This window comes from Culex pipiens, chromosome 2, assembly GCF_016801865.2.
Source record: "Culex pipiens pallens isolate TS chromosome 2, TS_CPP_V2, whole genome shotgun sequence".
Lineage (NCBI taxonomy): Eukaryota > Metazoa > Arthropoda > Insecta > Diptera > Culicidae > Culex > Culex pipiens.
This window is the reverse complement of record NC_068938.1, coordinates 112,308,176-112,452,354: the sequence shown is the minus strand read 5'-3', so window position 1 is coordinate 112,452,354 and position 144,179 is coordinate 112,308,176. Positions and strand designations below refer to the sequence as shown.

Below are 144,179 nucleotides of genomic sequence, written 5' to 3'. Positions count from 1 at the left end.
GTTGAGTGTATGGGAAAAAAATAAAGCTGTTCAAATTTAGCGAGCACAGCAATTTTTTAGTTCCTTTTGGGGTTCTAAAACACTCCACAAAGTTTGGGAACGATTGGTTAAGTCCCCACTTTGCGCAAAGCGATTAAATTTTCTATGGGAATTTGTATGGCATAAACATTTTTTTGGATTTTGGTATTTATTTTTCACGCTGTACTAAAACCGGATTTATATGTGGATACTCTGGAAAGTTTTCTACAACTTTCTACAAGAGAGTATGGTGCTAAATTACTCCTAAAAAAAGATACACGCGTGTTCAAAACTCGTCTAAAACGTGTTTTTTGCTATCATCTTCCAGGGGCAAGCTAGCACCATACTCTCTTGGGGAAAGTTGTAGAGCACCTTCCAGAGCATCCGAATATGAATCCGATTTTAGTATAGCGTGAAACGTGAATTTTATAAATATCAAAATCCAAAAAAAATGGTTTTTCCCATACGAATTTACATAGAAAGTTGAATCACTTTTCGCAAAGTGAGGACTTAACCAAACGTTCCCAAACTTTGGGGAGTTGTTTAGGACCCTAAAAGGAACTGAAAATGTGCTGTGCTGGAAAATCGATTTTGATATTACACACTAATGTTGCAGCTTCCACGCAACAGTAAACCGTTGCGCTGCAGATCCTTTTTCAACCTTAGACGTTAGATTCGAGTACCTAAAATGTCACATCGATGGTAACGCAACACCGGTTAGCAAGCTTGCGATGGTAACGCAACATTATTGCATAATTTGGATTGACACAGCAGACTGAGCTTTAAGGAAAAAGTTCCTTGTCAAAACTTACCAGCGCTTCGATTATTGTCAGCTCCCCACAGTTTAGCGTGTAAATAGTAACAGTATTCTCCGAGCAAGTCTGAAAAAGTCGAATATTAAACCTCATAATCAAACCTCTTGCCATCTTCCTTACCTCCGGTCCAAAGTCCTCCGGCACTTCCTGATCCCTCGTGCCCGCTTCAACGCACCCGACATTCTCCGCACTCCTTGAAAACCCCAAACTCGGCGGTGTGGCCTTCAGCTCATTGATCTTGTTCAACGCTTGCAGCACAATCTGCTCCGCCCGGATGCTCATCAGGTCCGTTTCCGAGTTGCTCGAGTTCAGCGACGGTCCCTGGTCGTGGAAGTAGTCCCCGCCGTGGCTGGCGTTCCGCGAGTGACACCGATGGCACACCTTCTGCACGCTCAGATCCTGCTTCGTTTGCATCAGAAATTGTTTCTCCGTGCAGTCGAGGCAACTGTTGTCCTCGTCCTCGTCGTCACCGTCGTCGTCGTCTTCGCCGGCATTCCGCGCAAAGTCCCGCGGGTTATAGTAGGGATAGTTGTAGTAGTAGCTCGACTGTTGTCCCTCGTCGGTGCACAGTTTGAGATCGAGTCTTAGATTGCGCGAGTTGGACTTGGTTGTCGGTGCCCGACTCGGGCCCGGCTGTTGATCGTCCGTGGGTTGTAGCAAGTACGCGGGAAGCCTCTTCGGGATCGCACCCATATTTTTGGTTTCCATCGGAGCATGGGCTACTGCGGCTGTACTTCCCTCTCCACCATCGGGTTCATCGTCGTGTCGTCGGAGAAGTGGTTCTGATTCCCCACCCTCCGGAGATCGCTCGATAGCTCGTGCGTGCTGGAACGGGTCGATACTAATCTCCTGGTGTTCCAGCAGATTCTCAAGCTCCGAACTCGGCTCCGGATCAAAGTCCATCTCGAGGAAGTCCGTTTCGTCGTCCGCCGGTTGATCGCGGAACTCTAGCAGAGGCGCCGCCAGCAGGTCACCTCGGTACGCGTACACGCAATCGTCCGAGCCGTTTTCATCATCGGAGTAAATGTTGTTCGGTAGCAGGACGATTTCCTCAATTAATCCATTGTCGCTGATGTAGGACAGATTCCCGAGCGAGTTGTTGTCCGAGCAATCACCGTCCGAGTCCAGCTCGGCGGCGGCCGCAGCTACTGCTTCCTCGTCTTCGTGGTCGACTTCTGAGCGTGGTGGCTCCGCAGTTTGGTTCGTGGAAGATTCCGACTTTCCGTTATGGTGACAGCGGTCGTCCTGTGGTTCCGATTGCGGGGGTTCTGGATCGGTTGAGGGGTGGCTTTCGGAATTATCTGAATAAAAGAGAGGAGTAGACATTGACATTTTCTGAATTATTACATATTCGTATTGCAAACCTCGCACCAAATTCTCCGATCGTTTAAAAAATATCTGCACATCAAATATTAGTCATACATTTTCTACAATATATTGCGTGGGTTAAAATCTGTTCTTTTACATAAACCACTAATGTGCGTGTGCTATGGCGCGGGGATGGACCAAATGTCACCAAACTTAGGATTCTTCGTTTTTGAGGCAAAAACAATCCCCATGTCAAACATGAGCAGATTTGGTGAAGGTCGATGTCGGACGCGTGGGCACTTGGGAAGGAATGACCGATATGGATGACAGAGTTGTAAAAATACTAAACTTTCATTCCTTTAAAAAAAATCAAAATCAAAAAACGGAACGTAATCCGTGGTCGATTTCCAACCCCCTTTTCGTGTTTTTTTCATTGCGGGTTTCTGAGAAAATAAAAGAACCTTCGGTAAGTGAGCGTGCACAAGGAAAATAGAAGGAGTGATAGAAAGAGAATGCTCTTGCTGACAATCACGAGACAAAAGAAGAGAACTCACAAAAGTTAAACACAGTGACGGTCACTGTACTCTGTGGCTGTACCCTCTGATATTTTGGTGCTGGAATCATCAAATGATATTTTTTTCTATCACTCATTTTTAGAATTTCAATGCGTTTTTCTCAATACGCATGGTTTGTACTTGTTTATTTGAAATGTTGACGTTAAATTCTCAAAAAAAATCCCAAAGAAGAGTCAACGTGTTTAATGGATGGCCCCTGATCAATTACCGGTAAAATTAGGTTAATTTTGACTGATGATTCATCGATCAAGATTTTACAATTTTTCGACAACAGACCTGCGTTCATGAAAAAAATATTTGGGTAGAACATGAAGACTGCTGAGAATGTTGGAACCGATCCGCCCCTTTTGTTACGAATACCGCCTGCCGACGGTTTTCGCGACTGGGTGTACGATTATCGAATCAATAAAAATAGTATCGACTAAGTGTTGCCAGACAAATTAATAAACATCGAGGTTGATTAAAGTTTACACATTTATTTTAAATTACACAATTTTGGGTTATGAAAACCCGTTCTTTTGCATTTTTTTAATCTTTAAAAAACAAAAAAAAATGTTGGGGAGCGTTATTTTATTACGTAACGCAGGGAGGTGTTATCGGTGTCTGTTACGAAATGTTACGAAAATGGGGGGTCGGGGGCTGAAAAATTGAGTTACGTAACGCAAAATTTTCATACAAGAATTCATAAAACATGCAAAAAGAACTTGCGTTACGCGTTACAGGGGGGTAGGGGGGATCGCTAATTTGTTACGACGGGGGTGGGGTCAAAAATACCAAATTTTGCGTTACGTAATAAAAGAACGCTCCCTTGAAATAATCATTAAGTTAAATCATCATCTCTCTAAATTCTAAAATGTAAACTCCAAATAGAATTAATTCATTAAAAGAAATATAGAAATTGTATGCTAGGTCCGTTTAGTACACAGCAACATTCTTTCACTGAATTTCAGTAAAAATTTACTGAAATCTGCACTACTGAATCTTCAGCAAGTTTTTCAGTAAATAGTAAATTGCTGAAACTTCAGTTTCCTGAAACCAATCAGGATGACAGATGGTAAACTGGATTTTCAGTAAGTTTGAAAATGTCAAAATGACGTAAGAAAAGCTGAATTTTCAGCAATCGAAGATCTGTCAAACTGAACTGAAATTTCAGTAAATAAAGACTTGTCAAATAAAACTGAATTTTCAGTAAGCACGAATTGTCAAACAATACTGAATTTTCAGTAATTCTTTACTGTCAAACTGAACTGTGTCTTCAGTTAATCCGTATAGGCCTGGGTGAAACTGGAATCACTAAAATGGCCATAGCTCAGCGAAAACTCAACCAATTGGCAAACCACTTTATTAGTTGAACTCGTTAGAATGTCCTTTTTTCCGAAAATGACCCGCAGAACCCGGAAATGTTCCGGTGGTCGGAGATATTCCGGTGGGTCTCTGGGTCAAAGTGGGTCAAAAATTGCCATTTTTGGGTCCCGCATAATTTTGTTACAGAACTCTTGGGAAAAATAAAAAACGATCTTTGTTCTACCCGCAGACAGTGCTGACCGTGGATTTTGAACCACCGGGGATTTTCCGGATTGAACGGGCAGGTTTCCTACCCCGGGGACGCGGATAAAATCTCAACTTACAACGGCACGCTTCGAGAACAAACTAAAATGGCGACCAAATAGACTGGCAGAGCAAATGTCAGAAACATAAATAGACTGGCAGCAATGTTACTGATTTTCAGTAAATTTGATACGGTTTACTGATTTTCAGTAATTCCAAAAGACTAATGCTGAATTTCAGTAAAAATAGGATTACTGAAAATTTTCAGTAAACTTATTTACTGAAAACGAATATCAGAATTTGGTGTGTAGTGTAGAGTTAAGCGTGGTTGCCTCTCAGCTCAGTTGGTCTGGGTTCGATACATTTTCTTCCGTCACATCTTCCGTCGGATTAAAAAGCAAATGTTGGTCCCGGCCTAACTTAGAGCTTAGGTCGTAAGGTTAGTCCTGGGGTATGTGTCTATAACTTCCATTCGTCAACGTTGTTTCGCTCAAAGCAGAAAATCCCGCAAAATCTTACCCGCACTCCCAGCCCCGGCCACAATCCGCCGTTCGCTGTCGCAGTCCGGCCGCCGAGCCCCGTTCACCTGCGGCATCAGATTCTCCTGCTCGGCCACATTGTTGTTGTTGTTGAACTGGTTCTGGCTGCTCTTGTCGGTCACCACCTTCGGAATGGCACCGGCGCCGGCAGCCTGCTTCTGCGGTCCCGCCGGCTGCTGCTGTTGGTAGCAATAATTTTCGTTCTCGTTGCTGTCCATTATTGCGAACATGCTTGGCCCAGGAACATTTGAGGAGGGGGCGAGGATTACGGTGTTCCGGATTTGTGCTATTCTTTTATGATGTTATTGTGTCGTGGCGGATTTAATACGCGAGAATCTTCTTTAACCCATGCTACGGCTCGTTCCGATTGATTGCCCTTCTTGCCGTGTTTTGCTTTGCCAGACAGGAACGTGGAAGAGGTTCTTCGTTTTCCTTGCGGAACTTTTTTTTCCTTCCGCGATCCGAGGGAGTTGGGGGAGGCGAAAACCTCAATGTTTTTCACTTTCTGCAGTAGATATTCCGAACGTTTATAACGTAACAATGCAGCAAAACGCGAACCGAATCAATTTGCACCGCTTTTTGATAATATTTTTGCAAATTATTTCGCTGCACAATCGAAATAATTTTGGTTCTAACTTTTGCGTATTTCGTTGTTTTCTTGTCCAAACTGTCAAACCTGAGGGCAAAAAGTTCTGCCGGGCTAAGTTCAACCACATCTGTTTACAAAATGATCGTCATTTTTCTTCGATATTATCGTCGGTAATGTAAACCTCACAACGTTGAAGTGTCAAAAATTCAAATTTCAAAATGAACGTTGGACGCGAGGAACCGATTTTGCAAAGACGAAGTTTTACGTACATTTCGCTTGTGGTGTTGAGTGTGGGAGTTTGTTTGTACATTGTGCAACAGAACAATGACCAGAATCAGCACATTCAGGACCTCCGGGAGAACCTTGGGTCACTTACGGTAGGTTCTCAATCTCCAAAACATCCCGAAGAAAAGTCAATGAGAACACAATGTGCAACTTGGTGGACCACAGACTCGTCAGACCAATAATCCGATTTCTAAATCTTCCTAGAAACACGTCCTCAACATTTACGGACACGACGAAGTGACCCCCGAAACGGGCCAACTGGCCCATCGTCGGGATTTTCGCGAACAAGTCACCCACGAACTGCAGGAAGCGCTCCGGTCAATCGATGTGCTCCAGAACCGGGTTGACTTTCTGGAAAAGATCAACTACGACAAGTTTGGTCGCGTCGATTTCGCCTCGGCCGATCTGGGTGGGAAGGTGGTCAGCGTGGAGCCCCGCAGGCCGGGTTTCTTTCTGTGGACGGTGCTGGAGCGAACGATGCGATTGGGCAGGTTTGGGTCTGCTAACAGGAAGTGCTGCATCGTGCAGTATGACTGCGCGGGAAAGTGCCACGCGTTTCCGGGGTCTTCCGGAAGTATAACGCTAAGGTTGATGGGAAAGGTGTTCATTGAAGGAGTTTCGGTTGAGCACGTGCCCAAGAATATGTTGCCCGATACGAGTGCGAGTAGTGCGATTAGAGAATTTTCTGTAAGGGTAAGTTTGAATATACTTTTCGACTTTAATGAAATTAGATTTTATTATGTTTACAGGGCATTGATGCGTTGCATGAAGATGGTGACACGTTCTTGTTTGGAAATTATTTATTTGATTCGGAAGTTGATTTTATTCAATATTTTAATTTTACGTTGCGATCGTCGATTCCGTTCGAGTTTGTAAGAATCAAGGTTGCTTCAAATAATGGTGCGGATTACACGTGCATTCACAGGTAAAATTATTTTCTTAATTTTGTAGCATTTTTGCATATAAACAAAATTTTCTATTGTTTATTGTTCCTCTACATTCTATTTTTTTTTTTCGAATCATGGACAGTTACAAATACTTTGAGTTTTATTTTTGATTGCCTTATTTCTCATTTATTCACTTTTTCAATGTTTCCATTTCCATTAAGTATATTTTTCCTTTTATGTGGTGTTGAGAACAAATAACTTAATTTTGAGTTTCTTTTTGTTTACCTATACAAAATGTTCAAACCTCGATTAAAAACCATTTCTGATCACTTTTTTATCATTTTAATACAAAAAAAACGTTACTTAATCCACCAGAAGGTGGTTGCTGCCTTCCTCCTAAAAGCCTTGCCTTAGTTGGTAGTTTTAGCACAGAGAACAGATGTACATCTTGGTTCTAACTTGTGTGTAAACCGTGTAAACTAAAAAAAATGCGTTGCATACAATCTTGCATCAAAGAAATTAGAGTGTGCAGGATACGCTTGGCGGCGCCACCGTCGCGGCTGAGAATACTTGACCTAACAATGAAAAAGGCTCAATAATTTCGAAAGAAAATAAATGTTAACCTTGTTTAAATATAAAATTCACTTCTGTATAATTCCAGTTGACTAAAAATAATGCAAAAATGCAATATTATTAACAAAAACATAAAAAAAAAATCATTCAAAAATGATTTTTCAAGCGACAACTTAAAATAGTCCCTTTACACATGTTATGTCCGATTTCGTTTTGTTTACCTTCTTTGGCGCGTAAAATTGCAACCCTCTGATGAAGGGCAGTCAGACATTGGTCTGATGTCGTTCGTTCGGAATGTTTTATGCAGTGATTAGATGGTCCAACGTTCTGCTACTGTAGGCCATCATGATTTTGGAAGTGGCGCTATCTAGGCGGATGGTGCACAACCTAGCTCTTTTCAACGTATTTTGGTTTGAATTTTTACACACGTTTTTCAATGCTGTTTGTTCAAAGATATACATCTGTTCTCTGTGGTTTTAGTATTAGGTTCATTTGGGCAAAAAGTGCCTGTTGAGGAATAAATAAATAACCACACACTACGAAAGCTTTGGCTAACGCTTACTTAGTAAAGACACTATACATCTGACTGCTGCCATCTATGATAAATTCAATGAACCATTTGAAAACACTGCAGTCTTTGTGTGCGTGCACTGAGCGGAAAGTTCCGACAGTTATCCGCCGGAGCTTTCAAATTATGTAAATAATGACCCTTTTTGTATCAACCAAAACAGTTTTTCGAACATAACTTTTAAAGTACTGCACCAAACTGGATGAAATTTAAAAAAAGACTTAAAGAACCTGAAAACGAATAGGGGAAATTCTCGTATCTTTGGCAGGTTAAGCTCTCGCTCCTAACTCCATCCAATTTGCTGATTTTCACTATTTAAACAACTAATTTTGCAAAACTTATGATTGAAACTTTCTTGCTCACTTCTTTTTCAGCTATTTATCACCCGATTTCAGTTGAAAACGCTTTTAATTAGATTTAATTGAATGTCAAAGTTCTGACCTGCCAACATTAGAGGCACGCTGGAATTAGATGCTGTTCCCCTACAAAAACATAGATCCGGACAAAATTGGTCAAGTCAGTTCCGAGAAAAGTAAGTGAGAAAATAAATTCTACGTCCATCCACACGCACAGACATTTGCTCAGAATTTGATTCTGAGCCGATATGTATATACGTAAAGGCACCGTAAAGGTATATCTTGGAAGCTTATTTAAATAGTTCAATTTTTGAGTGATTTTATAGCCTTGCCTCAGTGAGGTGAGGAAGGCAAAAACAAGACAAGACATCATTTTTTCGATGGATCAACTCTGGTCTCCTTGGAACGAGCTGTCAAGTAGGACCTTTTCTGTCGAGAAGGGCCGCGAGGTTAATTTTTTAAAATTGATTTAAAAATCCATTTTAACCCACCGGCAGTCGCGTACATGTACACTCAACCCCCGGTGGTTGGTCACTTTTTCGTTTGACACTTTTTTAGTTTGTACCCCGTTGGTTGGTCAAAGTCAAACTAAAAAGTGACGAACTGTCACTTTTTACACGACGCTCACGCACACTATCAAAACAAACGTTTGGTAGTGTGTGTGAACTCCTTGTAAAAGGGGTGTCAAACTAAAAAGTGATCCCGTTCGTTTGACAACAGTTGGTGTCAAACCATCGGGGTTTGAGTGTACTTTGTACACAGTTTGTAAGGGCACTTGTAAGAAAGGCGAAAACACGCGACTTCCCGAAGGTTAAATCCTTCGCGGTCGTTCAAAGGGTCATTGTGCTCAGAAAAATAAGCTTGATTGTTGTGAACAATAATATCACAAATCAAAGCTTTTTTTTGCAATAGAGACCAATAAGACCTGTGGGTTGTACGAATGGATCGTCACTTTACCTAAAATGATTCGTAATTTGTGGATGGTGCCAAATAAGTATTTTTACCTTTTTTCATCAACCTTGATAACAGTCGAGAGGAAGAAACTATGATCAATAAGTTCATGTAAGGAGCAACAGTGGTAATCATTCCTTTGACCTTTATTTCAGATTCCGCGTCCACGGAAGGCTGGCCCCAGCCAAAAGTGATTTACCCTGAAAGATGATTACCCTGAAAGATGCCATTTTACCCTAACGCCACCGAAAAAGTATTGAGTCGGTAAAGCAGTCTCCCAGTGCCGTCAAGCCAGCCCGCAGCACGTGAAACACGTCTGTTGACACAACGGCCAGCGGAATGTCAGAAACGGGTCGAAAAGGAAAACCAATAATAAACGAATCAAGGGAGAAGGTGCGCAAAATGGAATGGTGTTAGAAATCGTCGTCGTCGTCGTCGCGAGATTTTTGTGTATTTTGTGCGATTTGTGATTGGGAAACCAAAATAAAGAAAAGAAGCTGTTGCTGCCGTGCGAGTGCGTGTGTGCATTAATTAGTGCGTTTTAATGTGAATTTCGTGGTGGTGACGAAGCTATGGTGAACACGATGGAAAACTCGTACGCCACAATGTCCAACATTTCGCAGCACAACAGCGAAAATTTCCCTGGTAATAAATAATGGAGCCCCTTCGGTGTTTTTGCTGGTGCTCTGCCCAACCCAACTCCTGGCCTGGCCTGACCTGGGGGAGTGGGTTCCCGGTGGGAATTGGTTGCAATTGGGTCGCTATTGAGGAGGAAGTAGAACTGTTGAGGTGGCGTCGTGAAAACACGGTTCCGAGAGTCGCAAAATTAGGTCTTTTGTTTGAGACACTTTCGTGGGATTTCCGTAGGTGCCCTATCGGAAGAATGGCCACCAAAACATTTTGTTATGATTCATACTAAATTATGAGGTTTAAAGATGTTGGCTAGTTTATGTTGGCATTAGTTCTAGCAATTGTCAATGTTGCAATTGTCCCCAATTGAATCGTGGCACTTGTCCCAACCCCCTACAAAAAAAAAAGCAGACCCGTCCCCAAAAGCGTCGCGAAACTACAGTTAATTCACATCCCTTAAACGGAACGGAACACGCGCAGCGGGAAGAAAGCAAACGCAAGTAAAACATCGTTTCCCCAATAAACAATAATAAATATGGTCAGCCCCAGAGCTTCTAACTAATGGTGGCACCAGCAGGGAAGAGGTTCAGGGTGCGCGGGGTTTGTTTTTCTTTTCCCCTCCCGAATTGAATTAACTTTTGTGGAGCGGAAAAAGCACCGTGCGTGCGTTGACGGCGCGCGCACATTTGCGGTTTAAATTTAGTCAATTCTAGAGGTTCGATTCGTTTGGGGAAAGATCACAAATCGACAGCTGGTTAGTGCTATAGTACAAGTCAACGTTCTTCTTGGGAAAAAAAGGCAGAGCATCATCGCAGTTTTCGTGGAATCATCTGTGAAGGAACGATTACAAATTGTATTTTTCTTAACTTTTTAGAGCTCACACCAGATCAGCAAAAGTTGCTCATAGAGCTGCGGCGGAAGAAGCAGGAAATTTTACTTGAGATTCAGGTAAGTACGCTGAACAGATTATTGAACAATTGCCAGGCACTTTGGAAAATTGCTTAATATGTTTAAATTTAAAAGTAGTTTAAAACATCAAAGTAGTTCTATCGCAAAGAACCATGAAATTTGAACAATAATGTTGCTATTGATAGTCAAATCGAAAATTGCTGACGAAATTATGCAGAACTTGCAGAACAGAACACTGATGAAGTCTGCAAATAGTACACGAAATACGTATATGTCAAGATATTAAAATATATAGCGGAAGTAAAAGAACAACTCGTCTCTTTGTATGCACAGTAATGCATTCTGCTAAAACGCTCAACTAAACCACAATAACAAAAGATGTTTCTACACAACCAGAAATCTTGAGTTGCAAGTCAAGTGAAATGGTGATACAAATGCGTTTGGTTGTTTCATGATTCCAAGACGAGTTGGCGCGTTAGTTCAAATATATCAATAAACATATTTTAATTCTTCATTCATATTAGATATTCTAATGATCAACCGGTGAACCGGTCATTACAAGAACGACGTAAATTTGCCATGCTCTCTTGAATCAACGATCAAGATCATACATACAGTCAGCAGCATTTTATTATTATTGTCAGAAATACGCAAAAGTATTTATGAACCAAGCCGTACTCTTAGACATAGGGTAGAGTAGTCATCAATGAGACACGGGGAACAATGATAAAATGGCTCTCACAAGTCGTAGTTTCAACCAATCAGGCTCATATTTGGGGGAAAGGTGTGTCTACTGGATACACGTCTGCCATATTAGTGGCTTTGGTTATGGACGCTCCCTTGAAAAGTAATTCATAAATGTTTGATTCTGGGGTGTAAAAGTAAATTATGGACAAAAAATACTTGTTCGCTCGTAGGCTGCCATTCACACCAAAACTAATATTTCTTCAAATTTCTTTCGACGTTCTATAGGGATTAAGTTGGGCTACAATGTCCTTTCATTAGATTTGGCCAAAATTTAGAATATACCCAGAATCCAGGGCTGTCTCATTGTTCCCCACTCATTTCAGCCCATGGGTAACAATGAGACACTTCGATTTTTCTTCAATAAACTTTTCAAAATCGATGGAAATCTTTCAAAACATGAATTAAAAGTGATTTTTGGCATATTTACAGAGTTTAAACTTCATTTAACCAAAAATACAAAGTTATTTGGTATTAATATATGGATTTTACAAAATTGAAATACTTTTTAGTGTAACTTTTGTTATTAAAAGTTTCATGTTGGCAAAATTGCTCTAAAATGTTCAAGGCAAGTCACCTGCAATGGAACAATACAAAAACATGATGTTTTGCTAGAAAAATGTTGATTTTCGTAGAGTGTCTCATTGTTCCCCAGCTGTCTCATTGTTCCTGCCAAGTGCGTCTACAATGAGACAGTTGAATAACTCTGGTTATAGATGTCGGATCGATCTCATATTTTTGTCAATGTTAGAACACACTAAAAGAATGATAATGCAACTAAAAGCTCATTAAAACATGCTGATGAAAAAATTAGAAAAATCGTTGAAAGTTGAAAACCAAAAGTGTCTCATTGATGACTACCCTACCCTACACCACTTTTTAGAATAACTGTATACACGACAAGTTACTTTAAAAATTCGCCACAAGATCAAATTATGCGCTTTTATAATGAAAATTCACAGTACCGTAAAACGGGGTGACTTTGATAACCGGAGTGACTTTGATAGGTTTGAGATTTTTCCGCAAAATGAAGATTACAAATTAAATACGTACGGAATGGTATGGAATCATACTGACCTTGGCAGAGAAGTGCTCAAAGTACCTCAAGCAGAACTGTTCATAATCAGTGTCTTGCGAACCTTCGTGGTGAACGGACACTAGAGCTGCGGTATTTTTTACTACCTAAGCTCAGAGTTATTTCAAAACAAAATTCATAGTCTTTTTAAAGACTACCTGAGTTATTTTCCAAAATTCTAAACAGTCTTTTCAAGACTAACCCCACCTGAAATTTTGTTGTATTTTACAAACGAAGCCATCTTTTTAAGAGAACTTTGCTTGCAAAATGCGTCAAAACAAAGGTAAACGCAAATCTTCTGAAGATTTGGTCGTTACGTCGGTGAAGCGTTTGAACGCTAAACCGGCTAACGGAAACAGAAAAAGAAAACAGCCTCTTCTGAGGTCTGATTCTGATTCTGAATGTGAGGTCAATCCTCCAATTCCATTGACAAACAGTTTCGGTGTTTTATCCGAAACTGATGACAAGGAACCTTCTCCTCGTACTGAGCCTTCTGCCGTCGAGAAACGAGTAAAGGCTCCGCCAATTGTAGTGACTTCCGTCTCCGATTTGGCCAGCTTTCGAACGCAACTGAAGAATTGCAAGGAAACTTGCAATTTGAAGGTTTCGTTCCAGCTTGGTCGAAGAGGAGAATGTCGCTTGTTGACGGAATCTTTACAAGATCACCAAACTTTTGTTGGTTATTTGAAAAACCACAAACACAATTTCTACACGTATGAGACCAAGAATGCTCGTCCATTCAAGGCGGTCTTGAAAGGTCTCTCCAACGACTTGTCGGTGGATGAGATCAAAAACGAACTTAAGGTGTTGCTTGGCTTTGCCCCATCCCAAGTAATACCGATGAAGAAAAAATCAAACGGGAATATTTCTCGCATTGGTTTGACTTCACAATTTTATCTGATTCATTTCAACAGAAATGAAATCAACAATTTGAAACTTTTGGACAAAGTTCAGTTTTTGTTCCATGTACGGGTAAAGTGGGAGCATTTTAAGAAACATGGCGGTAATGGCCAGAATCTGACCCAGTGCCGGCGTTGCCAGGCATTCGGTCACGGTACTGATCATTGCGCCATGGTTCCAAAATGCATGGTTTGCGGGGATTCTTCTCACGACAAGGACAATTGTCCCGTGAAAGAAGTCACCCAATTTAAATGTGCAAATTGTGGTGGAAATCACAAATCAATTTTTTGGGATTGCCCCATCAGAAAAAAGGTTTTGGATTCTCGTGCTAAGCATCAGCCGAAATCCAAACCGAAATTTTCTCAAAGTCAGGTTGTACCTGCATCTTTAAATCAAACGTTCGTGCTGTCTCACTCGAACAATTCTAGAAATACCCCTACCGTGGAAAAGTTAGGTAACAACAATGGCATTTCTTATGCTAACGTCGTTTCGGGTTCATCCACGAATTTTAAATCCTCTACCAATCTTTCTGAAATTGGGCAGGTACCTCAAATCTCATTTGAAAATTTTTCTGCTGGCAACGCTTTGGGATCTTCTGATCTCGGCGATGTTACGTTTGAAAAAATGACTTTTTTGCAAAACTCACTGTTTGGTTTGATTCAAACAATGAGTAATGCTACATCCATGATGGAAGCAATCCAGATTGGATTAAAATTTGCGAATGATGTTGTTCTTACCCTGAAGTTTAATCATGGATCTAAGTAATTCCATCAATATTATGAATTTTAATGCTCGCTCTTTAAAAGCGAAAGAAAATGAATTTTTCAACTTTTTACGAGTTCATAACGTGCATGTTGCTGTTATAACCGAAACATTTTTAAAAACTGGCACTTATTTGAAAAGTGATCCAGATTATAAAGTTATAACTAATAACCGAATGAATCGAAATGGCGGTGGAGTTGCAATAGTTATCCACCGTAGTATGACTTATAGCACGTTACGTGACTTTAAGTTAAAAGTTATTGAAAGTTTGGGCATTGAACTTGAAACTTCTTTTGGGAAAATTATGATTGCAGCTGCATATTTGCCATTCCAATGCACTGGGGAAAATAAAAATTATTTCAAAGGGGATTTGAATAAACTTACTCGGCATAGATCTCGATTTTTGATCATCGGTGATTTTAATGCCAAACACCAATCTTGGAATAATTCAAAAGTAAATTCCAATGGTAAAATTCTGTTCAGAGATTGCACTTCTGGTCTTTATTCGGTTTTATACCCGAATGGGCCAACTTGCTTTTCTTCTGTTAGAAATCCATCAACAATTGATTTGGTGTTGACAAATCAAAGTCAGTATTGTGGTCCTTTAGTGACTCATGCTGATTTTGATTCTGATCATCTTCCAGTAACTTTTTCACTTTCTCATGAAGCAGTTACCAGACCCAATAGTTCTGTGTTTAATTACCACAAAGCTAATTGGGACAGGTATCAGCATCATATTGAGAATAATTTAAATCATGATTTTGTTTTAGAAACCAAAGCTGATATTGATTCAGCCTTGGAATCTTTAACTAATGCAATTTTGGATGCTAGGAATATTGCTATTCCTAAAGTCCAAGTCAAATTTGATTCTCCCATTATTGATGACGATCTTCAGCTTCTGATTCGTCTGAAAAATGTTCGCCGAAGACAGTATCAACGTTCTCGTGATCCTGCACTGAAGCGAATTCAAAAAGATTTGCAAAAGGTTATTGACCACAGATTCACTCTCCTGCGAAATGAAAAGTTCGCAAGAGATGTCGAACAAATTAAACCTTATTCCAAACCTTTTTGGAAACTTTCAAAGGTTCTTAAGAAACCTCAAAAACCCATCCCTTCTTTAAAAGATGGTGATAATATTCTATTAACTAATGGGGAAAAAGCTCAAAAACTTGCTCAGCAGTTTGAGAGTGCTCATAATTTCAACTTGAATGTTTTGAGTCCTATTGAAAATCAAATTTCAATAGAATTTCAGAATATTGTTGAACAAGAATTTTCATCAGATGAAGTTTTTAATACGGATCTGAATGAAATAAAATCTATTATCAAAAAATTTAAAAATATGAAAGCCCCTGGTGAGGATGGCATTTTTTACATTTTGATTAAAAAATTACCAGAAGCAACTTTAAGTTGCTTGGTCAAAATTTTCAACAAATGTTTTGATTTGGCATATTTTCCCAGTAGTTGGAAAAATGCCAAAGTAATTCCGATTTTGAAACCGGATAAAAATCCTGCTGAAGCCTCAAGCTATCGGCCCATTAGTTTGCTTTCATCTATTAGTAAATTATTCGAAAGAATAATTCTTAATAGAATGATGACGCACATTAATGAAAATTCAATTTTCGCTGATGAGCAGTTTGGATTTCGCCTTGGGCATTCAACTACTCATCAGTTGTTGAGAGTTTCAAATTTGATTCGAAGCAACAAATCTGAGGGCTATTCTACTGGCGCTGCTCTTCTAGACATAGAAAAAGCATTTGACAGTGTTTGGCATAAAGGTTTGATTGCGAAATTGAAAAGGTTTAATTTTCCGATTTATATCGTGAAAATTATTCAAAATTATTTGACGGATCGTACTCTGCAGGTATGTTATCAGAATAGCAAATCTGATCAACTACCTGTACGTGCTGGCGTCCCTCAAGGAAGCATTTTGGGTCCAATTTTATACAATATTTTTACTTCTGACTTGCCTGATTTGCCCCCAGGATGTCAGAAATCACTTTTTGCTGATGACACAAGCATCTCCGCCAAAGGCAGAAGCCTTCGTGTCATCACAAGAAGATTACAAAAAAGCTTGGATATTTTCAATTCTTATTTGAAAGAATGGAAAATTACTCCAAATGCTGCAAAAACTCAACTTATTATTTTCCCTCACAAACCAAGGGCTGATTTTCTTAAACCAAAAAGTCATCACATTATAAAGATGAATGAGGTAAATTTAAAGTGGGAGGATCAAGTGAAATATCTTGGACTTGGTTTTGACAAAAACCTTACTTACAAGGATCACATTGAAAGTATCCAGGTTAAATGTAACAAATATATTAAATGTTTGTATCCACTTATAAACAGGAATTCTAGACTTTGTCTCAAGAATAAACTGTTAATTTATAAACAAATTTTCAGACCTGCCATGCTTTATGCTGTGCCGATCTGGACAAGCTGTTGCTTAACCAGGAAGAAAAAACTTCAGAGGATTCAGAACAAAATTCTGAAAATGATTCTGAAACTTCCTCCCTGGTTCAGCACCAGTGAACTTCATCAATTAGCCGAAGTTGACACTTTGGATGTTATGTCCAATAAGATAATTGATGCATTTCGACAAAAATCATTGCAGTCTTCAGCTGCATTGATCCGCTCTTTATATAGTTTATAAGTTAGTTTTAAGGTATCCCTTTTCCCTTTTGTACATGTAGGACCTCCTACATTTGAAATCACTGAATAGCGAAAGCTACAATATTTCATGAATAAATGAAAGTTGCTAGTATTTAAAATTGAGGTGAAAAGTCATCGTTTGTTATTGGACACTCAATAATATTTTAACTGAATGAATGTACATGGAAAAGAAATTTGAATAATAAAAATATATATAAAAAAAAAAAAAGAACTGTTCATAAAATTTTGAACAGTTCAAAAAGTCAGTTAACTAAAATTAAGAAAATGTTGATAAAAAATATTATTTTAATCTTCTCAAAGTGTCATGATTTTCTCAATGAACTTGATTTTGAATCGTAAAACGGAATGCATTCCCGGATTCCTCGGACAATGATCTTCTAGGAAAAGGTAAAATAAGTTTGTAAATATCATATATTATGTGTTTTTGAAACATAACTCAAAAAAATCTCCAAATTTACAGGCATTTTCAGAAAAACAAATCTATACAGTACTTGTTCGGTAACTGGCCTGAGAACGTAGCCCGACTGCTGGTCGTTAACTTAGCTGAACAAAAAATAACGAGGGGACCACCGATGCCTAATACTTTCCTGATGAAATATAAAAATAAAAGGCACTCAAATTTATATGCAATGCTTACTTTTCTTTTTTTTTTTTTTTTAAATTGTGACTTGGTCATTTCGGTTTGAGGATTGGTGTGCGTTGCAGTTGAAGAGTCGCGCGTGTTCGGTTGCTGGTCAAAATTCGCGATTTTTGCTCGAATTTCGATGGTTTGGTTTGCAATGGTGGTGTCAGTCGATCGGTGCATATAAGTTCTTCGTGGAAGTGGTGGAGTTCGTTGGTTTTCCCGGTTAATTTGTGCTTTTCGCGATGTTTTTCCTGCGGTCGGTGGTGCATTTTTTCTCGCAAGCGTTGACGGAAGAGGGATCTGTTTAATAGTGTTGGTGTAATGGGAATCGAATTGTTCAACTTGCATACAAGTTTTGCGTGTGTGGTTGTGTTAGTCAGACGATGACCGTTTGGGTTTGACAGATTGGGTGTGAGTGTATTAGTAGTGTGTAACATAAAATTCGTTCGTTTTTTTGTGCTGATGATCGTGGGGCAACCGAGATTATGCTGAAAAAGCGGACTTCTGAAGAGTAGAGAGCAGATCCACTGCTTGCTTTCCCCGCTTTCCCCGGGTTGAGAAGAGAGGGATAGTGAGTGCCTCTTACGGCGCGCGCCGTTCTGGTCGTATTGGTGTGCAGTGATTGGGGTGGCCGAAGTGGACTGCAGTTAGCAACTAGCACGAGAAGGATGCGGCTGATCAGCGAGAGGGTCGGAGGTGCTGGACGGTGATTCTGTGCCACCCCGTCGCTCGGTGGGGTGGAGCGGCAGCGATAGAGAGACAACTACATGCTAGGCCGTGACCCGGGTGAGAGCGTTCTGTTTTATATTGTGTTTGTGTTTGTGGCAGGAAGAGGGATGTTAGCCGTTTTGTATGTATGTATCTTATATTTTACATATTTTTCCCCACTTTCCCTTTTCTTTTTCTTCTTTCCTTCTTTCAAGTCGCGTAAAAAATAATATACCGGTCGTTAAACGAGAATGTCTAACTCGAGTTCATGCGTCGTTTTTATGGATTCGTTCTCCTCTTACTCTGATCTTATTTTTCCGATAATTATAAATATAACGTAAAAGATATAACTACCTATAACGACTTCGGCTTAAAAATGCACCATTCGTGATAGTGTCACTTTATTAATAACTGCTCGAAACAAAAACTTTCAGTTACTATTTTTCGCAATTCTGTCGGTCTCGTAGATTACTATTTTCGGATCATTTCGTCATAAAATCCTGCAACACGATGAAATCATTGCAAACCTCACTATAAAGTTTTGATATGTATAAATCATTTGGAAACCAAAGAAAATACAATTTAATATATTTCTTAAATAGTAAAAGTAGGAGCCCTTCTCACAGCGTCGTTGCTCGGAAGGCACGCCGACGGGGGATTGAATGATAATTTGGCGCCGCGTTCGAATTAAAACTATTTCTAAATCAATGATTGTGTATCTTTCCGCAGCCGGCTGCCTAAGATTTTTAAAATTTCAACAGATAAACAAATTGCTTATGGTCGCATCACCTACCACAGTGAATCCTGACCTCATACCCATCTTACTAACCCCTCAAAACTCATGTGATACTTTGTCGGAGACGCAGTCGATTTGGCGGTCCCATCACTCAAGTATCGGACTAACATTCCCATCCACTTCCCCGTGTCTTACCTCTGGTCGTGGCCGGCGTCGGTATTGATCAGCATGATAGGGACCTTTGAAAATTGCGAAGGGGTGATGATTGGTTCCTACTTTTCATCTGTGGTCCACGGAGCAATGTTTGGGGGTCCTGGTCAATAACGAAGTAGCAGCTACGGGTAGACACCAATGCTATGCTATGCTAATTGTGACTTGGTCATTTCGGTTTGTTTTGGTTTTTTGATGTTTGTCTGCTTTTTAACTGGGCTACGGCCCAGTTATCGAACGCCCAGTTAAACAACAACTACTGTATACACAGCAAATTTTGGATTGCCATTTCAGTAAAATAATTTACTGAATGCGATTCAGTAATCATAACATTTGCTGAAATTCGGTAATGAACCAAAACATTGCTGAAAAATCAGTAACTGCATATCTGTCAAACTGAAATGTCACTTATGACTTATTGTTTGGATGCTGCCGAGAGAAAATCCTCTTTCAAACATGTTGCAACACATGTGTTTTTTTTTTATTTTGTATTGTGATCTTCAGAAACCAAGGTAAGAAAAAATGGTAATAATAAATGCCTCGATGCAAACCACCTGTTTTTTTAAGGTTTGGACGATTGATGAAATAAATGTATAAATAGCAGTACTGGAAACATTTTCAATGACAAGCAAAATCAAATTTTGATAACTGAAATACCAGCAACGATGGCTGAATCTTCAGCAAATGATATGTCAAACTGCCTCAAGAAAATTACTGAATTTTCAGCAATATAATTTGACGTTTCTTTTGCTGAAATTTCAGTTGTTTTGACAACCATTTTACTGAAATTTCAGTAAATCATCTGTCAAAGTGACAAATACCAGTTAACGGAGAATTCAGTAAAATCTAAATTACTGAACCGTTTACTGAAATTTCAGTAGATGAAATTACAGTAAAACTTTACTGAATTTCAGTAATAAAAAAATTTGGTGTGTATATAAAAGCTTTTGACGGTTTTGTTAAGCCCTCTGTCACTGCCGCCATGTTTATGAAACCAAAATATTCGATGACGAACATGAAGAAAACTAAGAAGAACCCAAGGTGTCTACTGTCAGATTTTGAAAAATAAACTAAATGCAGAGACATTTTTTAAATTATGTTCTTTTTCACATGATACACTTGCTGCATGTCCAGGACTCTTCAAAGTATGTTACTTCCGAGTGGATTCCAAGAAACTTTCGATCTCCGGTCCCAGATTTTCCCGGTTGAATCGGATTTTTGCTTTAAATTGGTTAAAACTACTCCTGCTTCTCCGGCTGCTTCTCAAACTTGTTTAGAGATACGCCTCGTCCAAATATTAGTCTAGAACAGTTGGAAGGAGGGTGCCGCGAAAGCTGTCACGAAAAAAAAGTTTCCCATGCAAATTTTGAGTTGCGTAATTAATGGGCGGAACCGACGAGGCCCACTGGCCATCTGTCGGTGAATACGCGCAACTCACGAAAACTGTCAGCTTAGGGTCCGGCTGCGCCATCCGATTCAAGAGCTCCTTCGACCCTGGCCTCATACACACACATTATATGTCCGGAAATCTGCCCGAGATAAACACGTCCAATCGCGTGACCACTTAAACCGAATTTTGCAATAAATTTACACCAAAATATTATTTTTGGTTAAGCTCTTTCGCGTTCGCCATTTCCCTATTTTGATGTAAACAATCAGAAGACACCAATTCTACTTCATCCAAAGCTTTGTTGTCTTCGAGGTTTTGGTGACTGTCAAACATTCTAGACATTTACAGTGGTGCCACAGGGCTGGTTTTGTTCGAACGCGAATCAGTTCAATACGGAGCGTCGGATCGAAGTGCTCTTTGTTGCGTTGAGTTCGTAAAAGTCCAAGGATGGCTCTTATGCCAAAAAGTGACAACTTTGGCCACTCTGGAACTGATTCCGGAAAATCTGCAGATTGTATGGGAAAAGTTGCGTAAAATCAAATCTTGATCACAGGAGGCTGAAAAAGCAAACAAGCTTAGAACGTCAACAAACGAAAAAAGACAAGACAAAATGTGTCGGGTTCAGCTCATATAGAATGAGAAAAATTTTCATTGGTGTTTTAAATTCAGTTATATGTTATATGAACCGATAATTTTATAAACACAACTAGTTTTAACGGATTTCAGGAAAAAATCTGACTATTAACAATTTTATGTAAAAAGCTCATAAACTTTGTCAATTAAATATTAACATTGATTTTTTTTTCTTTAAAACTATATCAACAACTTTAGTGATAGTACATTTGACGTAAACATAAAATTTGAACACCTCAAATCTGATTTTAACAAGAAAAACCATGACTTGGATAAACATGTATAGTTTACTAAGTAAGCGTTAGCCAAAGCTTTCGTAGTGTGTGGTTGCAAGGCTTTTAGGAGGAAGGCAGCAACCACCTTCTGGTGGATAAAGTAACGTCTTTTATAAAAAAAATATTTGAAAAAAAAATCAAACCATTCCTAGAAATTTATTACACTGAACCACCGGTGATTGGATACTTTTTCGTTTGACACTTTTTAGTTTGAACCCGTTGGAACTGTCATTTTTATACGAAGTTTACTCCCACTATCAAAATAAACGTTTGGTAGTGTGTGTGTGATCTCCGCGGAAAGAGGGTGTCAAACTAAAAAAGGGTACTCCGATGGTTTGACAACAATCGATGTCAAGCCATCGTAGTTTCAGTGTAACTCTTATTAAAATTTTATAAATTGATATGCAAAAATGCTTGTCTGATTGTTTGTTTCTTGAATTTTTAATGTTTGAATGAATGAAATTAGTTTACGATTTTTTTTAAGCTGCTGCCAAGTGTTACCTTAAATTATCTTGAACTTTATTTAAGATAAAGGGCCAAAAGGAATTTGAAAAATGGTACAAGAAATATAAATATTAAAAGGAGAACCACTTACCTTATTGAGCTGTATCAATAAACTTTATCTACAGTCGCAATCACAGATAAACGGCCAAGATCCTTTCGAATCGCTTCCGGTATCATCGATATGGCAATGTTTGCTCACACAAGCACAAAACCAGCCTGCAGCAGCAGCAAATCCAATCACAACCAAGAAAAAGAATACACAATAAAATGCGACGTTTTATTCCTCCATCGAGAGATAAAATTATGACCGGAAAGGGTTTTTTTTTTCTCGGTAGTACTAGGACATTAGTGCAACACTTTACGGCTCAGAGACGGTGGAATTGCCAGGAGCAAAATTAGATCCTTCTTTTATCTATTCCGGAAACACACACACACAAACACCCACCCACAAACATTCGCCGCGAGATTCGCACTGGGCTTCAAACGTTTTTTAGATTCGCCTTTTTTGGTCCGCCGTCGGCTAGTTGCTAGTTTTTGTTGAAGAGACGAGTCGATATCCGGCTCACCGGACGCTAGGCAGTTGTTTTGGTGCGCGATTTCGCTTCCATAGCAGCCACCACCTGGCTGGCCTCCAGTTTCGGTCCTTCGGCATCGATCCTCGCGGACACCGCCACCGCCACGTGGTGGATTGCGGACTCCGAAAAAAGTAAAAATAAAAATGGAATGTGTTGTTGTTTTCATTGGAAGGGTGGGCTTTGTGCAATTAATTTCAACCAAAATTTATTATAGAATTGATAACTGATTGTGTTTATAAAAATTCGTAACTTAAATTGCCGATTATTAATAGGGTAATTCTCTACCAACTCACACGAAATCGGGAAAAGTTGCCCCGACCCCTCTTCGATTTGCGTGAAACTTTGTCCTAAGGGGCAACTTTTGTCCCTGATCACGAATCCGAGGTCCGTTTTTTGATATCTCGTGACGGAGGGGCGATGCGACCTCTTCCATTTTTGAACATGCGAAAAAAGAGGTGTTTTTCAATAATTTGCAGCCTGAAACGGTGATGAGATAGAAATTTGGTGTCAAAGGGACTTTTATGTAAAATTAGACGCCCGATTTGATGGCGTACTCAGAATTCCGAAAAAACGTATTTTTCATCGAAAAAAACACTAAAAAAGTTTTAAAAATTCTCCCATTTTCCGTTACTCGACTGTAAAAAATTTTGGAACATGTCATTTTATGGGAAATTTAATGTACTTTTCGAATCTACATTGTCCCAGAAGGGTCATTTTTTCATTTAGAACAAAATTTTTCATTTTAAAATTTCGTGTTTTTTCTAACTTTGCAGGGTTATTTTTTAGAGTGTAACAATGTTCTACAAAGTTGTAGAGCAGACAATTACAAAAATTTTGATATATAGACATAAGGGGTTTGCTTATAAACATCACGAGTTATCGCGATTTTACGAAAAAAAGTTTTGAAAAAGTTACTTTTTGCGTTTCTCTTTGTTTCGTCGTCCGTGTCTGTCGCGGGTGACCATGAACGGCCATGATCGATGACGACCAACTTTTTCAAAACTTTTTTTCGTAAAATCGCGATAACTCGTGATGTTTATAAGCAAACCCCTTATGTCTATATATCAAAATTTTTGTAATTGTCTGGTCTACAACTTTGTAGAACATTGTTACACTCTAAAAAATAACCCTGCAAAGTTAGAAAAAACACGAAATTTTAAAATGAAAAATTTTGTTCTAAATGAAAAAATGACCCTTCTGGGACAATGTAGATTTGAAAAGTACATTAAATTTCCCATAAAATGACATGTTCCAAAAATTTTTACAGTCGAGTAACGGAAAATGGGAGAACTTTTAAAACTTTTTTAGTGTTTTTTTCGATGAAAAATACGTTTTTTTCGGAATTCTGAGTACGCCATCAAATCGGGCGTCTAATTTTACATAAAAGTCCCTTTGACACCAAATTTCTATCTCATCATCGTTTCAGGCTGCAAATTATTGAAAAACACCTCTTTTTTCGCATGTTCAAAAATGGAAGGGGTCGTACCGCCCCTCCGTCACGAGATATCAAAAAACGGACCTCGGATTCGTGATCAGGGACAAAAGTTACCCCTTAGGACAAAGTTTCACGCAAATCGAAGAGGGGTCGGGGCAACTGCTGTGTGAGTTGGCGGAGAATTACCCAATACTATTTCAAATTACATACATGCATGTAAAATGTAAAATTTCTGAAAGTTGTCTCACTTATCTGTAAATTTTGGCATTTTTTAATAGAGCAATTCTCTGAGATTTCGGTCAATCCATTTTTTGTATTTTTTAATTTGGCTGAAACTTTTCTGGTGCCTTCGGTATGTCCAAAGAAGCCATTTTGCATTATTAGTTTGTCCATATAATTTTCCATACAAATTTGGCGAATTTGATATATGAAATTTCATAAATTTGTATCTTTTGAAGGAATTTTTTGATCGATTTGGTGTCTTCGGCAAAGTTGTAGGTATGGATAAGAATAACACTGAAAAAAATTATACACGGTAAAAAAATGGTGATTGTTAATTTCACTTTTTGTCACTAAAATTTGATTAAAAAAACACTATTTTTATTTTTTTTCAGTGCAGTGCACCGTGTTTAAAGTTATAGCCATTTTTAGGTTACCTTTTTTGAAAATAGTCACAGTTTTTCATTTTTTTTAATTAGTGCCCATGTTTGCCCACCTTTGAAAAAAATATTTTTGAAAAGCTGAGAAAATTCTCTATATTTTGCTTTTTTGAACTTTGTTGAAACGACCCTTTGTTACTGAGATATTGCCATACAAATGTTTAAAAACATGAAAATTAATGTTTTCCAAGTCTCACCCAAACAACCCACCATTTTCTAACGTCGATTTCTCAGCAACTAATGGTCCGATTTACAATGTTAAAATATGAAACATTCGTGAAATTTTCCGATCTTTCCGAAAAAAATATTTTCAAAAATTTTAAACATTCAATATTACGCCCTTTTGAAATGTAAGTCTTTTTTTTTTTTTGAAAATATTGTTTTTTTTTCAACTTTTTTTTGCCAATTTTGTTTGAAAATATTGTTTTCGAAAAGATCGGAAAATTTTACGAATGTTTCATATTTTAACGTTGAAAATCGGACCATTTTCCTGTTTTTAAACCTTTGCATGGCAATATCTCAGCCTTAAAAAAAATTAAATGCTAGTCAACATAGCACAACAAATTTTGCATTTTGATAAAACATTCTTCGAAATGGATTTTTTTTTCTGTGAAACGTTTGAGTCCCAGCTGGAATGTTATTTGCCGTCAAGATAAGTGTCAACCTCCGAATCATTTTTTCCGATCCAAGTGTTGAAAATTGAACTTGTCTGCATTGTTATCTTTTGCGATGAAAAGTACGCCGTTTCGTCATTTGAGAATGGCCAAATGGAAAAAGTTTCACAAAAAAAGAAAATCATTTTCAAGCTTTGCTCAGAAATACGTTTTAAAGAAAATATTACATAAAAAATATGAATCTTGAAACCGGGTGAGTTTTAAAATCATAATTTAGGTTTTTTTTTTCAATTGTCATATCATACAAAATGATGGATTTCTTTTAATTTTTCTGCAATGCAATTATTTTTTTTAAATTGGTCTGAAAATGAAATGAGGAAACTTATTTATTTGTAGACCTTTTCAGAAAGTTTCTATATCAAAGTAATTTAACTATTCTAAGTTAAGTGAATGTAGAGATCCCACTAGCCTTTTTTACCACATTTTAGATATTTTTATAAAAATAATGTAAAACTAATTATGCAAAATTGCTGATGTTGACCTAGGGAAATTATGAACAAAGTTTCATCCAAATCAAAAAATATAAAGAAAAGTCGATTTATGAAGTCGTATAGATCTACTCACTTGTCCATAACCAGCTTGTTCTTCAGACCCTACCATCCCTATGATCAAAGAAGTTATTTTGTGTCATTGATTTACCTCCATACGATTTTAGCAGCTGCCCATACAAAAATGATACACAAATCTGTATATTAAAAGGAATTTTGTGATCGGTGATTTGGTGTCTTAGGCAAAGTTAGAAAAAAACCATTAATTGGGAATAAATGGATGCCGACTTGTTATTTAACTTTTTTTCACAAAAATTAAATAAATTCATTTATTATTGGGCCAGATAATCATCCTCTAAGATCAATCCTGGCCATTACTCTTCCCCACTAACAAAATCCCAAGTAGAAGTAGTTTTCCGGCACACGCGGGGGTGTGGATATCGTATAGAACCCACCCTTGGTAGCAACCTGTGCTAACTAACATTCCCGTCCCATCCCCTCGAGATCTACAAACTGACATGGCGGGTGCCGTTGGTGGCCAATGACTGCTTCCTATTCGCACCGGCTCTAGTTTTGATGATCGTGGTGTATTATCTTTTCAGCGCATTCATGCATGCTGTTGATAAGGGAAACATCATTTGATCGTTGAAGCGTATGACCGGTCAGCACAGATAAGATATTACGGTCCTGTTCAGCAACGGAGAAGACCAACCATGGGTGGTCTCGCATGCTCATGCCCATGCTCATCTTTTTTCCACAAAAATTAAATTTAACAAAACCTGTTTTGTATATTTTTGATTTTTTTTTATATGTTTCAGGAGACACAAAATCGCAGCTCTTGAGCATTGCAGAAAAACAGCGAATGAAAGAAAAAGTAATAAGCAAATTGAAGTTTTTTAAGGTGAACCACAGTGGTTAAACCAATTTCTGAACTCGACAGATTGCTTGCTATCGTTATGTTTATCTTCTGTTAAACACATAACATGATATTCTTTTAAACTGCTTTTAAAACTCCTAGTTGTGTTTTCAATATGGTGGTGCCTTACCGTTTTACCTTAAGTCTCATCCAAGCGGACCCCCATGTCCAAATGTCAATATTAGTTGCTGAGAATGGTCTAATTTTCAATGTTAAAAAATGAAAAAATTGTAAAATTGTATGATCTTTTTTTTAGAAAATATATTTTGAAATCAAGACTAAGGGTTAAAATGAGTGTATTGTTGAATTTATGGCCTTTATGGAATGTTAGTATTGATTCAAAAAAATTCTTTTTTTTACGTTCATAACGGCGGCAAAATTTTGCCTATACTTTTCTATGGCTCAAACCCCATTTTTTTTCATTAATCCTCATCAATACCTACAATTTTACCGAAAAAACCAAACCGATCAGAAAATTCCTTCAAAAGATACAGATTTTCGAATATTTACGTACCATGTTTGTTCTTTCTTACTAAAGAATATAACAATGGTAGAACTTCTTTCAATTCATAACATCGACTTAGTTTATTTATAACGTCAGCACAAAAGAAAGTCTTAGGATGATAGCAAAGTATTATAAATGATATGTTTTCCAAAAAAAAAAAAAAAAAAACGCTATTTTCACCAAAAGAATATTTTTAATCGTACATATTCTGAATCAAACAAGCGTTTATGACAAACGCGAGCATAGCAAGCTTCCCATGCGCCAGTGACAACCCACACCGCGGTTTTGGTTTGCTAACATCGGTACGAGCCCTTTTGTGTGTTGGTATTTTGCTTCATCGTACCATCGTACTGAACAAAGCAGGCGCCAAGAAAAACCGAGGTACAAGTGAACCGCGTGTGCCACACGGTGCAGGGAAGCTAGTCGTTAAGCTTCTACGAATGTGACTGAGTCAGAGATAGCAATTTTTACAACCACTACACACTCAATCGCGAGTACCTTAGGTAGAAAGCCATTGCACAGTGGGCGAAATGGAACCCAAAATCGGACTTAATTGAACGCGGCTGGTTCCCTGGTATAAAACATAGTGTTTCTTATGTAAAAAAATCCGGGGAATCGATTGGTGATGGATTCATCCTCCGCACGAAACGGCAAAGGGTCCATTTTGCCCCAATTACTCATTTTTTAACATTTTTTCTTGAAAATCGGTCTGTATTTAGAGCGGAGGCTTTTTGCGGCCTTTCAAAATGCACTTAACTTATTTGAAAATGTCTCAGGAATCCAGTAAAAATAACCACATGCACCGCAAAAATCATCTAGGGTCCATTTAACCCCAATTCCGCTATAAAAGCATTTTTGGCCGTTTTCAAATGTTAGGTCAGATTTCAAAAATCTGAAAATATTTTTATCGTAAAGATCAGACAATTTTACATAAGAATAACGATTTGCACTTGAAATTTTGACACATTTATGTTGATATAGAAATTAAACTAAATAAAAAGATTGAAGAATCACTTTTGGGCCAATTTTCCCAAACGCAGAATAAACTGCCTTTCACATACATTTTATTTTTATCAACATAAATGTGTCAAACTATCAGCGGAATTGAGGTTAAATGGACCCTAGATGATTTTTGCGGTGCATGTGGTTATTTTTACTGGATTCCTGGGACATTTTCAAATAAGTTAAGTGCATTTTGGAAGGCCACATAAAGCCTCCGCTCTAAATACAGACCGATTTTCAAGAAAAAATGTAAAAAAATGGGGAATTGGGGCAAAATGGACCATTTGCCGTTTCGTGCGGTGGATGAAACCATCACCAATCGATTCCTCGGATTTTTTTACATAAGAAACACTATTATTCATACCAGGGAACCAGCCGCGTTCAATTAAGTCCGATTTTGGGTTCCATTTCGCCCACTGTGCATTGGAGTCGCCAGCATTGAAAACTTTGAAAGCTCCTATTGGAATCCAATGAATCCTGTTAAATAAACTTACGAAATCACGAAAAAGTGGAGTCTACTTTTAGGCGATTTTAGGAGCACACGGGAAACAAATTGATTGTAGCCGGATGAATGTCCTATGTCACAAAAGTTTTTACATAAACATTGGACAGTTATGCAAAAACGGACAGGGCAAAAGAAACCGAAAAGCTACGATATCTTACATGTTGTAGGAAACGTAGGTAGACAAGCTACTACAAAACGAGTATAAGTCGAGCCACAAAATATATGCGCCAGCATTCTCGCGTCAGTATTCGAAGCTCAACTTGACAACTTGACGACGAAGCGTCGAAAATCGATGCAGTGTGATTTTTCGACGATTTTTCCGATAAAAATTCATGCTGAATCGTAATATTTACGAAGATGAAAATGACGTCCAGCCATAAAGTAAAACCTATACCTTTCTTTAGTAAGAAAGGCAAAAAAATGTTTTTTGGTTGATAAAATTGGAAAAGTTTAATAATTTCTAAGCAGAATTGCTTCTTATCACAAATTAATCGACTAAACCCACCCAGACCACGTGACAGCCCGCCCAAACACCCGTATAATATCTCTCGCTACTCTTCCTTTTCCCCTGCTCCCCCAACCAAACTGCACCCCTTGATGATGTCGTTTTTGAATACATTTTATTATATTACGATTTTTATTTGCGCCGGAATCACAATTATTATTGGCTGTTTCCGTTTTTTTCCCTCCTCCATGGCGGCACTTTCACAAAGTTAAATGTTGATGTTGAAGGCCTCTGCTCTTTTTTTTTTTTTTTTGTTAGTTTTGTACACCTCTGGGTTCCGAATTTTCCGTCGACCTTTGGGCGAGGATTTGACGGCAGTACAGCATTGGGCAAGTGAAGGACGTCTCCCGCTGGAGTTGGGAGGCCTCTAACAATTGCGGGTTTATTGGGGTTCTATTTTGGGGTTTCGATACGTTTTCATTAGGTTCGGTTTGGTTTGGTGTTGGTGGTGCACAGCGTGGGGTTCGGAAAATTTAATTATGCTCCACACAGTTAGTGGTTGTAATTGTGGAGCAAAAATTTGGGATAAGGTGGCTTTAGTGGATTGAAGTAGGCTAGAACAACCCTACATTTGTATGCTGTACGATAAAATCGCCATAGTTTAAGCTAACAATAAAGTTTTTTTCCCTGTCGCATTGCACTTTCCTAAATGCCAACGAACTACTACGACACGTTGCCATGAAAGTTAAAGTTATAGTTTATGTTGTAATTTGGCCGCATTTGAGCATGGTAACGCTTTCATTCTGGTATCAGACCAAAAAAAAGCTATGCTCGTAACACATTCACAAACCATTCTGATGTTTATAAATCTAGAAGTTGAATAAAAATCGAATTTTTGAGCGCAAACGTCATACTCGCTGTTGAACAGAATTAAAATTCGTATTTTCAATGTAAAAATCGATTAAAAAAAACAAAAATATTTTGATTGCATAAAATTCTCCACCACCAATTCAATTATTCATCCTTTGACAGCACAATCAAATGCACTGCTCGGCGTGACCTTGTGATAAGTACGTTTCGAGCACCCATTCTTCATACGCACAATCAATCAGCAGCAATTCCGCCCAGTTCGAAACTATTCCTAAGCAAAAAATATTTATAACTCACTTTGCATTGTTCATTGTGCTCGAGTATAACATGACTCGTACAAAAATGAAAACCGTCTAGCGCAGAAATTTCGTAATAATTTTTAGTTTGGCGTGCGGCGAAACAATCAAAACATCTCACCTTCACACAAGCCAAGGGGAAAAAGTCGTATATAATAATAGAATGGAATGAAAATGTTGGTTGCCGGCTTTGCACCCGAATTTTTTGATACCACCATCATCATAGGTTTCACTGGGCCTAGCTCGACCAGAAAATAAAGAGTGAGAGAGAGAGAGGTGAAATTGTCGATAAAAAGCCGCCCCAAATTCGACCTGCCCTAATCGCGAATGATAAATGTGCCATAAAGTTGGCTCGGACTTCCAAAGGTCAACCTTCTTATGGTATAGAGAGATTCTCAACCATGGCCAACGCAAATTAGCTCGCTGCTATCGAGTGTTTAACACCTGATTTTACCTTGCTGCTTGTTTGTGTTGTAACGAAATCATCAAACATTGATTCCTTGAATCATTAGGACTATTTTGTAATGTTTTTTTTTCCTGGCATATTGGTTTTCATTTGGTACGTACTAACAAGGCATGGCAAGCAAAAACGAGCACCGAAAAAGCTTCGCCAATTTGCAATCAGAAGACAAATTTGCGCTTTTCAACTTGAAAATTCTGCTTCCTCGAACGTTGACTGCAAATTGATTGGGCCAATTTTCGGGAAACCAATATTCTCACCAGCTGCCTGGCGTTTGGTAAATTGTGTTAGGGTGATGCACAAAAGTAGGTGGCCATGCAAAAATTGTGTGTAAACATTTTAAAATCTAGAAAACAGATTTTTTTTTTATCGATTTCTTACCGGTGATTTTGCTACACTGACCATAATTGAAGATTCGGCTTATATGCCAAATGAAGTATTCCGAGAACAACGCGTTTTTGTGTTCGCCATCAAAGCATTTCAAAGCAAAATGGGATATTAGATACCTATTATTTTGATGAAATTCAAGTTTTGGAAGTTTTAGAAGATGCGTTGGAACTTCTTTTACTACCGTCAGTGGGGGTGACTATGGGTCAAAAAACGATACACCTATCGTAATTTCTTAGTAACAAAAACAATTTAAATAGCATCGAAAATATTTCAACGTAGATTTTTTCTTAGATATTTTTCTAACATATTCCCAAAATATGGGGGATTGATAAACACTACCTTAAATGCCAATAGTTTGAAAATTGACCCGATTTTACCCCTTAGAGGGGGTGACATTGGGTCAAATGAAACTAAAAAGACGCTCAAATACAACGATATGGAGCAATTCCAGCTCAAATCAGGAATTTTGTTACAATAAAAAGGGAATCGGAATGACATCCCAGCTGCTCTCTAGAGCTCAAAAAGAAAGGCAAACCCGTGATCTAGTTTTCATGTGTATTCAAACATATCGAACGTGTTGGTGTTTGTGTGTGTGTTTGTTCGTACAACTCTTCCTTCCCTCTTCTTCAAACTTCCCCTGTGCTCTTCTCCTTTTCCCGCGCTCCGCGCGCCTTTTCGGCTACTAGCCCTTTTCTTTTTCCTTCTTCTTCTTCCTTCTTTTTCTTTTCCCCGCTCTACTCACTTCTCCTCCTCCGCAAGACCTTGCCAGGATCCCCTTCGATCGCCAGCCGCTGCGCCGGCGTCCGCCGCCTCGCGGCGATGTTTTTTCTCCGCCATCACCGACCGCCCTGCTGCCGCTGCCCACGACAACTGCCCCGGCCGTTTGCCCTGATCCCGGCCGCGTTGAAGTCCTGGCTGTCTCGTGCGATTCTCGCCCGCATTTTGACCGCCATCTTGTTGTTCCCGCAGACCGTACGCAGACGATGAGATTCCGGCTTCGAAGTTCCTGGGCGGTTCGAGTACGCACAAAAAAGGCCCTAATCAAAGCAGCGTTAATGGCACATCCAAAACGAGATCTTTTCGCCTCCAACTCACCCTGTTCGGGGCCTTCTACCGTCCCGACGATGATGTGTGTGTGTGCGTTATCGGAACGAAGTCGATTCGGACTGGAGTCGGCTGCGGTGGCTTAGTTTTTGCGCCGAACGTGTGCGTCTGGGCACAATCCTTTTTTCCACCCGAAGGCGCACGACAGCAGCACGACTTGACGGCGGGGCGACCACTTTTCACGGGACAGAACACACGCGCACGCGGTCAGCGTGAATCACCGAGTGGAACCTCGTCCACCGCACGACCGTTCTTCACGTTGGCGTCCACCGAATGACTCTCCCTTTTTTCAGCGGAAGTGAGCGCGCACAGTCAAGGCAAGCTTTGTTTTCAAGCAAGCAAAGTTTGACGTTTGCGTGGTAGCGGGGGGTGATTTACAATTTTCGCACAGACTTTTCGCATCAAAATATACAGACTAAACATAATTGCTACACAACCCTGCCATTTGGGAAGAATTTTCCGTGTGGGATGGCAGTCCCACACGGAAAATTCTCAAAACAACTTCCGCCAGAAGCTCGCTGGAGACCGCCTGACCCGTGACCTATGCCACATACTTAAACTACCAAAAACTCAAAACAAACTAAGTGTGGAAGCCCAAGGCTCCCCAGATCATGTTGATCGAAACATAACGGTACTAAACGATACACAGCAGCGCAATCTGCTCAGACAGGTGGTCAGATGGTCATCTCCTGCATGACCCAAAACGTCTCCAGCTTACTCCCACAATGGCTGCCTCTCCTACGAGCCTGACAACCAATTGCCTACAACTGGCTTCAACCCCTTACTGTTACCGCCTTGCGTTTTTTTTTTGTTTTCTTCTTGTTCACAGCCTACTCCCACTGCTGTCATAGCTTGTCTACAGTAGCAACTCAAAAGCACACACACTTAACAGAAACTAACTACATTTCCAGATTGGGTTCGTTTTGTTGGGCGCCATGTTACAATAAAAAGGGAATCGCAATGACATCCCAGCTGCTCTCTAGAGCTCAAAAAGAAAGGCAAACCCGTGATCTAGTTTTCATGTGTATTCAAACATATCGAACGTGTTGGTGTTTGTGTGTGTGTTTGTTCGTACAACTCTTCCTTCCCTCTTCTTCAAACTTCCCCTGTGCTCTTCTCCTTTTCCCGCGCTCCGCGCGCCTTTTCGGCTACTAGCCCTTTTCTTTTTCCTTCTTCTTCTTCCTTCTTTTTCTTTTCCCCGCTCTACTCACTTCTCCTCCTCCGCAAGACCTTGCCAGGATCCCCTTCGATCGCCAGCCGCTGCGCCGGCGTCCGCCGCCTCGCGGCGATGTTTTTTCTCCGCCATCACCGACCGCCCTGCTGCCGCTGCCCACGACAACTGCCCCGGCCGTTTGCCCTGATCCCGGCCGCGTTGAAGTCCTGGCTGTCTCGTGCGATTCTCGCCCGCATTTTGACCGCCATCTTGTTGTTCCCGCAGACCGTACGCAGACGATGAGATTCCGGCTTCGAAGTTCCTGGGCGGTTCGAGTACGCACAAAAAAGGCCCTAATCAAAGCAGCGTTAATGGCACATCCAAAACGAGATCTTTTCGCCTCCAACTCACCCTGTTCGGGGCCTTCTACCGTCCCGACGATGATGTGTGTGTGTGCGTTATCGGAACGAAGTCGATTCGGACTGGAGTCGGCTGCGGTGGCTTAGTTTTTGCGCCGAACGTGTGCGTCTGGGCACAATCCTTTTTTCCACCCGAAGGCGCACGACAGCAGCACGACTTGACGGCGGGGCGACCACTTTTCACGGGACAGAACACACGCGCACGCGGTCAGCGTGTATCACCGAGTGGAACCTCGTCCACCGCACGACCGTTCTTCACGTTGGCGTCCACCGAATGACTCTCCCTTTTTTCAGCGGAAGTGAGCGCGCACAGTCAAGGCAAGCTTTGTTTTCAAGCAAGCAAAGTTTGACGTTTGCGTGGTAGCGGGGGGTGATTTACAATTTTCGCACAGACTTTTCGCATCAAAATATACAGACTAAACATAATTGCTACAATTTTTCTGGTACTTTTGTGCCCGACCCTCTCCGATTTCAATGAAACTTTGTAGACATGTTATCCTAGACCTATATAAGCCATTTTTGTGTATATGGAGCCAATAGTACTTGAAAACAACATTTGAGAAGGGTGTAAGGTAAGGTAAACATTTTTGTATTGTGCAATTTAAAAATTACTGTATCTCGAAGCCGTTGCGTCGTATCAAAAAGTGGTCAAAAACAAACTTGTAGGAAATTGGACGAGCTTTCTGAAAAAATACACTGAAACAAAAATACACGCCACTTATATGAGATTTTTTGATTTTTAAGTCTAAAACTTAAATTTAATGGTGATGTCACGGTTTTTTTTTGTTCAAAACTTTTGAGGAAATAGCCTAAGATGTTATCAAAAGACTGACGAAAAATGCAGGATGGTATGTCTCTTCTAAAAAAATTCAAAAATCATTTACTAAAACTGTTTTTTTGAAAAGGGGTCTAAACGTCGAAATTTTCAAAAACCGAATCGATTCCCTAGACAATTTTACATAAAAGTCTCCATATTGACCATTGTCCTATGTCCAATTCTTGGGAAGATATAGCGGTTTTAAAAAATAAAAATTTTGAAAAATGGGTTTTTTGGGTGGTATTTGGCAATTTCTATATGACAGACTTGGTTTTTCAGTCTGGTAAATATTTTTACCTTTCCGGCTCGTCCAATTTCGCATAAGTTTGTCTTTGACAGCATTTCAATTGAATGTAAGGGCTTACAGATATATAGGTCTAGGATAACAAAGTTTCATTGAAATCGGAGAGGGTCGGGCACAAAATTACCAGAAAAATTCCTGATTTGAGCTGGAATTGCTCTATGGTAAAAACAAGTTTTTCTTCACTGATAATCAACATTACACACTGTTCAGTTCACTTTTACACACTTGCTTGGGATTTTTCAGTTCAAGTATGATTACACGAAAGTGTGTGAAAGTGAACTGAAAAAAGTGTAATGCTGTTTACCAGTGTTGTTCGAGGGAATCGTATTGACATGCTACAATGTTTGAAGTGGAGATTTTCAAACATTTTGGGTAGTTTTGGAGCAATTTTAACAAAAATACAGTAGTTGTTCGGTAACTGGGCTGAGAACGTAGCCCAGTCATCGAATGCTGTTCGCTAACTGGGCTGAACGAAAAATAACGAGGGGACTACCGATGCATAATATTTATTTGATAAAATATAAAAATAAAAGTTACTCAAATTTGTTAACAATGATTACTTTTCATATTTCTTTAATTGTGACTTGAAATTACATAATAGTTTGAAAAAAGTTTTTTTATTTGTTGACCATGATTTTTGCATCCATTAACCCCTCGGTGATTTCGGTTTGTTTTGGTTTTTTGACGTTTGTCTGCTTTTTAACTGGGCTACGGCCCAGTTATCGAGCGCCCAGTTAAAAAGCAGCCCAGTTAAACAACGCCCAGTTACCGAACAACTACTGTATTAGAAAAATGATTTTTCTAGAGGCCAAAAACGTACCCCAACTTTAGACATCTGCCAAAATATGTAACAGGATTTGTTCTAGGAACGAGTTTTTTTCAACGAAGTCATCTTAAGATGTCCCCTACACAACCCTTTTAACAGAATTCAGTTTCATTGAGAATAACATGAGAAATGCTAAAATCCGTAAAAATCACTTTGACCCAATCTCACCCCCACTGACGGTATCTGAAGCTAAAATCTCGACGTTTTCCAATAAATAACACGCATCTAGATAGTTGACATATGAGTAACGGGATATGGCACCGATTTCAAAACTATTTTCTAAGTTTATTTTGGTGAAAAATACTTTTTTTTTATTTTAAGTACAGTCCATACTCAATTATCCAAATTTGGAAGAAAATCACCTCGGAAAAAAATCCAAAATAGTTCTATGACTGGCCCTTAAAGCTGTTAATGAAATATTAGATAAATAAATTTAGAGTCTAGATTAAAAAAAAAATAGATCAAACTTTCACATATTAAAAAAAAGAATTGAGAACATCTGTTGTTTTTTGCTTGAGCAATGTTTTTGTTTTAAATTCAAACATCCTTTATGTTTGAATTTTTTTTATCATTTCCATATTGATGTTTTCAGAATCAATAATTAAACTGTAAACTCAAACTAGAAGACATAATCATAAAAAAATGGATTGTTGTACAGAATAATTCTTCTATTGATTTTCTTACAGTGCTTCAATTTTTATTTTTTTGTTTAGAGGCATTTTATTCAAATTGTTCAAAACGGAAAATGGGAGAATTTTTTAAACTTTTTTAGTGTTTTTTTCGATGAAAAATACGTTTTTTTCAGAATTCTGAGTACGCCATCATATCGGGCGTCTAATTTTACATAAAAGTCCCTTTGACACAAAATTTCTATCTCATCACCGTTTCAAGCTGCAAATTATTGAAAAACACCTCTGTTTTCGCATGTTCAAAAATGGAAGGGGTCGTACCGCCCCTCCGTCACGAGATATCAAAAAATGGACCTCGGATTCGTGATCAGGAACAAAAGTTACCCCTTAGGACAAAGTTTCACGTAAATCGAAGAGAGGTCGGGGCAACTGCTGTGTGAGTTGGCGGAGAATTATTCCAATACTAAGGTATTTAGGAAACTAATGATTGCAAAACAATTGGATAAGTGTAGGTATATTGCATTTTATAACACTTTTTTTCATTCAAATGTTAAAACCATGGCTCGTAAATTCATTTTTTGCAATTCCGTCGTGAAAATACTTACTTTTCCTGTCATTCTTGAACGACGAAATAGCCTACTTTTCTGTACCAAAAATAACAGAATCGAATAGCAACACTTTTCAAAATAAATGCTGAAAAGTTCTACTTTTCAGCACTGAAATGGATGCTGAAAAGTTGAACTTTTCAGCACATGTTATATCCTATAGGAAAAGTTAAACTTTTCAACATTTGTTTTGATTTAAATGATTCATTGAATCAATGCATGACCATTTGTCTTATAATTCTGTTCAAAGGGTGTTTTTCGGAAATGCAAAAAACGTTGTATGGAACTCGTTGCAAAACTTGATTTTTTCATCACTTGTCGTATTTATCCAACTCGGTGAACCTCGTTGGATAAATGTACGACTCGTGCTGAAAAAATCCTCTTTTTGCACCTAGTTGCATAAAAATATAAAAATTTAAATAACAAGCCATAATCTTCACATTTAAATGAAAAAATTGTTTTAAAATGCATTTTACACTAGTTCAGTTGTTTTGCAATTATTAGTTTTCAAAAAATCAAAGATCTGACAAAAACAAAAATTGTATCGAAATCGATAAGATTTTTTAATAAACCCAAACATGCTAAAAATGATTTTAAACGCAGGAGAATGTATTTAAATTTGATTTCAGTTGGTTGTACTTGAATTTTCATTAAAATTTTTAAGTTTATTGTAAAAATATTTTTTTTGCCCCCTGATTTTTCGGGCCAATTTTGAAAGGGGGGGGGGGGGGGGGGTGACAAATGCTTTTAAAAATATTTGTACCAGCCTAAGAGTGTTTTTTGTTTTGTAAAGATGATTTGAATTTAAATTTGATTTAAATAAATTATATGATATCTCGGGACCATACATAAACCACGTGGACACCACGTGTCTATCTTTCAACTAAACTTCAACATCAAACCATCTATTAAAACATTTTTAAAACCTTTTTCTTAAATAATAAAAAATCACTTGCATCTCAAAACAGGATGGATATTTTCAGAAAAAAAAATCTTTTCTGTTGTGAATAATCTTTACCTTAACCAAATTAGTTTTTCTAACCTTTTAAAAAACATGATTATTTTTTATAGACATCTTTATTTTGCTGATTTTGCATCACCCTAACGTTAAATATTGAGCACGTCGGAAGGATAAATAAATACACTTTCCCTGGCTCACAGTATATCCGTACTTCAAAGCCCGGAAAACAGCTCGCAACCCACCATCACCTCACTGAAAAACCAACTCCGATAGAAGAAGCCCCCCGTTTTCCGGGATATTTACAGTCACCGCGTCTTCAGCCAGGAGGACGGGAAAACAAGCGAAACCATCTCACTTTTCCTTTTCCACCGAAATGCCTTTATTGGCGAATAAAACTTTCACACCCGAGAGCTTTTTCCTCGTGGCGTTTGTTCCGGTTGGAGGTCCAGTGGGTGGTTTGGAGGATGGTCCAACCCGGAAGGTTCAGGAGGTTTATTACCAAACACAAACGAACAAACGAACGAGGTGCAGAGAGGGTTACTTTTGCGTCTTGGGTTTCGGTTGAGCGGACCAGAGCAATACTGCTGCGAAAGGGTCTCTTGGCTTGGAGTAGGTATAGTCTGTCGGAACCGAGAGGACATTCGATACGGCGGAACCGGTGCAGCTTTTCATGCTCTCACACGGCTCTCAGTTTCTTCACCTTACGCGACTGCCTGACTGGCGGACTGACTGTTGTTATTACTGGTTGTTGGATGTTGGAGGAACTTGGAGCTGCGATTCACGTTTTCCTTCCTGGTGATCACTTTCCGGGAACGATTCCGTTCCGTGGAACGATGAGAAATTTTGTCGATTTAATTGATTTACAATTTCAATTTGCATTTTGAATGAAGAGCAGATTATTTATGCAATTGGATTTATTATCAAGCTTTTCTTACAGCACTCCGATATTTAAATTTCTATATTAGATTGATTTATAAATGTTGAGTGCGTTTTACTTTTACTCAATACTTTTTGTGCTCTCATATATCTATGATATTTCGTCGTATGGTATTCCCTTACTAATTTAGTCATGGTTTTCGATAAGGCTTGGAATTGTTAGAACCGAAGGCTGGGTTTTCGTTACTAATCATGTCAGAATTAAAAATTATCCTATTTGAAAAAAAAACTCTTGGTGAAATCGAATTCTTATTTATTGTAAATGAATAAAACACTTAAATATCAATCGAAGATGACATAAGATTTTGAAACAGGAAAATTGATGTTTTCTAAGTCTGACCCAAAAAACCCACAATTTTCTAATGTCGATATCTCAGCAACTGATGGTCCGATTTTCAATGTTAAAATATGAAACATTCGTAAAAAAAATCAATCTTTTCGGAAACAAAACTTAAAAATATAATAATCAAGAATAACATTTCAAAATGGCCAAACATTCAATATTATCACAGCAACCAATGCAGCCCATTGTAAAATATCGCAGGAAAGTCTGCGTACTTAGGACGAAAGATATCAACGCGGTGCAGCGCAGAATCACAGCATTTCCTCCCTGAAACCGTGTGAGAAAATCATGTAATAATCCACGTAAGAATTTTGCGTTCACAGCTCTAAATAAAAAATGACAGCAAACTATGCATTTTTGCATTATATTATGATAGGCTTTGCAATGGCCAAATTTGTAAAATAATGGCTTTTTGCACTTACATCCAGACATGCATCCGCTCTAACTGCTCTTTTAGAAGAACTTGTTTGGCATTTCACGTAGGAGATACCCTGCATGTTGTGCCAGTGATTAGAATACGCTAATTACGCTCGTCTTTTAGGCTTCCGAAGACCCTGAGAGATTATTTTGAAACCCAACCGAGATATAGGTTAAGAACTCTTAATTACACTCAAAGAGTTTTTAAGAAGTTCTTCTTGAGAGCTTAAGAGAACATTTACATGAACATATAGCTAAAATCGGGTTTTCCAATGAACCAATGTTTTCTACACATTATTCAAGCCAAAATCAAGAGAAGTTCCGTCTACTTACTTTTCCTGTCATTCTCGAACGTCAAAACAGCTTTCTTTTCTCTACCAAAAATTACAGAATCAAATAGAAACACTTTTCAAAACAAACGAGGTTCACCGAGTTGGATAAATACGACAAGTGCTGAAAAAATCAAGGTTTGCAACGAGTTCCATACCACATTTTTTGCATTTCTGGAAAACACCCATTGAGTGAAATTATAAGTCGAATGTTCATGTATTTTGTCAATAAATCGTTTAAATCAATTTTTTTTGAAAAGTATTACTTAGACCGAGCCACGTAGCCCAGTGGTAACGCTTCCGCCTCGTAAGCGGTAGATCGGGGTTCAAATCCCAGCTCGGACCAACACAACTGGTGATCTTTTCCCTTCTGGAATCGATTGCTTAGTAAAGGGAAGGTAGTGTATCGTCACAAACTGGACCTTATCACGACACCTTAGGGAGGCGACCTATGGAATGTTAACATTAACCCTAAAACATGTTAACATTAAGTTGAGAATGAAACTGCCACTGAATCCGCTTTGTAAATGCCGGCCCCGATACTCTTCAAGGGTGTTCCCCTCAGGAACTGGGAAAGATTTACTTTTTTTTTATTACTTTTCAAAACTAGTGCTGAAAAGTTCAACTTTTCAGCATCTATTTCAGTGCTCAAAAGTAGAACTTTTCAGCATTTGTTTTGAAATGTGTTTCTATTTGATTCTGTTATTTTTAGTAGATAAAAGTAGGCTGTTTCGTCACGCGAGAATGACAGGAAAAGTAGGAAGTTTCAAGACGGAATTGCAAAAAATACCATTTCCTGTCATTCTAGAGCACCGAAACGGCCTACTTTTCTCTACCAAAAATAACAGAATGGAACATTAATACCTTTCAATCCAGGGCTGGACAGTTCTACTTTTTAGCACTGAAATGGGTGCTGAAAAGTTGAACTTTTTAGCACTTGTGTCGAAAAGTAACATTTTTCAACATTTTTTTGTTTTGGATGGGTAATTTACTTAACACGTGGATGTTTGACATAAATTTACATTCCAAAATCGTTTTTCGGAATCGCAAAAAATGTTGTAAGCAACTTGTTGCAAAACCTGATTTTTCCTGCTGAAAAAAACTGCTTTTTGCAACCTGTTGCATAAACTACTACAGTGGACTCTCTGGCTGTCGATCTTCTCGATATAAATATTGCTCCTGCTGTCAATAATTTTGTCAATCCCTTCAAATAGATTGCTTTGATTGTTCGTTTTATAATTTGATAACTCCCGCTCTCGACGGCCCCTTCAATGTCAACAACGAGAGAGTCCACTGTATTTTTATATACAGCCGTTTTCTACAAAAAATTGTAACCTTTTCTTTGAGACTGACTTAAAGTCAATTAAATGGGTGATTCTGCCGTCGGCGTGCCTTCCGAGGATTAGTGCTATGCAAAGGATGATTTTTATTCGTTACTGTTTGGTGTCGAAAAATAATTGCTAAAACAAGTTTTTTTAGATAAAATCATTTTTTTTTTTTTGCAATGTTTTAAATTTTAACGCTCCGTTTCTGCAAAGTGGCGCTCTATTCTACTTCCACGACTTCCTTTTGGCGTGGCGCGCTCGTGTTCTTGTTCCGTGCCCTGTTGGACATTTTTCCTCCCGCAGCAGCAGTTGTAGTGGGTATTCTGCTCCGACACGTTAAACAACGTGAGTCCTCGGCCAATGCTCCTCCGGTTGATCTTTTCTTCCGCAATTCTTCGCACATTTTACTCTTTTCTCATTCTCTACAAAGAAACTCTGCAACCCCCGGCATCAAAACATAACACCCCCGTCGTCGTGGAGCAGTGGGGTTTTTTGAGAGAGCGAGAAGAAGAGAAAGGGTGAGAGAGAGGATGAATCCCACTGGGAGGGGTCGCAAGAGAGTGGATGAATGGGGCTGCTGGGAGCATGTTTTTGTTCGGTTTGTTTGTTTGTGTTTTCCCACATGAAAGCTTTAAACTGAACTGGACTTTTTTTTATAAATAGAGGATTTTGATACAATTTTGTCAACTTATTAATATTTTGATAAATTGGACACATATGACAAAACTTTTAGCATACTAAAATCCACAAAGTTCATGCTAATAATTTCAAATAAGCAAATTCAATTCAATTAAATTCAATTTGTTTTGCTTATTAAGGGAAATATCATTTCAGAATGTTTAATACTACTGAGTGTTGTTTTTGAAGATTCTTTATTCTGATGATGGGTGAAGTTTATCCTTTCTTCGTATAACGCATTAGTTTTTCCCTAGAATCCGTAGAAGATGCTTCTATATGTTGAATGTATATTAGAAAGTGTTCTGTTGTGCATTGCTGATGTGGAAGACGTAATACAAAAGTGGAAAGATTTGCAAGATACATAAATAAACCACATCAATAAGACATCCTAACAGCATGCTGCACCGTCTAGACCACGCCAGGATGAACGACCTTCAACACGTGGTTTTTCAAAGTTTGAGAACATATTTGCAAAGCTTAGCAAAAGCAAAAGCAAATCCACCAACATTCTATAAATCTTCAAAAAGCAAACACCAAAGAGCATCCCACGAGAGCTGCCAAAAATAGCATTCCAAAGCTTATCGGTAAACATAGACACATGACGTCACTTTTTAGTTGCTTCCGCGCGCGCCAATTGATGACGACTTGGCGACTTTTGCCGGCCCTTCATGTGGTGGAGGCCGGCTCTCACTCTCGCAGAGGGGTGTTTCGTTTTTTTTTTGTGCGGGTGTCTCTCCCAACTTGATGGTCCGCTCACACAAGTGTATTATGATAATCACGCCGTTGTCATTGTAGGACACAAGTCTGTCATTCATCGGTGGTGTTGTTGTCTTCTTTCTCTCGGTGAAGAGTAGAAGAAGGTCGGTTGTATGCGTCGCAAAGAGCATTTTTTATGGTGGGGTGGTTCTTACCTTTTATTTTAAAAATTTTAGTCGATTCAAAGAAATTATTTTTTTTAAAGGAAATCGTGTGTTTTTTACATTGCTAATTTGATCAACTCTCGCTGGACTAAAATTCTTACATTTTTGAGGAAATAATTTGTTAACTTTGGAATTTGTGACTTACTAAAGATAAAACTAGGGCTGTGGAGTCGGGTCATATTTCAAGCGACCAACTCTGGCTCCGGATTTCCACAAATCGTTGACTCTGGCTGCGACTCTGACTCCGGCCTACCAACTCTAGCCGACTCCGACTCCGACTCCGACTCCAGCTTTCCAAAATTTGTTGACTCCGGCTCCGACTCCGACTCCGACACCAAATCTGTATTTTAAATATTAAAAAACGCATTTTCAGCACAACAATTTTCTGAGTAAATTGGAATTTTGTTGTTTGAAAAATTGGAACATTTTATTTAACTACCTTAAATTTTCATTCATTTTTTTATGTTAATAAGCTAGCTACACTAATTTTCAATTGTGTTTTTTTTCAGCAATTTTTCATTTGCTGAAAATTGCAGTAGTGCTGTTTTCAGTAAATGTTACTGAATTCAGTAATGAGAAATAGGTGTGCAGTAACTATCAAAGATCAAAGAGTTTTGAAATAAACAATTTTCAAAGTAACTATTTTTTTAATTTTTTTTTTTTGAATTTATTTGTGAAGACGTACATGGACATTGTGTGATCCAGCCCAGTGCACACTATAAACTTACAAATCAAGAGAAAATTGTAGTATTTGAAAAATAAATTAAATTATATCAATTGTATCACCCCGAAAAAATAGACTTGTTCAACGATATTATTTAAGGATCAACTTTAAGAGTTTTGTAGAGAAATTGTAAACATTGGGGTAATCGATATATCTAATAAATTCAATGACTCGTATATGCAAAGTTGCATATGCGAGGCATAAGAGCGCCGGTTTAACTGTATTTCAAAATTAGTTGCAACTTATTTTCGATATTTTTGTTAGCTTGAAATGTTTTCAGCACGACACTTTGATTTGTTTTATTTACATACAAAATGAGCATGTTACGTTCCAGGTAGAAGATTGATATAATAGTTGATAATGTTTTAAAAAACATAATAATTTTTTGTTAAATACTGATAGTGAGCTTTCCAATCATAATAAAAATGCTTCGAAAACATCATGGTATCTGATAAATATCTTGAACCAAAAAATAAATTAAACAAAAAAATGTCAACGCAGTGTACGCAATTCAATAAAATCAACCTGAATTATATCAAACATTGAACAATAAATAAGTTCGTAAATTATACTAAATTTTTTTGACAACTCCGACACCAGCTCCGACTCCGGCTCTATCAGAAATTTTCGACTCCGGCTCCGACTCCGACTCCAGCTCATACAATTTAGCCGACTCCGACTCCGACTCCAGGTCCCCAAAAAGACCTGACTCCACCGACTCCGGCTCCGACTCCGACTCCACAGCCCTGGATAAAACTGTGAAAGTTTCACAACTTACAAAAAATTATATGATGATATATCGCTTATAACTAGCGCGCATTCATAATGTTCTTAAAATAGACTGCAATTAGCTGAATCTGTCCCGCCCGTGTGGATCAATCGGACCGCGCACAATCCAGAGGTCCCGCGGCGGGCGCTCTAAAAATTCTTTGTGTAAATATGGGTATCCGGCGCCGTCGCTCCGTGCCGTACTCAAACACTTAGGAGCCCAGGGCGGCGAAGTCCTTGTAGTTAAAAGAAAGACACTAGTGGTTGGTACTAGCAATGGTGGCCGACAGCTATAAAGTCAACTTCGTTTTTTTTTAGCTGAATCTGTCTTCTTTCAATACTTTGTAAAAAAAAATACTTTGTAAATAAATAAAAATGTAAAGTTATCTTTGACGACTAATATCGCTGAGAGTGTATTTACATGGATATTTGTCGAGTATGATTTTCACAAGGTTTTGATCAGCTTTAAAAGTAATCTCAACCCACACAAAACATTTTGCTTTGTTCCATCCTTTTTTTATTGGGAAAATTTCTGGGTGTTTCTAAAAGAGTTGTTGTTGTTCATTGGATTTTGATGACTTTAACCAAAATATGGTCATCAAGCGAACATTTCTATTCAATAAGGAGGCGAAGAATTGAACGATTGGTTTGATAGTTACACACTACGAAAAAAACGTGTAATTTTCCGTTAAATTAGATGCACATAATTGGAGCACCAAATAAGATGTAAAATTACGTCAAATTCTAAATTGCACGATCCAACCCGCCAATCGAAGCCGTGTAAAATTACATTTAACGCAATTTTGGTGGGACGATATTCTTATTGGAAATGACAGTTTCTTATAAGACGAACAAACACATGTTTAGCTTGACCAAAATCGTTTTTTTATTTGACCTCATTATAATTAAATACACATTTTGTTTATTCACAACTACAACCATTCTTTCTGGCAGTTTTCCTTATTTGTTTGAAATCACTGTTTTTTTATTGCGTCCATTCACCAGATATTGTTGGCCGCCTTGCTGAAAGTAACCTGCTGTTCATAGGAATCTGCTGCAAACTTAACAGCTACACCACACCGCGCACTTTTCACTGAATCTTCCACTTTTCGAGACACTGATTTTTTGACCGGATAGTCCGCTTTGAAAACTGCAGAACCACGCCGTCCAGAACTTGGTTCCTGGTTTCCTGCTTTCTGGAAATTGTCTGAAAAAAAGTAAACAAAGCACCGCCTGTAATGAGAACCCGAGTTAGTTGAGGTTTAATCGATCCGATTTTTACGTAAATATAGTATATTTACCTTTGCTTACCGCTTGTAAATGTTCCTGATAGTCGTTTAATGCTAGTTCCGACAAAACATTGTCAAAAATTGAAGAGAAAATCTCCAGTCACAGTTCCTTCCACGATTTTCAATATGGCTGTCACATTTTTGCACAACGCATTTGACAAACGTGGAACGAAAAAAGTGCGTGATATTCTGTTTTATCTGATGTAATATTACATCTTAAAACACGCTCTAGTTATGTGCATCAAATTTAATGTAATATTAGGTTAAACTATATGCTTTATTACATTTCGCATAAAGCAATCTTTGGCAAAGGCATGACAGTGTAAATTTGGCCTAATTGCGGCAAAACAAACATAATTTTACATCAAATTCTCATTTACATGCACAAATTTTACGTCAAATGAGCGCTTCCATTGAATGTAATATTCCAAATTTTTTAGTGTGTATGCATTTTTTTACAATTTAAATGATAATGGTATCATTCTAAAGTAAAAATGTGAAAATGTTCCAAAATTTCTAAGTATTGAGGAAAATTTTATTTTTGTGAGAAAAAAAAATGCGGTGTGGAACATTGCAATTTCATAAAAGTTCAAAATATTTTCAAATAATGCCAAATAAGCTAAATCATCTTTAATGTTTATTAGTCGAATTTATAGGAAATTATCTAATCTTTTTGAAAGAGTCAAAAATTGCTATCCACACGGAGAAAAAAGAGTTCCCAAAATCGTGAACAAGCGTTCATGAAAATGGGAACCTCGAACAAAGTGTTCAAATTTCATGGTACGTTTTTCAAAATCGTACCATGGGATTTGAACACTTTGTTCGAGGTTCCCATTTTCATGAACGCTTGTTCACGATTTTGGGAACTCTTTTTTCTCCGTGCATGGGCCTCTCAATTTCTGTCTAAACCCCACCCTAATCCCACCTCAGCTGGTGTGTCTGCGATATTAGTGATATCTACAAGAAACGGTGGTGGTGCAAGAGCGCTCGGTTCTCTCACTTCTCTTGTCCTCCCTGATACACTTCGTCACCATCGCGTGTTCACGCTGCATTAGGGTGGTATTTTCCGAGTTTCTTAGTCCGTATTTGATCACGCCAAGTTCAATGTGTTTTGGTTTCTTCTCTCCCTCTCGTGCTTTTTTAAATATACGGTTTCTTTTGCCTGCTCTCAGATATTGGCTGGTGCTGGTGGTGTTCTTCCTCCTCTATACTCTTCTACACATGCCGGAACGTCGTGTTCGGAGAGAGAGAGGAAACACAGTGTGTATTGGTCGGGGAGCGGCTTTCCTGGTGTTATTGTCGTCACCAAACCCAGTCAGCCAGCCAGAGGGTAGTACAAGCTCAGTTTTTTCATAATTCGCGAGTTAGAAGGTCGCACAAGCTGTTCGCGCGCGCGTCGCAGTAGAACGTGATTCGAGCACTTCTCGTGGGGTTTTTTTTCGCTGTTTTTCGTGTAGTTGTTCGAGGATCACCTGCCCGACGACGGTGTCTTGCGTCAAAGAACTGGTGTGCTTCCTTAGCCGGTTTGTGCCTTTGGAGTGGATTTCTTGGAGTGTTTTTTTTTTGGGTGGATTATCCAAACTTGGAATTCGTCGTCATACGCCCACGTGCCCACTACTTGTTTGTGATTGAAAAAAAAGTCAAGGAAGAAGAGAGAAGAGCCTGCTTTTTTGTTGTTGTTTTTGTGAGGCATGATGAATTGAGGAAATGGAAATACACATTTCACACGGATTCATCGGCTGATGGAGATGCTTATCGGAGCGAAGGAGCCAGCTTCTAGCTTCTAGGAGGTGATGATGATGAAGATGAAGTGCTACCTCGAGAATAGTAGTTGTACATACTAGTGCCAGTGCGCAGTTTTAATCAACGGATGTATTGTGTGCAGCACAGCAGCAGAGCAGAATCATCAATTTGTCGTCGTCATCGTCGACGACTTTGTCACAGTTCAATTCCGCATTCGATTCTTTGTGTGTTTGGGGACGAATTGTGTGTGTGTCATAAAATAAAACAAAATACAAAATCCTCATAAAATATTGATCTGTTTTGGTCGGTGCACAACACCACAGCAACAACGGAAGAACCCTTGAAGAAGATTTGTTTCAATTGCCAGTGGTGCAGTCAAAGTCAGTGATGTCGTCGGGTCCAATTGAGTTAAGCGGTTCCCTTGAACCGCTCCGTCGAGAGAGAGAGAGAGAGTGCTCTAAACAACAGCCGCGTAGAAAGTGCGAAAATATTTGTGGCTCCCAGGCCCCGTGCTAAAATTACTCAGCCGCCGCCACAGCACAGAGCACACACGGTCTACACTGAATTTGCGAGAACAAGCTGCGAACGAGGTGGTGTGGTGAGTCATGTGCACTCACATGGCGCAAAAGGCCGATAAAGATTATCAATTTCGCTTAACTCACATATTTTGCGCGCACAGGCTGACACTCGTGGATTTTGGTGGTGGAAGGGGAGAGCGGTGTACGGTGGGATTTGGGGCGTTGGATAACTGTTTTTTTAGCAAAACAAATTGTATGGACAGTAGGGATGCGGATTTTGTTATCCGGATAAATTTCAAATCAGGTCAAACAAAAGGAAATCATCCATAATTCAAATCTATTTTCATTCAGAACGGTCAGAAAGTATCGTCTATTGTACGGATATTTTAAGATTACGCGGACACTTTTTTGAAAATGTCCGGACAGTTCAATCCATCTTTATAAAAGACGAACCCGGTTCTCTAATAGATAGGCATGTAATCAACAACAAGTTATTTTGAAAATTAATGATTTTTAAGTTGATTACACCTCAAGTTATCAAGTTTATAACAATTCTCAGTAGTTTAGGGTAAACAGTTTAGAGTATAAAAGTAGTTTAGGACTTGGCAAAATTTCACTTCGAATAATCGAAACTTCGGATAATCGAATCACAAAAAAAAATGTTTTTCGTTGTCTATGTATTGATTGTTGTGCTTAAGAATAACCCCTAAACTACTCAAAAGTGATTTAGAAATTATAAATCCAAGATGAAGGCCAATATGGCGGATATAAAATATTAACAAAATGCATTTTTGCCTTCCTCACTTTACTGAGGAAAGGCTATAAAATCACTCGAAAAACGAACTTTTTAGTTAGACCTCATAGACCTACCTTCATTTGTACATATCGACTCAGAATCACCAGCTGAGCAAATGTCTGTGTGTTTGGCTGTATGTAGACATGTGTACTAAATCAATGTCACTGGAATATCTTGTCACAGGCACAACCGATTTTGGCCGGAATGGTTTTAATCGATCCGTCTTAACGTCCCCTACGTTGCTATTTAAATTCATGCAGTTTTATCATGTACCGTAAAACGGGGTGACTTTGATAGCCGGGGTGACTTTGATAGGTTTGCGATTATTCCCCAAAATGAAGAGTACAATTAAAATACGTAAGGAATGGTTCAGAAACATACTGACCGTGGTAGAGAAGTGTTCAAAGTACCTCATGAAGAACTTTTCATAAATTTTTAAAAAGTTTATAAAGTTAGTTAACTATAGTTAAGAAAATGTGGATGAAAGTCATTATTTTAAACTTCTCAAAGTGTCATGATTTTCTCAATGAACATGATTTTTAATCGGAAAACGGAATGCATTTTCGGATTCTTTGGACAATTTTCCACTAGGAGAAGGTTTAATAAGTTTGTAAATAATAAATAATATGTGTTTTTGAATCACAATTTAAAAAAATCTCCAAATTTATAGGCAAATTCAGTTGAACAAATTTCATGTAAAATGTGAAAACTTGTGATTCGTGCTTCGAATTCAGTATAAAATGCAATATAAATCGATAATTTTATAAACAAAACTATTTTTAACAAATTTCAGACAAAATTCCGACTTTTTAACAATTTTACCTAAAATTTATATGTATTTTGTTAAAAAGCTTATAAACTTAGTTAACTTAATATAAACATTGATTTTTTTTCTTACAAACTATATCAGCTACTTTAGTGATGGTACATTTAACGTACAAATAAAGTTTGAACATCTTAAATATGATTTTAACAAGAAAAACTATGACTATCAAAGTCACCCCGGAATTAAAACCAAGAATTTTTAACGTAACTATTTTTCTAAACACTATTGAAAAAACTTTTTTCCCAAAATAGTGCATGGACTTTGTGTGGCCTACCCCAGTACATGTTTTAAAAATAATAATCTTGAGAAAAACCTTACCTGTTGGAAAATATTCTAAAAACAAATTGAAATCCTATCAAAGTCACCCCGGTTTACGGTATTTAAAAAGTTATGTTAAAAAAACTAATCCATATTAAATTAAAATCATGGTAAAAAGGGTGGTTTTTTCATGAAACCCTCACATGTAACATATTTTTAGAACGCATATGAGAAGACCTTTCTTGTGGATTAAGAATTTTCAAGATCTGACTTACCTATCTAAAATTACAAGTAGTTTAAAAAATGGTCTGAATTTACATAACCTCAAATGGTCCCGTCTGATCGCCTCGAAAAAAAGCCTTGTAGAGGGATGCCATTTTCCTGAAAGGCGGTGTCTGTGTAATCTTGACAAAAAGTCTGTTTTTTTTTACTCGTCACTTATTTTTATTAGGATCTCTTAGGTGCTGCGATCTCGTTAGGGGAGATCCATAAACCATGTGGATACTTTAAGGGATTGTCACTCTATTAATGAAAGGAAGGCACCAACCACCTAAAGGTGGATTAAGTTTCGTTTTTTTTTAGCATTGATTTTTTGGACTAATTTTTCATAAATTTTGAAAAATATCAGCAACGGCCTTATTTCGTTTATTTTTTTCTTGTTTTTCATAAAAAAAGTTCTTTGTCAAAATCTTTAGTATTTTATCTTAGTATTGTTTTTTAAAAAAGCAAAATTTCAAAATCGGGTTTCGTGTTATATTTTGTGAGTTTTCACCTCAAATTTCGGCCAATTTGGTCTATCCTAGAGGTGGGCAAAAAAAGAGTGAGCCGCTCAAAGAGCCGATTCGCTAAAAAGAGCGAACGAACCATGGCTCACAAAAAAATGAGCCGCGATTCTTTTTGAAACGCAGGTCTTTTGAAAAACCGTGCCATAATGAAATAATTATTAAACTTATTATGCCTTTTTTTAATTAATATTAAAATTCATTGGATTTCCAACAAATTGTAGCATACATTTTTTTCTGAGAATTGCAAATGTATTTTTTTTAATGCACATAATCAAATTTGTCAGAATTGTGTATACGGTGTGCATTTTGTACATAATGTTATTGAATGTTTGGCCCTTTTGAAATGTTAGTCTTTGTTTGAAAATTTTGAAAATATTTTTTTCGAAAAGATCGGAAAATTTCACAAATGTTTCATATTTTAACATTGAAAATCGGACCATTAGTTGCTGAGATATCGACATTGGAAAATGGTGTGTTGTTTGGGTGGGACTTAGAAAACATCAATTTTCCTGTTATTAAACCTTTGCATGGCAATATCTCAGCAACTAAGAGTCGTATCAACAAAGTTCAAAAATGCAAAATATAGAGAGAGCTTTTCAAAAATATTTTTTTCAAGATTGGGCAAACATGTGCACTAATTTTAAAAAATGAATAACTGCGACTATTTCCAAAAAAGTTACCTAAAAATGGATTTAACTTGAAAATGGTGCACTTTATCAAAATTTTACTAAAGTACTTTTTGATTGCAAATTCAATTTTAAATCGAAAAATGAAGTTGAAAAACCACGACCAATTTTTCGATTTTTTGAAAAAAATCAGTATTGATTCAAAAATTCATAACTCGTTCAAAGATTTTGTGCACAACCTGGAAATTTCTGAAAAGTTGGCATTTGATGTCCTCTAAAACAGCGATTCTCAACGGGGGTACCGGGCCTACTTGATTTACATGGTAGGGGGTACCAGCCTAGAAGAAGGTTGAGAATCGCTGCTCTAAAACATATAAAAAAATAGTGTTTTTTTGCAAATCAAGTTTTAGTGACAAAACGTTAGATAAAAAATCACATTTTTTTTACCGTTCATCATTTTTTTTAAGTGTAGTCCATATCCATACCTACAACTTTGCGAAGACACCAAATCGATCAAAAAATTCCTTCAAAAGATACAGATTTTTGAATTTTCATACATCATTTTTGTATGGCCAGCTGCCAAATTTGTATGGAAAATTATATGGACAAACTTATGATCCAAAATGGCTTCTTTGGGCATACCGAAGGCACCAAAAAAGTTTCAGTCGGATTAAAAAATACAAAAAAATCGAATGACCGAAATCTGAGAGAATTCCTCAAATGCTTAAATTGGAAAATTTCGCTGTAAAACTACTAAGTAGCCATACTTCCTCTTGCCCGATTAAACTTTGGCATTTATAGGCTTTTTTAGATTAAATCAGAATGTAGAAAAGAGTTGGCAGAATATTTTTTCAAAATAAAATATCAGAATTTGCTTAATTTCGGTAGAAATTAACGCAATTTCGTTAAAATTAATAACAATATTCTTCAAAATCCTAGATCCAACTTTGGGTGCTCTCTTCATCCAATTATTTGAAGGTTTATGCTATCCTATCTCAAAATATCGTGTTATGTAAATTCGGTGTCCTTGTCTTTATGAAATTTTTAAGATTTTGGTTGATAAAGTCGAAATGTGGACAACTCTCCCATATTATTTTTGCTGTTCCGAAATCGGCATACCGCATTTCTCAATTTAACAGTCGGTCGTTGTTTATACAAAAATCATCACATCACGTCATCACCGCACGTCCCATCCCTGCTTCCCTCATCTGCCTGGCCAGCCAGAGTGCTCTGGAGAACGAAAACATTCTCTTTTTTGCCTGCTGGTGTCTCGAAATTCGCTTTTCTGTGACATCGCAGTCGTGAGCTGAGACAGGCCATCTGATCTGAGGATGATGATGATGAAGACGTCCAAACAAACAAGCTCCGTCCATTTAACTCGTAAAAACTAACTCGTGCGATATCTAATGCGAAAATTGCTTTATTTTCCACTTGTTAGCGGGCGCGTCGGGGAAGGTTGTTTCAACGTTTGGGTGTGATACTTTGTTTTTATACACATTTTTTTCGAAGCAGCAGCAATTTCTGGGAGTTTGTTATTTGCATAAAACGATTTTGATGGTACAATCTCTCGCAAAAGTGAATCAAAGTGGAGGAATTTAGAGTGAATATATCTCTTATACAATGATGTTCAAAAGGGTAAACAAACTTCCTTCATTACACGAAACATTCATATTAGTATGCAAGAGACGTTATCGAGCAGCAGCTTCTTGAATATGCATATTGCTGCGTGTCTGATGGTTTTGGTTTATTTTAAGCTCCACCGGACCAGGACGATTGAAACGTCAACAAACCTTCCAGAGATAGAGGCAGAGGAAGAGGAGGTTAAACCAACCAGTAGCTGCATCTATTTACAGATATGTATGATCAATTAATCTTCTTTGTTCACTCGCAGCCGGTTGGAAAAGTTTGGAATTGCCTCTTAAAATAATAATCTTCACGCACACAATTTGGTTGTTTATTATGCAGGTCTCGGGAAGAGAAATGAAAAAAAAAAACCTCGTACAACTGATGAAGTGAAAACATTGCTCGGCCATTTGTCTTTCGTTTGGGAGAAATTGTTTATTGTTGCTCAAATAACCTCCAAAATAAAATTGCTTCAGGAAAATTTGAAATCGAATTATAAAATCTTGATACAGTTGATAACACAAATCGACATTTTTGAAGTTGGTAAATGCTTCAATTACATAAATGTATGGTAGATTTGGGCTCTCTGAATACGCTCCAATCGACAGAATTAAATTTAAGTGATTTTTGAACTCGACAATAAAAAATCGTGATTGTTATATCTCAAGAGTCGACTATCCGGAGTGAATTTTTTCCGAGACCTTCGGATAATCTAGTCTGGACTGTAGTCCCCACCAACTAGAAGAAGATTAAATAAATAATAAATTAAATGACCCCTAAACTACTATAAAGTGATTTAGATTTTTTAAATCCAAGATGGTGGCCAAATTGGCCAAAAAGTAAGAAAAAAAAATGTCCCATACAAATCTTCAGATAATCGAGGCTTCGGATAATCGAGTCTGGACTGTATTGTACATAGTTAAAGAAATTCTTATTCCAAAACTGCCGAACTATTTCTTTTTAATTTTATGGGTTATTTTGCCTTTTATTTGTTTTTTTTCTTCTTTATTTTATACTTATTTTTTTTTGATTGCAAATCGTCAGGAATCTTTTTAACACTAACTGTAATCTTTTGTTTTTATGTTAATTCAATCATATGTATCATATGTTACGGATATTTCGGGTTGGTGGCAGGGTTGCCAAATGGCACCAGATCGTAATGAGGATGTCAAATTTGAGTTCCTGAGCAAAAATCAGTGTTGTTTTACATATCGGAAAGTACACTTGTGAAATTACCGAAAATGGTCCAAAAAAAAAAATGGTCCATCGGAACCATTTTACGGATATTCCGGGTTGATGGCAGGCTGGCCAAATGGCACCAGATCATACTGAGGATGTCAAATTTGAATTTCTGAGCCAAAATCAGGTCTTGGAGCAAATTTGGATGGTTTTTTCTGAAGAATTTATGATAATAATCATGATTTGTAGACTGGGTTGCATACCCGGACAAAAACCTACCCCACTAGGTTCCTGAATATCTCCGTGGCCAAGTGACCGATTCCGGATTTCTTTGTAGATTCTGAAAAAGAGATTTTTCCGGTTCTTTTGAGGGGTGAACGAACTTATTTGGTCAAAACGAGGCCAAAGATACAGCATTTTTAAGGGTTTTTTTTGGTATCTCGCATCGACGTTTTGACTGTAAGGGTTAAGAAATTTATGATAATTTATGAAATTTAACCGGCTCCGTGGCTTAATGGTTACGGCTTCTGCCTTACAAGCAGGAGGTTCAGGGGTCAAATCCCGGCCGGTACCTCTGAAATTTGGAATCAGGAATTTGAACTTTCAATATGAACAAAAACGAAAATGAATCAGGTGGGATTCGAACTCACACCTCTGGATTGGTGGTCTGGGACGCTGAGCAGTCGATCATCAGAAGGTTTACACTCTAGTAGTGAATTTGTTCCGTAGTGTTGAAACATGTTATCTTCTCATATTAAATACGCGCTGATCCCTGATTTGCCTGACGGGGTTGGAAGTCTAGATATAGATCGAGTTTCCTTCAGATGCTTGCTTCTATGTTTAGGCGGGGCCGAACAATGCCCAGCGACCTCGGAATTGGACCGCAAGAAGCTCTGTCATTCTGAAATGGGTCGTTGGAAGCAGCGCGAGGGCTATCACCACCTAATACCCGGGACTGAAATAATTTGTATCAGCATTCGGCATATACAAAGTCTGATATAAACTATACTTTCCCATAATATCGCTACCGGTTAGCGGGTATTGGATTGGACCACACACACACACACACACACAAGGGTTAAGAAATTTATGATATTTTTAATTGTTTATTTTAAAAACGCTTGAGCTTTTAAACTACCTACGGCGTTAATCTATTAAAAATACATGTTTGAGATCCAGTTACTTCATAGTTTATTTATTGTCATTGTTTTTATGATTTTTTTGAATAATTTAAATAGAACGTTATAGCTCGGATTTGTATAAGAGAACCAAAATTTTTAAATACTGAGAAAAATCTTCTTTTTGTGCTATCAGCTTCTTCCAAAATTCCTTCTTTTATCTTCAATAAGTCAAATCTTTGTCTTAAAATTTATTCAAACCAGTTTCGATTGGCGCAAAAACTCAACCATAAGAAAAAAAAAAAAAAAAACAGAAATTTAAAGCAAACACCACGTCGGAACAACGAATCCATTTGATCCTGTTGTGGTGGCTCAGTCAATCTTTCGTGTTTACATCTCACGACAGCCAGAGCAAGCGTTTGCATGTTCAACTGCAATAACGAAATGTATTGATGTATAGAAATCCAATTTTGAACTGCAGAAGAACGGAAAAAGCTACATTTCCTGTTTGACTCGAATTGAAACCAACAAGAGCCAAAGAAACAACAATCGTCGTCGCTCGTAGATCGAAATATTCCGATCAGATCGATTTTCGAAACAATTTCGAGGCGCGTTTGTCCAAATGTAAAACTAAAGCCACAGATGAAGAGAGAAAGATGTTATCGCACGTCTTCTTCTTCTTCTTCTCCTATGACTAGTTCAGTCCAGGCTCTAGAATCTTGTCCTTTTTGGTGATGATTCCTGTAGATTGGGCCGCAGGGTGTGTAAAACATGTGTTCGCTCGAACGACCAGGGTGTCACCCCAAATGGCAAACACACCACACGTTTTTGCTGTTTTACGATATGCCGTTTGTCGCATGTGGTGCCATCGTCGTTGTTCAAGATATAACATATATACTCGTCGTCGTCGTCGTCGCAGATTGTCGTGCATGCACCGCACTGATAAGAGAACAGTCAGCCCGGGTTTCCTGTGTTGGCAAGAGTCCCCGCCGGACGATATGGTTTGTGTTTTTTTTTTGTCTTTTCCCACTGTCGACGACGTTGCTTTCTTATCTCGGCGTGCGTTGTTAGAGAGTGCACAAAATACGAGAGACCAGACTGCACTGGGGTGAGATTATTCATCGATGGCGAAGATTGCGAGTGGTTTACATAAGGAAGAGTCACATGCAAATTTTGCGTAGGTGGGATGAGCGCGATAAATATTTTTACAATTTTGAGATGAATTTTAAAATTCTATCAAAATATATAAACTTATTTTGTTTCGATTAAAAGTAAAACATAAGATAGAGTGAATGATAGAGATTATTTTTTTTTTGTAAAAAGTCAAATTTCCAACGCCGCGAATTTGCATTACATAAGAGTTTTATGTGTAAAATACTCAAATTTTCACAATTTTTTTTTTCGAAATGCTAAAAATTTCATAATTCGCAACGAAAAGAATAACAGGGAATTTGAAATAAAAAAATCAAATCAAACTATTCGCTCTACAGCAATGCCTTGGCGTTCTCGATTGCGAGATTCCTACTCGAAACTAAGTGTCCGTTTCGCAATTGAGGCAATTGCAAACCTCTTTTTACACCTAAGCTTCCATCCATCCCGGGATTCGATACGTTAAGATACGTTAAAAATACACAAATTTTCAATGTCATGCAACCCAAAATCTTGTACATAATTGCACTATATGAGAGCTTTATTTTTTACATAAAATCTTATTTTTTGAAAATACTGAAATTTTATAATTTTCAATATGGATATAAAATGCCGTGAAACTAGGGCGCCCAATTTTCCCGGGTTTTGAATTTCCCGGGAAACGGGAAAAATATTTTTTGAATCCCGGGAATTCCCGGGATCCCGGAAAATTATTGCAGCAGTCATAAAATCTATGTTTTCATTATATTTGTTACGTTTTTCTAGCTTAAATCATAGAATTAGCTCAAAACTGTTAATGGTGATAAGCAACACTTCAATCTGAACAAGGACAGCAGTTTTTAGATAGTTTAAAACACATTAAAAAAACTGTGTTCTTTGATGTGCTTTGGAATTTAATTGAACCAGAATTTTGAATATATTTCTTTTATTTTTTTTATTTATATAATATAACATTTACATAATACAAAAGCTTATGCAATTTAATTGAAAGTATATTTAAAAACATATTTTAAAAATTGTTTTTAAATCACTACCAACCAACTACCAACTGGGGATAATCGGGAATGCAGTCTGAATATGTACAGGAGATTTTAGAGCAATAAATTTAGAAATCGGTGTACTAATTGTTTTGATCTATTTCTGTTGTAATCGAAATCAATCAAAACAATCAGAAAATTATTCAAACACAAATTAGCTTAAACAGCTGTCTTAATTTGTTACTTTTGTCCTGATTTGCTCCAGATGCCTGTTTATGATGAAAAGCTAAATAATTTTTAAACTATTTTGCTTTTTTTTCATGTTTAAGGTCATAAATATACGTGAATATAATAATAAGCAATTAAGTAGAAAATATCTAAGGCGCAAAGCATTTTGCGGATCTGTAAACAAAAAATTGAACAATTTTCCCTTCCAAATCAATGCTGTTGTATGCCGAATACAAATTTTAATGCTTTAAAATGCTTATTGATTACTAATTTCCACAACGAAATCGGAATTTGTAGACCAAAATTTGATATGTTTTCAATTTCGGGAATTCCCGGGACAAAATATGAAAAATCCCGGGATTCGGGAATTCCCGGTTTTGGAAAAATCCCGGGATTTTTGTCCTGTGAATTCCCGGGATGGACGCACTACGTCAAACTGTGCATGTATTTTGACCATATAGGATTATCTTATTTTAAAATATTAAAATTTTAACAAAATATCATTTTTTTCTGAAATTTGTAAAAATATAATATGGGTATCAAACGACTCAAAATTTTGTACAGATTTTCACTACGTTAGAGTATTCAGAAAATTAGGGGAAATATACCCTTTTTCAGCCTATTTCTATTATCGGCCTATCAGCACTTTGATCATTAATTACAGCTTTCATAAAGTGTTTTTGATTGTTCCAAAGCAATGGCTCTAATAAAAGTGAGCAAGCAATTCTCCATTGTTAATGTATCTAAAAATGTTGATATAATAGAGGAAAACTGCAAAAGTGATGAGAATTGGTCGAACGGGTTAAACTGATTAAAATGGGTAGATTTCCCCTAGTTTGTTTTAAATCAGTACAAATGTTAAAAATGCAGTGTGGAATACTATTGTTTTACATATGAGATATGACTTTATTAAAACGGGAAAGGTTCAATCTCTCCAACCATCAAATATGATATCCATTTTGTAGAACAAAATGTGGATTTTAGATCATCTGTGTTCTAAAATCACTCTTGAAATTACTCTAATTATTTTATTTTCTAATGTATGTTGTCTATGTTGTTTAAAAAAAGCCAAATCCAATCTGATTTCTCTGTATTTTCACTAAAGTCTTGTTTAGAGACAGCTTTTAAAAAAATCTTTGTATGCGACGATTGAATACATCTGTTCCACTGATCTTCATTTCAGGAGTTATGAATGACATGTTGCAAATCTCAGAAAGAAATGACATCAACCCAAATCACGTCACCTCGCTTGACAACCATCGAGACACTTCCCATCCATCGATTGACTTGCTTATTTTCGCCAATTATCACACACAAAAAAGCTCAGCCAACACGAAAAAAAAACCCGGTGAAACAATATTTACCCTCTCGCTCGTGTGAGCTCATCTTAACGGCTGTCAAATGGTTTATTTTCGTTCACTTCCAAATCCAGCAGAAAATGCTCCCACGTCTGGCCGGCACCTGCTACCAGGCAAGGCCGCGGTGACTTTCCGACTTTCCAGACCCAGTCGGAAGACTCGCGCAAAGTAAAGGGCAGAATTTCAATTAGTGTGAGATAACCTGCAATTTGCCTAGCTTTCTAATGCGGAAAATTAGCATTTGAAGCATGAATTGTTTGCTTCAAACTTATTACAGTGGAACTAATGGTAGCAATAAGGCTGCAGATAAAATGTTTCATTTGTAGCACCTGCTCTTAAAGTGAAGCAAACTGTAGTGAAATGTACAGATTCCAAGATTCTTGCAATCTCTTTAGTAAAACTCAGCAAAAGAACCATTCTAGTGTGTGTGTACTTCGGGAGAACATGCAAATTCCCGGTACTCTTTACACTCCAGTGAAACCCAGCTGCCGTGGTCTTCGTCGTCTGGTTCCGCAAACAAACAATGAACATCCCACAGAGAGACAGAGAGGCGCAAATACACGCGTGTGAAAACCGGGAAAGTTGCTCAATTTCTGCACGTTTTATTACCCAGTTGACACAGTTTCATGCCATTAGGGCGGTATACTAACGAGGAGTCCTTCTAGAATCCTTCCCGTGCTTTCACCTTCTTTTTCTCTAGCCGACGAAAAAAATAGGGACCGAAAAGTAGCAAAAGAACGCAACAATCTTTTTCGGGAGCACCAGCCAACCCTAAAACTTGCAAGGTCATAATCGTTGTAGCTCGTCGTAAAAGTTTGGTCGTAAAAAATGGACGAGATTGTTTGGATATTATGTATAAACACACAAAAAACGGAATGTAAATTTTCATTTCTTGAGAAGAAGTAGCAAAAGTTATCGACGGACGGCAACACCCAAACGACAGATTTCTGACATCAAATGGGACTACCATATTGTAGCACTGATTGACGGTAGTTCTGTCTTTAAAAAGCTCCGGTTTATGTCGTGAAGAAAGTTGATTTTTTTTAACTATCCTTCTAGTGCGTTCTTGTCAATATTATGATTGTGAGTATCCTCAAGCTTTATTACAATCATTAAAGTGGCCAGACCTACCACATTGCATTAACCGCAGAGAGGGTTCTTTGGATGGATCATATTTCACACTTCGCATAGACGCCGTTGTTTCCATTCCCAAAATTCCACCTCCCACACTTGGGTGTACCAAACGCGGTTTGAAAGTTGACAGGCACGTGATTCAATGCTGAAACTTCGTCACACGCTTAGACGTTGCGATTAATCATCAATTTTCTCTACCAGAGAGCAGTTACACTTATACGCTAACAATGCATTGAAATAAATCCAATTGCGCGGCGGCGGCGGTGGTTCAGAAGCCGTACCGAGATGGCAGAAATTGTGACGCCGTCGCTCTATTACATCTAATCGAGATAGAGAGAGAGAGAGTGAGCGAGCGTACAAAAGATAAACACTTTACAGAATTTAAAGCAATTGAGAGAGGTGTACGTCATCTTTTGCTAACCACCACTCTAGTGCGCTCAATGGTGGGCGAAGAATGAAAGTAAATTCAGTGAGCTAGCCAGCAAATGGAGCAGATGATTTAGCGCGAAATCTTGAATGAATGATTTACGGCGCCCTAAACTGGACTGTTCAAGTTCGTCGGAATTGAAGGATTCTTGGGTAGGGTGGGATGAGCTGTTTTGGTTTTGCTGGATTAGATTTCAATTTTGGATTTTTATGATATCCGGGAATCAAGTGAACATAACTTAGCTATCCGCCGGCGTGCCTACCAGGTAGCGATACTATGGGAAGGACACTTTTCGAAAAACTCGTGAATAAGTCAGTAATTTGACCATCTGCCTTACAGTTCCGGCGAGCTATTGTCAAGTTTTATTAATGTGAAATTGGTTTGATTGTCGCTGAAAGCAGCACTTTGCTCAACCAAAAAGAAATTGAAATGATCCAGATGACCTAAACCACCCGCCTCGCTTTTTGTAGCGAATTGTGACACCTATAATGAAGGCATCATTATTTATTATTTCCATACTGCGTCTCAAAAGAAGGGTCGGTCGTAACAATCTTCAAGGGCTTAACTAACAACTTTTCCACATTCTTGGCCTAGATTTATGAAAATTTATTCCAAACCCCCAAACACTATCCGACACGTTTTCCATCATTTTGATGTAGATCGACCGAACCCCTCGCGTGGACAGATTAGGTCATATCAAGTAACTTGTGACATTTTGCTGACAGAAAAGGGCACACATTTCTTGTATCGTGGGCAAAGAATCCCAATGGTGGTGTGGTGTACGTGTGTACAAATCACTTATTATGTGACACCCAGATCCGATGGCAGAGCGCACATACTTGAAGAATAAGAGAGTGGCATTCAATGGGCTCATCAATAGTCAATCCATCAGTATACAGAACAATCGGGGTAGGGAGACCATCGCCATCGGCGCGGGCAAACAACGCGGGGTTTGAGCCTATTCAAACACGATTATACGACGCGACAAACTCCCATGACTTGTCGAGTTTTACTCACTAGAGGCAGCCAGGATATCCAAAGTTCCTCGCTCTGCATATTTGAGGAATTCTTTGGGCTTTCACAAACCTTGTGATAAAAAGAAAATGAAAATATTTTCATTTGATAAATCCAGTATTTCACAAAAAATCCAAACTAATTTGGTTTCAAAAAAGGCCGGCTACGATATTATGAGAAAGTCAATTCAAAAAGATATACAGGTAAATGATATAAACAGAAGGGTTTGATATTTTGTATTATGATGAACTAAACTTTTCTGGGTGATTTCGTAAAACATGTTGTTTTTCAAGAGAGAACAGCCTACTTTGCCTTCGGAGAAGAAGAAGCTGTCAAGCATAGACATTGACTTGAGCAAATTCCTTTCCCCCAAACAATTGCCACCACCACCATCCCGTTCTGCCCGGTGATGCGCTGCGGTACGCCGAAGGAATGCTAAAAAGGTTGCTTTTGAATAACGATGTTCTACCACAAGACAACAGGACGGTGTCACCATAGAGACTTTCGTTGCACTCCCCCGGTAGAGGTTCGGTCCCACAGAACACACTCTTCTATGTGGATTATGCTCGGTGTGGGATAAGTCGTCGAAGCAGGCCGGTTTAACGATCGTAACGAAATTGTTGACGGGCTTCCTTCCTTTCGCCTGAGTCGAAGCCTGCTGGGTTGTGGGACTTATTACATCAGTAGCATGTAAACAGTCTCCTCTCTAAGAAAGTGTGGTTACCTGGTTTCCATACAAATTGACTTGTTTTGGATTCACCGTTCGAGGAGGAGGAGCAGCCAGTCTCCGCGCTGGAATGTTCAATTAACGACACCAACAAAAAGTGTTGTTTTTATTTTCGACACTTTTCGACGCCAGTAGATGGAGTTATTGAAGGCGTGCGGCGCCACTTAGTTGATAGTGGTTAAAACGTCGCACAAAAAATTATGAAGGAAACGAAGCACGATAAGTGAAGTGTCATCCAGTGAATCATGGAATTTACGTTCGCGTTTTACAATACTTAGTTATTTCGTGCGAGTGATTCAGTCAATAACAAAATGCAATAAAGTTGAGAGATTAATTTCGACAGTTGTGCAAGTTGATATTAATGATTGAAAAAAGTAAAGAACAACTGATAAAAGTATTTTTGTAATGTCATTGTGAAACTAGGGGAACAGCATCTAATTCCAGCGTGCTGGCAGGTCAGAACTTTGACATTCAATTAAAGCTAATTAAAAGGGTTTTCAACTGAAATCGAGCGATAAAAAGCTCAATAAGAAGTGAGCAAGCAAGTTTCTATCGAAAGTTTTGCAAAATTACTTGTTTAAATAGTGAAAATTTGCAAATTGGATGGAGTCAGGAGCGAGAGCTTAATCTGCCAAACATACGAGAATTTCCCCTACCTACTATTATTGACATTCTCAAATGACGAAACGACATACTTTTAATCGCCAAAAATATCAATGCTGAAAAGCACTTCTCAGCATACATAAGAGTACTGAAAAGTTCAACTTTGCAGCACATGTATCGTAATGTAATATGTTTTTTTTGTTTCATCAAAAATCACAAGGTTCTTCTACTGGTTAACGTAACTTACAAAATTCTCAGTAGATTTCACGATTTACTCTAAATTTTTGTCTTTTTATCCATACCATATATAATCATATTTATGGGATTGCACTGTGGGACAACTAAATCCCCTTCCATTTCATTGAATAATCTCATATCTCTCTTAAGATAACATGCAATCAGTAAGCAGCTCGCAAACATTCTCGTCTGAACTCTTCCCAGCAGTAGTAGCACACTCGCACAGCTTGAAATAATAAAATCTGAAAGTTTCCTGCATAAATCAAACTGAGCGACATTTCGTAAGCAGCCTCATTCTACTTTCAAGCTCTTTGTCGCAACCGTTTTTCGTGTTTGTTCAGTTGCCTGAGTTCGAGGCAAAACTCACCAAATTAACCACAGCAAAAGTGTCAAATTCAAACCGCAGTGATCAAAGTGCATGACACTGAAAATAAAACAAACTAACAAATACGCCGAAAGTGTGGGCTGATTTGAATGATTCGCAAAAAGCCAACCCGAGAATGACACACTCAATTGAGTCGAAGTACCGTCAGTGGGGGTGACATTGGGTCTGGGGGGTGAGATTGGGTCAAAGTGATTTTTTACGGATTTTACCATTTCTCAGATTCTTTTCAATGAAACTGAATTCTGTTAAAAGGGTTGTGTAGGGGATATCTTAAGATGACTTCGCTGAAAAAAATTCGTTCCTAGAACATATCCTGTTATTTTGGCAGATGTCTAAAGTTGGGGTACGTTTTTGGCCAAAAATGACCTCTCGAAAAATCATTTTTCTAATATTTTTGTTAGAATTGCTCGAAAACTACCCAAGTGTTTGAAAATCTCCACTTCAAACATTGTAGCGTGTCAATACGATTCCCTCGAACAAGAAACGCTGTTGGATGACTTGTTTTTACCATATCTTTGTATTTCAGCATCATTTTAGTTTCATTTGACCCAATGTCACCCCCTCTAAGGGGTGAGATTGGGTCAATTTTCAAACAATTGGCATTTAAGGTAGTGTTCATCAAAATCGACCATATTTTGGGAAAATGTTAGTAAACTATCTAAGAACAAATCTACGTTAAAAGATTTTCGATGTTATTTAAATTGTTTTTGTTATTAAGAAATTTCGAGAGTTGTTTCGTTTTTTGACCCATAGTCACCCCCACTGACGGTAATGAATGAATTTTGTGTTGCATTGCGAAGGCGCCAACCAAGGTAGAGGAGGGTGACATCGATTTGAAGAATGCGGTTCCCGCGGCAATCAATTATATCTCGTGCCGTGCATACGGGTTCAGCACTGCAGGCAATGACCGCGGTCATCTATGTACTGAACTGAACATACTGCGGACTGGCCGGATTCGATGGACGACCGTTGCTCTTGATCTTGACTTATGTGTCTCGAGGTGTCACATGTTCTAGAAGACTGGTGGCAGAGAAAATGGGACATGAAATTGGATTTGAACAGTGGTTGTGTTGAAGAAAGCCGTCGCGACACGACTTGACGACTTTTTTTTCTAAACTAACTCGCTTGAGCAGGGCAAACCCCGCCCGTAATCGTAATGCCAACTGGTGCTTCCGTAGGCAAATAAGTGTACGTACTTGTCGCGCAGGTACATGACACACTGATCATTAGCTGGAACGCCAGGCAGGCAGGCACTCACTCTGGCTCTACACTTGTTGAGTCATACTCGCATTACTGCATTATCAGCTTGTTCAAGCTTGAGCACCTTCGCTTTGTGGTGGCCAAGTGATGTTCATGCACCTTCGGGTTTGTTTGGCATTTGCGCGAATCCCTTTCAAAGCTGGAGGGGGAGCATTTATGAGAAAAATCCCTTCCCGAGTGGTTACATGGTGTCAAGTTTGGTGGATTTTCATAAAAGTCAAATATTCTCATAATTTCTTAGCCGGCCTACGAATATTTGATTGGTTTGTTTTGCAAAATGTTTCAGTTCTTTGGAGTTTTTCTTAGCTTTCAACCAAAGTAGGCGTCTTTCATAACTTTGAGGAAGGGCAAATCAAAAAGTAACCTCTTTCAAAAAATCATGTTTGAGACGACACCATGCACAAAGCCCTCTGAAGAGTCACTCTTGCACAAAAGCTTTTAACTTCGCTTTCCCTCGGCTTTCTGATGGAACTCTCTGCTGAATGCATACATAAACCAACATTAGTGTTATATTCCTTTGGCTTCGCAGGTCGTCCCTGTTTTCGATTCTGGCGGTTTCTCCTCCAACGAACGCTTAGTCCCACCAGGATGAGGCTCAAGTCCCAGCTTCTGGCCTACTGCGTTCGAGGCCGAGAGGGTTGAATGATGTTGTTATTTATAGCGCATTGCACTGGACTGGTGGTCGTTTATATTTATAGAACGATATATACATAATTACTGATACGACCTTGCACTGGATTGATACGAAACCAAGTACGCAGCTTTGTTTTGCCTTCCGCTTTTTTTCGTAATGGGTTTGCCTTCCTAAATTTTTATGGTGATGCTGGCCGTTACTGTGTAATTTTGTTTTTTTTTTTTGCCTCATGGTCATAATCGTTCGATGTGCCACTATCGACCAGTTGTATAGCATTTAATCCAACACACAGGCACAAGCTTATCGGATAAAACTCCGAGCACCACTTCAGTTTGTGTTACACGATAGATGTGTGTGACCTATCTCTCTGGCACAGAGAGTTCAGAACAACTCAATTAAACGCTTCCCACCAAAATGCGAACCGTTTTGTGCGGATTCTTCCGTCGTAAAAAATAATTGGTAGCAGAAAAAAAGCAGATCCGCTGTTTAATCCCATCGCCAAAATCAACTTGAATTAAATGCTCTAAATTGCCTAAAGATGAGCAAGAACTTTTCCGACGAATTTCCCACAGACGCCGAACCGGGTTCAGACAGCAAAAAATAAAGAAACGGGGAACCGTATAAATAAACCTTGCTATAATTATAGCAGCACGCTGTCGTTCATTACTTTTAGCGAATTCTAATATCGTCTACTGTCGTCTGGTTGAGATTACGCAAGCTCGAGGGAGAGAAAAAAAGAAAGATAACCAGAAGCATCAGCATCGGTTTGTTTCGCGGTCGAGGTAAAAAGAGCAGTTTCAAGATCAAGATCATAAATATATCTGAACAAGCGAACGACAAAACAGTAGCACCATGATTTTATAATCCGAACTCTGGTGGTCGTGAATTTTACGACCTGGTAATAATATTTTTGCTTTATGTTGGAAAACTTGAAACAGACAGGAATAAACGGATAATGGTGCGTAGTTACAGTGAACTCTGCTTGAATTTGGGTCGACCAGTGCAGCCGTTCAATTAGGAAGGACTAATCCATCAACGCATTGACTAAACAATCGAGTGTCACACCACACCTAATCAACTCAGGTTACTGAGCTGTTGAGTGTACAGAAGGTTCGTTTTATTTTTATTGCCAAAGACAATAATCGTGCGCTGTTATCAGTTACTTAAGATAATGATATAAATACCGAATAAAAAAAAATGCTAGCTTGATCTGTTTTGCAATTCTGTTGTGAAACCACTTATTATTAATCCACATTCTTGAATGACGAAACGGGCTACATTTCATTGACCAAAATTAAAAGTACTGAAAAATACTTTTTGCAATTCCGCTGTCAACTTTTCCTATCCTTCTGGAGAAACGAAACGGCCTACTTTTAACTACCAAAATTAACTAATTTGAAAATCAACACTTTTTAATACCAGTCGTTGCAAGACTTGCACTCGTGCTGAAATAATCTTGTTTTCGCAACTTGTTGCATAAACTACTATTTCAGTACTTATTTGAGTGCTGAAATTAAACTTGTTTTGAAAAATAATAGTTTTCGACACTGTTTTAGTTTTATAGGTTCCAAACACACGGACGCCAAACTGAAACTGAAAAATACTAATTTTGAGTTTTAAATAATTCGTCATAATAGACGTCATGACCACCTGTGACCATTTTTGCATGAAAAATACACTTATGTCAGAAGTTTTGTTAAAATTTTCAAACTTATTTGCAAATTCATTATTAGAATCCAATTAGCCTTAATTCAAGAAACATTATACGGGGAATTGAAAATGAAGTTTTAATTGGTTGAGTCCCAACAAAATGTCTACCTTTTAGCAAATTCCTTCTCTAAAAAGGTTTTTTTAGTACCGTCAGTGGGGGTGACTGTGGGTCAAAAAACGATACACCTCTCGTAATTTTTTAGTAACAAAAACAATTTAAATAACATCGAAAATCATTCAACGTAGATTTGTTCTTAGATAGTTTACTAACATTTTCTCAAAATATGGTGGATTTTGATGAACACTACCTTAAATGCCAATAGTTTGAAAATTGACCCAATCTCACCCTTTAAAGTGGGGTGACATTGGGTCAAATGAAACTAAAATGATGCTCAAATACAACGATATGGTAAAAACAAGTCATCCAACAGTGTTTCTTGTTCGAGGGAATCGTATTGACATGCTACAATGTGTGAAGTGGAGATTTTCAAACATTTGGGTTGTTTTCGAGCAGTTCCAACAAAAATATTAGAAAAATGATTTTTCGAGAGGTAATTTTTGGCCAAAAACCTACTTCAACTTTAGACAGCTGCCAAAATAACAGGATTTGTTCTAGGAACGAGATTTTTTCAGCGAAGTCATCTTAAGATGTCACCTACACAACCCTTTTAACAGAATTCAGATTTATTGAGAAAAATATAAGAAATGGTAAAATCCGTAAAAAAATCACTTTGACCCAATCTCACCCCCAGACCCAATGTCACCCCCTCTGACGGTATCATCAATCGATGTCTTGCCTTGAGATCTCAAGGCTTTATGTCGTTTTGCATGCTAAGGCCGAATCCAAGACACCTAAATGAAAACTCTAGCTGTAAAATCAACGTCTTGAGATCATTTTATAGAACATGAACATGACAACAAACTCTGAACTTTATTGGGTTTTTTTTTGCGTTTTTATGTGTTAACGTTCTGCAATAAAAACTAAATCCAAAGCCACATTTTCAAAATGTTGAAGCAAAAACCATGTTAAAATGCTTAAATCATTATTTCACTATCGAACATTTACAAAATATCAATGAATTTATGAGAATATTCTTTTATTTTAACATGCGCAAGTCCTAAGAGAAATTTACCCTTTCTTGGCCCATTTCTATTATCGGCCTATCAGCGATCATTAATTACAGCTTGCATCAAGTGTTTTTGCTTTTCCAAAGTAATAAATAAATTAAATAAAAGTTAATAGGTACATGAAAGTGTTGTTTGAATAGTGGAAAGTCTGACGAAAATGAGTACAATTCCCCAATTTGAATAAAAATAAAGAAGCAAACGTTTTTGAACTTATTCTATACAGTTTACAACCTATTGAATAAGTTCTACAATTAATTATTTTATTTTTTTGAGTTTATTATTAATCTTTCAAAGTTTTAGCCCTTGGCTCTGACCGGGGACGAGGGGCCATAATCTCAACATTTGAATGCAAAAAGTGTTTAAAATGCATTTTACGCTTGTCCAGCTGTTTTGCAATCATTAATTTGCAAAAAATGTAAGATTTGATGAAAACACAAATTATAACGCTGAAAAAAACTTTTTTTGAAATTGAAAAGATTTTTGAATAAACACAAACATGTTGAAAATGTTTCTAAACGCAGCGGAATGCATTATAAATTGATTAAAGCTGATTGCAGATGAATTTTCATTAAAATTTTGAAGTTGCTTAAAAAAATTTTTGCGCCCCCGATTTTTCTAGCCAATTTTGAAGAGGGGGGGGGGGATTGAAACTTTAAAAAAAAATTCCAGCTTTAATCATTTATATTACTAACTAATAAAAACATTACAAGGTTTTCGAAAAGGGAGTGAGACAAGTTGACTCCATCATCCATAGTTTTGAAAATATTTACTACAAACTACAACAATTTCTCAAAAAATACCAAATCGACGTCGTCGTACTATCTTGTCGCACCCGCCATTTCGACATTCCGAGAAAAAAAAACGCGTTTTAATGTTTGACCTTGAATAAACAAAAACGAAAGCACGCAATATAAACAATAACAAACACGTTTTGTTTGGCTGACCATTATGTGCATTGTCCCGAAGTTTGGTTGAAGTTGGTTGCTGAAGTCCCGAGTAATTACAAATGTTTACGGTAGAGCAATTCTCTACGAAATCGGCCTTTTTTCTTCAATTTTAACATTTGTATTTTTTAATCCGGCTGAAACTTTTTTGGTGCCTTCGGTTTGCCCAAAGAAGCCATTTTGCATCATTAGTTTGTCCATATAATTTTCCATACAAATTTGGCAGCTGTCCATACAAAAATGATGTATGAAAATTCAAAAATCTGTATCTTTTGAAGGAATGTTTTGATCGATTTGGTGTCTTCGGCAAAGTTGTAGGTATGGATATGGACTACACTGGAAAAAATTGATACACGGTAAAAAAAAATTGGTGATTTTTTCAGCAACTAATGGTCCGATTTTCAATGTTAATATTTGAAACATTTGTGAAATTTTCCGATCTTTTCGAATACAATATTTTCAAAAAAATTAAACCAGGACTAACATTTTAAAAGGGCGTAATATTGAATGTAATATTTTAACATTGAAAATCGGACCATTAGTTGCTGAGATATCGACATTGAAAAATGGTGGGCTGTTTGGGTAAGACTTAGAAAACATCAATTTTCAAATATTGTATTCGAAAAGATCGGAAAATTTCACAAATGTTTCAAATATTAACATTGAAAATCGGACCATTAGTTGCTGAGATATCGACATTGAAAAATGGTGGGCTGTTTGGGTAAGACTTAGAAAACATCAATTTTCCTGTTTTTAAACCTTTGCATTGCAATAAACTAAAGGTCGTATCAACAAAGTTCGAAGAAGCAAAATATAGAGAATTTTCTCAGCATTCCAAAAATATTTTTTCCAAAGGTGGGCAAACATGTGCACTAATTTAAAAAAAATGAAAAACTGCGACTATTTTCAAAAAGTCTCCTAAAAATGGATTTAACTTGAAAACGGTGCACTTTATCAAAATTTCACTAAAGTACTTTATGATTGCAAATTTGATTTTACATCGAAAAATGAAGTTGAAAAAATTTTGCCGTCAAAATTTCGATTTTTTGAAAAAATAGTATTGATTAGAAAATGCATAACTCGGTCAATGATTTTTTGCACAACCTGGAAATTTCTGCAAAGTTGGTCCTCTAAAACATACCAAAAAATAAAAAAAAATAAAAATAGTGTTTTTTTTGCAAATCAAGTTTTAGTGATAAAAAGTTAAATAAAAAAATCACCAAATTTTTTTTAACGTGTATCATTTTTTTCCAGTTTAGTCCATATCCATACCTACAACTTTGCCGAAGACACCAAATCGATCAAAAAATTCCTTCAAAAGATACAGATTTTTGAATTTTCATTCATCATTTTTGTATGGACAGCTGCCAAATTTGCATGGAAAATTATATGGACAAACTAATGATGCAAAATGGCTTCTTTGGGCATACCGAAGGCACCAAAAAAGTTTCAGACGGATTAAAAAATACAAAAAAAATCCAATTACCGAATTTCTAGAGAACTGCTCGGTAGTCTAACTTGTACGTGCGGCAAACGCGTTCTGACCTGAAATCCCTTTGGTCAGTTGTTTTTTCGGATTTCGTTGAATATCTCAGGATTGAAATCGAATTTTGGGGATCTGTGAAGGTCAAAAGGTGAAGTATTGTGAGCTGCACAAAATGGTGTTCTTAACTCAATTTGGCCCAAACTGCACGTACGACAAGATAGCAAGAAGGCGACGTAAAGGTCATGGTAACAAGATAGCACCAGGGGTGCATGGAGCGCGAACAAGAGCTGATTCAGCGACAATCATGGGTTGTAACAATCTGCGATCGTAACAACCTCTGACTGAAAGTTTATTTTTTATCTCGAGAGAGAAAACCCTCATGACTCTCTCGAGTCGTCTCTTGTAACAACCCGCGACTCAACTTTTGCTGTCGCACAGAGAGCGCTACCGATTGCTTTTCCTAGCAATCACTGAAGGAGGAACCCAGTGAGCGCCGGGGTGGTCTTGTCGGCGCGAATTTCCTCATTGGTTACTGTGATTTGCGCGCCACGTGTTTTCTTTTTGCTTGCTTACGCAATGCAATTCTAGCAAGAGTTTTAATGTTTCTTTTAAAAGCTTCTATAAGAAATTGGTTTGCTTGTTTAAAGGACATATAAAAAAAACCTCACGATTTTTATGCAATATTCTAGAAAAAGGCGAGAAAAGATAACTTTTTAAACAGCACCAAGGAACGGATTCAGTGTACAGGGTGTATTTTATAGCACATGTTAGCCTTTCGGAAGCCTACAAACCTCGTGGCCCGTGGTCATGACCACTTATAGTACCAATGACTAGCATCTTGTATTTTGATACAGACTTTCACACCCGGGTCACCTAAGTGTGAAAGTATGGTTCGGGGAGATGAAGCCGAATTCCTGCGCTTTAATTCGAACCAGCGACTTTTGAGATAGTTAGTCCAGTATATTCGGATATAAGTCAGCTCTTTTACGACAATTTGTGGTGTGATTTGGAATACAGAGTATCAAAAAAGTGTCCGTGCAGCCCTCTCCTTTGAAGCTGCATATTGACCCTATTTAATAGTTTCTTCACAAATTTCATGGCATGGTACAGTATGTATTTAACCAAAAACAACTTATAAGCATAAGCATAAGCATAAGCATAGGTGCCCACCCGCAGTTGCTACTCCGTTATTGACCAGGACCTCCAGAAGTTACATCCACGAGCCGTGGAAGATAAGTGGGAGCTATCTTTCCTCGCTTCGCAACTTCTCAAAGGCCCCTATCATGCTGATTAATACCGGCGCCGGCCACGACCAGTGGTAGGGTCACGGGGAAGTGGATGGGAATGTTAGTCCGATACTTGAGTGATAGAGACCGCCCAATCGACTGCATCTCCGACAAAGTATCACATGAGTTTTGAGGGGGTTAGTAGATGGGTATGAGGTCAGGATTCACGAGTGGCAGTGATGTGACCATGAGCATTTTGTTTATCGGTTGAAAATTTTAAATCTTAGGCAGCCGGCTGCGGAAAGATAGATAATTGATTATTTAAAAAGTTTTTTTTTATCGAACGCGTGCCAGCCGAGCAGTAGTGCTATGGGCTGGACTTATCAGTATATTTTTACTGTTTTTACAATTTAGGTAACGCGAGCAAATTTCAAAAATAGTAAATAAATGACGCTTTACTCTTCATAAAATCGATAGTTTGATGAATTAATACTAAAACTGCCAGTTGGAATAAATTTTTACGATCATTTACGACGAAAATTATCGCAAAAAACAGGACTGCGCGTTCCCAGAAGCAATGCACTTATCGCATTTAACCAAAAACAACTTATTGCTTTAAAGATTTCCAAAACTATCTTTAAAAATCCCCTTCCCAAATATTTGAACCCTAGCATTGTGGTTAAATTAGAGGCATTTAAACTATTCTCAGTATCGTACATATCAATTTATCAAAAAGACGAAGTTCAAAGTTGTGACCATTTGATGCAAATCTACACTCAAAGTTAAAATCACTCTTTGTACTAAAACAGATATAAAAATATTAAAAAAAAAAACTGATTTTCAGAATAAACCCAAATTATCTAAATACGCTAAACTTTAAAAATAATATTTATGATTGTTTCCAGATTATTGTAACTATTTTTTTTTCAAAAATTGTATTTAAAAACGTTACTTAATCCACCTTATGGTGGTTGGTGCCTTCCTCACATTCAAGTTGTATTTTAGGTTTTATTTACAAATTATTTAAGAGTTTTTTTTTGAATAGGCCAAATACTATCAAAAACAAACATTAACTAAACAAGATAAATGCTAAAAAAACTAAAAAAAAGGAAACAAGAAAAACATAAAACAAGTGAAGTAATGTGTTTCGTTGAACAAAAGTTGCTCAAAATAACCTTTTTCAAAAAAAAAATTGCAGTAGAGGGTTAAGGGGATTGACTTTCAGGTGAATGGTCTATTGTGGTATATTGGTCAAGAATGAGGTAATAATACAGTATACTGTATACGGGACCATCCACAAATCCACAAACCACATTGACACTTTAGGAGGGGTTGGCGATTGCCCACGCTCCATACAAAAAAGATTTTATTTGTATGGAAATTGTCTACGATAGGGTGTCCACGTGGTTTGTGGATGGTCCCTACAGTATACAGTATCTTATAAGAATGAAACGAATCATTTGCTTCCTGATTCCTTACATTTGTCCCGCAATTTCTAAATGAAAAAAGTTTTTCAAACAATAAATCAAACTACTTTTTACGAAGAGAAATAATTGAGAAGGAATACTCATATTTCCCTAAAATATGTCGAAACTTGGCATTAATGCCAATCGTTTGAAAACTAGAAGTACAGGGTTAGGGTTAAATAAACTGAAATGTTATAGCATTATGGATTTCAATTTGTTTTTGGAATATTTTCCAACAGGTAAGGTTTTACTCAACATTATTATTTTTAAAACATGTACTGGGGTAGGCCACACAAAGTCCATGCATTATTTTGGAATAAAAGTTTTTTCAACAGTGATTAGAAAAATAGTTACGTTAAAAATTCTTAGTTTTAATTCCGGGGTGACTTTGATAGTCAGAGTTTTTCTTGTTAAAATCATATTTAGGATGTTTAAACTTTATTTGTACGTTGAATGTACCATTACTGAAGTTGCTGATATTGTTTTAAAGAAAAAAAAATCAATGTTTATGTTTAGTTAACAAAGTTTATAAGCTTTTAAACAAAATAAACATAAATTTTAGGTAAAATTGTTAAAAAGTCGGAATTTTGCCTGAAATTTGCAAAAACTAGTATTGTTTATAAAATTATCGATTTATATTGCATTTTATACTGAATTCGAAGCACTAATCGCAAGTTTTCACATTTTACATGAAATTTGTTCAACTGAAATTGCCTATAAATTTGAAGTTTTTTTTTAATTGTGTTTCAAAAACACATATTATTTATTATTTACAAACTTATTTTACCTTCTCCTAGTGGAAAATTGTCCGAAAAATCCGAAAATGCATTCCGTTTTCCGATTCAATATCATGTTCATTGAGAAAATCATGACACTTTGAGAAGTTTAAAATAATGAGTTTCATCACCATTTTCTTAACTTTAGTTTACTAACTTTTTAAACTTTTCAAAATTTCATGAAAAGTTCTTTTTGAGGTTCTTTGAACACTTTTCTACCACGGTCAGAATGATTCTAAACAATTCTGTACGTATTTTAATTGTATTCTTCCTTTGCGGAAAAATCGCAAACCTATCAAAGTCACCCCGGCTATCAAAGTCACCCCGTTTTACGGTAAGAAAAAACCCGTTGCTCTTTTGTTGGGAGGTAATTCTTGTCGAAAGCGCTTCACCACATCACGCATTTTTATGCAGTTATCAGCTTGTGCAACTTTGTTCAACCTTTACTTCAAATTTAACTGCATTAACACACAAACACGAACACGTTCTTTGAGCTGAAACAAACGGAAACGCATTCAACGTGCCCATGCAGTTTTAATGAGTTTAACACACTCCAGAAATAAGTAATCGATTGAATTCATTTATTATAATCGTTCATATTAAAACTAATCGTTCTAGAAAACATTAAATATTAAATACAATTATTCTCAATAAAACCGTATAATCGTGGTCCTGCCCTTAAACATCAAAATCGTCTCTTGTAACAATCATAGATTGTTACAAGTCGCGATTTTTGGAAATCGCTCTCCGCTCGCGATTCAAGATTCGTTGCGGTCCCAAATAAACAAACCCCTTGACGACGCGAATTGGGTGAGATCCACCCAGTGGATGATTGTGAACGATCGCTTTGGTGTGAGTTCCTTCTTGGTTACACAGCGGGACTAGCAACGCGTTGTTTTTGTTGAGAGCAGTGGCGCTTATTGTGTGTTTATATCTTCACTCATTGATCGCGCGAAACGATTTTTTAGCGACCCTGGATAGCACTCCTGTGACGATAGATTCGAAAAAAAAACTACAGTCGACTCTCTGGTTGTCAATATCCAAGGGACCGTTGAGGAAGAGAATCATCAGTTTACAGAACGATGCAAAATGAAGACTCGATTGAAAATAGGTTTTTCTTGGTACCCAGCTATGGGAGAGAATCATGGCAACGTTCAGCAAACAAAAACAAACTAATGTCAAACGCCCTTCAAAGCTTCGTTTCGCAAAGAAAAATGTCTATGCAAGCCATGAGAAAGTGAAATTATCGATAACCGGAAGAGATTTTTAAAGCAAACAAAATCCAAGGGACCGTCGAGGAAGAGATCCTTCAAGCAAGAGAAAATATCGAGGAATGAAGACAATTGAAGTATGCTGATTGAAGGGACTGAAGAATTCATCGATAGATGGAGCAATATTGATATCGAGAAGATCGACAGCCAGAGAGTCGACTGTAAATCAATCAAGAAGGAAAGCACCGCCATCTAAAGTTGATTACATTGTACGACACAAGTGGTTTTAAACGAAAAAAGCTCACTCCAAAAACTGTTCGCCAAACAATTCCAAGCACTCAGACCTGATATAAAACAGCACCAAAAAAAATCTGAAAGCGGTGACATTTCGCTCAAAATCGAGCTTTGCATGAAATGTCCATTATGGGTGGATTTCGGGGAGGCTTTTCAATTCAAACGTTTTTCCCCCACTTTTTTTTTCTTTTTTTCTGTCAATCGATCGCGCGCGCTGATGATACGTGTTTGTCGGTGACGGTTCGCTGGCGTTGAAATCGAGTGAGAGCACTCAGCCCAAAAGTTGTACAATTTGTACCGGCTTTGTTGGAGCCAATCAATGGGGGGAAACAAGCAAACAACTTTGTTTTCTGCAATCACACTTTTACTGTGCTGTGAATGATTTTGAATGGTTAAAAATATCGCATTCAACATATTGCTGGTTCAACTATTGATTCCCCTCACATGTGGGTGGGAGTTTAACAAAACAATTGTAAACACGTGGGCCCGATTGTTTGACCCCCTTCGGACAGGTCAACAGGGCAGCCAGAATTGATTAATCAAACACTGGTCGGCAGACCGAGTGGGCGACAGAATTAATGCAATCATGATTTCAATTACCACTTTGCGGCTCTACAAGCAGTTTGGTGCTGTTGGGTGGTTCTTTAGGAATGTTCATGCTGTATGTTGAAGAAGGAATTGATTTTGACTGCTAGACGATGTTATCTACGGTATGGAACAATGTGACTTAAAAAGAGTTTTATTTTCGAATATTTCTCACGTTTGTTTGCGTCTGCTTGATACTGTGGTAAACCTCGTCATTCGATACCGTTGGGAAATCATATCGACACGGTTCGCTGTGTTTGGTGACATTTCCTGCGAAAACTGAAAACCTCACCACGCACGGGGACAAATCAAGCGTAAATTGCAATTCTTGTGAAGGTTGCGTGACCGACGGGAGATGGTATGGTTCAATGAATCTTACCGGCAAAGGATATACAGTATGTAAAAAAAGTATTTACACCCCTTGAGCACTATGCACATTTTGTGATGAAACATGTAAAGAATTTAAAGTTTGACAGGAACCTAGTACTACGTTTTGTTCAGAAACTCATGCCAAACATTTTGCTACAAACAGCTCATGAAAAGATGATTTCTATAAAAAGTTATATAACAAATACTATTACGAAAATAAAAAAGGTGCAAAAAAAGTTTGTACACCTTTCGAAAAATTAACATAAATAATGTTATTTGTTGACAAATCACCATAAATCCAGTCTCCTAACTCCAAATAGGCATCCTTGACTGATTAAAAAAATGATTTGGATTGAATATAAAGTTTACTAACTACTTAGTATAAAAGTTTATATAACTCTGGAAATTCTATATAAAACTTATCTAAACTTAATTTTGCAAACTTTTAATTCAACTAAATGTCAATATATTACCATAGAATTGCTAAATAAATATTTTGGAGTGGGTATAACACCGTTTTGGGGGTATTTGTATCGATAGAATAGATTTTTCGTTGGAATTTCGTACCAACCCGGAATTACGTCGTCGGAAAATCCGCCGGCATTCGAACCGGTCCATAATTCTTAAGTCAACCTATGTGGCATCGGAAAGGGCATAAAATTTCCGATCTTTTGATACCCATACATCTAGGTTTTCTATAAAACCCACGTTTTTAAATACCTGGGCAAAAAGTAAGTTTGATCCACGAGAACAAAAATTACGAAATTCCATACATTTTTGGCAGATTGCTCAAACAAAACCATAACAACGTTTTTACCTAGGTATATAAAATCGTGGGTTTTATAGAAAACCTAGATGTATGGGTATCAAAAGATCGGAAATTTTATGCCCTTTCCGATGCCACATAGGTTGACTTAAGAATTGTGGACCGGTTCGGATGCCGGCGGATTTTCCGACGACGTAATTCCGGGTTGGTACGAAATTCCAACGAAAAATCTATTCTATCGATACAAATACCCCCAAAACGGTGTTATACCCACTCCAAAATGTTTATTTAGCAATTATATGGTAATATATTGACATTTAGTTGAATTAAAAGTTTGCAAAATTAAGTTTAGATAAGTTTTATATAGAATTTCCAGAGTTATATAAACTTTTATACTAAGTTGTTAGTAAACTTTATATTCAATCCAAATTATTTTATAAATCAGTCAAGGATGCCTATTTGAAGTTGGGAGACTGGATTTATGGTGATTTGTCAACAAATAACATTATTTATGTTAATTTTTCGAAAGGTGTACAAACTTTTTTTGCACCTTTTTTAGTTTCGTAATAGTATTTGTTATATAACTTTTTATAGAAATCATCTTTTCATGAGCTTTTTGTAGCAAAATGTCTGGCATGAGTTTCTGAACAAAACGTAGTACTAGGTTTCTGTCAACATTAAATTGTTTAGATGTTTCATCACAATATGTGCATAGTGCCCAAGGGGTGTAAATACTTTTTATACATACTGTAAATTACCTAATGAAGGCGATATCATGCATGTGAGTAATTTCACACGCCAAATATGGAACTGGTTTTGATTCAACTCTCTTTTACTACTACCCTTCTGCATTTACAATATAATTCCAAAACAACGGAATAATTAAAATTCAATGAAAATGCTTTTAATTTTTTTAAACTATCTATTTTTCAAATTTTCTAATTTTAACTTTGTGTTCTATCTCATTTGATAACATACATTGTCAAAAACGATTCTTTTTGTTAAAATATATCATAACATTGCCTAGGGGAAATTCTCGTATGTTTGGCAGGTTAAGCTCTCGCTCCTAACTCTATCTAATTTGCTAATTTTCACTATTTAAACAACTAATTTTGCGAAAATTTTGATAGAAACTTGCTTGCTCACTCCTTATTGAGCTATTTACCACTCGATTTCAGTTGAAAACGCTTTTAATTAGCTTTAATTGAATGTCAAAGTTCCGACCTGCCAACATTAGAGACACGCTGGAATTAGATGCTGTTCCTCTAACTGTTATAGAAGCCTCAGAGTCGTACTTTGGGTCCACGGCGCCCTTGTCGAACCGTCAATTTGGCGCCCCTCCCAAATTTACAAGCATTTTGAAAAATTGATATTAATTTTCAATGATTGCTTCAATATGTGTTTTGATTTTATAATTGCAATTGGAGACCTTAATATGATTAAATTCAGAAACATTATTTTTCAAATAATATAGATAGGATGAATAGATTTTTTTTATAGGAGTTAAGTTGGCTGAATATTGAATCAGGTTTCATAAAATCGATAATGATAGCAGGTTTTTTTTTTATATTTTTTAATTTATTTTTCAGATAAATGCACAGAATTCAATGCTCAATCATGATAAATTTTGCTATAACTTGAAAGCTAATATGAGCATGAGCATGAGCATGAGCATGAGAGACCACCCATGGTTGTCCTTCTCCGTTGCTGAACAGAACCGTAATATCCTTTCAGCTCTACTGATCATAGGCTTCGACTATCAAGTGGTATTTCCCTTATCAACAGCATGTATGAATGCGCTGAAAAGATAGAACACCATGATTGCCAAAACTAGATCAGTTGTGAATAGGTAACAGTCATTGGCCACCAACGGCGCCCGCCATGTCAGTTTGTAGATCTCGATTTTAAAGGGACGGGAATGTTAGTTAGCGCTGGTTGCTACTAGGGCAGCTGATTTACTCTGTGCTTACACCCCACGAGCGCCAGGAACCTGAAAACTTGTTAGTAGGATAGGGTGTTTGGTCAGGATTCATCATAGAAGATGATGATGCGACCCAAAATCATAGTGTTTGTTGAAAGGTATTATATTTTATTCTCAAGGCAAACAATCGGATGCTGCGGATGAGACATTTCCCGTTTAACTGTTGTTAAATTTTTAATGAAGTGTTTTTATCTTAGACAGCCGGCTGTGGAAAGATAAAACCAAAACGATATGTAGTTAAAGGGTAAAATATTAACCTATGTAAGTTAATTTGGAGCGGTTTACATACTTGATTATTAAATTATACGTATGGCGTACGATCGGGATAGTCTGCGACGCTATAGAAATGGCGTGAATAATCACGTTGAAATAATACTTATCACCCTGCCTTACGAGCTGCGATGCTAAGGAAAGGTCTAGTCACGAGTACTTAAAATTCTAGCGGATAACACGAAAACACTACAAAACGAAACAAAATCTATTGATATCGCGACATCGTGAAAACAAAATTAACAAAATCAATAACCGGTCTTGAATCAATAACGCGTCGATGACAAAATTTCTAAAATTAACGAATTTTAACTGCAAAATACCCTAAATTTTACAAAAAAACCGCCATGAAACCGCCGTAACAAAAAAAAATCAAGCGCGACGGCCGCGACGCAAACCGGCAGAGTGCACAGAACCGGGTGTCAATTCAGAATCAAACAAATCACGAAAATCAAACGCGACGGACACGACGCGAACCGACTGAGTGCACAAAACCCCACGGCGATACAGATTTATTTAAAAAAAAAAACGTTATAAACGCGGACTCTCTCTCTCTCTCTCTCTCTACCACGCACACACACACACACGCGCACACGACATGAAACGAACTCACCCGAAAATCTTTCAACAAGTGCTTGTTTCGCCATCATTCACAACATTGTGGCAAGTAAACCCTACCCTCAGACCACATTTTTTACATAGTCAGAACTCCAACTATCGATCAACATGCTCTTCTTCTTTGAACATCATTCATTCTCAAAAACACTTATGTTTTCACTCAAACTATTTGATCGCGACATGTCACACACTTTTTACGTAAAATCACTACCATTTCTTTTTTGTTTCCATTCCATCTCTACAACCGTTTCGAAAAATAGATCTCACTGCTTAACATATGAAGCACAAATCTCTTTCGCATAGAGATGACCAATTGATTGATTTTGTAAGCACCCCCAACACACTACGTAGGCAGAGCATGTCGTACACCCACTCATCACATTGGAATAATACTTCTAGAACTAAACTTGAACTAAACTTGCTATAACTTGAAAGCTAATATGATATTTTAAGTCTGCATAATTTGATCTGATGTAGTATTAATTTGAGTGTATAAGCACAAAAATTTCCCGGTTCGTAAAATAATTAGCTGATTTGGCTTTGGATTTCATTTCGTTAATTACAACGAAAAAAGAAACAAATCATTCTTCAAAATTGAAAAAATAATAATTGGATGCCCGTGTGCTCTTTTGTTCTACCTAGATAGGAATCTCAGCAAGCTTAGCTGAGCCCCGGCATCGATGTATAATTTTTCAACAAAATTTCGTCAAAATCAGGTTCACACTTTTACGCAATTTTAATGTGAAATTACTCAAAAAGAGGCAATTTCAACCAATCAAATTATTAACCTTCCAAAAATCAACTATATAGTTTTTGCTGAGCTACCGTTTCCGTGAGGTCACGGGTTTCGCTTTGTAAGCGGAAGGTGATGAGTTCGATTCCTGTCTGGCTCGGCAAAGTCAGATCCCTTCAAAGAGTAAATCTGCTCTCTGGGAATACTGACCGCACGGAGAAAAAAGAGTTCCCAAAATCGTGAACAAGCGTTCACGAAAATGGGAACCACGAACAAAGTGTTCAAATCCCATGGATTTCCAAAAACGGCGTGCTGGATTTTCAATCCAGAGTACGTGAGTTCGATTCTCGTACCGGGATGATGAAGTTTTTATAAATCAATTTAGGCCTTAGCAAATATTTTTTGAATTTTATGTCCCTCGACTCTGACCAAAAAAAAAATAAAAAAGTTAAAAATTGAAATTACAGGCCACGGTTTTAACATTTGAATGAAAAAAGTGTTTTAAAATGCAGAATAGTCCAGTTATTTTGCAATCATAAGTTTCCAAAACATTTAAGTATTGAAGATTTTTTTGTTAAAAAAAATAGGATAAGAAAATTTTATTCATTTTGAGTGATTTGCCCGCACGATATTTGAGATTATATTTCATAATTTTATTTTTTTAAGGCCGTTGCAAATATTTTTTAAAGTTTATGTTTTTAAATCAATTTTGAAAAATAAACCTCGCGGTTCTTCTTGACAGAAAAGTTCTTACTTGACAGCTCGTTCCAAGGGGACCATAGTTGATCCATCGAAAAAATGTTGTCTTGTCATTATTTTTTTTTGTATTAAAATGAAAAAAAAAGTGATCAGAAATGGTTTTTGGTCGTGTTTTTTACTGTTGTACATAAAAAATGACGTATGGCTTTAGTACCCATTTATGTTTTGTATTGATTTTTATTTTCATCAAAATTTATTTATTTTTTTAAATCCGAAAAATTTAATTTTACATTCTAGAAAAATATTTTTTGCGCAAAACTATGCAAATGTTTTTAAATCCCGATATGTTTTTTTTTGTTTTTAACTATTTTTTTCATTACCAAAGCTTTTTAGACGATTTAAAAAGTAAACAACACCGGTTAAGCTAAAACTGAAAAGTTATGTGCTTTGAAAAACATTTTTTTTTCTTGAAAAAATAATGTTGGTCGTATTGGTGAAAATTTACAGCAGTTTTCCAATTTTTAAACTCTAGTATTTTGTAAAAGAGTAAGCAAATTTCAATGCACGAAGTTGATTATAAAAGGGGAAATCAAGCTGATAATATTGCAAATGCCATTTTTTAACTCGAGAATGTAATCAAAAGAAAGGTATATGTTTTAATGTTAAAATAATTCCTATTTTAAAGAAGCTCAAAATATGACCATAGTTTTTTCACAATTGGGTACTAAAGCCCTATGCCAATTTTTATGTACAACGGTAAAAAACACGATTAAAAACCATTTCTGATCACTTTTTTTCATTTTAATGCAAAATTTTTTTTTGACAAGACAACATTTTTTCGATGGATCAACTATGGTCCCCTTGGAACGAGCTGTCAAGTAGGAACTTTTCTGTCAAGAAGGACCGCGAGGTTAATTTTTCAAAATTGATTTAAAAATCCATTTTAAACTCTTTGTGGTCGTACAAATGGTCATTGTACTGAGAAAAATAAGCTTTATCGCTGTAAACAATAATATCAGCAATCTAAGCTTCATTTTAGGACCCAATTTGACTGTTTGTGATTCACAGCCAAATTAACGTGAAAATAACATATAGTTGGACAAGTCTGTTTGGTATGACTTAAACTTCATTATACAACGGTCTTAACTTTAACGTGTATTTATTTTGAGAAGCTCTTCTAGAACTCCTTTAATTTTCTGCTACTTGAGCGCCCCTTATTTGATGAAAAAATAAATTTAGCAACAAGTATGAATTTTCAAAAACACTTCAGTAAAAATATTCATACAATTGACTTTGGCGCCCCTAAATATTTTTTTGTATTTTAGACCAAATTATCTAGTTATTTGTAGTTGTATTTTATAATTCGGCAAACTTTTTGTTTCAAATATCTAATGAGGATGTTATAGCTGACATGAAAATTTTGTACAATCATCGATTTCGGTGCCCCCCATGGGTCAACCCCTAGGTACGGCGCTGAGCAGGTGGCACCGAGGAACTCATTGTTTGTAAAATGGTGACCATAGTGACATTCTCGAAGAATCTCAACTGACTACTTGTCCTATTCGAAGTCAATCGATCTGAGCAGTATACCTGTGGATATCTCTGATCAACACGTTGCTGAGTTAGAGTGCGTTAAAGGTGGGAAACATAATTTGCGATTATGCGACACAGACGGTATTGTTCCGATATTGAATCACATCCAGGCAACTGCCGGCCAGCTGGTATTGGATTGTACATACACATCGGAAGTAATACCATATCGAATCATCTCTGTTAATCTGCTACCAGACAATGTGTGGTCTCTTGCTGTTGAGATGGTTCTTAACGAGACCTCAACCTGCGAATCGATTCCACCACTCGACCCGGTACAAGTATCGTGGGCTTTGCTGGTCTGGGATGCGAATTATCAATTTTCGCTATAATTCCATGTTAAATGAAACGCGAAAATGCAAATACTGCACTCCTGGAGGTGGGAGGTAGGGGGTGCGGGAGAGTGCTGATGAGTTGATGTGGGAATGGATTGGACACGTGGATCCGATATGCCGCGGTACTCCAGTACATCGAGCGGACCATTATTACCGCGTGGGACCACCAATGTGAGTGTCGAACACCGATGGGCACCGCACCAATTACTGTGCTACATTTATCGGATTAATAATTCATAACTCGCGAAATTAATTTTTACTACACATAATTTATTCAATTAGCTACAATGCAGCGGGAAATGTTTATTGAATTATGAACGAAACAAAAATAGATCCCTCCGGAATGTGCCCGATACTGGCAACGGTTTTAGTCCTATCTGGCAACGATACTTCCAAGTTCTCCGGAAATCACGATATCATCCTCAAAACTTAACAAGATAAAAAAAAATCCATGCCAAACAAAACGCAAATTTATCACCAACGTTGGCAAGTTTTCATCCCTTCTTGACCCACTTTTCTGCGCGCTATCGGTCCCCCAGAATTCGATGATGCGATTTTAGTACACACTTAACCTACATTCGCGACTAGTCGGACCCTTGTCTAGCGTGTGGGCAGTGTCTTTTCCTATTATTTTTCTTTCCTCCTTTTTTTTAAATTAGCAAACTTTTGCCCAAGAAAGGACGGCGGAAGGTCGACCTTATAAATCCCACCACGTTTCGAGCGTCCTCCCTCCTGCTTCGACTTGAGTTTGTTATTTCCCGCTCATTTTATGCTTCGTTGCGTGTTCTATATTTAAAGGATCTCTTCCGTTTCAAGCTCGAGTCGAGTGTTTTAACGGACGAGAGCGCGTGCTACTGTTGCAGCCGCGTTTTTTTTTCCAGAACATAAAACTTTCGCTGATTTGACTTTGACAGTGAACTTCGTTAGTTGATGTGATGTGTGATGGGTTGAACGGGTAGGGGAAATTCTCGTATCTTTGGCAGGTTAATCACTCGCGCCTAATTCCATCCAATTTGCTGATTTTCACTATTTAAACAACTAAATTTGCAAAACTTTTGATATAAACTTGCTTGCTCACTTCTTGTTGAGCTATTTATCACTCGATTTCAGTTGAAAACGCTTTTAATTAGCTTTAATTGAATGTCAAAGTGCTTACCTGCCAACATTAGAGGCACGCTGGAATTAGATGCTGTTCCCCTATTTGCAGGGTTGCTAAACTATTTTTTATCGTTTTAATTTTTTTTAATGAGCGAATATAAATCATTAAAATCAATAAACTTATAGCCTATCTAAAATCACTTTACATTAAAAATTACGTAGCGTAGGAATTGGACTTCATAGATAGGGATATGATATTCTACAATGAAACAGTAGGTAAATTAGTGAATTAACGTATCTAAGCTAAGTTGACGTTTCCATATCAAACATAAACAAACAACTGCATAGTTCTACTTATGTCTCCATAGCGTAGAACTGTGCAACCAGATCTTTCAACTATTTTATTTTTGAATTGCTCCTTGAAAGGCCTTTTGAAAAATTTTAATTTTGTTGTAGCCCTTGAAAAGATTTTGAAGTTCACTTCAGATTTATGAAAATGCGGCCAAATTTGTGTTTTTTTGGAAATTTTTATTTTTTTCACTGTCCTTTGCTGAATTCCCACATCACGAAATTTTTCGTTTTTAATCGTAAAAGACAATAATTGAAATCCACACTATTCCAACCATGAATAACCCCTTCTCTGCGCTTAATTATTACACGAATCAATCAGAATTTTAATTTCCTCCCTCCCCATCACAGTCACCCGTAGGTCGCGTGCGTGTTAACTTCCTCTTCCAACGATTCGTCTGTGTGCAAACTACCATGAAGAAGGCCAACCAACACGCGGAACTATTTTTCTCTCCCTCAAACTCATGGCCTGCTGCAGTTCCGATATCCATTGCTGGGTTGGTACTTCTGCTTCCGGATTTGGATCACCTGCCTGGTCGTGAACCACGGTTCCGTTTGACATTGTGACCTTCGAAAAAAAAAATTCATTAAGACTCAGTTGATGTTTGAACGTAAACGTTTCACCAAAATTTTGTAACTTGTTTAAAAAATAAAATTTGATTTTCGATGCAACTGAGTGCATTTGGATTCGATTACATATATTTATTTTAATGCACCTCATTTCCATGGAGCTTGTGATTCACGTGCTCCTCCGAGCGGCCTACTGGGTTCTTCCGGCAGAATCGCACTTTAGTTTTGTTTGGGCGCGCGAAAAATGCTGCACTTGACTGCTCGAAGAACCCATCGCCCGACCGTGAATTTAATATTTGGCACCGATCGATGTGGAACGTGATTGGACTAAGCTCATCGACTGCGACGACTTACTGGCTATCTCGACTTGGCTGGCAAATAGGAACATTCAATCAATCAATCGACACGTTGACGTCGTGGCGAATTAATGAATCTGCTTGCTCTGTGTGGTTCCGGACGACGGGGGGATTTACGTGTGACTTTTTTTTTCCGATTTCAGCCCAGATTTAGCGTCGGCGAATGAAAAAGAAGAATTGACGGGTGGGAAGAAGAAGCAGCTCAGTGTAATTAATCGCGTGTAGCCCAAATGAACGATAATGGGAACCCTCAGGAGAGTGCCAGCGACTCAGACGATGAAGATTCCCACCGGCGACGGCGGCCAGAAATAGCCGCGAATTGAACAGTGAACTGTGCGCGATCGTAAAGAGTCGCACGCGGAATGTAATGTGCTGTGATATACAGTCAGTGTGCATATAAAGATTGTCCCGAAAATATAAACAAATAAATACTCTCCGTTTAGTGTTTGTTGAAGAAAGGAAGAGTGTTGCGTCGAGATGTTCTCCTCGGCGAACGCGGCCGTCGCCGACGTGAAGAAGTCAAACTGGTTCTCGTCGTTGCGGCGACAACCGAAGCCCAAGAAGACAGCGCAGGTCGCTGAAAGCTTGACCCAGAAGAGTTGCGTCGATCTGACGTCCAGCAGTCTGTTCCAGGCTGCCGATCCGTCCGGAGAAGCCGCCGTCCAACCTAGTCCTCCCGAAGTGATCAATCCCGCCCAGGAACGACCCTCCGTCTGTACCTGCGAGTGGGTCAAGCTCAACCCTTCACCGCCGTCCCTATCGCCATCGTCCGAAACGCACGAATCGTCCTCGTCCTCCTCGGCGGCCACTATCACCACGACCGTGGCGCGGAGTTTACGAAGTCACCACCACACCTATCAACCCCTTCCAACGGCCTCCTCCGAGGACAACCTCACCAGTGATAGCGCAAACGATCTCAAAGATCTGGCGCTGGCCGCCAACGCCAACACCACGAGCAGTCTCCGGAGAAGGCCCCGCCGCAAGGAACAACTCCTCACCTCCACAACCGTAACCACCGTCACCAAAACAACAGTCATCAACAAACAGAAAACCTACCGCGTCGGTCTCATCTTCAGCGACGCCGGCGAACTCCTCAACAGCAGTCTCGACCTGCGACAGCTCCTAGAAGAGAACAAACAGGCCCAACTGCTGGACCTCGCCAGCAGCAGTAGCAGCACAAGTGCCAACTCCGAAGTCAACAACAACCGCAAACCGCTGCGACAGTTCAGCATCCTGGACGACAGCAACTTTGACTTTATCGACGATAGTGCGGACCTGTTCAACCGGAACTACTCGGGGAACAACGCCATCGCCGGCCTGCAGCACGCCAACTCGGCCAGCTCGACGCCAAAGGTTCTGCGCAAGTGCAACAACTGCAAGAACAAATCCAATCTAGTCTACAAGCGGAGCGCTAGCTCTCCGCACCGGAATAAGGTACCACCTTGATCTCAATCCTCAGTGTGTTACATGGCAATTGTTCAATTTCAGCAATCAATCACAATCAAATGATCTGGACTAATTTATTTTATTTTTTCTCCCTCGTGTGTGTGTGTATAGCAAATAAACGATGAGCTGAACGAGGTCGAGTCGGAGATGAGGGCTCACGAGAACAAGGAGGAGAACAAACATTCCAATAAGGATAAGCAGATGGCGCTCGGGCGCAAAAAGTTCAACATGGATCCAAAGAAAGGTAAGAAAAGTTCCATAAAAAACACTAAAGTATCATAGCTTATGTCTTCACAAGACAAACCTGAAATCTATTTTTACGAAACATTTGGGGTTGATAAGTTGGATCAATTTCACTTGAGTGTGCTCATAACGATAAACAGTGGATCAATTATCTACAAAATCGGCTGTTTTCATAACATATTAAATTATAATTTTAGTTATATAAACCCGTAGAATTTTGCAAGCTGAGAAATTTCGTAGAATTTTGATGTTTTTTTTTCGATAATAACATTTCTTTAAAACTTTCTTTCTTTGAATTAAAACTATTGCCATGCATTCTCTACGGCAAAAGAATCAATTTTACATTGCTAGTTTTTCTAGTCAAGTTTTCTTTCACGGGAGTTCATCGGGACTACAGTCTAAATAGAGACAGCAGTTTTTAGAGTACATTAAAGCTTGAAATTTGGAAAACGATACACTATGTTTGTTTTCGGTATCTGTTCTATTTGAAACTAATCAAAAATATCAAAACATGATGCAGCAACATGGCTTAAACTGCTGTCCCAATTCGCCCCGTGTGGCCCGTTTCGCCCCAGATGACGGGATGTAAATTTTCGGAAATTATATAAAATTGTATAATTGGAAGGAATTTTTCAATTGAATTGGTGTCTCCGGCAAAATTGTAGGTTATGATTCTTAAAATTTGTATCTCATTGGAATTTTTTATCGATTTGGTATCTTCAGCAAAATGTAGTACTGAGGACAAATTAGAGAAAAACACACTTTTAAAAAAGCTATCCATTTTAAATTGAGGTTTTCCTCAAGAAAGCATTAAAACTGTGGATAACAAAGGCATCTTATGAGCCAAAGAAAAATATCATAATATATTATAACCTATGAACCAAGGTTGTTAACGACAAAATTATCGAGGCTCGATAACGATAACGATAGTTCTACTGTTATCGTCGGAATGATAACGATAATCTATCGTTATCATTATTTAGATAATTCTATCGGCGATAATCTTGTTGCGATAAAGCACGATAGCTCATTTTTAAAATCTTTCTAAAATCGACTTACAGTATGTAAAAAAAGGATTTGCACCCCTTGGGCCCTATGCACATTTTGTGATGAAACATGTTAACAATTTAATGTTTAACTGCAACCTAGTACTACGTTTTGTTTAGAAACTCATGCCGAACATTTTACTATAAAAAGCTCATGAAAAGATGATTTCTATAAAAAAGTTATATAACAAATGAGCAATTCTCTGAGTTTTCGGTCATTCGATTTTTTTTGTATTTTTTAATCCGGCTGAAACTTTTTTGGTGCCTTCGGTATGCCCAAAAAAGCCAATTTGCATCATCAGTTTGTCCATATAATTTTCCATACAAATTTGGCAGCTGTCCATACAAAAATGATATGTGAAAATTCAAAAATCTGTATCTTTTGAAGGAATTTTTTTATCGAGTTGGTGTCTTCGACAAAGTTGTAGGTATGGATGGTGTAGTCCATCAATTATAAAAAATGGAAAACTGCGACAATTTTCAAAAAAGTTACCTAAAAATGGCTATAACTTGAAAACGGTGCACTTTATCAAAAATTCACTAAAGTACTTTTTGATTGCAAATTCGATTTTACATCGAAAAATGAAGTTGAAAAATTTTTGCGACCGATATTTCGATTTTTTGAAAAAAATCAGTATTGATTCAAAAAATCATAACTCGGTCAAAGATTTTTTGCCCATTCTGGAAATTTCTGAAAAGTTGGCATTTTATGTCCTCTAAAACATATCAAAAAATAAAAATAGTGTTTTTTTGCAAATCAAGTTTTAGTGACAAAAAGTTAAATAAAAAATCACCAAAATTGTTTTTACCGTGTAGCATTTTTTTTCAGTGTAGTCCATATCCATACCTACAACTTTGTCGTAGACACCAACTCGATCAAAAAATTCCTTCAAAAGATATAGATTTTTGAATTTTCACATATCATTTTTGTATGAACAGCTGCCAAATTTGTATGGAAAATTATATGGACAAACTAATAATGCAAAATGGCTTCTTTGGGCATACCGAAGGCACCAAAAAAGTTTCAGCCGGATTAAAAAATACAAAAATTAAAATTAAAGAAAAAAGACCGATTCCGTAGAGAACTGCTCAAATACTATTACAAAAATCAAAAAAGGTGCAAAAAAAAGTTTGTACACCTTTCGAAAAATTAACATAAATAATGTTATTTGTTAACAAATCACCATAAATCCAGTCTTCCAACTCCAAATAGGCATCCTTGACTGATTAAAAAGATAATTTGGATTGAATATAAAGTTTACTAACTACTTAGTATAAAAGTTTATATAACTCTGAAAATTCGATATTAACTTATCTAAAATTATTTTTTTAAGCTTTTAATTGAACTAAATGTCAATATATTACCATAGAATTGCTAAACAAACATTTTGGAGTGGGTATAACACCGTTTTGCAGGTCTTTGTATCGCTAGAATAGATTTTTCGTTGGAATTTCGTACCAACCCGAAATTACGTCGTCGGAAAATCCGCCGGCATCCGAACCGGTCCACGATTTACAAGTCAACCTATGTGGCATCGGAAAGGGCATAAAATTTCCGATCTTTTGATACCCATACATCTAGGTTTTCTATAAAACCCACGTTTTTAAATACCTAGGCAAAACGTTCTTATGGTTTCGTTTGAGCAACCTGCCAAAAATGTATGGAATTTCGTAATTTTTGTTCTCGTGGATCAAACTGAGTTTTTGCCCAGGTATTTAAAAACGTGAGTTTTATAGAAACCCTAGATGTTTGGGTATCAAAAGATCGGAAATAAATATTAAAAAGTCCTTCTTTTCAGCACTGAAACGGATGCTGAAAAGTAGAATTTTTCAAAAAAAATATGCAATATGGGTTTGATACCCAAAGCAAAATTTTGTATGCTTTTCACTTTATTAGAGTTTTTTTTGAAAATACTAAAATTTTCTCAAATAACCGTATTTTTTTGAAAATACTCAAATTTTCAAATACTCTAATTGGGTATCAAACGATGCGAAATATTTTATGTTTTTTCACTTTATAAGAGTTTTTTTTTGGAAATACTAAAATTTTCACAAATTATCGTATTTTTTCGAAGAATGTAATTTTTTGTAAAAGTTCCTGAAAATATTTTTTTCAAGAAGCCGAGAAAGCTCTCTACAATTTATATTTTTCACTTTGAAAATCGGATTTTTAATTTGAAAGAAAAAGACATTGCAATGAATGAAATTTGAGAAAAGTTTTCAATGTTAAAAAAATAAATCATTGTAAAACTTTCCAATCTTTCGGATAAAAGTATTTGCAAAGTATTAAAATAAAACTTAGCATATCAAATGTAGACCTTCTTGAAATGTTATATTTGATTTTGCAGATTTGAAAATACATTTATTCGAAAATTTGAAAATAACATAAAGTTTTCATTTTTTACACTAATAAAAGGACCAATAGTTGTCGAGCAATTTTCAGTCGTCGTCTAGAAAATTGAAAATTTTCTTTTGATTGTTTTTCAAACTGCTTCGTTATTCAAAAAATATGTAAAAAATGCGCATTTGTGACTTCACAAACACAAAACAATTGAAACAAATGCACATTGAAATTCATGTTAGTTTTTGTTTGTGTAACGTAATGAGCAATATTAATAAACAAAGCAATAAAACTGAAGGGTTATCGCTAATGCAAATGACTCCACTAATGATGACGGAGTGAAAAAAAGTTAAGATATAAATGTTTCCATGCGGCGGTGGCACTTAGCTGGTGGAGTTCCACTTCCTTTCGTAATTTAAAGTGCTTTTGATAAAATGCAATGACAATGCAGATGTGTGCATTTCCCACTTGCATCGTGGAGGCTCAGTTCTGTTTTCGTCTTTTTCTTTATCTTGCTTCCTTCAGAAATTGTGCCATCTGGGTGCCTTGTTCATTGTTCTCAATGCAGTTTGCTCGAGTGCAAAAATTAATTTAAAAAAAAACAAGAAATTAAATATCTGTCACGCAATTCGCTTCGCCACGACCACCACCCTCGCATCGTCGACTGCTCTAGTATCGAGAATGCATTGTAACTCATCATCAACAGCCGACTCGTCAGTATATTTAGTGGGTGAGTTGTTTTAATTGTTCCTCATCCACTCGAACCGAAAACTTAATGGCTCGGAACTGCGACGACCCACGACCGACAACGACAAGGCAACGCCTGGCTTCTATCTATCGAGCAGAAACAATTTGATCATCGATGAACACCGCCGGAACTGTGTCGACCACCAGCCGGACGGGAAAAAAAAAAACTTCTGGTTGATTAAAGCCACACGATCGATACAATTGAATTAACCTCGTTGAAATTGTTGGCATGACTAAGCATTTTATTAAAAAAGATAACTAAATATTATTAAAATAAAGAACGACTTTTTAAACATTCTTTTACGCAAATAATGATTTATTAGTCACTATCAAATTATGAAGCAAAACCAGCAGGACAAAGTTCTAGTTTACACCAGAGGGACTATTCTAAAAGAGTCCACTCCGGAAGGTACAACCGCCAATTCCCAAACGAGCGATTCATTGAACACAAATGTTCTCGTTTGTCACCAAAGAGAGCTTGTTTGTCTAGCAAGCTGGAAGGTATTTTTTTTTCACTCTGTTCAACCTTTTGGTTCACACCAGAGTTAACCTTGGGTGGAAAAGTGCAATTGAGGGTGGGATGGAGAATGACGTTGATCCTTGTTGCATCGAACAGGATTTTGTCGCATATGATGGCGCACATATCTGGAGGGCAGTGTTGCTGGTCGACGATGAAGGTGAAGTTTGTTATGTGCACATAAAGGGGCATTGCAAGCTCTTCTCACATGGTAAACACTGTCCCTTGTTCTAGTGCAGGGAGCATTAATTATACGAACATAAAGCTATTTAAGTTTACCTTTACCTTCTGCAGGCAATAGCTTTGTCAGTTTTACTGATACCGTTGATTTTTTTTTCTTGTTTCAGGCATTGAATTTTTGTACGAGAATCAGCTTCTCAAGATGGACCCACACGACGTAGCTCAATTTTTATACAAAGGAGAAGGACTCAACAAAACAGCAATTGGTAAGTTTATTTGATGTATCCCCACATTTTTTACCCTACTTTTCTTTGATGAATTTATTGTATCGTATAATCTAAGTCAAACTAATGAGCAGTTCTCTACGGAATCGGCCTTTTTTCTTTGATTTTAATTTTTGAGCAATTCTCTACGGAATCGGTCTTTTTTCTTCAATTATAATTTTTGTATTTTTTAATCCGACTGAAACTTTTGTGGTGCCTTTGGTATGCCCAAAGAAGCCATTTTGCATCATTAGTTTGTCCATATAATTTTCCATACAAATTTGGCAGCTGTCCATACAAAATGATGTATGAAAATTCAAAAATCTGTATTTTTGAAGGAATTTTTTAATCGATTTGGTATCTTCGGCAAAGTTGTAGGTATGAATACGGACTACACTGGAAAAAATGATACACGGTAAAAAAAATTGGTGATTTTTTTATTTTACTTTTTATTACTAAAACTTGATTTGCAAAAAAAACATTTTTATTTTGTTATGTTTTAGAGGATATAAAATGCCAACTTTTCAGAAATTTACAGAATGTGCAAAAAATCATTGACCGAGTTATGATTTTTTTAATCAATAGTATTTTTTTCTAAAAATCATAATTTTGGTCGCAAAAAATTTTCAACTTCATTTTTCGATGTAAAATCAAATTTGCAATCAAAAGTACTTTAGTGAAATTTTGATAAAGTGCACCGTTTTTAAGTTAAAGCCATATTTAGGTGACTTTTTTGAAAATAGTCAAGGTTTTTCATTTTTTTTTAAATAGTGCACATGTTTGCCCACTTTTGAAAATTTTTTTTTGAAAAGCTGAGAAAATTTCTCTATATTTTGCTTCTTCGGACTTTGTTGATACGACCTTTAGTTGCTGAGATATTGCAACGCAAAGGTTTAAAAACAGGAAAATTGATGTTTTCTAAGTCTCAACCAAACAGCCCACCATTTTTCAATGTATATATCTCAGCAACTAATGGTCCGATTTTCAATGTTAAAATATGAAACATTTGTGAAATTTTCCGATCTTTTCGAAAACAATATTTTCAAAATTTTCAAATCAAGACTAACATTTCAAATGGGCGTAATATTGAATGTTTGGCCCTTTTGAAATGTTAGTCTTGATTTGAAAATTTTGAAAATATTGTTTTCGAAAAGATCGGAAAATTTCACAAATGTTTCATGCTTTAACATTGAAAATCGGACCATTAGTTGCTGAGATATAGACATTGAAAAATGGTGGGCTGTTTTGTTGAGACTTAGAAAACATCAATTTTCCTGTTTTTAAACCTTTGCATTGCAATATCTCAGCAACTAAAGGTCGTATCAACCAGGGCTGCGGAGTCGGGTCATATTTCAAACGACTCCGACTCCGACTCCGACTCCGGCTTTCTCAGATTAGCCGACTCCGACTCCGGCTCCGGCTTTCAACAAATGGTTGGCTCCGACTCCGACTCCGACTCCGGCCTACCAACTCTAGCCGACTCCGACTCCGACTCCGACTCCAGCTTTCAACAAATGGTTGGCTCCGACTCCGACTCCAACTCCACATATTTTTAAATGTTTCAAAAGTTAGTTAACTATTATTAGTTAATTATTTTTAAAACATTGATAAATAGGATTATTTAAATACTCTCTAAGTGTCATGTTTTTCTCAAGAAAAATAAGTTAAGTAAAAGTGAAGTAAAGTAAATAAACAGAAAATAAGTTTCTAGGTTACAAGTTTTATACGTTATGGAAACAGAAATCAAAAAATATCTTCAGTTTTAGAGGCATTTTGAGAAGAACAGTTTTGTAAGTAAATTTGGATTTATTTGCTTAATCTCAAATTTGTAAAAAAAAATTCAAAGCTAATTGAAATTCAATTTGCTCACTTTCAGGCTGACATTTTTAAGAAGCACAGTGACAGGCACGTTGTTTTAAAATGTCAATTTTAAACGAAACATTTTTTTTTTGTTTTTTTTAAGACGTACATGGACATCATGCCATGGCTGAAGGAGATTATTATTGCAAATCAATGTATCTAAACAATTTCTTCGTGGAAAGGACGCTTAAGATGTCCTTTTCAAATATCTGTGACATGGAAAATATTTTACCCTGGAAATTTTTAATTTATTTTAATTTTAAAATTTTATATACTTTAAAAAGGAAGCGCACGATACTTCGTGAATCTTCACCTAAAACGAAGCTTTATGAATGATCTTGCGCCTCCATCAAAATATATGAAAAAACATAAAATATAATAAAAAACAAATATCCTCAAGTAAAATATTTTCTAGGTCACAAATATTTCATTTTTTCAGGTACATTGATATGCAATGATTATCACCTTCCGTCATATTGGCGTGTGACAAACAATATGAGAAAATTCGTACCAGTTGATATTATTTTGATTTTGTTTTTTTTATAATATTTGAAAAATAAATTAAAAACCTATAATTTGTTCTACACATTTTTATTAGTTCATTTTTGCACTGAATTCTTGAGATTTGTTCAACGATAATTTGCAACGATATCAAAATAGTTTACCTAAAATCAACATCAACATCAACAATCAATGATTATTTCAAAATTTGTTGCAACTTGTTTTGATATTTTTTGTTACTTTCAATTATTTTAAATGCAACACTTTGATTTTCTTGTACTCAGTTATAAACAAAATGTGCATGTTGAGTTCCAAGTAAGAGATTATTATTATCGTTGATTATTTGTTACAAAAGTTAAACTGTCAGTGACTTTTTTCGATTTGCAAAAACAGTGATTACTATTTTTAATCTTTTTATGTACCTCGTAATTTTTTCCTAAAAAATGATTTAACTTAAAACTTCCAAGACACATGCTATCGGGGTAAAAGATGACTGTGAGTGTACTTTTTCAGAAATAACTGGATGAAATTTTGTCAAATTTGAATTGAAAAGGCACATAAATATAGGCAAAAGGAAGCATTCAAAAACTGACAACATAACCAATATTTTTTAATATTTTTTTTAAATTATGATACTACAAACTTGGAAAACCTATTTAGTGATTATAGTGTAATAACACAATTAGAGCTTTTCAATCACAATAAAAAGTTTCAAAAACATAATGTCATCTGATAAATCAATTAAAAATATAAGATGTTTTGTAAATTAAGCTGTTCTATAGGAAATACTGAACAATAAAAAAAAACATATTTTTTTGTTAAATTTAAGATAACTCCGGCTCCGACTCCGACTCCGGGTAATCAGAAATCTTCGGCTCCGACTCCGACTCCGACTCCACTATTGCACTATTTTAAAAAAATGAAAAACTTTGACTATGTTCAAAAAAGTTACCTAAATATGGATTTAACATGAAAACGGTGCATTTTATCAAAATTTCAATAAAGTACTTTCTGATTGAAAATTTGATTTTACATTGAAAAATGAAGTTGAAATTTTTTTGCGACCCTAATTTCGATTTTTTGAAAAAAAAAAACAGCTGCCAAATTTGTATGGAAAATTATATGGACATACTAATGATGCAAAATGGCTTCTTTGAGCATACCGAAGGCACCAAAAAAGTTTCAGTCGGATTAAAAAATACAAAAAAAAATCGAATGACCGAAATCCTAGAGAACTGCTCTTTTGTATTTTTTAATCCGGCTGTAACTTTTTTGGTGCCTTCGGTATGCCCAAAGAAACCATTTTGCATCATTAGTTTGTCCATATAATTCTCTAGTCTCAAAAATCTCTATCTTTTGAAGGATTTTGCTTCCTCACTGAGGTAATCCTGCTCTAAAAATGAACTTTTCATAAAAAGCTCGTAGACCCACCTTCATGTACACCTATCGACTTAGAATCGAAAACTGAACAAATGTCTGTATGTGTGTATGTGTGTGACCAAAATTCTCACTAAGTTTTCTCAGCACTGGCTGAACCGATTTCGGTCAAACCAATTGCATTCGATTTGGTTTAAGGTCCCATACGTACCTATTAATTTTTATGTAGCTCAAAAGTTATGTATAAAAATGTGTTTTTGTATTTATCCGGATGTTAGATAAGTGACCGGAAATCGATTCAAATATCGTCATGTTATACACCGTTTGTAAGGTAATCGCAAGACCTTTCTCACGAGTCCAAAACATTGAAGATCTGGCAACCCTGTCTCGAGTTATGACCACTTAAGTAATATTTTTGTACTTTATTGTGGCCGGATCTCACTTAAATGTATTAAAACTATATCCGGATTCAACACACAACCCAGCGTTGGTTAGGTAATCGAATGAAGTTGGAACGGTAACTTCAACTCAATGGTTCTCGGGCATAACTCAACCAATCAAGATGATTCTTCTTTCCAGTGATTTGTTAGGATGTCTAGATGATTCTAGACCTTTGCAGAACTTAATTTGATCAAATCTGTAATTTTTGCGATCAAAAACATCGTTCCAACTTTTTTTTCGCGTGTAAAAAAAAATTCGCCGAAAATTCCGCGGAGGCAGTCGTTTAAAAAAAGTTGGAACGATGTTTTCGGTCGCAGAAATTACAGATTTGTTCAAATCAAGTTCTGCAAAATTTTAGGATCATCTAGACATTCTTACAAATCACTGGGAACAAGAATCGTCCCGATTGGTTGAGTTATGCCCGAGAACGGGCGTGTTGAAGTTACCGTTCCAACTTTTTTGGGAGGCTTGGGCGTCCGTGTAAGTTGGACATGCGTTGGGCGTTCCAGTGTTAAAGAGTGAGGAAGGCACCAACCACTTAGGTGGATTAAGTTAGTTTTTTGATCGATTTGGTGTCTGTGGCAAACTTGTAGGTATGGATAAGGACTACACTAAAAAAAATGATACATGGTAAATTTTTTTGTTTGGTGATTTTTAATTTCACTTTTTGTCACTAAAACTTCATTTGCAAAAAAAAACACTAGTTTTTTTTTTAATTTCGGATAAGTTTTAGGGGACATCAAAGGCCAATTTTTCAGAAACTGTGGCAAACTTGTAGGTATGGATAAGGACTACACTGAAAAAAATTATACATGGTAAATTTTTTTGTTTGGTGATTTTTAATTTCACTTTTTGTCACTAAAACTTCATTTGCAAAAAAAACACTAGTTTTTTTTTAAATTTCGGATAAGTTTTAGGGGACATCAAAGGCCAATTTTTCAGAAACTTACAGAACGGGAAAAAATCTTTGACGGAGTTATGCTTTTTTGAATCAATACTGATTTTTTTCAAAAAAAAATTTTAAATATTGGCTGCAAAAATATTTCAACTTCATTTTTCGATGTAAAATCGAATTTGCAATCAAAATGTACTTCAGTGAAATTGAAGTGAATTCAAGTTGAAAGCAATTTTTAGGAAACTTTTTTTTAAATAGTTAAATCAGTTCTTCATTTTAAAAAAAAAATAAAGCCCATTTTTGAAAAATATTTTTGAAAAGCTGAGAAAATTCCCTTTATTGCCATCAAAGGTTTAAAAACAGGAAAATTGATGCTGTCTAAGTCTCACCCAAACATCCCACCATTTTGTAATGTCGATATCTTCAGTCTCTTCAAATGGATTGCTTTGATTTTTCGTTCTATAATTTGATAACTCCCGCTCTCGACGGTCCCTTCAATATCGACAACGAGAGAGTTTACTTTATTATGTGTTTTAGAAGTATAATTAAGAAAAATCTTCAAATTTATAGGCATTTTCAGTAGAAAAAATGACATAAAATGTGAAAACTTTTGATTCGTGCTTCAAATTCAGTATAAAATGCAATATGAATCGATAATTCTATAAACAAAACTAGTTTTAACAAATTTTAGTTGTGACTTTTTAAAAAAAGTTGCCTAAATTTTTTGTTTATTTTGTTAAAAAGCATATAAATTTAGTTAACTAAGAATAAATTTGATTTTTTTCATAGAAACTATATAACCTAAGCAAATGTAAATTTGACCTAAAATTAAAATTTCAACACTTCAGATCTGATTTTAACGAAAAAAAACTATTAGTTCAAAATAAGAATTTTCAACGCAACTATTTTTTTAAGCACTTTTGATTTTTTTTTTTTTCAAAAATAGTGCATGGTCCTTTTGTGGCCTACCCTAGTACTTGTTTTAAAATAATAAAAACGAAGTTGGCTTTATAGGTGTCGGCAACTATTGCTACTACCAACCACTAGTTTCTTCCTTTTAGCTACAAGGACTTCGCCGACCTGGGCTCCTACGTGTTTGAGTACGGCACGAAGCGACGGCGCCGGATTCCCATATTTACACTTAGAATTTTTAGAGCGCCCGCCGCGGGATTCGAACCAGCAACCTCTGGATTGTGAGTCCAGTGTGCGGTCCGATTGATCCACACGGGTGGGACATAGTAATCTTGAGAATAACCTTGACAGTTGGAAAATATCCCACAAAAAAATTAAATCCTATCAATGTCACCCGGTTCACGGTAGTTTACAATCGATTCTGCAAGATATTTCAATGAAAATTTCAATTTAGGTCAATATTTTTCTTGCCACTTGTTTGATTGAAACTTTTTTTTTTATGATCATTTATGTTTAATATAATAATTTTGAAGAAAAACATTGACCAATTAAATCCACAAATTTGGCACTACAGCTGAAAAAATTGGAATTTGGCAATTTGAAAACAATGTTTTGCTGTTCTTGATAAAAAAAAGTCTTGAAATGCCAATCTTTAAAAACGATCTTTAAAAAAGCGTTAGGTTAGAGTACGTCTGACATTCTTCTTGTACCGTTGCATGCAAATGCAACAAAAAAACACAAACGCCAAATCGGACAGGCCTAATGCGTTATATTTACCGAAGAGATGATTCGTTGGGCTGGGTTGAGTTTGAGCATTTTCAAACAACAACACGATGCAGACCCTAAAAGGGGTGAAGTTTCAGGGGGCGACACCTTTTTTAATCTGTGATGAAAAGAATATTAGGGAACTACACTTGACATTACCCCAAAACTGATTCTATTTCAGTGCAATGTATACATTAACAAACCAACTAGAACCAGTCGTTTATTCACAAACGCATTCGGCACAAACGCTGTCGGTAGTCACACCATCAAAATGATAAACCGTTTTCAATACAGTCAGTGGACTCGTTCTGTGGAACGGGTAATTAATAATAACCGCGATGCAACACACAACACAGTAAAACCCACAATTTCCTCTGCTCCCTCAAGGGAAAACCTTGCATTTGAACTGATGTGTTGTTTTTACGTGTTTGTGCGTTCACATTGCCCTGTTTGAGGCGTCACAATAAACAAAAATAATTAATACCACCGGTTGATAAAAAGTAATTAAAATTTTTAAAATTATTTCATCTGTATGCGTTTCAATTTGTTTGCGGTTTGTTCGACTATCAACCCCTTCCCACGTGGGCACAGCAAACGTTACCCGGGGTTGAGAGTGCATTGTGTGGATAAATTCATCTCGTGGCACACGTGAGCACGGGTTCGGCTTATATTTCATCCCCCTTTCCGTAGTGACACGTTTGGGGGCAAATAACCGTTTTTCATGCGGAGACGACGTTTGTGGAGTTGTAATTTTCATAAATTGCCGCCACGTGGAAAGATGTGCGAATGTTGAATCAATTATGCTTTATGAGCGTGGCGTTAATCACTTCTCCCTGCTCATTTTTCGTCTGTTTGTTTTACTGCTCATTTCAGGCGATTATCTCGGCGAAAAGAACGACTTCAACGAGCAGGTGCTGAAGGCGTTTGTGGACCTGCACGATTTCAGCAATTTGATTCTCGTGCAAGCGTTGAGGTGAGTACTTTACTGAAATCAGTAGAATTAATTTCACTAACGCACTAACGCTCTTCCCACCTATTTTTTTAGACAATTCCTGTGGTCGTTCCGGCTGCCGGGAGAGGCGCAGAAGATTGACCGGATGATGGAATGCTTTGCCCAGCGGTACTGCCAGCTGAATCCGGACATTTTCACCAACACCGACACCTGCTACGTGCTGAGCTTTGCCATCATTATGCTGAACACGTCGTTGCATAATCCATCGGTGAGTTTGCGTCTGTTTGTTTGTGTCCGACATTACATTTTAGGTTCATCTATTGTTGTATGTGGATAGAACAACGTTTGCACAATTTACGCATTTAGTTGTGAAGCTTTATGTGTAAGCACTGACATGTCGGTCGATGCAGGATTGGATATCAGATCGTCAGAATATAATAGAAAGTAAATCTAGCTTTAAATGCAATTGAAATCATATGGAAGAAATTAATGCAATTAATTTGAATTTTCAATTTCTTCTTATTCTCTTTTTGAAAACAATGATTTCAAAATAAACTCCAGAAAATTTCCTTTATTTAAAATTCGTTGAATTGAAACTCTTCTCAGTGTTAACATTTAATTTCCTTTTGATGTGTGTAATGGTTAACTCATGTTAGTAAGTTTATGGATGGCCCCTGTCTTACATTTGAATGAAAATGGGTTGCATAAAAGCTTTGTTAAACTGTGCGTCAAAACATCACTTATTCCAATAGTTTTTAAAAAGGGTTCACGGTGTGTTTTTTCGGGACTTGAAAATAAAAAAATGGTTTGTCTAAAATTTGACAAAATTAAATAACCTTGGAATTTTCGAGATAGTCGCTATTATATTTTACAAAATAGTTTGTATCTCAGCTGATACTGATCAAAAGGTAATTTTTGAACTTTCTTATAATAATTACATTTCATTTACATTCTAAGTGGTATGGCTAAATGCTCTTCATCTTTGTTATATTTTTCGGTTTATTATTAACTGTTCACATTCATTTATTTACTTCAAATTGTTTTACATTTTTGCATTGAATACATTTGGGTAAAAAAGAAAAAAAATATTTTAACAACTAATCCTAAATTTACAACTAAAATAAAAATTCTTTAAATTATTCAAAATCATTAGAACGAGTAAACTACGAACTGTATTTTAAAATGAATGCTCCAAGCGTTCTTACTTGTTCCTGGCGAGTTTTACACACACGCAGTGTTGTTGTCATCTCGATGAAAATGTTCAGAAGTTCTTGTGGTGAAAACAGGTCACTGCTGCCTTCATCCGTTGATGCTGGTTGGTTTTCCCTCGGTTGCTGACTGAAGCCAGGAGGTGTTATATTCTCTGCAACTTTTTGCCGCTGATTCAACGGCAATGGCTGCAGATTTGGAACCACTCGAACAGATCCCGCTCCAGGTGACGTCAAAGCAGGAAAATCCACGTCCGTGAATGCTGGTGGTGTTTTGCGGCGATTTGGTTGGTGCCTCGTCGTCGCTTGCTGCCGAATTTTTACGAACTCAACTCGTTTTGGGCAGCTTCGATTCTTGGTCGAATGGTCGCCGCCGCAGTTGAAGCATTTCGCTTCGATGTTCTCGTTGATTGTTTCGCAAGCTTGAGTTTTGTGCTCACCTCCGCAGTTTGCACAACGACTCTTGATAAAACAATTCCTTCCACCATGTCCAAACTGTGTCACGTCACGGTGCACTGGACGATAACGTTCCCAAGACACGATGATGTTGAAAATTGCCCGAACTGCTTTCAGCTCAGACGGCGTTGTCGATCCTTTCTCGAGATGAACCAGGTACAGTTGATCACGATACTTAATGTCCTTGTTGTGTCTCGTCATCTTGAAGACTTCGATCACGTTCAACTTCAGAGTTTTGAGCTCTTCTTTCAGCACACTCACATCCATGTCGTACAGGCCTCGGAGGACCTGTTTCATGGGGCGTTTACCTGGATCGTCATGGCTGTAGTATTCAATCTTTGTGTTGTTCAGGAAATCCCGAACGTAGTTGTAATCCTTTCTGGTAGGTAGCAGAATTTTGAGTCCATCAGCACACAAGCGAATGGAAGCTCGTAAAGCACCAGATTTGATAAATCCGGTCAACCACTTTCACACCGAATCCGATGACGATGTTTTCACAAAAATGGGTGGCAACTTTTCCCGTCGTTCAAATTCTTCCTTCTCGCTCACGTCCACAGGGAGGGTAGCGAACTGGTTTACAGACGAATTTTGAGCGTCCTTGCTCAAACTGCCTGGCTTTGCAGGTAGCGCTTCGGAATTCTTTAGATTCTTCAAATCTGCCGATCCTGCTGGTGAGGACCGCGTCTTTTTCTTGCCGTGAGGCATTTTTTGCACTTTTTAGCACTTTTTTTGGTGTGTGAGGGACGCACGTGTGACTCGCTTCTCTGCTAATCGCAGACTGATCAAAAGTTAATGTTTTTGTTCTGATTTTTTTTTTGCAGTTATGTTTTGATTGAACATATTAACTAAAGTGGCTAAATTAACTATTTATTGAGCACAATGCTTGAAAAGAGATCTGTCACTAAATGGGAATGCTCGATATTTGAAAGAACTTTCTATCAGTGAGCATTTCCGAAAACGAAATTTGATCGCTGACACACAGCGCCTATTGTGATCGTCATTAGGTTTTACAGCGTGACGTCACGAGCGCACACGCACACACATTTTTGCAGAGACACACGTGCAAAAAATGTAAACAGTGTAGCCAAGTTGTCAAATTTCTAACCTCAAAACCGAGTCGGCGTAAACCCTAATTGCTTGGCGACAGTCCAGTTAACGTGAACATAAAGACGAAACGAACGAAAAATGAGCAACACTCGAGCAGCCGCCCGAACGAGACAACGTGCTTTTTTCTCTTTCATTCGTTTTTCGTCTCTCTCTCTCTCTTCCTTGTGTTTGCTGTGTGTTGACAAAAGTCATTTGAATGCTTTCATGGGAGAGATGATCGGAATCTCGGTAGAATTTCAAACGATCGTTCTCGGAGCGAATGTATTTCTAGAGGAAAGTCAATGACCGTGTGAGTGACTTTGCGTAGCACTCATTCGTTTGAGTGTGAAACGAACGAAAGTAGAATGTCCAAATCAGGTGGTGGAGAAGATTGGAGTGATCTGTCACCTATCTCAAAGTGGCAATTTCGTAAGCAATGATTGAGCGTTAGGGTGATAAAAAACTGGAAATTTTGTAAAATCTCAAGAGATACCCTCTGGCTCGATTCTTTAGACAAGAATAAGTAACTGTGCAAATTTTGAGCCAAGTCGGTTAAGGTTTAAGGGTCGCTTTTTATCGTTGAAAAATTGAAAAATCGGGAAAATCGCTCCAGAATTTCGGCAGCCGGTGGCGCAAGGCTCGCCCAAATTTGTTCAAATGTGAGATTCTTGAAGGAAATTCAATGTCCTACAACTTTTTCGAAGCGTGCAAGAAGATCCGAGTTTCCCTTCTCTCTGGTCTGACCGTTACACTGAATTTAGTAACTAAATGAGACGACGTATGGGGAATTAAGTAAATCCAGTAAAGTAAAAAAAAAAAATACAAAATAGCTTTCAAAATATCTAAAAGGTGGGAAGTATTTAGAGAAAAAGAGGAAAACATGATTGAATTTTGTTTATATTACGTTTTTTTTTTTATTTAAATAAGTTAAATGAGCACAGATTAAAATCATGGATTGAAAGGTGGTTGCTTGAAAAGTTATTCCAATTCAAATCGTTTAGTTGAACTCTTTGAAAAGTCTTTGTAAGCTGAGCTTTGATTATTATTATTATTTATGCAATCATTTTATGCAATGTGCATCAGTAAACTAGCAAATCCGATTATAGGAAAAAGTGCTACATCAACAGTATCACTGCTCTGTATGGAGTGTTACAGTAAACGATTTTAGGTCTAGCTTAGAATGGCCTTGTAATTACAAATCATTCAACTATTTGGAGTCAATTACAGGACACTCATGAATTCTGCAAGTCGTAGGCGAAAAACGTATCTGTCATGATATTAATGAAATAGCCGAATCAAACGCATTAAGTCTTCTCTTTATAATTACACTATTTGGTATGTTTATCCTCTATACGCGAAACATATTGCTTACATGGAGCTATTTTCACCTGCCACCTATTAAATAGTGGGTCAGCAAATCTTTCCGCACAACGCTAGCTGGACTGGACATGGTTGTTATTAATACAGCATCATCGCTGCCAGACGGGAAATAACGATAGGGTTTATTTTAGGGCTCATGCAATGCCCCACATTTGTGCGTACGACCGTTACATATTTCCATCCAGCTTAGTTCGCAAGCAAGCGAACTCTCCGTAATTCATCGCATCTTATGACTCTTCTCTTGTGACCATCTATTTTCAGGTAAAAGAGAAACCAACTGTTGAGCAATTTATATCAATGAATAGAGGCATCAACAATGGCGGGGATTTACCGAGAGAATTGCTTGAGGTGAGTTTACTTTCGACACCATAATTACACGATGCGAGTTCTAATTCCCCTTTTCCCCTCCCCCAAACCGCAGTCTCTGTATGAATCCATTCGGACAGAGCCGTTCAAGATACCGCAGGACGACGGCAACGACCTGATGCATACGTTCTTCAACCCGGACAAGGAGGGCTGGCTGTGGAAGCAGGGCGGAAGGTAGGTGGAGTCGCGTCGCGACGCACTTGACAAAAGCTGTTGGACAAACAATTAAACGATATGTTGTCATTTTTGCACTCTCTCTTTGCAGATACAAATCGTGGAAGCGACGATGGTTCATACTGAACGATAATTGTTTGTACTACTTTGAATACACCACCGATAAGGAGCCACGGGGAATTATCCCGCTCGAAAATATAGCGGTAAGTTGCATTTGGGGTTAGGAGTAGTATTTTAGTGAATCGATATTAGTTAAATTAGTTTTTCGAGAATGTTCTTGGTCGTTCTGGTCATGTCAATGACATAACCGAAACGAAACTATCCAGATTTTTAAACGAAGATGGCGTTCGAATTGTGAAAGCCCGAAATGTCACAGTCATGCAGTGGTACCAACATTACAAAAAAAGTGTGCCATGGCATGACAGCCACATTTTATTTGTAATGTTGGTGCTACTGAGCGATTCTGACATTTCGGACGTTCACAATTCGAACGCCATCTTCGCTTAAAAACCTGGATTGGCACTACGCCCCCCGGGGCATGGCCTTCCTCTAACGTGGGATTTCTGCTCCAGCGCCTCTGACGAGACAGGAGAAACCGGGACCGACGTTTTACTTCACCATCCGATAGAAGCTCAGTGGATAAGGCGGGAATCGAACCCGCGTCTCATAGCATCATCGGGATCGGCAGCCGAAGCCGCTACCCCTGCGCCACGAGACCCACTAACATAATCATTTGCACTAATTTTTAATTAAAAATTTTGCACTAATTTTTTCACTGTTCAAGTCATAAATAAAATAATTAATGGAGAATTTGTCCAAATCGGGAAACAGACTGATCAGGAAACAACATTTTAACACTAGTCATTGTTTCATTAAAAACTAACTTAATCCACCTATGTGGTTGATGCCTTCCTCTCTTTTTACCAACAATGGGTAATATGAGTGGTTTGGACACATATTTCAGCTATTTTTTTGAATCCAGAAAAAAACGTACACACATATAACTTAAGTAATCATAACTCGAGTCAAGGTTGCCAGATCTTCAATGTTTTAGATTCGTTGGAAAGGTTTTTCGATAACCTAACCAACGATGGGTCGGATGGTGGATCCTAACATAGTTTACATACATTTAAGTGGGATCCGGTTTCAAAAAAGTGCATCAATATCACTTAAGTGGACATATCTCGAGACAGGGTTGCCAGATCTTCAATGTTTTGGACTCGTTGGAAAGGTTTTATGATTACCTAACCAACGATGGGTCGGATGGTGGATCTGGACATAGTTTACATACATTTAAGTGAGATCCGGCTTCCAAAAAGTACATAAATATTACTTAAGTGGCCATATCTCGAGACAGGGTTGCCAGATCTTAAATGTTTTGGATTCGTTGGAAAGGTTTTTCGATTACCTAACCAACGATGGGTCGGATGGTGGATCCGGACATAGTTTACATACATTTAAGTGAGATCCGGCTTCCAAAAAGTACATAAATATTACTTAAGTGGCCATATCTCGAGACAGGGTTGCCAGATCTTCAATGTTTTGGATTCGTTGGAAAGTTTTTTTGATTACATAACCAACGATGGGTCGGACGGTGGATCCGGACATAGTTTACATACATTTAAGTGGGATCCGGCTTCAAAAAGTGCATAAATATCACTTAAGTGGCCATATCTCGAGACAGGGTTGCCAGATCTTCAATGTTTTGGACTCGTTGGAAAGGTTTTTCGATCATCTAACCAACGATGGGTCGGATGATGGATCCGGCATAGTTTACATACATTTAAGTGAGATCCGGCATCCAAAAAGTGTATCAATATCACTTAAGTGGCCATATCTCGAGACAGGGTTGCCAGATCTTCAATGTTTTGGACTCGTTGGAAAGTTTTTTCGATAACCTAACCAACGATGGGTCGGATGGTGGATCCGGACATAGTTTACATACATTTAAGTGAGATCCGGCTTCCAAAAAGAGCATCAATATCACTTAAGTGGCCATATCTCGAGACAGGGTTGCCAGATCTTAAGTGTTTTGGATTCGTTGGAAAGGTTTTTCGATTACCTAACCAACGATGGGTCGGATGGTGGATCCGGACATAGTTTACTTACATTTAAGTGGGATCCGGCTTCAAAAAAGTGCATAATATCACTTAAGTGGCCATATCTCGAGACAGGGTTGCCAGATCTAAAATGTTTTAGATTCGTTGGAAAGGTTTTTCGTTTACCTAACCAACGATGGGTCGGATGGTGGAACCGGACATAGTTTAAATACATTTAAGTGGGATCTGGCTTCAAAAAAGTGCATCAATATACCTTAAGAGGACATATCTCGAGACAGGGTTGCCAGATCTTCAATGTTTTGGACTCGTTGGAATGGTCTCTCGATTACCTAACCAACGATGGGTCGGATGATGGATTCGGACTTCGTTTACATACATTTAAGTGAGATTCGGCTTCAAAAAAGTACATAAATATCACTTAAGTGGTCGTAACTCGAGACAGGGTTGCCAGATCTTCAATGTTTTGGACTCGTTGGAAAGGTCTTTTGATTACCTAACCAACGATGGGTCGAATGATGGATCCGGACATAGTTTTCATGCATATAAGTGAGATCCGGATAAATGTGAAAACACATTTTTATATATAACTTTTGAACTACTTATCGAAACTTCAAACAATTCAATAGCGATGTATGGGACCCTAAACCAAGTCGAATGCAACCGGTTTGATCAAAATCGGTCCAGCCAGCGCTGAGAAAACTTGGCAAGAATTTTGAACACATACATACATACACACACACACACATACACACACACAGACATTTGTTCAGTTTTCGATTCTGAGTCGATAGGTATACATGAATATACAGTATGTAAAAAAAGTATTTACACCCCTTGGGCACTATGCACATATTGTGATGAAACATCTAAACAATTTAATGTTGACAGAAACCTAGTACTACGTTTTGTTCAGAAACTCATGCCAGACATTTTGCTACAAAAAGCTCATGAAAAGATGATTTCTATAAAAAGTTATATAACAAATACTATTACGAAAATAAAAAAGGTGCAAAAAAAGTTTGTACACCTTTCGAAAAATTAACATAAATAATGTTATTTGTTGACAAATCACCATAAATCCAGTCTCCCAACTTCAAATAGGCATCCTTGACTGATTAAAAAAATAATTTGGATTGAATATAAAGTTTACTAACTACTTAGTATAAAAGTTTATATAACTCTGGAAATTCTATATAAAACTTATCTAAACTTAATTTTGCAAACTTTTAATTCAACTAAATGTCAATATATTACCATAGAATTGCTAAATAAACATTTTGGAGTGGGTATAACACCGTTTTGGGGGTATTTGTATCGATAGAATAGATTTTTCGTTGGAATTTCGTACCAACCCGGAATTACGTCGTCGGAAAATCCGCCGGCATCCGAACCGGTCCACAATTCTTAAGTCAACCTATGTGGCATCGGAAAGGGCATAGAATTTCCGATCTTTTGATACCCATACATCTAGGTTTTCTATAAAACCCACGATTTTAAATACCTAGGTAAAAACGTTGTTATGGTTTTGTTTGAGCAATCTGCCAAAAATGTATGGAATTTCGTAATTTTTGTTCTCGTGGATCAAACTTACTTTTTGCCCAGGTATTTAAAATCGTGGGTTTTATAGAAAACCTAGATGTATGGGTATCAAAAGATCGGAAATTCTATGCCCTTTCCGATGCCACATAGGTTGACTTAAGAATTGTGGACCGGTTCGGATGCCGGCGGATTTTCCGACGACGTAATTCCGGGTTGGTACGAAATTCCAACGAAAAATCTATTCTATCGATACAAATACCCCCAAAACGGTGTTATACCCACTCCAAAATGTTTATTTGGCAAATTTATGGTAATATATTGACATTTAGTTGAATTAAAAGTTTGCAAAATTAAGTTTAGATAGGTTTTATATAGAATTTCCAGAGTTATATAAACTTTTATACTAAGTAGTTAGTAAACTTTATATTCAATCCAAATTATTTTTTTAATCAGTCAAGGATGCCTATTTGGAGTTGGGAGACTGGATTTATGGTGATTTGTCAACAAATAACATTATTTATGTTAATTTTTCGAAAGGTGTACAAACTTTTTTTGCACCTTTTTTATTTTCGTAATAGTATTTGTTATATAACTTTTTATAGAAATCATCTTTTCATGAGCTTTTTGTAGCAAAATGTTTGGCATGAGTTTCTGAACAAAACGTAGTACTAGGTTCCTGTCAAACTTTAAATTTTTTACATGTTTCATCACAAAATGTGCATAGTGCTCAAGGGGTGTAAATACTTTTTTTACATACTGTAGGTCTACGAGCTGTATTTCAAAAGTTCATTTTTCGAGCAGGATTATAGCCTTACCTCAGTGAGGAAGGCAAAAACATTTGTTGAAAATTTTGTTTTTTTTAAAGAAAATTAGTTTCTTGAATAGTTTTGTGATTTTAAATCGATTTTTCCTTAGAATCATTCAAAAAGATCGAACAACAATTCAAACTTCGGGGAATTAGCCAGATATTCACTTTACAACGCTTGTTAAGTTTCTGTCAAAATATGGTCACCCCGGATGTTCCGGTTACCGGTTCCCATGATCTTAGAATCACTAAAAATGGTCAAGCGACACTTGAAACTCCGTAGAATATTTATAACAACAAATAAAATAAAAATAAATTCTTGTCAAGTATTTTCGCTAAGTTCATATTAAATTATGGCCACCCAGGATGTTCCGGAGACCGTTTCTCATGGGACCATTCCTTACAATCACTCAAAATGGTCGGAGGAAACTTCAAATTTCGTGGAATCAGCCACTGATTCACTTTAGGGAGCGCTCTTTTATTATGCAACGCAAAAAATGGATTTTTAGACTCCCTCCCTCCTCGTAACAATATTTCCAAACAAATTTTCAAAATTTTGTATAGAGCGTAACACAGCCTCCGAATCCTCCAACTGGGTTACGTAATGAAAGAATGCTCCCTTACAACTTTTTCCAAGTTTCTGGCAAAATATGGCCACCCTGAATGTTCCAGATACCGTTTCCCATGGGTTAATTTCTCAGAATCACTCGAAATAGTCAAGCGACACTTCGAACCAGTGTTGCTATTTTGAGCGCTCATCCGCTCATGAGCGAGCATTTTTCGCTCATTCGTGAGGAGGAGCGCGACGCGAGCTAGCTCACGTTTGCTCGTGCTCGTGTTTGCTCATTTATTTTATGAGCGAAAATGCTCATTGCTCGTGCTCGCGCTCATTTTTGCTCATTGAGCAAAATGAGCGGTATTTTTTTACCTGTAACGGGTAAACGATAATAACTTTTTTTTCAGCAGAGCTTCGAGGTTGTTTTTTTTAAGGAGGCTTGAATAGGCTAATCTTAATAATATTTAATGAAGTTATTTGTCATATTTTTTTGTTTTGAAACTTGTTTTGGAGTCAGAGTTAAGGTGTTAAGGTGTTACATTAAGATCTGTACACAGTAAAAAACCATAGAAATATTACATCTGGGAAGTACGTCTTTTATGTTAGAAAAATGCGTAATTTTACTTCTGAAAATGTGTAATTTTGCCACTTTTCTGGTGTAATGCATCTTTTTCAGTCTAAATCGAGGTAAAATTATAACATTGAAGAGGTAATATTCAACCTTACAAAATTACAACTTCCAAATGTACACTTTTTTACTGTGTAGAAATAATTCGATTAATAGAAAAAAAGTTGATAATAGAGTGACACGTGATAGTGAACTATTTAATAAAGCTGAAAAGTATCTTTTAAGGAATACAAATATGTTTTCTTGGTAATACGTTTAGTCATGTTTGAATTCCTGGGCACCTCATCTTGTTTAGTCAATTATTTGTAAATAATTTTGCATAATAAATGTCAAATCTGTGTCTTAGATAATTTTCACATCAATTATCTTATTTATATGCTGGAGTCGATCCAAATAAATAAATGAGAAACGAGCGTGCTCACAAGTAAAAACATGTTTTAATATAAAAAAAAATCGATTACCATCCTATTTACAGCTTATTTCAGACCTAAAAATTCCGTTCCTTGACAGTTTACTCTAAATTTGAAAGTGAAATAAGCTAAAAAGAGTGTCTGGGATTCAAATTAAGTCACTTTACTTGCATGTCAGCCATTTTTCATTTATCGGGAAATTAATCAAAACTAGTTTTCTAAATGATCAAACTCTGAAAAAAAAATATAGGCTGAAAACATAAAAATTTCATAAATTTACCATTACCACATTGATCACACAAAAAACTGGGGTAAAACAGTATCCCCCGCAATCCACCGCGATCATTTTTTGACAGTTCGACGCCAACGAATAATTTGATGAATTTACCGCGGTTAACCAAAATTAAATTACCAATGCAACTTTGATGAGTTCATGTCTCTTTTTCGCGATGAAATTATCTTCATAAGTGGCAATCCAATTAGCCTGTGCCAGATTCATAAACAATACAAAAAATCTACCTGATTTGCTGATGAGCGCTCATTGAGCGCGAGCGCATGCGTTGAGCATGAGCGAGCACGAGCTACCTGTTAAGTCCTCATGCTCATGAATGAGCGAGCACGGATTCTGGCTCGCTCGCTTATTCGCAACCCTGCTTCGAACTCTACAATCTCTACATATTTTGGTCACCCCGGATGTTCCGGATACTGGATCTCTTGGGGCCATTCCTCAGAATCACTCAAAATGGTCGAGTGACACTTGAAACATATAGAATTCGCCTAATATTTACTCTACAACTTATTTCTAGTATTCTAGTATACATCTAGTATACATCCGGAGTGGTTTTTACTCCGGGCATAGTCTTCGGGTCATAGTCTATATGGTATCGTAACTTTTGACGATTGACACTTCGAGAGCTGAAAATTTTGTGACTTTGCGTATCTTACCGATCTTACCAAAGAGACATACAGTGGACTCTTTCTATGTCGATATTGAAGGGACCGTCGAGAGCTTGAGGTATTAAATTATTAGGTTTTACAGCGTGACGTCACGAGCGCACACGCACACACATTTTTACTGAGACACACGTGCAAAAAATGTAAACAGTGCAGCCAAGCTGTCAAATTTCTAACCTAAAAACCGATTCGGCGTAAAACTTAATAGAACGAAAAATCAAAGCATGCCATTTGAAGGGACTGAAAAATGTATTGACAGATGGAGCAATAGTTAATGATATCGAGAAGATCTACAACCAGAGAGTCGACTGTATTTGAGCCAAAGACAGACTTCCGATTGCCGCCGGGAGCACCCCCAGAAAGAAGTCACACTTATGCTTATCGATTCTGTATGACCGAGAAATGTGTTTGTTTATTTTGTGGTTCCGTGAACCTGCTACAACCGAATAAAGTTCTTTTTGAGGCTCCGACTTTGACGATCGGTATTTCCTAAACGACATCACCTTACGGGTTGATTTTATCGGTTGCAATTGCACGGGTTACCACTCCAGCTTTAAGATCCCGTAAAGATAATTTGTCCAAGTGGACACCGGACCGTAAACCCGGAACATCCGAAAAATATAATTTTTGCAGCTTTTGCTGTAGAATCGTCACTTGAGCCAAGTTTTCCAACCGCTTTTTTTTTGTAAATCATTATACGCCTCGGACTGTTTGGGATCGGTTCCGACCAACTGTGGCCAATGCGGAACCGGTTCAGGGTACAACCAAAACGGTTCCATTAATGATCTCACTAGAAACCCGCCATGTTGCATATCAACCTTCATGAAATTGTAAGTTATGACCATCTGAGGTCATGCCGATTTACTTTGACCCAACCTGGTCACTCCTGGAACCGGTCGCAAAGGGGCACTTCCGGAATATGCAATGTACCCTATCAAGCTACATATCAATCATCATGAAATTGAAAATTATGACCATTTGAGGCCATGCCGATAACCCCTGATCCAATCTGGTCTCTCAGGAACCGGTTACCGGTGGCCACTTGGGGACACTTCCGGAATATGCTAGGAAGCTCATCGTGTGACATATCGAACATCATAAAATTGAATATTATGACCATCTGAGGTCATGTCGACGTTCTCTGGATACGGATACTCGTGGCCAATGGGAGACAATTTTGGGTTATGCATGTAACTCTGGTCAATTCATACTAGAACATCCATCCCAATCATTACCGTAATTTGAGTCACAGAGTACAAGTATACCTTAATAATTTGAATATTTTTTTCCTAACTATCTTCCCGCCCAGGTCCGCGAGGTGCAGGACCGCAGCAAGCAGTTCTGCTTCGAGCTGCACGCCAGCGGCGGCGCCGAAATCATCAAGGCCTGCAAGACGGACTCGGAGGGCAAGGTGGTCGAGGGTAAGCACACCGTGTACCGGATGTCCGCGGCCAGCGAGGAGGAGCAGCGCGAGTGGATCAAGTGTCTCAACCAGTCCATCAGCCACAATCCGTTCCACGACATTCTAGTGCAAAGGAAGAAGAAAGCCCTCGCGAAAAGTTAGTTAGCGCTGTCGTGTTTGAAAAATTAGATTAACCTTTAGTTTTTCAAAAGCTCTCCGGGCAAACACACACACACATATGAACACATACTAAAAGCTACTTGATACTACTCTCTAACTGTTTTGTGTGTGCGAAATGCTGAATCTCAGAGAAAAAAAAACAATTGCGTGTGTGTTACTATTCTCCTTTTTGCCCCATTTTTCCGCGTTGAATGTGAGTGTGCGATTTGTGCTAATAACCGAAGAGAGAGGGAAAGCGCGGACCTTTTTGGCATTCTCCAGCAAAACGTTCAAAGTCAACGGACGATGTGAAATGAAAATCAAGAAACAAAAAAAAACAATGCTGAAAATGTCTGATAAATCAAAACTAAAACTAATTTTCTACATACATATTATACACGCATCCCCCTTCATATCATACTCTTAGACATCATTATTGATTAACGGATTCCGCAGTCACGTCGCATCTCTGTATTTTGTAAACACACTTGTACACATTATCGTTTATTATTTGTTAATTTATGTACACATGTTTTTTGCGCTCCGTCGTTTAAGTAATTTGAAGCTCTGTATCATAAAGACGAAAAAAATAGAAGCAGGTTGTCTCCTCTTTCAGTGAAAACATTGAAGAGGGATCAAAACAAACAAGTTTAGGTTAAGTTTAGTTGAAATGCTAGAGCTAGGAGACTTGTTGTTTTCCAGTTTGTTGTACAGGGTTTTACGATTTTTTTGTACAGGATGAATCTGCTCGCGGTTGCATTTTTTTTGTTTCTGGGGTCTTGAGATTAGTCGGCACTGCCATCATTTGCATTTAAAGTTGAATTTAAAAATTTTACTGACTCAAAAATATTTGGTTTTCTTTATAATTGTGTTGATAAAATCTAAGTTTTAAAACTTGCTATTTTTTATTATTTCAATTATAAAATTTTCAGTTTCTGCTCATTAAAATGACCAGATACTAACTAGGATGTTTTTGTTTCCAGTGTAATTTTGACAAATTAAAAGTTTTCAAACATTAAGTTTCCATATAAATCACTCAAATTCGTAACAGCGGCCAGGCACACGCTGTAATGTTTACCGCTGGGATAATTCGTTCAACAAAGTTTGAACAGTTATTTTCAAGCGATTCTTTTTCTTTCCGTTTATAAAGAAGATAGAGTTATTGCGCAATTCCTACTAACTTGGACTCCACACTAAATTTTTGCCATCGATCGCACTATTGCGACTTTTGAAACTGGATTGGGAAATTTAAAATTCCCTTTAAAATGATCAGAGCGAGTCGAGGTTATTCGCAATTTTAAAAGAGTGAATGTCCATGATTGTCTTTTGCAAGCAGAACATAACCAAACTTTTCGGCACCCTCAGCAAACGTAAAATCAATACAAAATTGCTGCCGGATCTTTTCCGGATCTCTTCCGGAAAAGATCCGGGCGGCAATTTTGTATGGCTTAACGTTTGCGGAGGATTTCGAAAAAAGCTAAACAAATCACTTCGACCATCAGCAAAAAAAAAAAAAACTGAAAGTGTAAATAAATAACTACAGTCATCCCTCATATTCGGAACAGTTTACAGATCGGCCAATGTTGAAAAAATCATAGAAAATCGATAATTGAACTAAATGATTCGCTTTTACACTCATTTGAAAGCTTTTCTTGCGCTCTTTCGGACTGTATCGAACAACTGCAAATTTCAACTTTTATATCACTTTTTTCTTACGGATGTAAACAAACTTTGGTTCTCTCCATGAGTGCATAATTTTTACAAAATAATGACTTCACGCACTGAAACCAGCGAAACTGAAGCTTAGTTATGTTTAATGAATGGTCTGAACACTTTTTTTTTTGTAAAAATATCAATTAAATTCAGGTGTTCCACAATTGTGGGAGGCACCAGAGCTGAAAATGTCAGGGGTCCTGACGCGAAAATCGGCGACGCGTACACGATTTTTTCAGATCCATTCACTGAACCGCAAAACCGTGACATAAACAAACCCGACTCAGTCGTGAGTGCCCTAGTTCACTGAGCAGCTGCAATGCGAGGCAGTAGTCGACCAACGCTCATTCGACGTTGCACGCACACACATAAAGAAACAAGTTTTTACACAAAAAGTTGGTATTTATGCGTGGAAATGTAATTTTGAATATAAGTTATGGTTGTTTTAAGTGTTTTGCACAGTCTAGAACCATTCAATTGTTTAAAAATAGTCAAAATAGTGTTTAGAGAGGATTTTACGAGTCAGTCATACGACACGAATTGAGTGAGTGTAGCTAATTTTTTCACGTCTCTCATTCTCCAGCAGCCGACCGGCACGAGTCAGGCGGCAGTGGTTGAACGGACACAGTAGGCTTACAGTCACATGCTAGCAGTGAACTGACATTTTGGTTTGCTTCATCTGTACGCTGGGTTGGAAACATTTTGCAGGCCTGGGAGGCACAATAACATCCCACAATTATGGAACAGGCAATTTGGAGGCGATGTTTTGCTGCTCTGGATAAAATAGTCTTGAGATGCAGTTTTTGTTTTAAACGTTTTACTTTTACTAGTGAAATAGCAAGAGAATGTCCAAATAAAGGTCCTAAAAAAATTAGGGTCGACAGAAAAGCTGCGTTTGGCATGCTTTTGACAAATTATCACAAAAGTGTTCCGAATATGTGGGATGACAGTCGTGCGTGAGAAAAATCCAAGTTACAGTGCAAGAATCAATAAACAAAAGCCAATATTTTGTTGTTGATGGGAAACATTGTTCGCAAACATCATCTTACCTATGACAGTTTTGACATTTTTAAGGTTATCAAAAAGTTTGCGAGGCTACATGAATTGTAACGAACAAACTGTTAATTTACGTTCGACTCGTTTGCTAGTGTTCAAAACACGACGTCAAGATCGTCATCGGCGACTTAATCGGTCAAGTTATCCAAGAGTTGGATGGTTCAGCGTCCACAAGCAGACGAACGAGAACGGCCTACGACTCATCGATTTTAATACCTCCTGAAACATGGCCATACGTAGTATCTACCTGGAGATCACCAAACGACACGGAGACACAAATCGACCATGTTCTCATTGATGGTCGGCACTGCTCGGCCATAATCGGCGTCAGAAGGCAAGGCAAAGCTGCGCAAACGCCTATCCGAGGTCAGCAAGATCCGGTACCGACGCGGTATATTCTGGAGCGACTCAATGACCATGAGGTTGCTGGCCAGTACGCGCGGGAACTCGAAGCTGCGTTGCCTGATGAAGGTGAGCTCGCCGAAGCCCCTCTGGAGGCCTGCTGGAGCCATATGGAAGCAGCCACTAACGCAGCGGCATTCCAGGAACCACTCAGCTATTTTTACTATTTTTTTGCGTGCGATTGCAATCACTCTGTCCAGTACACGATGGCTCGCTACTAAATGATTGATTATACCCAGAAGTAGTAGTCCGGTAGGAAATCAATTATTAGTTCAGCTGGAAAGTTTAATCCCTCCCCACTACCAGGAGGGTTGGGGCGGAGCGGGTCGAAACTAGCAGGAAGCTCCGCCAACTGGGATTCGCAGCACACAAAAAATCCCACCAATCCCAGTAGCCAAACACTGACGTGTAACGTCAATTCACTGATGCGCGATGCACAATTCACCTCCTCCCATCGCGCCATTTAATTGAAAATACTAATTAACCGGGTGTGTAACGAATTAATCCCCTCCCCCGCCCCCCTCAACTCATTCCATTACTCGGAATCAATGCAATTTGTGCAAAATTGATTTTCGCCCTGTCTGCGTGCGTGCGCGTGTCAGACGCAGATCAGACAGGGAATTTAATTTGCAACCCCGACGCGGCGTGAAAGCAGGCCATGCGTTACGGTTCGATGCGTTTACGAAATTTCCAGCGTGGTGATGGGGTTGCGGTCAGTGCTGACTAGATTACGGATTCCTGGGGAGAACAAATGTGACCGCGTGGCGATTAGGTTCGATTAGTCCCAAAGTTAAAACAAGTGACAACAAGTTAGAGAAGCATGTTTGTTTGCACACACCACGCGTGAATCTGTGATTTTATGATATAGGTTACATGAATGTGCCGACTTTGCTGCGATCATCGTGCACACGCGGTGATTCTGGTGAACTCAGGATTCATTGATTTGTATTGTAATTGCGAGGTGGTTCATCTTATCATAAACGTTTTATCAACTCATCAACACATATAGAGAAAAAAAACTCAATAATCAAACTTGCTAGTAACTATTTATCTTTGTACCAAACTGTGTAAAAAAAAGCAAATGTCCCAATGAAAAAAATATGCCTCCCAAACGAACAAACCAGAGTTGCTTCCGAATATTTGCGCGAAGAAGAGAAGTGTGTGTGGTCAATAAAACAAGCAAAGCAAAGACATCAATCGTGTAGTGTTGTAACCTTTATCGATTGTATTGTAATGTTAAAAAAATCTTAAACATACAAAAAACATATACACCACCATGCATGCAAATGATAAAACAGTAACAAATAGCCCACACATATACATGTATATCGCCTTTAATTGGTCTGAGTAAAGTGAGAAAATTTAGGTTGTTGATTGTTTTTATAAAGAGAAAGAGTTAAACAGATCTATTTTTGAGCTTACAGCAGAAGCTCTCTTCACTCTCCCATTACCGGCAAAAAGATGTGACATCGTGACGTCACATCTTTTCGCCGCAGGTGAGAGAGGAAAGAGAGAGTTTAGCAGCAAACTCTTCTCCCAACGGCAACGAAACGAGCAAATTGATACGGGATTTTAGTTAGCGAAGCTGGTTAGGACACGGAACACAAAAACGCGTTTGTGAGGCCATCATTTTTGTTGATTGTTTGATAAGTTGTAGTAGAACCGAACGGGGTTGGTTTTTTTAATATCTTGGCTGGCGGCGCGGTTTCGGGGCCGCCAGCATTTTAAGTGGAACACAAGCTGCATAAAGACACCTTTTATCCCGATGAGAGGACTTTTAGATAAAATTCTAAGTGTAAATATAGGTATTCGGTGCCCTCTCCCCGTGCCCATACCTTCACACTTAGGAGACCCGGGAGGCGGAGTCTTGTCGCAAAAAGAACGATACACGCCTGTGGATCCGTTGACGAAACCGCAAGGTTTAAGAGGGCCACATTATAAGGTGTTACGTCGATTCCGTTTTTTTTTTTTTTTTTAGATAAAACTGTACGACGAGTGGAAAGGGCGAGGAAAAGGAAAACAATTAGCTAAAGTGTATGTTACGATACTATGAATATACTACCTAGTGGGACATGATTAAAATAGAAGATTAAAAAAACATTTTTTACCAAAACAAAACAAAACAAAAACCTCATCTGCATTTGTGTTTTTCGCTTTTAGTCCTGATCACGTAGCGAGACAGAAATCGAGAACATTTGCCTTGTGATTCGTGTGCGCCCCTTCTTTCTCTCTCTTTCTCCCTTCCTCCTTTCAGCTTTATCGTTTCTGACTAAAAGTGAGTAGTGAATGCATTCTTAAAGTTAATCTATAGAGATAAGCTTGCCCCACCCACCATAACTCGAAGCGGTCAGTAACTAATGCACTCCCTTGAAATCGCTGTCGTGTCGTCATCATCAGTTTCGTGCTTGATTGACCAAGAGTTGGACTCCCCGGGACGTGGTCTCCGAATTTATCGGCGTAATTTGCCTATCTTGCAGGAATCTTGCTATGAGACGCGGGTTCGATTCCCGCCTTATCCACTGAGCTTCTATCGGATGGTGAAGTAAAACGTCGGTCCCGGTTTCTCCTGTCTCGTCAGAGGCGCTGGAGCAGAAATCCCACGTTAGAGGAAGGCCATGCCCCGGGGGGCGTAGTGCCAATAGTTTCGTTTCGTTTCGCAGGAATATTAATACTAATCTTCAACTGGGTCACCTGTTTTGCCTTTGCCGGCACCGCCGGATTGGGGACACTGGATCGCGATGAAGAGGACGATTGCTGCGAGCGGTTGAGCTTGAGCGAGTACCCGATGTCCACGGTGTGACGGGTGGGCGACGGGAGTGAACGCGACTGCGGCTCTCAATCCATTTGATTCCATTTATGTAGGTAATACATGCATCCTCGGAAGCAGCTGGATTCTGCTTGAGGTGTTTGGATTAAGCCAAAGAATAAAATAAATAAGAGACATTGAAACAAAATTACGTTTCATTTTAAATTGATGACCTACATTTTTGTTGTTCTCAGCGACGGTTTTTTCCGTAATCCTTTGACCAGCGAGGGTCAAAGTCGAGACGGCTAGATGATCGTGGTTGTAGACGGTATTGTTTTGATTCGCAACATGTTGAGTCAACTGTTGTGGGTGTAGCTGAACCAACGAAGAACGGTGTTTCTCTTCTTCCATTTTTAGCTATTGTCCGTTTCTTTCAAAGGTACACGCCGCACGGCATTTATTAGATCAATGTAACAAAGTTCAACTTGACGATAAAATTCAACCAAAATCACGAAACTAAACTATAAATTTTAATAGCTTCAGTTACCTTGAAATAAAATTAAATTAGTTCGATTCTTTCTGGCGTGAGATCGCGATCTTAGATATTGCGCGTATTCCCGAAAAAGACACGCGGCAAACCAGCCTCGAAACGACGCGCCGCACTTTCGGCAAATGCGCGCTGTCAAATCCCATAGAGCTTTATGACGTTTCGCGTACGCACACTAGCGCACCATTTGGTTTTGCTGCCTGACAAAATTTAACCTCACTTTATTTTCGTGTACGTACACGCAATACATACGCACGTAGATTACTCTATCGAGAAATTAAAAGTGAGAGTGTGTGCAACATGGAGTTAAACTTTCTATGAAGATGTTGTGAAGGTTACCATGACTCTTTGAAAAGTTTAACTCCATGTTGCACGCACACACTCTCACTTTTAATTTCTCGATACTGTGCGTTTTGTTTTTGTTGATCTTCTTCTTCGAATTGCATGGCATTGTTGCCGGAAATGTTCTTTAACTCTATTAGGTTTTACAGCGTGACGTCACGAGCGCACACGCACACACATTTTTACTGAGACACACGTGCAAAAAATGTAAACAGTGCACCCAAGCTATCAAATTTCTAACCTAAAAACCGAGTCCGCGTAAAACCTAATTGCGGAACCAGTGCGAGTTTCTCCAAAGAAACACTTTGACAGCTCTGAGTGCGGCACTCAGAGCGGAACTAGCCCTCAAACGAACGTACCATCAATAGACGAATCCAGTTTGAAATGGCCGCTAGGTGGCCAATGGTGTTAGAAATGACAGCTTCCATGTATTTGAATATGAGAGCTCAGGAAAACTCAATTTTTAAGCAATAAAATGATTATTTATGATAAAAGTATTGATTGATTAGGTGCTTTGTGCATGTGTCTAGAATATTATTAAAATAAAAACTGTTCGAAAAATTTGCAATCGAGATAAGTACACCATTCGATTCAGCAGGAATTTTGGGCACCAAAAATATATAGTTTTCATATGTTGAGTATTTTATTTTAAAAAAAAATTAACAAAAAGTATGAAAATCCAGACATTTAGTATGGGAGCTGTCAAATCTCTCACCATCAAAAAGCAGAGTTGAGCTTTCGCTGAATTTGTCTATAGGGAGCGTTCTTTTATTACGTAACGCGAAAAATCGGACTTTTAGACCCCCTCCCCCCCCTCGTAACAAAATTTCCATACAAATTTTAAAAATTTTGTATGGAGCGTAACACGCCCTCTGACCCCCCCTCTCCCCCTACTGCGTTACGTAATAAAAGAATGCTCCCTATAGAGCTTTATGACGTTTCGCGTACGCACACTAGCGCACCATTTGATTTTGCTTCCTGACAAAATTTAACCTCACTTTATTTTCGTGTACACGCAGAAAAATCGATTGGATTTGAATCAAAAAATTTTTTTGTTGTTTCAACTAAACGATTTTTTGTTGAAAGAACCCTGAAAACCAATTGGAACAACTCAAAATGTAGCATTGAATCAACTCACTGTAATTTGTCATCTCCTTTTGGAAAAATCAACAAAATTACTGCGTAGATTCTACCCGAATCTACTTTGAATTAACGTTACATTGTTTTTTGATTTGAATAACAATTAATTGTTGTTGGCACGTGGCTGCTATCTGTCATAAGTTGAATTTTTGTCGGTCGGCTGGTGATTAAGTTTTGCGTTTGTCTAAGGAAAATCTTCGTGATATCCTGCGATTTTAAGAAAGGTTTAACCTGCATCAGCTGAATAGACTTGTGTATGAAATATCTCTGCCTCAGCAGGGAGTTCCTCCGCGTGTTATTACCACGGCGGAGAATCAGCGGAAATTTGACGAGTTCACACAACCCTCGCACAGAATGGCAGCCAATGGAACACACTTGGTAAACGCATTGATACTCAACATAAATTGACCCCACTTATAATCACCTTGTCCACCTTTGCAGATTTCATTGATGCAATCATCGGGAAGATGCAAGAACAGAGCATCCTGATGCAGACGGCACCAGTTTAATCGGAAGCCCAGGTGCGTTTCAAGAGCAGCTGAACCACACACGGACTGGCGTGCGAAATTAAATTTATTCACCTCAAAAATAAATAAATAAATAAATAAAATGATTAAAAAACAAAAAGTAAGCATTATTATTTCAATTCAACATTTTGTTGATTTAATAAAATGTTGAGTCTTATATTAAACAAAATACCGGCTTATTTCAAAAATAAATTCTTGTTGATTCCACAAAAATTTGATTTGAACGCACTGTCTGTCAAATTTTAATTAACAAAAATGAGAGTACATTCAACGAAAAAGCCGGATTGATACAACAAAATGCGCCGATTTAAAACAAAAAAACTTGAGTGTTGATTCAATGCAAAAATTTTGTTGATTATATTCAACAAAATATTTTGTTGAATCAACCCTCGTACAGGCTGATTCTACAAAACATTTTCCTGCGTGTACGTACACGCAATACATACGCACGTAGATTACTCTATTGGTACGTTTGTTTGAACAGCCAGTGCGGCACTGAGTGCCACACTCGTCGGTGCCAGTTTTGGTTCAAACGAACATTCTTTTTCAGTGTGCATGAAACTCGCATGAAACTGAAAAAAATATCGAGTGCGGCACTAGAGTTTCAGTTCCAAGATGGCGGCGAAACTCGTGCGGAACTAGCGCGAGTTTCTTCAAACAAACACTTTGACAGCTCTGAGTGCGGCACTCAGTGCGGAACTAGCCCTCAAACGAACGTACCATATGTCTCAAACCCCCACTGAGAATTTTGGCTCAAGCTTCGACTCAATTCAGGCTCGATCTCGAGCCAAAGTCTCAGCGGGTCTGTACATCTGGCAACAACATATCGATTGGTCGATCGACAAAAATAAATATCGATGAGTTCAAAAAAGTTCACACTATCACCACTCACCAGTCAGCCATCTTTCAGTGTCGGAAGTCGGAACGGAAGAATCTGGAAAATTCAACGGCCGAAAAACCAAAGCAAATCGCGATGGACTAAGAGCCGAAATTATCGCTGCTTCCGGCAAAGCTGTGGGAGCGCATTTTTCGCCGTTTGACTCCTCTTCAGTTGCTGCGGGCTCGTGCAGTTTGTCGCCAATGGCGCGACCTGGTCACCGGAAGTCCGATGCTGATGGGCCGGTTCGGCGGCGTCTTGTGTGGAAAAGAAGTGATGGATCGCAATTACCGGCCGGCTATTGCTCTTCCGGTTGGTGAACTACAACTTTCCGCTTTCACTATCGTCGGAACGGGTTCCTGGTGGGCTGGTTACGGTCCGGGAGTGACCATGTTGGCTCTGAGGGAATGCTCGATGACCGTGGCGGTGCTGTTTGGCGTGCTGAAGCAAACTCCGAACCTCGAATGGCTGGATCTGGAAGACGTTGCGCTGACTGGTTCCTGCAAGCCGGATTTCCGGATGGAAAAATTGGAAAGCTTCAACATGGACAACCCGGGCGATATCGACGTTCCGCTAACATTTCTGGATGATTTGGGTGAAGTTTTCACTGGTTTGAAGCTTTTTCGTCTGCTCCGTAATGTTATTACCAGCGAAGAAGTGTATGGCAGCGTGATCAAGATTGTTGAGGCCCAGCAAAACACCCTGGAAAGTCTGGAACTCTGCAATGGAAATTTCTTGGAAGCGCTCTGTCGGATGGAAAAGTTGCGCCTCAAATGGTTGTCGTGCTTCATTGATTTCAAGTCGGATTTTCATTGGGACACATTCTGTCGCAAACAACAGCAACTAGAAAAATTGCTGATTATGGCGAAGGACTACTCGGTAAAAACTTGTTGCTCGTCTTAAAGTATTTTTTAACCTCTAATTGTAATATCTCTTTCGATAGACGATCTGCGATGTCGCCCAAAAACTGCCTAACCTGAAGAAGCTGCCGTTGGACATTATGAGCGGTTCGATCACGAAGGCCGATTTCCTAAACAAAATGCCGAACTTGGAGAAAATCGACATCAACGGTCACCTGAACGGATTGGACTTTCGTTCGGCGGCTAGTCCCAAGTTGACGCTGTTTCACATGGTAAATGCAACGGCCAAAAAGCTGGTTCAGTACCTGCACAAATCTCCCAATCTTAGCGTGCTCAACATACACGAGTGCGTCCTAATCGGTGATTCTGAATATCCGGCAAGGTTCCAATACCTCAAAGAGCTGGTCTTGTCCAAGTGCAAACTACCCCCGAACGTGCTGATGGCCCTGTGCTGCCAGAATCCCCAGCTGGAGCAACTCCAACTCCGTTTCCTGTCAACCCTCACCGATGAGATGTTTCTGAAGATCTGCAAAGAGCTGCCACGCCTGCGGTTCTTGGCCCTGGTTAGCTGTGCACTGCTCACCGATGCCGTCGGCGACTACATCATCCAGCATTGTGTCTCGCTAGAGAAGCTGAAAATCAGCGGCTTTACCCTGTCCGAGGAGGCACTCGCGAAGCTGCGCGAAAGACACGTGCGCATGAAGCGCTGGTTCTGGTCGTACCCGTTCGATCCCGTTGGTGGATTTGCTCAAGCAGAGCATTGAATTTGAATTGCTCTTATGTTATTATTCTAAAGTTGAACATGCTCAGCACTAAAAACATGCTTTGAAATAAAATTGACGTACCTTTTCTAATCAAAAATAAAATTAAATGCTGAGTCTGCCTGACATCGACCATTGAACAAAGTTCCCCGTAGATTGTCGGATTGTGCAAAATCGCAGTTCGTCCCTTCTTTCAGCTTGATTTTTTTTTCAACATGGCATTCGTTTTTGAAGAATTTTCAACAAGGAATTATCAGTGTAAGAACGGGTCTTGAGAGAGTTGTCGGCTGGGTGTGACTGTTCCATCCCCAACATAGCGCATCGCAGTAGGCTTCGATTGAGTGGTTGGAAGAGATTCAGTTTGGTTAGAGCAAGCATGCCACCAATTAAGTCTGATCTACAATGGCAAATCGCAAAATGTTGCGTCTGTCACTTATGCCCCTGTTAACTTAGTTACTTCAATATCAGACAGGGATCACAGCAACCGATGCACTATGGGGTATTTCCATATAAGCGAGCGGCCAAAAATATTTTTTTGCTTTTTTTGTGACTTTTTTGTGTTGTTTGTACTTAGTATAATGAAAACAAATGAATTTTGATATTTTTCCAAAAAAAAGTTTAATTTTCGATTTTTTCATATATTTGAGGCCACATGCATTAAAGTGATGAATTTTAATATTCTTGCTCTGTTTATTTGATGCCCGGAATAACGGTTTATGCTATGTTAAAGTTTCTGATTTCCGGTCAATCTCCCTCCCCTTCTTCTTGAGTTAAATCCACCTCTCTTTGAAGACCCCCCCCCCCCCTCCCCCTCCAATTAAAATTTGATTTTTGCGGTGTTTTAGAATTTTAGACGGTTTATTTTATGGAACATTGTATGGATTCTCGTCCACGTTTTTGGTTGATCCACTTGCAAAATTCACGTTTTCCACGATAAATTCTTCTAAATCAAAATCACTATGTAACCGATTGTCGTTAGATTACTTAAAATATGAACTTCTTCTATGGGATTTTGTATACCTCGTTTTGAAGCTACAGAACAACATGCGTAGTTTTTCCTCTGTGGTTTTTCCCTGAGTTGATCATGTGATGGTTCTGCAATGTTGTAATTCTTACAAATATACTCGAAAGCAGTTCTCACGTTTTCAGAATAGTGCTTCGTTATATCGTACAGGGACACTACGGTATTATTATCCATACTTTCAAAAGAACACAACAACGAACTGATATGAATATTCGACGAATCGTTTCTATAAAATACTTAGAATAGGAATTTCTAATTTTATTAAACGTACTTAGGGTACCAACAAAGTCATGAATATCAAATCAATTTCAAAACATACATAGCAGGTACGTCATTTCTGCCTCCGCAGGTAAATAATGTGATTTTAACCAAGCGTATACGCGAAATCATTCATTTTCTTGCATGAATCAAAATGTTCAAAATGGCATAACTCAAAAAGTGCACATAAGTGCAGGGTTGTTACGGAAAAGTCGAGAAAAAATCCGCGCCAGATCCGCGCCGACCCCAAAACCCAATCCGCGCGAAATCCGCGCCATATAAAAAAAATCGCGACAAACAAAGAAGAGAGTAACACTAGGAGTAACATAATGACTGAAATTTTAAACGAAAAAAGAATAATACAGAAGGCATTTTGATCAGTACCGTTGATCAGTTGTGGATTCATACCTCACCTGTACCAAATAAAACCATTTTTGCCATTTCTGAAACAATATTAGCATTTTTTGCAACACTTTTAATATCGTTGCTTTAAAAACAAATTCAGTAAAAAAAATATAATTCGAAAATTTAAAAAAAATAAAACTATAAAAAAAATCAACAAATTATAAAATCTAGGGCTTTACTACTTGATAATTCTCGCCAAAACTTTACTCTGGAAAATCGAAACACGAAATTTCTACTATTTTCTTCTCTAAATTTCTCTTAACAAAAATATGACTCCAAAAATGATCCGAACTAAAAAACGGCAATTTTTTTTAATAATTTAATAATTTATTTATTGATTAATTTACTAATTAAATAATTTAATAATTTTATAATTTATAATTTAATAATTTAATAATTTAATAATTTAATAATTTAATAATTTAATAATTTAATAATTTAATAATTTAATAATTTAATAATTTAATAATTGAATAATTTAATAATTTAATAATTTAACAATTTAATAATTTAATAATTTAATAATTTAATAATTTAATAATTTAATAATTTAATAATTTAATAATTTAATAATTTAATAATTTAATAATTTAATAATTTAATAATTTTATAATTTTATAATTTTATAATTTTATAATTTTATAATTTTATAATTTAATAATTTAATAATTTATTAATTTATTAATTTAATAATTTAATAATTTTATAATTTTATAATTTAATAATTTGGAAACTTAAGAACTTTCTTAAAAAAATAAAAATAAACAAAAAAATCAATTGCAATATTCTCATTTTTCAATTTAATAATTCGTACTTTTTCACGTTTTTGAGTCAGTAAGTTTTGACAATTTCAAATCATGAATTCTGTTTCTTTTTGATTCCAAATTGTTGAATTCCAGATTTCTTATTTTTTAATTTTAACATTACATTTCGCTTTTAGACGGAGATTCAGAGTTCAGAATCAGAGTGGCAACAGAATTTTTTAATTTTTTCAATAAACCAAAAATCTAAAAAATTTAATTTTTATATTGAAAAAACACAAAAAATCTAAAAAGTTTCATAGCTTCAATTTTTTAAAATTCTGTGGTTTTTTGAATTTTGTTAATTTGATTTTAATAAAATTGGTATTTATTTGAATAAATACTAGGGATTTACTACTTGATGTTTTAAAAATAATGAGTTGTAATGTTATGTTAAATTAATATAACAAATCTCAATACATTAAAAAAATCGCTCCTTGAAGATTATTTCAAAGTTTTGTATGAAAAAAAAGCAATCAATAATTTTTAGAAGAAAATTTTCTTCATTAACAACTTCTTAGAAATTGATTTTTTCGCACTCAACGAAAAAGATTGAATTTATTTAATTACTAATAATATTTTCTTTTGTAATTTGAAAGAAATTCTATCGTTCTCAATTATTTTGTTAATCAAAATTGCAATCCGCGCGAAATCCGCGCCTGAGCAAAATTAGCCAGCAAATCCGCGCCAGATCCGCGCGATACGCGCCATCCGCGCCATCCGCGCGATCCGCGCCGTCCGTAACAACCCTGTAAGTGCACTTTGAAATTTGGAGACAAGTTAGGACATGGTTCAAATTTTAAGCTGCAAAATTTTCAGATCGCACAAATGCACACAAAAAAAGTACTCCATTAACAAAGTTGAAAAAAACTAAATTTTGAATAAAAATTCATCTTTTTTGATTTTTTTAATTTTTTTTAGCCTGTAAAAGTGTGTTTTGTAAAATGTTATTGAAAAGTTGAATCAATTACCTTTCTGAATATATATAATGATGCAGGAAAAAATACATAAACAGCTACACAGTACAACTATGAAAAATAATCATATTTTTGTCAAAAAACATGTTTTTTCTTACCATTTTCGCCTTGGAAGGTCTGCAATTCAGTGAATTTTGAACCTACAACTTTCAAACTCCGGATTTTTCTTAGTTAGAATGTTTATTTTCGAAAAAAAATACCAAAAAAAATAATTAGAGTATGTCGGTTTTTCGATTTATGGCCGCCTGAAACCCCATAGTGCGATGGTTCATACTCGACTGACATATGGATCAACTTGATGACTTAGGGACCTAGGCTCTCTATGATGACTGTTTGCGCGAAAACAACAACTCACATTTCATTAAAATGAGGTCGCAGAACTCGAATCTGATGTCAAAAGTAAGGAAACATAAAAATACAAATAAATTGTTCATAATTCGATGAAGAATGTTTTATAAACTCACGTGTTTTGTTAGATCCGGATACGTAATTTTGGCGGCAAGGATATCACGAAACGAAATTTTCTCGCACCAGTTCCTACCGGGAAGGCTCGCAGAGAATGCAGTAGGTTGCAACAGCCTAACCTGCTTAAGCCTCTGAATAAACGTAAAATGTACTGTATCTGCGTAGACGTCGGATTTGGAATAAGAAAGAGTGTTGTTCAGCTAGTTGTCCAAATAGGAAAGAGAGCGCGATACATGTTCGCTTCTTTATTTATAAGTTTCTTACATGTGTTGGTATTGGTAATATTTGATAGCACTAAACGTCAAATGACATTATGCGGAAAAACCGAGGGATAGGACAATTCCTTCACCCTTTAATAAGAAAATACAATAAGTATAGTTCAAAGTTTATCAATTAGAGAAATGTAACAAAATCAAAGTTTAATTAAAAAATGTTTGAAAGAACAAAGTGTTCTGTTAATGTATTATTAATCATAAATGAATTCACTGTTCGAAACAGGCTTCCTGTTTCTCTTCGAGCGCCTAAGGCAGACCGCCGGCAATTCCGCCGCGGATGCGTCTCGCTTCCGGCTTCTGGATCGTGTCGTTGCAGCTTCCGGGAAACCCCGAAACAAGCCGCTTCCGCCGTATCCGGCCCCCAACATATCTTCGTCTAAATTCAGCATCTCCACGTCCAAATCCACCACTGCCGCGTCCGGCGCAGACTTCTCGAACGGCGTCATCAGGTTCGGCCGTTCGCCTTGTTGCTGGTAATGTGGTTTAAGCTGACCGCGATGCGCTAACCACACCGCGCTTCCAGCCGACACCGATCTCCTTCCCGGCCTTTGCCAGCAAGCAACACAAACCCCCAGTAGATGACTCGTCCTTCGATCAGCGCCCCAGCACCGAAAATCGTCAGTTCCCGGAACAGCAGAAGAAAACCCGCCGTGGCCAATAAGCCCCACTTGCGTTTCAGCTCCTCCAACAACAAAAGAAAATCAACGCTCGCCGCGTCGCGTCGCCGACCAGTCAGCGTCCAAAATGGCGTCCAATGATGAAATTCCACCGACTACCGCACTCCGCAGCCCCCGATCGACGTGACACGCTCCTGATGCCGGTTCCTGAACCGTGCGCAGATTTTTCTCGCTATTGCTCGCCTCCTGCCGGTTACGCCAAAAATGCACCGCACACACCGTCTGAGCACACAAATTCGCCGATAACGTGCCGGTTCCACACAGAAATCACGCTGGGAATCGCCCACCACGACCAGCAGAACAAACCACGTCAAAATTGCTCCCAAAACCACAGCACTCCGGTTCAATCACCGGCTTAGGGCATCTCCAGCGCTGGGGTGCAAATCAAATTTGCACCCGGCTCATGAATACCGAGATCAAATTTGCCACCTTGAAAAAACTCCGTCATCCCCACCGCTAGGGTAGCAAATTTGCCACCGAAACAAGCCCACCGCGGGGGGCAAATATGGGTTTTTATCATTTTTTGCTATCGTTTACCTTCACAATCAATAATTATGTGTTGATTCATGCCTAGAAATGCTAAAAGTTTATTAAACTTTTTAATCCTATTGAAAATTCCAAAGAATTTCATTTTTCGAAAATGTCGAAAGTTAAACCATTTGCTACCCGATTTGATTCTCACCAAATTTGCTCCCGAGTTTGCCCCCGAGTCTCCCACCGCGCGTAGCAAAGCAGGTATCAAATTTGATCTCAAGTTCATCTGTAGAAGAAAAATATGTGTCGGTACCTGTCGGGTACTCATTTTCTGATACCCGACAAGTACCGGCAAGCCGGGGGCAAAGTTTTGAATGCGTGTTTCGGAGATTTTTGCTCTTGTGGGTGATTCGAAAATTCAAAAATTTAAAAATTCAAAAATTCAAAAATTCAAAATTTCAAAAATTCAAAAATTTAAAAATTCAAAAATTCAAAAATTTAAAAATCCAAAAATTCCAAAATTCAAAAATTCAAAAATTCAAACATTCAAACATTCAAAAATTCAAAAATTCAAAAATTCAAAAATTCAAAAATTTAAAAATTTAAAAATTTAAAAATTCAAAAATTCAAAAATTCAAAAATTCAAAAATTTAAAAATTCAAAAATTCAAAAATTCAAAAATTCAAAAGTTCAAAAATTCTAAAATTCAAAAATTCAAAAATTCAAAAATTCTAAAATTCAAAAATTCAAAAATTCAAAAATTCAAAAATTCAAAAATTCAAAAATTTAAAAATTTAAAAATTCAAAAATTCAAAAATTCAAAAATTCAAAAATTCAAAAATTCAAAAATTCAAAAATTCAAAAATTCAAAAATTCAAAAATTTAAAAATTCAAAAGTTCAAAAATTCAAAAATTCAAAAATTCAAAGGCTCAGAAAAATAAGCTTTATAGCTGTAAACAATCCAGGTTTTTAAGCGAAGATGGCGTTTGAATGTTGAACGTCCGAAATGTCAAAATCGCGCAGTAGCACCAACATTAGAAAAAAATGCGGCTGTCATGCCATGGCACACTTTTTTCGTAATGTTGGTACCAGTGCTGTTAAACGTTAATTAACGTTAACGCGTCCGTTAATCGTTAAAATTAACGAGAACGCGAACGGAGCCTACGTTGATCTTAACGAGAACGCGAACGGAACACGTTAATTAACGCCGTTAATTAACGTCGTTAATTAACGCGTTAATCCTTCTGAGGCCCCGACTATGAAGGCCTGTATCTCCCAAACGGTAACATCTAGCGGGTTACTTCCAGTTGCATTTTACGGGCATTAACTGTGACTATGAGTTCCCGGTGAGGTTATTTGTCCAAAGTTACCACCGGTTCCGGCAACCCGGAACATCCGTCAAGCATATTTTTTTAAAGCTTTTGTCATTCAATCGACATTTGAGCCAATGTTATGAAACGTTGTTTGTAGTACATAGGTACACTGACTACCTTGGGTCAGTTCAGGTCATCTGTGGCCACTCCGGAACCGATTCCATGGTACCACGCAAATGGTTCCGATGATTGTGATGTTCAAAAGTCGACATGTTGCTTATCAAATTTAGTCAAATGAAAATCATTAGTAATCTATTATAATGCCGGTGCCCTTTGACCCGATCGGACCAATCCGGAACCGGTTACCGGTGACCGGAGGAAGTGTAGTGAGTATAGGAAAAGTCCTTTCATGCGACATATCAAACTTCATGAAATTGAAAATTATAACCAATGAAGGCCAAACTGACGTCAACAGGGTTGATCCTTCCGGAATCGGCCATTGGAGGCCACAGTGCTTCCCCCATCGCAGGTACATCGCACGCCTGCTACTAGCAAACCTTATGGAGCCAAAAAATAAAATGACATTTATTTGGACTGCTCGCTCTGTGTTACTTTGTGGCTATACACTTGTATTGGTTGGCTGGTTTTAAAATCATTGATAGAACATTCGGAAGTGGTTCCGTAACGCAATCTAGGAGGCCTTGAACTAAAAATCAGGCAAATTTGACAATTGACGTAATAAACAGCAACTACTGGCTCTTTGATTGGGTTTCCATGGTAACCGGCGAGATGAGAGTGTCAAACCTAAACAATTTAGCTGGCTACTTGGCCTACTTGGATGCAGTGCAATGGGACTCCAACTGCGTACCATCTTGTAGCCTACAAACTGCAAGCGCACTGGAGTTTAAAGGCTGGTCAACCGGAACCAAAACAAAAGTGTAAGTGTATATTTCCTGAATAAAATAAAAAAATCTACATATTGAATCATAAGGCATCGACATGCATCTAAGTGGACATAATTTTCAATTTCATGAAGTTTGATATGTCGCATGAAAGGATTTTTCCTATACTCACTACACTTCCTCCGGTCTCCGGTAACCGGTTCCGGAGTGGTCCGATCGGGTCAAAGGACACCGGCATGATAATAGCTGATTAATGAGTTTCATTCCACTAAATTTGATAAGCAACATGTCGACTTTTGAATATCACAATCATCGGAACCATTTGCGGGGTACCATGGAATCGGTTCCGGAGTGGCCACAGATGACCTGAACTGACCCAAGGTAGTCAGTGTACCTATGTACTACAAACAACGTTTCATAACATTGGCTCAAATGTCGATTGAATGACAAAAGCTTTAAAAAAAACATGCTTGACGGATGTTCCGGGTTGCCGGAACCGGTGGTAACTTTGGACAAATAACCTCACCGGGAACTCATAGTCACAGTTAATGCCCGTAAAATGCAACTGGAAGTAACCCGCTAGATGTTACCGTTTGGGAGATACAGGCCTTCATAGTCGGGGCCTCAGAAGGATTAACGCGTTAATTAACGACGTTAATTAACGGCGTTAATTAACGTGTTCCGTTCGCGTTCTCGTTAAGATCAACGTAGGCTCCGTTCGCGTTCACGTTTAGGTTAACTTTTAACGATTCCGTTAAGTTAAACGTCGTTAATTTAAACGTTTAACAGCACTGGTTGGTACCACTGCGTGATTTTGACATTTCGGGCGTTCACCATTCGAACGCCATTTTCGCTTAAAAAGCTGGATAATATCAGCAATCTAAGCTTCATTTTAGGACCCAATTTTTGAAATTTTTGGAATTTTTAAAATTTTTGAAATTTTTAAAATTTTTGAAATTTTTAAAATTTTTGAAATTTTTAAAATTTTTAAAATTTTTGATTTTTTTGAATTTATTGAATTGTTTGAATTTTTTGAATTTCTTGAATTTTTTGAAATTTTTGAAATTTTTAAAATTTTTTAAATTTTTGAAATTTTTGAATTTTTGAAATTTTTGAAATTTGTGAAATTTTTGAAATTTTTGAAATTTTTAAAATTTTTGAAATTTTTGAAATTTTTGAAATTTTTGAAATTTTTGAAATTTCTGAAATTTTTGAAATTTCTGAAATTTTTGAATTTTTTGAAATTTTTGAATTTTTTGAAATTTTTGAAATTTTTGAAATTTTTTTAAATTTTTTATTTTTTTTAAATTTTTGAAATTTTTGAAATTTTTTAAATTTTTGAAAGTTTTCAAAAAATTTTCCGTGCTTGATTCGATTTTTCCGTGCATAATTCCATTTGAATCGGTAGCAAACAGGCAGAATACCGGGTAGCAAAGTGAAATCCCGAAGAACTGAGAGCAAATTTGCTACCGCGACAGGTACCGCGATGGGGTTGACGTCGGGTGCAAATTAGCTTTGCTTCGATGTTTGCACCCAGCGCTGGAGATGCACTTACTGCTCACTTGGCGTCGCTGCTCGCTGCTCGACTTAACAAAATGGTTGCCGCGGAGACGCTAGCAGTCCCGACAATAGTGAATTTGCAGCTTTTGTTTTCTCAGCGATTTTTCGCTAGCACAAATGTGAACGACTTAATCCCCCGTGAGGAAGATAGAACTTTTATTACCGTCCACACCGTCACTCCAACGAAAGAAAATCACCGATTTATCGCCGCGCAGTTCTTAAATTCCTCGTCGCTAATTAAAATGTACTGTATCTGCGTAGACGTCGGATTTGGAATAAGAAAGAGTGTTGTTCAGCTAGTTGTCCAAATAGGAAAGAGAGCGCGATACATGTTCGCTTCTTTATTTATAAGTTTCTTACATGTGTTGGTATTGGTAATATTTGATAGCACTAAACGTCAAATGACATTATGCGGAAAAACCGAGGGATAGGACAAAACGCACGAACGTAGTGAAGATGAAGAGAGTGTACAACAAAGTTATCTCAACGGGCGAAATTTTGACGAAGAAAGACTCTTTTTATCGAGTTTAAACTAAAAATAGTAAATTAGGTTGTAAGTTGCGGTGAAGTGCAAGAAGTGAAATTTCCTGGGAAATTTCAATGAACTCAAGTTTCATCGACTCCCGGTGGAACCCGAGTTGCGGTGCTCAAATGGAGAGTAATCGTTGGCCGCATCACGCAACGCAGTAGGCTGCAAAAATGGATGTGGGTACGTTCTGAAAATTGAGAACTTTGTTCGATTTTACTGAAGTCCGTTTTGATGAGAAACTCTAGCTCACCATCCAGGTTTTTAAGCGAAGATGGCGTTCTAATGGTGAACGCCCCAAATGTCAAAATCACGCTGTGGTACCAATATTACAAAAGAAGTGTGCCATGGCATGACAGCCACATTTGTTTTCTTCTGTTGGTGCTACTGCGTGATTTTGACATTCCGGATGTTCACCATTAGAACGCCATCTTCGCGTAAAAACCTGGATAGTTGTGTGACACACCCACGAAAATTCGCATTAGGGGTTTCCGTAACGAACGTGTTTGTTCGGTACCTGAATGTTGATGTCCTTGTTCGGGAAACGCAACCATGTTTGAATAATGCAGAACTCGTTATTTTTCTCTAGATTTCCGATAGGAGTACAGTCATCCCACATATTCGGAACAGTTTACAGATCGGCCAATGTTCAACAAATCTTCACAATCTGAAACCAATAAAACTCATGCTTAGTAATGTTTTATGAATGGTATGACAACTTTTTTTTTGTAAAAATATCAGTCAAATTTAGGTGTTCCACAATTGTGGGAGGTACAATAACACCCCACAATTATGGAACAGGCAATGTTTTGCTGCTCTGGATAGAATAGTCTTGAAATGAAGTTTTTTGTTCAAAAAGTATTACTTTTACTAGTGAAATAGCAAGAGAATGTCCAAACAAAGGTCCAAAAAATAGCAGGGTCGACAGAAAAGTTGCATTTTGCATCCTATTGACAAAATACCACAAAAGTGTTCCGAATTGGTGGGTGTTCCGAATAAGTGGGATGACTGTACATAGTTGTTCGATAACTGGGCTGATTGAATCACGACGAAAGACCCTCAACAAATAAAACAACGTTTAGTTTTACAATTCAATTGCTTTATTATAAAGTTTGAGTTTCAAAATATAAATTCACTATGTATGATGAAGGTTCTTCGCAGATGGTTCGAACGCCAATTTCAGTTCAGCATAAAACGGCGATGTCGGTTCGATAAATGGTAACGAGCAGCAAACAGAACAAACTTCAGCAAGCCCGAGCAAAAATGTGATTTGTGAACCGTTTTGTTACGTTTTGTTCTCTTGCAGATAACAAACAATCGTCTTGGGAGCTAAACTTGTTGCCTCCTTTTTTCAAATACAGAAATGTTTGTTTTTTTTTAGAAAATAAATGAATAATGATGGAAACTTTTAGCCGTAAAAGAAATACTACAATAATAATGAGGGAACGAAACACAGTAAAGAGAAAAATCGATCAAAAAACGCAACACAAATTAATGTTTTTGGGGGGGAAATTGATAATTAAGAACTTTGAATAGTAAAAGAAAAAAACTACTTTCCAGCAGATGAAGCGCCTCCGGCGCCGGAACAAAACAGGTTGTGCGAGAAGTCAATTCTCTCTCTCTCGGGAAAAAAGAAGCAAAAAAATAAAGGAACAAATGCGCAGCACTCCTGGCAAATCAACGCCGGTCAGTTGAGGTTCCAGGTGACTGAACCCTTGCCGAAGCGACCACGGTTGGCACCGACGGCGTGACGTCCTTGCTGGGGTTGCGACAGATGCAGCATCTGCTGCAGCGAGTTGGACAACTCGGCCGCGGTCGATCCGCCGGAGAACATTGAGTTGGCGGACGACGGCTGCGGTGGCGGCGGCGCGGAGAATTGGTTCGCCGTTTGACTCAGCACCGACAGACTGCGCTGGATGTTGGGGCAGACGGACTGGACAAACTGCTGGACGGCTGGGTTGGCCGGTTCGACGGCCTGCTCGTACAGCATCTTGCGCTGATCTTGGAGTTTTTTGCGCAGCAGTGCGTTCTGCATGATGCTCTGGGTGTGGAACTGCAGCTCTTGCTGGGTCGGAATGCGCGGCTGTTGACTTGCCGGCTGCTGCTGTTGCTGCTGGTTTGTGTCGGCCACTACGTTGTCCACGGCGTTCTTCATGAGCATGCGGCGCAAGATCTCGCTCTGCTGGTTCTTGTTGAGCAGCTGCATCAGGTACTGCTGCTGAGCCAGCAGGTTGTTACTGGCACGGTTCTGAGCCACCATGTCGACCAGGCGCTTGAACGCCGTGCTGGACTCATCGCCGAAGTGACCCTGCTGCTGGGGATCGTAAGACTCCGACGGGTGGAAGCCACGGTTTCCGTAAGCCGCAGATTGCTGTCCGTAATGACGCTGCTGGTTCTGCTGCTGGGGGAAGCGACTGTTGCCAAAGGCGTCACTGTTCGACAGGAACGCCTGGCGAAAGTTCGCCCCACTCGACTGGTTGTACCCATTCGCACCACGACGGAACCACTTGCTGAAGCGCGATCCAGATTGGACGCCACTAGTGCCGGCACCGCTGTCGGTCTGCAAAACAACAAGATCTCATTACAAGTTCCCCTCAAACAAACCTCCAAACTCACCCCCAAAATCGAGTCAAACTTCATAAACTCCTCAAAGTTGTTCACGTTGACCCCGTCCCGCTGTCCCATCCTCTGCTTCTCATCCCCCTCCAAGTTATTGTTGCAATCGCCCACGCTCTTAGTTGGCGTGCTCCGAGCCGGCGGCGGCGAGCTCCCGTTCGACGTGGCCACACTTTCCACATCCCCCGACGAAGTGTTGCCGCCGCGATTCTTCGGCCCGCCCACAATGTGCTCGTAGTGGTGCAGCTCGTCGTAGAACGAAATGTGTTTCCCACCGACCTTCCGCTCATCGGAGGAACCCTTCTCCAGCGATGCGTTCGGGGAGACGTCCTCGTCGAAGCCGCGCAGTTCGATGGTGTCCAGGCGGGACGTGGGCCCCGCGGCCATCCACTCCGGTTCCTCCTCGATGACCGTGTCCTGGAGGCGGTAGTGGTGGTGGTGATCGTCGCCGTAGCCACCGCCGCCGCCGCGGTAGTTCTTCACGATCACGTGGTGGTTGCGGTTGTTGAAGTCGTAGTTGCGGCGGAATCTGGGAGGGGAGAAAGGGGAGTTTTGTAGTCCTTTGGTCAGGGTAACATATATTTTTCGATTTTTGCAACAAACTTTTTAATTTTTTTTTTCACTGAAGCTACCTAAAAACTAATTCATTTCAGAGAACATCGATGGTAGTAGAGATACCGTGGAGAATTTCTCTTATCCCCTTAAAAAAGTGGATCATCAACACTTTCCGTCTTGTAAATCCCTTCCCATGTCCCCGGAGATAGAAGCGGCCGGCAATTAACGGCTGTAATGCTGTTAAGAATCTGGTTCAACTGGAATTGGTTGTATTCCCAATTATTAATTCCTAAGCAACCTGTTCTGAAAAATCATCATATATGACGAAATCCAGTCTGTAATCCACTAAAATCACCGTCTCCAAGCGAAGCGCGAACAGAACATCGATGTAGTCCAGCATTGATCTTCAAATTTACATAAACAAGAAATTAGAAAAACGCGAATTATTTTTCCTGGCGAATACAACAAAAAACAAGAAGTTATACTTCATTAAAACGATAGAAACTTATCGCTTCGCTGGGAGACGGTGATTTTAGCGGATTGTAGACTGGATTTCGCCATGTGATGTGATGATTGCGCAAGTTCCCAAAGAGTTAATAATTGGGAATAGAACCAATTCCACCTGAACCAGATTCCCACCACCATGACAGCCGTCCATAGGGGGATGGCGTCGCTATTTTTAGACCACATATTCCACTTTTTCTCATCGAAACCGACTACTTTATCGACTTCATTTTGCTGGGCGAGATAGGACGCCGTCTATTTTTAGACGATGACTCAGCACTTTTACACTCTTGCGCTTAAAAAAACCAGGTGGCAGCACGATGTAACGCCACGTCCCTATTGCCGACCGCTACCATCTCCACCGCGCACCAGAGACAAGGAAAAGCGATTTGGGAGGCGGGTATCCCCAAATAAGTTTCGCTTTCAGTTGGTTTTTGGGAAGGTTTAAGGTCTAGGATAGCAAGCCCATTGGTGTGATATTACAGTACTTGTTCAGTAACTGGGCTGAGAACGTAGTAGCCCAGTCCACCGAATGCTGCTCGCTAACTGGGCTGAACGAGATATAACGAGGGGACCACTGATGCATAATATTTTAAAATAAAATTTAAACAAATTTATTTACAATGCTTACTGTTTATATTAATTTAATTGTGACTTGGAATTAAATAACAGTTTGAAAAAAGTTTTTTCAATTATTGAACATGATTTTTGCATCCATTAACTGCCGTTCTACGCATAATTCGCCGGTATTGATCAGCATGATAGGGGCCTTTGAGAAGTTGCGAAGCGAGGAAAGATAGCACCCACTCATCTTCCACGGCTCGTGGATGTAACTTCTGGAGGTCCTGGTCAATAACGGAGTAGCAACTGCGGGTGGGCACCTATGCTTATGCTTATTAACTGCCGTTCTACGCATAATTCTGGAGTTTTTTTTTGAAAGGTCCAATAAACCAAATTTCCAGTTTTTGCATTTTGGGTGTTTTTGAAACCGCCTTGAGTCAGGAGTATTAAAAAACACCCAAAAAGCAAAAACTGAAAATTTGGTTTATTGGTCCTTTTAAAAAAAACTCCAGAATTGTTCCATGTTCAAAAAAGTGCAACTGAGAAAAAGGCGATTGAAATTTTTCGACCATTAATTGTAATCCTCTTGCTACACAGCAGGTAAACAAGACACTTCGTAAAACTCAGTAACAACATTTCAAAAGGGCGAAACCCACAATCCTGCCGTTTCGGGAAAATCAACATTCAAAATTTTGCAATTTCGATCAATTCCTATTTCCACAAAAAAGCATGAAAACCATCAATTTTGTTAAAACGTAATAGAAAATAGCAATAATTTCATCATAGAGAGCAATTTGAAATTAATTAAGGTGTTTTTGCTATTAAAAATTGAGAAAAAGAAATTACGCCTTTTTGAAGAGCGTGCCTACAGTTTCGCTCCGCCGTATTCGCCACCCACCCAACCAAAACAACGGTATCGCCCGTCAAGTTACGCCAAAAAGCAGAAGTAAACAACTGATTCGCCCATCGTTTTTTTATTTTTCGGCTTTTTAAGGAAAAAAGTGGTTAAACAACTATTTTATCATTGTGAAACGTTACAGTCAGTGATAATACAGTGAACCTGCAACCTCAGTGCAGGGTTGTTACGGAGAAGTCGAAAAAAAATCCGCGCCGTCCCAAAACCCAATCCGCGCCATATTAACAACAATAATTTCGCGACAAACAAACAAGAGAGTTTATTTTTTATGAATTAAAAAATGTTGGAACAAAAATCAAGAGATCCATCAAAAGGAACACAACAATCACAAACGATTAAATGAAATTGTATTCAATAAATGCAATTTTATATCAAGAATAGCCGCATGAGGCCGAATCTCAGAACGCAGAATGTTGAAACGCCGAAAATTTTATGGACAAATTTATTTTTGCTAGGATGAAGTAATGCAGAGGGAAAAGCCGTAACAATAATTTTTGCAAAAAAAGAAATTCTAAATATGAATTAAAATATTTTGAAAAATAAATATGAAAAATAAATATAAATCAAAAATTTATGGAATGAAAATGATCATAAAATTAACAAATTTAAAAATCGTTTTCGTTTTCGTTTTACGGAGCAAGGTGGGGGACGCGGCCTCAAGTCAGTCCAAGTCCGGTTTCTTGTGGAAAAAAGGGTAGTGGCCGAACTAGTATTGCATACCAAATGAACACCATCGGAAGATATAGGGGATCGGGAGGGGGAAGGTGAAAGAAAATTAGTGTAGGTGTGAGTAGTAAGAACTTGGATGACTTAAGCAGTTACGTTAATCTAAGTTTAACACTGAATAAAGGAAATCTGAAATTATGATTCAAAGTAAAAAGGCCCGGAAGAAATTGAATTATTAGTTAATTAAATAAGAAAATGTAAATAATCGGAGATTTATACAAAGGACACCTATGATGTATTTCAAATTTAAAGGAAAACGAAAGATGAAAACTAACTTGTCTATGGAATATAAATCTTGATGCATTTTTTTCTGGGCCCCGTCCTGTCGCGTCTGTCAGTAGTCTTATCGTACATTACAACTAGAAGCAGATGTGCAAATGAAATAGTACACTTCGACCAGTTTAACCATTGATTAAAGTCCAGTCTATTATTTACGGAAAACAAACATTTATCAACAACCTAAACTAAACTTTCTGAAAGAAACTTGAATCTCAAACTCCCAAATGCCAAACATTCCTTTACCTTGTTTTTAACCCAATAAACATAACTGAACAGTTCATACTTTACAAGTTGAACACTCGTTGTTAAGACGACTATTTCCGTTGTAACAGTTCAATAGGGCGAATCTGCATTTGTAAACAAGCAGTCTATCCCCCTCTTACTTGACGTGAACTGTCACTTGAGCGAAAGGGATAGACTGTCTGTCCACAAATGCAGACGCGCTCCATTGAACTGTTATTACGGATTTCGTGCCTTCCATTTCATTAGGACACAGAAGCTCTGCAAACAAGAGTGTATCCCTATCATACATTATGTAAACTGTCATTTGAGTGAGAGAGATGCATCCCTGTTCACAAAAACCATGTGTCCCTTTGAAATGTTAGGCTCCATTTGATCGTCAAAACTCCAGTAGATCCTCGATTCGCAACAATGGTCGATACAACCATAATCCGAAAACCGTTAGTTCAACAGATTAACGAATTTTGTCCGATATCATTTCATTACTGATTGATCGAGACTCTATGGATTTTTTTGACTATTCCGAATGGTTAGCATACCACATAAATTGAAATCAGAGATTCTGAAAGCATTACTTAACTCACTTACACACAGATGGAGTCTGGAACTATTAAACAACCTAAAGTTACAAAAAATACAAGTTACAATCGGCCGTAACCAGGAAGGAGCACCACTGAGGACGGATTTTCTATTGGCATCACTCAAGGGAGGGAACATCGTGCAGGGTACGAAGGGTTTCCAACAATCGGCTCTTGTTCAGGACCAAATGGACAGAGCAACTCATTCCACGCCAACGAAAAACTCAGCGGTCAAGAACACGACTCCACGGCGAAACAGCTGCAACGGGCAGCTTGGTTATCCGAATCCACGCAGAGGCTACAAGGTCAACAATTATTCTCGGAGGAATGCAAATTGCACAGGGCAGTTTGTGTTCGCGCACACCACCTCAAGGGAGAGTCGCTGTATTGGACAGCTGCTCACGGAAGGTTCGGACAAAACAATCACTACTACTCATACCAAGGCTCACATGTCCCAGCAAGTAGCAAATCATCTCGAAGAGTGGTATTCTTCAGTACGGTTCACGGGCTACTTTGGACTACAACTACCAGGGCGACTGTCGGATATCAACACCACCACATCGTGCACACAGGGCTGCACAGGTCAGCAAGCTGTATCGATCACAGCGGGTAGCTGTACAGGAAGGTCCACACTTGTACCCTCAAGGCTAGGCTGCAAAACCAACACTTCTGCAGGACCGATCAACTGCGCTGGACAGCAGTTTACTAACACCACATCCAGGACAAGATCTGCTGGGCAGTTCGAGTGGAACGTTTCGAGGGACAACAGTCGGTTTTTGTTTCACCTCGCAGACTGCAAACGGAATCTCTTTTTGGGACGGGAGCTCCCAGGACGTGAACATATCTGCGCGACGATCATGTGGATTTTGCTGAAGAAAATGCCATCTCCAAGGACTGGACGGGGCGGACGGCCGGCAACAGGATCTACGCCAAGGAATACAACCGACGATCATCGACAGCGGCTGGGTACGGTTACCCGCAAGAGGCGGTCGAGATCGCCGAAACTTGTGTGGGTATGTAAGCAGAAGGTGTTTGACCCGAGGATGTATGTGTTGTGTGAAGTGGACAGCACGGTCGAGCTGTGCTGTGATGTGAATATCAACTTAAATCTTATTTTTGAAGACACCAACACATCCACACATCTACAGTCAGCTTGAAAACCAAGACCATTCGCAGAACCTTTCTTTTGGGGCTAGTTTTCATTCAGAAATGGGTTATTTCAGCGGGGGCAGAATGTTTGATTGTAAGCTAATCATATTTGGGGCTTCAACCCTGGATATTGTATCGGTGGGATTTTGGTAATCAATTTGTGTGAGATATTGATTTACGCGGGAAAAGGGGCTTGAACCGAGAGTTGTACTCTCTTCTCATGATTATTAGAACCCGAACTATAAAACATCGGCAGGGCCCGAAGGGCAACTTTAGGGCTTGTGGTCTCAGATCGCAGCTAGGACAAGTCAGTCAGAAAAGGTCTGCTCAGGACAACGGGAACCGGGTCGCCGGGACTCCGGCACGCCGGACACTTTAACTTTTGTAACCAACGATAATTGTATTTTAATATAATGTGCTAAGTGTAATAAACGTTAGTTTTCGTATGTGCGAATGTTTCTAAGTGGTGCGTTTTATTGGACATTGGCGGTGGCAAACTAGAAGCGTTCCTGTAGCAGTTGAACGCTACGACCCCCCCCCCCCCCATTAGCGGGGCAGCACAAGTCCGTCGGCCAGGAATTTGGCTGTGTTGAGGTTACGGAGGAACTGGTCTGAATCGAAGGTCCGTAGCCCAACAAACTATTCTGAGTGCCTTGCAACAAAACTAATTTATCAAAATACCAAATCCTAACCTAACACCCACTTTGAAAAAAAACGAAAAAAAATCACAATGCCTAGAAGAGGCCTCTCTTACTGTTTTGTGTAAGCGTTGCTGTGCTTTATGAATTTCTACCTAAGCTAACGACGTATCAAAAAGATTAAAACCTGTTCAAAGCAGATTTTACAAACAAGAATATTGAGATGCAAATAAAAAAAAACAATATCTTGCAATTTTACATAGTACAATAGTTGTGATTTCTATCAACACAAGTATATAAATATAAAATAAATGTGTGATATATATCAACATCGGAAACCATCTTTGCAAATAGCCCTGAAACGACGGCAACGTGTGGCTCCATCTCCAGGGCGGAAGAAAACTCAATTTTGTTTCAGTAACAGAAATTGAAGCAAATTTAAAAAAAATCCCTGATTCCCTGATAATACTTTTTTTTTATTACTTGAAAGTAATTTTATCTCTCTCAATTATTTTAAATATTAACCAAATTTCACATCCGCGCGACATCCGCGCCTAAGCAAAATTAGCCAGCAAATCCGCGCCAAATCCGCGCGAAACGCGCCATCCGCGCGATCCGCGCCGTTCGTAACAACCCTGTCAGTGATAAAAAATGGGTTCTAGAAAGCCTTCAGAGGGAGTCCGATTCAGCCCAAGAATCGTTGAGCAAGGATCACGGCTATGATATACAGTAAGTAGCAAGTCAGTTTGAGGATGTGGTATATATTGAAGTGATGTTCCTTGGGGTGTCCCCGCCGGAAGTGGGAGACATGGCAGCTGACGACTAGGCCGCCCCGCGACACCATCCAAATCTGTGTTTGTTGTGGAATTGTGGTCAGAGACATCAGAAACATACATTTTGAGGATTGTCAGCTTAAAATTCACTAAATTGTAACGAAAATTTAGTGTTTCTAAATATACGTCGGAACTTGCAGAAAACACTACATTCGCCCCTCGTGATTGGGTGAAAACATAAGGGCGGAAACTCAATTTGGTTTGTTTTGATTGATGTTGTTGATTAGCCCTTTTGTTTTTTGCTTGTAAAACTACGTATTTTCGGAATTTTGAGATGTTGGAGGGTGTTTCAGAATCAATTTTGTTCGCTTTACATGATTCTGACGAAAACCCAGTTTGTTTACATCTGAGGGTTTCGCCCTTTTGAAAAGTTGTTACTGAACTGATAATTTCGTGATAGAAAATATTTGGTGGGACAATTATGCGTAAAAGTACAACGATGGGACAAAAATACTTGGTGTTGTTTTCACTGAGTTTACGAACAAAGTACTGAATTTTATGTGTTTTTCGAAAAGTAAACGTCAAACTAAACCAAAAACAGGATCAACTCGGATCGTCTTGCACCCTTCTACA

General features: G+C 37.9%; 5 protein-coding genes and 2 long non-coding RNA genes across 13 annotated transcripts in view; 3 read left to right on the top strand and 4 right to left on the bottom strand.

Moving 5' to 3' along the window:
* Positions 1-5,453, bottom strand: part of LOC120426348 (uncharacterized) — a 7,099-nt gene extending 1,646 nt beyond the window's left edge. Inside the window, exons 1-3 of the mRNA XM_039591110.2 lie at positions 4,784-5,453; positions 954-2,134; positions 831-899 (exon numbers count right to left, since the gene is read on the bottom strand). Coding sequence (XP_039447044.1) covers positions 831-899; positions 954-2,134; positions 4,784-5,033 — 1,500 coding nt within the window. The 5' untranslated portion in view covers positions 5,034-5,453. The remainder of the gene's footprint in view (positions 1-830; positions 900-953; positions 2,135-4,783) is intronic.
* Positions 5,454-5,577: 124 nt separating this feature from the next.
* On the top strand, positions 5,578-9,222 carry LOC120426352 (klaroid protein). Of its 3 annotated transcripts, none has more exons than XM_039591114.2 (4): positions 5,578-5,769; positions 5,882-6,364; positions 6,427-6,602; positions 9,168-9,222. In XM_039591114.2, exons 1-4 carry the CDS (start codon positions 5,611-5,613, stop codon positions 9,214-9,216), a joined length of 867 nt encoding a protein of 288 aa, XP_039447048.1. In that variant the 5' UTR covers positions 5,578-5,610; the 3' UTR covers positions 9,217-9,222. The 3 variants fall into 3 exon arrangements, with proteins under 3 accessions (XP_039447048.1, XP_039447047.1, XP_052564581.1); XM_039591113.2 differs by having other exon boundaries at positions 5,882-6,370; XM_052708621.1 differs by lacking the exon at positions 9,168-9,222 and having other exon boundaries at positions 5,882-6,370; positions 6,449-6,581.
* Positions 9,223-31,544: 22,322 nt separating this feature from the next.
* On the bottom strand, positions 31,545-34,124 carry LOC120426353 (uncharacterized). Its single transcript, XR_005606686.2, has 3 exons — positions 33,672-34,124; positions 32,099-33,613; positions 31,545-32,040 (listed from the first exon to the last, which is right to left on the bottom strand). It is a non-coding gene; the product is annotated as an uncharacterized LOC120426353 (long non-coding RNA).
* A 12,773-nt stretch (positions 34,125-46,897) lies between these two features.
* LOC120426346 (cytohesin-1-like) lies at positions 46,898-119,508 on the top strand. Of its 5 annotated transcripts, none has more exons than XM_039591108.2 (11): positions 46,898-47,073; positions 85,858-87,148; positions 87,272-87,404; positions 92,402-92,500; positions 100,122-100,221; positions 100,294-100,468; positions 104,592-104,678; positions 104,752-104,870; positions 104,962-105,073; positions 113,132-113,381; positions 119,215-119,508. In XM_039591108.2, exons 2-11 carry the CDS (start codon positions 86,192-86,194, stop codon positions 119,352-119,354), a joined length of 2,172 nt encoding a protein of 723 aa, XP_039447042.1. In that variant the 5' UTR covers positions 46,898-47,073; positions 85,858-86,191; the 3' UTR covers positions 119,355-119,508. The 5 variants fall into 5 exon arrangements, with proteins under 5 accessions (XP_039447042.1, XP_039447041.1, XP_052564580.1 ...); XM_039591107.2 differs by having other exon boundaries at positions 46,898-47,340; XM_052708620.1 differs by lacking the exon at positions 119,215-119,508 and adding an exon at positions 119,032-119,194 and having other exon boundaries at positions 46,898-47,340.
* Positions 76,370-85,851, bottom strand: LOC128093072 (uncharacterized). The gene is made up of 2 exons (XR_008212208.1): positions 85,413-85,851; positions 76,370-85,356 (listed from the first exon to the last, which is right to left on the bottom strand). It is a non-coding gene; the product is annotated as an uncharacterized LOC128093072 (long non-coding RNA).
* A 2,902-nt stretch (positions 119,509-122,410) lies between the features above and the next one.
* LOC120426349 (uncharacterized) lies at positions 122,411-124,456 on the top strand. The gene is made up of 2 exons (XM_039591111.2): positions 122,411-123,612; positions 123,677-124,456. Exons 1-2 carry the CDS (start codon positions 122,965-122,967, stop codon positions 124,355-124,357), a joined length of 1,329 nt encoding a protein of 442 aa, XP_039447045.1. The 5' UTR covers positions 122,411-122,964; the 3' UTR covers positions 124,358-124,456.
* Positions 124,457-135,088: 10,632 nt separating this feature from the next.
* Positions 135,089-144,179, bottom strand: part of LOC120426354 (protein cup-like) — a 10,952-nt gene continuing 1,861 nt past the window's right edge. Inside the window, exons 3-4 of the mRNA XM_039591116.2 lie at positions 136,628-137,156; positions 135,089-136,571 (exon numbers count right to left, since the gene is read on the bottom strand). Of these exons, the coding sequence (XP_039447050.1) occupies positions 135,699-136,571; positions 136,628-137,156 (1,402 nt within the window). The 3' untranslated portion in view covers positions 135,089-135,698. The remainder of the gene's footprint in view (positions 136,572-136,627; positions 137,157-144,179) is intronic.

Excerpts from the sequence above, each read along its gene's own strand:
- LOC120426349 (XM_039591111.2), top strand. The coding sequence starts at position 122,965 with ATGCTGATGGGCCGGTTCGGCGGCGTCTTGTGTGGAAAAGAAGTGATG. Across the intron at positions 123,613-123,676 it reads TTATGGCGAAGGACTACTCG|ACGATCTGCGATGTCGCCCA; the intron begins GTAAAAACTTGT and ends CTCTTTCGATAG.
- LOC120426346 (XM_039591108.2), top strand. The coding sequence starts at position 86,192 with ATGTTCTCCTCGGCGAACGCGGCCGTCGCCGACGTGAAGAAGTCAAAC. Across the intron at positions 92,501-100,121 it reads ACTCAACAAAACAGCAATTG|GCGATTATCTCGGCGAAAAG; the intron begins GTAAGTTTATTT and ends TGCTCATTTCAG. Across the intron at positions 113,382-119,214 it reads GAAGAAAGCCCTCGCGAAAA|GAATATTAATACTAATCTTC; the intron begins GTTAGTTAGCGC and ends TTCGTTTCGCAG.
- LOC120426352 (XM_039591113.2), top strand. The coding sequence starts at position 5,611 with ATGAACGTTGGACGCGAGGAACCGATTTTGCAAAGACGAAGTTTTACG. Across the intron at positions 5,770-5,881 it reads AGAACCTTGGGTCACTTACG|AAACACGTCCTCAACATTTA; the intron begins GTAGGTTCTCAA and ends AAATCTTCCTAG. Across the intron at positions 6,603-9,167 it reads GATTACACGTGCATTCACAG|ATTCCGCGTCCACGGAAGGC; the intron begins GTAAAATTATTT and ends CCTTTATTTCAG.